Source organism: Ranitomeya variabilis, chromosome 1 (genome assembly GCF_051348905.1).
Source record: "Ranitomeya variabilis isolate aRanVar5 chromosome 1, aRanVar5.hap1, whole genome shotgun sequence".
Taxonomy (NCBI): Eukaryota; Metazoa; Chordata; class Amphibia; order Anura; family Dendrobatidae; genus Ranitomeya; species Ranitomeya variabilis.
In genome coordinates, this window is record NC_135232.1 from 52,155,855 (window position 1) to 52,271,856 (window position 116,002).

The 116,002-nt window shown below is 44.5% G+C and overlaps 1 protein-coding gene across 2 annotated transcripts; it reads left to right on the top strand.

Moving 5' to 3' along the window:
• The first annotated feature begins 19,355 nt into the window (after window positions 1-19,355).
• PSTPIP2 (proline-serine-threonine phosphatase interacting protein 2) lies at window positions 19,356-113,136 on the top strand. 2 transcript variants are annotated; one of them, XM_077283765.1, is made up of 15 exons: window positions 19,356-19,503; window positions 68,067-68,167; window positions 69,121-69,198; window positions 71,157-71,191; window positions 79,850-79,956; window positions 88,774-88,836; window positions 98,489-98,590; window positions 98,971-99,016; window positions 100,245-100,324; window positions 102,312-102,410; window positions 104,145-104,241; window positions 104,482-104,539; window positions 106,007-106,041; window positions 106,605-106,659; window positions 112,683-113,136. In XM_077283765.1, exons 1-14 carry the CDS (start codon window positions 19,471-19,473, stop codon window positions 106,649-106,651), a joined length of 981 nt encoding a protein of 326 aa, XP_077139880.1. In that variant the 5' UTR covers window positions 19,356-19,470; the 3' UTR covers window positions 106,652-106,659; window positions 112,683-113,136. The 2 variants fall into 2 exon arrangements, 1 of the variants encoding a protein (XP_077139880.1); XR_013221161.1 differs by lacking the exons at window positions 104,482-104,539; window positions 106,007-106,041; window positions 106,605-106,659; window positions 112,683-113,136 and adding an exon at window positions 100,875-101,007 and having other exon boundaries at window positions 104,145-104,194.
• Window positions 113,137-116,002: the final 2,866 nt, after the last annotated feature.

Here is a 116,002-nt window from a genome sequence, read left to right on the forward strand (position 1 = left end):
GGGACCAAGTCTTTATGAGGTAGCGCATCTTCTCAAGCTACCAGTCCATACTCAGCAAAGGCTCCGGTGCGGTATCTTCACAAAGAGTCCTTCTTTAAGTAAAACCAGTAGGGAGCACCTTTAATAAGGTGCAAACTATTTACAAGCAGTTTGTATCATGCACTGTTCATGATTGCGGCAGTTCTTGATAACGAAGAAGAAAATAGAAAATAACCAAAAAGCAGTAGGGATCCTGGGTCAACAAAGAGATCCCTTTAAAAGTTAACCCTGGACAGGTTTAGCAGCAACATAGCAGCAAAAACAAACAGTTTGAAGAACTATTTACATATTATGCAGAGTTTTAAGATATTTACTTTTGCAGTGCAGAAGGTGGTTTCCTTCCAGGCCTCACCAGACCAACGGGTCGCGCCGCCGATCCAAGGGGCGGTTCCTGCCCCAGCAATGACAGGATCCCTCGCCGTGATGCTCTTCTCACTGATGGACTGGCACGCCCCCAAGGTACATGGTGGGTCCGGGTTCCCCGCTGCTCCGCAGGGACAGGTTCCGTTGCCTTTTCAGCAGGAGGTTCGTCTTCTGATGTTCTGGCAGCGGCCTGGAGTGCGACGCACCGCTGCACGCCCCGAGCTATCCAGCCAGCTTCACCTGTTTCCCTCCTCCACCTGGTGTAGGTTACAGCGTCACCTGGCTCCAGGTCGCGAGCGAACCTTCCTCCGCAGGGCTCTACTTCCTCCCGGTCTACACGGACCTGTAGCGGCTCCCCAATCTCCTGTATAACTCCCCTTCCGTGTCGAGAGTTAAAGGACACCACTACACCCCAGTGTGACGGCGGGGTTTCTTCCACGCTGGTCAGGTCGATCTGGGCTGCAGGCTGGGGCCGGTTCCACCACGCCGTCAACAGGCGCCGCAGGTGTTCGGCCTCCGGCATGATTCTCATGCCCTGTGTCTGCAGCGTACCTTCAGCCGCGGCTGGGTTGGGAGGAGCAGGGGACACCGGAGACAGGCGGACCTCCGTGGGCTGGCCCAGCCGAGCGAGCACGCGGGCATCAGCCTCTAAGCGGCGTGCTATCTGTCGGACCTCGGCTGCGGCCACACACTCCTCGGACATTTGCCAGTTAGGTCGACCCATCGGTGGTTCCGTGAGGGCCAGTCCCCGCAACGATGGCGTCTCCGAGGCTGTGTCCAGTGATGCGGCTCCATGCCGAGTCAGGTTATCCCCACGCGGTGCTCCCGGCGTCGCCATCTTTATCTCCTCCCCAGCGTCTTCTTCCCGCAGTCTCTTTCGTGGGTGGCCCCGTCTCCATGGTCTCCACCCTCCAAACAGGATCAGGAGGCGGACCTCGGCTGTTGACGGACACGTCCTCAGGACACAGAAATATTTAGACTGGGCGGCCATTGTCTTTCGCGCTCTTCAGCTTTTCTACGCCTACTCCACGCCCCTCTTCTTCTCCTGCGCTCTCCTCAGCGCTGTAATGGTGGCGGATTTTGGTGGCAAGTGGCACAGCACAGTCTTTGCAATAAAGTACAGTCCAAGCACAATAAATCACAGTTCCAAGGCACACATGACCTGATTCATCAGGCTTAAGTAGATCCTGTTCGTGACGCCAAGTTGTAGCGCCCCCACTGCCGCAGGGCCGAGGGGTACCCGGTACCGGGCCTCTGAGTCTCTGCTCTGGGGTTGTCACGGTGGCTAGGCCCGGTCCGTGACCCTGCTGAGGGGCGTACAGGGATAGATATGATGACTGTGGTGGTGCGGTGCAGTAAATAACGAGGACACCAGGTTGCAGTCTCTTTACCTCTTTACTGAAGATCTCTGGGTCCTCAATCCGGAATACAGTTAACCAGGCTGCGCAAGTCCGGCCGGTCCAATGGCACCTCCAGAGTTCTCTTTGCAGGTGGAAATCTGTGCCTTCCTGCTAGCGCTATGTGTTGCGGTCCTTCCCTGCTGTGCTTACGGAAAGTCCCCACAACCGTTGTGTCTGTTTCTTAAGTTCCCTCACAACTCGATTAGATGATGTTCTGCTAATCTTCCGTCCCTCCCTGATGTTACGGTTAGGACGGCACCCGTATGACGGGTAGGCTCGGAGCTCTTCCGGGACCCTAGAGTCGCCCCTCTCCACAAGTTGCCCCCTATGTCTTCGTAGGTGATTTAGGTGAGACAGCCCACCTGTGACTGACTGTCCTGCCGTTGGTTTGAAGTATTGCTTGAAGCTAGATGTATGAATACTTCCTCGGCGTTCCGGCTGCCGGTTGTGCGCCTCAGTAGGATGTTGCCTCGGTCTCACAGCACGACTCCTACTGGTATTCTCCTTGTTGCTTTGATCTCGTTTCTCACTCAGCACAATCTATCTCGCTTCTAATCCTTCCTTGGGCACCGCCGCTATACTGAGCAGGCACGGTCCCGTGACGTTCTCTCAAGTTGCCAGACCTCTGTCAGGATCCCACCCCCGACAGGGGCCCTACCGAATCTTCCCCCACAACACCCTCTGCCACAAGGTGTTGCCTGGTTCCAACCCAGTCAGCTTTCTCAACTAACTTCCTGCCTGACCCCCAGTTTTACCAGTATGTGAGGAGTGGCCTAATGAATAGAACCCTTAGCTCCCCCTGGAGGCCCGACTGTGAAATGTATTGGTGTCTGTGATACCTGGTCAGATTAACTCCTTCAGTGCCATCAGACGTACCATAGCTCCCCTTAGTGGCAGAGCCACAGTACTGCAACGACCAGGACTCTGGGGCGCTGCAAAGGTATACCATCTAGCTGCCATAACATCACCCCAGCGGACCCCTTAAAGCAGCGTCGGTCACCCTGATCGAATACCACAGGTGGCGTCATGAACATTATCCCTTTAAATACCTTTCCCTTCTTTTACAACGGACGTCCCTAGGGCCACGGACCGGGTCAGCCACCGTGACATCCCCCTTGGGAACCGAAGGACCTGGTACCGAGTACCCCGCTGCCCCTGGGGGCGCTCCACACCACACACACTGTATACGCCGTACGCAGTCTCTTGTGTGGTATCACCAGCGGTACACTGTTGTAAACATGCCGCCGCCAGGATCAGCCGAATGATTCACTGACCGCCGCCATTTGTACAGGAGGAGCGCATGCGCAGTTTTAATGTGACCTCCGCTATCTGTCTGCACAAAGAATTCCACGCAGGTGCAGTGAATCATTCGGCTGATCCCAGCGACCGATGCGCGACGTGTCTACAGGCAAAGGAAGCCGGTCACATTAAAGGGGTTTTCCCACAAACAAAAAGGAGATTTTTGTGTACTCACCGTAAAATCTTTTTCTCCGAGTCATCATTGGGGGACACAGGACGAATGGGTGTTATGCTGCTGCCACCAGGAGGACACTAAGTTAAACACACACAAAAGATTAACTCCTCCCCTGCAGTATACACCCACAGGCTGGACAATCCAGAGCCAGTTCGGTAACAAAGCAGTAGGAGTAAACCAGTTATCAAACAGAAAACATGTCATAGTCAAAACACAGACTGAAAAGAACAATTGAGCCAACTAGGCTAACAGGGAGGGTGCTGTGTCCCCCAATGATGACTCGGAGAAAAAGATTTTACGGTGAGTACACAAAAATCTCCTTTTCTCCTACGTATCATTGGGGGACACAGGACGAATGGGACGTCCCAAAGCAGTCCCTGGGTGGGTCACCAGAAGTTATAAATGCTGTGCGAGCCTACAACTACAGATGAGACACAGCCGCTTGTAGGATTCGCCTACCGACGGAAGCGTCTGCCGAAGCCTGAAAGTGCACATGGTAGTGTTTCGTGAACGTATGTAGACTGGACCATGTAGCAGCCTTGCAGACTTGTGCTGCCGATGCCTGGTGCCGGATGGCCCAGGACGCGCCGACTGACCGGGTAGAATGAGCCTTGATCCCCGGAGGTGCAGCGTGACCCTTGACACGGTAGGACTCTTGGATGGCGGAACGAATCCACTTGGCAATGGAGGCCTTGGAAGCGGGTAGTCCCTTCCGTGGCCCCTCCGGAAGAACAAACAAGGCATCTGATCTACGGAAAGACGCAGTCCTGGAGACATAACGTCTGAGACCCCTCACTAAGTCCAGAGTGTGGAGCGCCCTTTCCGTGGGGTGGGAAGGCGCAGGGCACAGTGAGGGAAGAACAATTTCCTCATTAAGATGGAAAGAGGAAACGACCTTCGGAAGAAAAGTCGGACATGTCCGCAGAACTACCTTATCCTGGTGGAAAACGAGGAAAGGAGGTCGGCACGACAGAGCTGCCAGCTCAGAGACACGTCGAATAGACGTGACAGCCACGAGGAAGACAATCTTCCAAGACAAGAACAGTAAAGACACCTCGTGCAAGGGCTCAAAAGGTGGCTCTTGAAGAGCACAGAGAACTAGGTTCAGGTCCCATGGTTCCAAAGGCATCTTGTAAGGCGGAACCATATGAGAAACCCCCTGGATAAAGGTCCTGACCTGCAATCTGTTTGCGATCCTTCTCTGAAAAAGGACCGAGAGAGCAGAAATTTGGCCCTTAAGAGAGCTGAGTGCAAGACCCAAGTCTACGCCTGATTGGAGGAATTCCAAAATGTGAGGAATAGAAAAACGGAGGGGGGAACGCCTCCGATCCCTGCACCAGGCGAAGTATGCCTTCCAAGCGCGGTGGTAGATGCGCATAGAAGAAGACTTGCGTGCACGGAGCATGGTAGATATCACCGTCTGAGACAACCCCTTCTGCCTCAGAACCCAAGACTCAACGGCCACGCCGTTAAACACAGGGCCTCTGAGTTCGGGTGGTAAATGGGCCCTTGAGACAGGAGGTCTGCGCGATTCGGCAGCCTCCAAGGTACGTCTGAGACCAGTTGAACCATCTCGGCATACCATGTCCTGCGTGGCCAATCCGGAGCGATGAGGATTACTGGAATCCGTTCTGCCCTGATCTTCCTGATAACCTTCCCCAGAAGGGGAATTGGGGGAAAGATGTATGGGAGACTGAAGCCCTGCCATGAGAGGACAAGAGCGTCGGCTCCGAAGGCTGAGGGGTCGTGAGACCTGGCCATGAAGACGGGAACCTGACAATTGAGGCGGGATGCCATTAGATCCACGTCCGGGGTCCCCCAACGAGAGCAGATCTGGTGAAAGACTGCGGGATGAAGAGACCACTCTCCGGGATCGAGGCTGTGGCGACTTAGAAAGTCCGCTTCCCAGTTTTCCACGCCTGGTATGAAAACTGCTGAGAGAATGGAATGATGTGCCTCGGCCCAACGGAGAATTAGCGTCACCTCGACCATGGCCGCCCTGCTGCGAGTGCCCCCTTGGCGGTTGACGTAGGCTACTGCAGTAGCGTTGTCGGACTGGACTCTTACCGCACGTCCGGAGAGGAACTGCTGAAAATGATGGAGGGCTAGTCTGATTGCCCGAATCTCTAAGATATTGATGGGTAGCTGGGACTCCTGCGGCGACCAGCGACCCTGGGTCGAGTGACGCTGGAACACTGCACCCCAGCCGAAGAGACTGGCGTCCGTTGTGACAACCAGCCAGTGCACCGGAAGGAAAGACTTCCCCCGAGTCAGGGAGGACCTCTCGGTCCACCACCTGAGGGATTGTCTGATTTGGCGAGAGAGAAGGAGACGGCGGTCGAGCGAGGCGGGATTCCTGTCCCATACTGCCAGAATGGCGTGTTGTAAGGGCCGGAGGTGAAAAACCGCAAAGGGCACTGCCTCCATTGCCGCCACCATCCTGCCGAGTACCCTCATGGAGAAGCGTAGGGAGTGAGAGCGAGGTTGAGCAAGCTTCCGGACCTCTCTCTGTAGAGTAGATACCTTTTCCGGAGGCAAGAGTACTAGACCCTGAGAGGAGTCTAAGATCATGCCCAGGTAGGGTATGGTTTGGGCCGGGACTGGGGAAGATTTTTTGAAATTGAGTTTCCAGCCCAGGCGTGAAAGAGTATTTATAGTGACATCTACCGCCTCTGAACAGGACCGGAAAGAGGGACCCTTTATAAGAATGTCGTCCAGGTAGGGCAACACCACTATGCCTCGAGCATGGAGAATGGCCACGGCAGCCGCCATGACCTTGGTGAACACCCGAGGAGCGGTGGCCAGCCCGAACGGTAGGGCGACAAACTGAAAATGGTGGCCCTGGACCGCGAAGCGGAGAAAGCGCTGATGAGACGGCAGAATGGGAATGTGCAGGTAAGCGTCTTGAACATCTAGAGATGCAAGAAACTCGCCCTCTTCCAGAGAGGCAATTACCGAGCGGAGGGACTCCATTCGGAATTGACGCACACGGACGTACCTGTTGAGGAGTTTGAGGTCCAATATCGGACGTACGGAGCCGTCCTTCTTTGGTACAATGAAAAGATTGGAATAAAAACCTTGGTACCTTTCGTCCTGAGGTACCGGGATGATGACCCCGTCGTCCCATAGCGATTTTATGGCCTGGAAATACTGACGGACCCTTGCTCTGGGAGGAGGGGACTGAAAGAAACGAGATGGGGGAAGAGAGACAAACTCTATCTTGTAACCGACGGATACCAGATCGCGGACCCATCGGTCGGGAACTACCGAGAGCCACGCGTCCCGAAAGAAGAGTAGGCGGCCGCCAACTCTGTCGGTGTCCTTTGGCGTCTGCCAAGAGTCATTGAGGAGGAGACCTGTTAGATCTGGACCCCCTGGACCCCTGTTGTCTGGGTCTGCCTCTCCAAGAGGGAGAAGGTTTGTAAGATGGCTGGGAGGTTCTGTCCTTGCGCTGACCTCTCCCGACGCCAGGTGGCGCGGAGGAAGGATTGGACCAGTTGGAACCGAAACGGAAATATCGGCCTCGGCCCTGTTGGTTGCGAAAGGGACGAAAGGTCCGTTGCTGGGGAAGGAATTTGCTCTTTCCCCCTGTGGAGTCTGCGATCATTTTATCTAGTTTGTCCCCAAACAGACGTTCACCCTGGTATGGAAGGGACGTGAGAGATTTTTTGGATCCTGAGTCCGCTTTCCAGTCCCTGAGCCAAAGGGATCTGCGGACCGTGACAGCATTGGCCGCTGCCTGTGAGGCACAGTTGGCCGCGTCTAAGGATGCGGAAACTACAAAGTCCCCCGCTCTGGCAATCTGAGTGGCCAGGTGAGAAACCTCAGGGGGTAAGTCGGCATGAAGTGCAGTAGAGGCTAAAGACTCGGCCCAATGGGACATGGCTTTTGCAACCCATGTGGCGGCAAAAGAAGGAAAGAGAGAAGCCGAGGAAGCTTCAAAAGCCGAGCGAGCCATCTGATCAATTTGTCTATCCGTGGGATGCTTGATGGACGCGCCCTCGGAGGAAGATAGAACCGCCTTTGTGGCTAGCCGCGACACTGGCGGGTCCACGGAGGGTGACTGAGACCACTCCTTAGCAAGGTCCTGAGCAAACGGATACTTCAATTGCATAGCCTTCTGACCTGAGAAGCGTTTATCCGGACGGACTCTATGGAGATCGACAATGTCCTTGAATTGAGGATGCGTGGGAAAAAACCTATGAGCCTTTGTAGTCCGCCCAAATGACACGGGATGAGCCGCCTTAGACGGGGCTTCCTCCTCTAACTGTAGAGTCTGACTTACAGAGTCTATGAGAGAATCAAGGGTCTCTTGGTCATGACGGTACTCTGGGGAACAGGACACGCTGGAAGCGTCGTCCAGAAAAGATTCCCTGCTATGATCTGGGGATGAGTGACGAGAGACTTCGCTCTCTGAACCAGAAGGCTGATCACGGACCGGAGATATTACCCTGGACCTCTTTCTATATGAGTGAGGGCTTCTGGAAACGGAACGACCTCTGGGCCGTGAGGGGTTCTTAGACCACGTTACATCATCCTTGGAAGTACCCTGGGTAAGGGACGGCTCACGGAGGGACTGTATCGTCCTTTCCAAGGATGCCACAGATCGAGCAAGGGAGGACGCCCATGCGGGGGTACTAGGTTCAGTACATTCCGGGTCAGAGGCCGGATTATCCTGTGCCGCGGGCATTTCACAGGCAGAGCACAGCGGGGTGGTGTGACCTCGGGGCAGAGAAATCTTGCAGGAGGTGCACACAGCAAAAATAACAGAGTGGGTCTTTCCAGTCCGTTTTTGCCTAGACTGTGACATATTTGCTGTGGAGTGAGCGTACTGGCAGGGGAGAGAGGCAATCCTATTGGGTGCGTCTCACCTAGGATCCGCGGTGGCTTGGCAGGGAGATCCTGAAGCTTTCCTCCTGTCCTGAGCGCTGCGGTGCTGCAGAGCCGCCAGTGCACTTCCTGGTCCAAGATGGCCGCCGAGAAGTGAGAAGGGCGCTTCTCGGGAGCGAGAAGCGCCCAGGGAGGGGGCGTGTCGTGGGCGGGCGGCGGCATGCTTGTGGGCGGGCGCTGTAGTCCGACCCAGGCCTGGGAGCCGCCGAGCCCTCTCAGAAAGGAAACGCTGCCCAGCGGCTATAGAGCCGCACGCTGCCCCGCGGCTGCAGAGCCACCCGCTGCCCCGCGGCTGCAGAACCGCACGTTGCCCCGCGGCTGCAGAGCCGCACGCTGCCCCGCGGCTGCAGAGCCGCACATTGTCCCGCGGCTGCAGGGCCGCATTTAGAAGAGAGTAAGGGGGGCCCCCTGCTGCCAGCTGGTCGGTCCCCGCACTTACCTTGTGCGATGGGACCGATGCTCCATCCACCTTCACCATGATAGGGAGAGGGTGGAGAGCTACTGCCGCCATGTATCAGCCACTATATCAGTGGTGGTGCAGTGGGCGGCTGCGCGGACGCCCTGTCAATTTGTCCGGCTGTGCCCTGGCTCCAGGAGACTTAGGTGGATGATTAGTCCCCATGGTCGCCTGAGAAGGATGGAAGGAGATCGGGACGCTAGGGAACCGTCGCCACACTGAAAGGTGAGCCAGGGCTGGCATCCATCGTTGCGGGAAAGGATACAGGAGGAACGCTCCGTGTACTTGCCCGTTGTTGGTGCGGGAGAGATCAGAGCTAAAAATTTGCCTGTCGCTCCCTTCTTTCCGTTAAATCAAAAACTAAAAATTGGTGGGGTCCTGAGGACCCAAGTGCCTCCTGAGACACTAAGTAAGAACTGGCTCTGGATTGTCCAGCCTGTGGGTGTATACTGCAGGGGAGGAGTTAATCTTTTGTGTGTGTTTAACTTAGTGTCCTCCTGGTGGCAGCAGCATAACACCCATTCGTCCTGTGTCCCCCAATGATACGTAGGAGAAAGTTAATTTTAAAAATTGTCTGTGTCTGACCATGTACGGAGCATAGCACATCTCCTGGGCAGGGGAGGAAGCAAAAGACAATACTGACATTACAGCAGGGGATCACAGAGGATTCAATTTGTCAGGTAAAATATTTTGCTGACTGTTTTTTAAAAATATTTTACCTCACAAAATGTATCCTCTGCGATGTGCTGTAATGTCAGTATTGCCTTTTGCTTCCTCCCCTGCCCAGGAGCTGTGGTATATTCTGTACACAGTCAGACACAGACAATTTTTAAAATGAACTTTTGTTCGTGGGAAAATCCCTTTAAAAAGCAAATATCAACGCCAACACGGCTCCTCCTAAAAAGTACGCCGATGACAATGAAAGGAAAGCAGCAAATGAGATTCTGCCCCCATTGTGACCTTACCACCCTCCCGATGCGATAGCATCGGGCCTCCATCTAGTACATAATATATGCAAAGTGAAAGAAAATAGGGAAAAACAAATATATAGATATAGATGTAGAGAAAATATATAGAAACACACACACACACACACACACACACACATGCACGCACACACACACACACACACACACACACACACACACACACACACACACATATACTAGAAATAGGCCCGATGCTATCGCATCAGGAGTGTGGTGAAATTAACATCTGTGTATTCTCAGTGGTGCTGACAGGAGCAGCGAACGTGTCTCACACCGTTTGCACTTTCCAACATATCTGTTCTATATCATCCCTCTGCATTTTTGTATTTTTGCGCAGACGCAGTTCGTGGCGAGGAACTGCGCCTGCGCAAGTGACATACATGTCACCGCTATTCCCGTGAATGCGTAGCTACAACGCGGCTGTTACAGCACCTGCGTGGGAATAGCGGAGACGTGTATGTCACTTGCGGCCACGAACTGCACCTGCGCAAGTGACACTGCCGCCGTGCCTTGTGGGGTTGGGGGACAGCGGTCAGAAGTCCCGACTGGCGATTATTATATAGGATATATATAGATAGATACACACTCATATAGAGCATAAATGATTACATCCGCTTTTAAAAGTAAGATTTTAATCAATATCTCATTGAACAAAAGAACAATTTCCAAAATGTTGGCAGGAATGAGTTTTAGAGAACATTTTTAACCCATAATATGACAGTAAAGTAATTAATATAATACCTTTCATTATAGAATCTTCAATTTTACTCACATTAGGTGATGAAAAAATGAGTACACCCCACATCAAAAACTACTAAAAGGGGTCGTTCTTGGAAAATAGAAAAAGATACAGTAGATGTTGTAATATGTCAGCAACTTGTTCTTTCTAGGCCTAGAAGACTTGGTGCCGTGGAGGTCATGCAAAATTCTAATGCATTGTAGTAGTTTTTGATGTGGGGTGTACTCATTTTTTCGTCAAATAATTTGAGTAAAACTGAACATTTTTCAATGAAAGCTATATTAGAAACCTCACTGTCATATTATGAGCTAAAAAATGATCTATAACACCAGGGTTGGACTGGGGTGTCTGGGGCCCAGAGGGGGAATTTACCCGAGGGGCCCACCGTACAGCTATATGCAAATATCTGTAAGCCGTTATCTCCTTTATAGTGGAGCATCGACTGTAAAACACAAGTGGCTCCTGCACATCTACTGTGCGCCCCCATAACTGGATGTACAATTACGGTAGTTTACATTAAAGGGGTTATTTTGTTAAAACAAGTTATAATAAAGAAATAAAGAATCTTCTCCTAATTAATATCAGAGAGAACAAATGACCACCATACACAACACAATCCACTATACCAAGACCGATAATACCACATACAGGGAAGAAATTCCACCACACCATGACCAGACCACATAGTGACCGAATAATAGCACATAGAAGAAGAAATACTGCCACACCATAATTAGACTACATACTCCACCACATAGTGACCGAATAATACCACATACAGGAGATAAATACTGCCACACCATGATCAAGCCACCAATTACCACCATATACCACCACATAGTGACCGAATACTACCACATACAGGGAATAAATACTGCCACACCGTGACCAGACCACCACATAGTGACCAAATACTACCACATACAGGGAATAAATACCGCCACACTGTGACCAGACCACAAATTACCATCACACAGTGATTGAATAATACCACATACAGGGGATAAATACCACCACTCCATTATCAGATCACAAATTACCACCACATAGTGATCGAATACTGCAGTACTGATCATGAATTCAAACCATAATACTAAAAACACTGTTATTACCACCACTGACATTATACACAGAAGCTCTGTATATAGTGTCAGTGTACAGGTAATACAGTGATTACAGGTGATATTGTACACAGGAGCTCTGTATATAGTGCATAGTGTGCATGCACATCTAATACACTGACTCACCAGTGACATCTGTAATAGAAGTCCTTCAGCTTCATTTTTCTTCATTTTTCTTCATCCAGCACAGACCGCCATCACTTCTTCCAGCCAGGACTCTTCTCTGCAAAAAATAACACACAGTAATCAATAGCTAATCACTTCCAAAGCACTTTCTCCAATTTTTTCCCCAACTTCTACACTTTGTCAGAAGAAGAAAAAAAGCGACTTAGTGCCGCACTGCACAGTAACAGGACCCCCATTTTGATTCCTCCATGGAAAACAGTTTCCTAAAAAGTATATTATATTACATTAGTAATAATATCCCTAATTGGATCCTAAAGAAATTATGTTCCACACTTGACCATAAACTAATACAGCATGTTCCTCATTCTGGCCCCCAAACGGTAAGTACGTATCTCCTCCAATCCCTCTTTATTTAATAATCTCACCCAGCCTGGCACCCTTTATTTTATAGTAAATATAGGTAAACTGACTGAACAGCAATCTAGTCTGAACAGGTGCATAACCAAAAAAAGACTTACATAGCAAATAGATCAATGGCTGCACTCAACTGTACTAAAGCAAGGTAATAGGAAATGTGCGATACATGAAATTTGAATAGCATAATGGCTTGTGAAATCTATGAAAAAACACATGAGATGCTTAGCACAAGATTTGGCCAAAAAATGTGAGCCCATCCACCAAACGTCAAGGTAATCTCAAATCGGATGGGTGCCTGACCTGACTGCCTAGTGTGAACACTTACCTATGGCTAATAACATGGTAAAGCCTGCATTTATAGGAAGGTCGGAACCAACTGTATTTGGATGTAATTAAAATCACAGCATGGTGAAGGGCGGGGCGTTCAAGTCAGAAAAAACAGTACATAGTAAATATAGGAAAACTGACTGAACAGCAATATAGTCTGAACAGGTGCATAACAAAAAAAGATGCAGCCATTGATCTATTTACCCTTTATTTTATAATATGTCCCAGCCTGGCCTCCTATGTCCCTTGTCTAGCCTGGCTCCAATATCTGCAGCCTGGGCCCCAGATATCCATCCTGCCCCACCCCAGCTATCTATACTGGCCACCATATGTCCATTGTCCTGCTCCCCCATATATCTATCCTGGCTCTCTATATATCCATCCTGGATCCTCCATATGTCCAACCTGTTCCCTTGTCCTGGCTAACATATACACATTCTGGCCCCCTATATATCCATCCTGTCCTCCTCCATATATATCCATCCTCGTCCCTTGTCCTGACACCCCTCAATATATCCATCCTGTCCCCTCTATAAATACATTATAACCTCCCTTATATCCATCCTAACCCTCATATATCCATCCTGGCTACCCCATATATCCAGCCTGGCCCCTTGCGCTGCTCCCCCCATAAATCCATCCTGGCCCCTTGCGCTGGCCCCTCCATATATCTGTAGGAAGATGAACAGGACTGGGGGTTCTTGCTTGGTTCCTGAACTGTGGGGACTGTCGCCATTGTTGCACAGGGGAGAGCATTCTGGCCTGGTCCGACCTTTACACTTGTTTGCAGGGGGCGGGTCAGAGATAAAAAGGGCTGCGCACTGGAAAAAGGGGGGAGTTCTAGCGGGAAGAATGAGCGCGCAGCAGACTGAGGTGCAGGCCTGGATAGCGGAGCATCTTGTAAGCGTAGGCCCACCTAGGTCAACCCCTGTAATTGTGTCCATGGCTCGTGGACATCAGACAGCGGTTCTTCTGAGGTCCCCCGTGCCGGGAGGTGACTCACACGTGAGACCAGTGACTGCTGCGTGCGTGCGGCCTAGCCTTGTACCGGTGACTGAGCCAGAATGTACCGACTTCTTTCCTGCCTGCACTGCGGAGCAGAGCTATTCTCCGGTGACACTGTACAAAGAACTGAGACCAGGACGAGAAAACCGCGGGTACAGAAACCCGCCTAGTATCGCAAAGACTCTCTATCTACATCAAAGAACCGGAACGCCGTCTCTCCAGGACAACCCCGAGATATCACATGCCGCTGTTGTCGGTGCCATCGTTGGAACCTGAGATGCTGCAATCAAGAAGCCGACAGACTGATAAGTTGTACACTTCTTTCCCCTTTTTGAACATTCTCCTGACACCGGTTTAACCTCTTCTCCCCTCCAGTTCCCATAACGTTATATCCTTTGCCTCCCATACCCCTGTTCTCCCTACGTGGAGTTTACATCTGTTAATAAACTTGTTAACTGTTGATCTGCCTCCTGTCAGTGACGACATCTCGATCCCTGCAATTCTACACTTGGCGTAGTCCGCAGGATCTTGTTCAACAACACGGAGGTGGCAGACCAAGGAAGGAAGGAATACTATGCTGTGGAGCTGGACTGAAAGGGTCAGGGGGATGATGAGGATACATACCATGACCCCTGCCCTGATGGCTGTAGATGGGGAAGCAAGGGATTCTGCCATGCTACGCCCCCCCCCTCCCCCGGTTGCAAGCCACCTTTGACAAAGTATTACAGATTTTACAGTAGACCCATGGGGACCTCACTGACATAGGGGAGTCGCATATGCGTTTGTTCTGCCGGGTTCAGAGAGAGGGGGAGACAGTAACCTAGTATATGAATGCGCTACAGGAGATTCACACATCCATTACTAGAAAGGACGGTGTAGGTGTTGGGTCTACTGACATAGCACTGCGGGAACAACTAATGACGGGCTTGCGTGACGTATTGTTGAAACAGGCCCTGCGGGAGCGCTTGCGGGTAAACCCGCACATGACTTTTTCCCAAGTAGGGAGTGAAACGTGCATGCGTGAACAAGAGCAGGGGGTGACAGTTCCAGCATGGAAGGTCCGGAGTGGAGAGATATCTGCAGTGATGAATACTACACCCCAATAAGTTACGAAAGCAAATCCAGCAGATCCGTGAAGAGTTGGCTGATTCAAAAAAAATGCCCACCATTGCCCTAAGTCCACTAGGGTACAGAAGTGAGCCAATCCCCTGCCGTGAGGTGAGGATGCCTCATCGAGGACCCCCCCCACGTTACAACTGTGGAGAAACCGGACATATAGCTCGGAGCTGCACCCGACGGAGTACACCCCTGCAACGCCGTCCGTTAAACTAGGAGGCTCCGAGTCTGGGGGACGCCGCTCGGAGCCTGAACAGTCAAGGAGGAGTACAAGAAATCCAACAAATCTCGTTTCCATGGGTCTCCTAGTCTCAGCTGAAATGGATGGCTGGGCTGTATGCTGTCTGGTTGATACTGGCTCACAGGTGACCACGATGCCCGAAGCATATTTTTGTCGACATTTCACAGAGGCAATGCGGCCTGAATGGGGCCCAGTGATCAAGTTGACAGCTGCTAATCACCTGCCTGTCCTGGATGAAGGGGTGGTCTGGATGCACATTACGGTCTGTGGCAAAGATCTAGGATGAAAAGGCGTGGTACTGACAGCTGAAGATGTGCATAAGGGACACACTGTCACTTTAGGCATGAACGTGTTGAAAGACTTCGGGAGTCTTCTTGTTAGGGAGTCTCCAAACAAGTTTCTACAACAGTGGAGCCCTCGTACCCCACAGAGGAGGGTCTTCCAACAGCTAATCAGGGTGGCTCAAGCCTAAGAAACCTCCAGTGGTGGGAAAATGGAGTCGCCCGCCAGGGCCGTGGGGTACCTGGTACTGAGTCCGGTGTTCACAGGGGGATGTCATGGTGGCTGCGACCCGGTCCGTGGCCCTGGGCGCCCATGTAAAAGGGGAAAGTCTTTAAAGGGATTTGGTGAATAGAGTTTATGTTTGTGACGCCACCTGTGGTATTCGGTCAGTGGGGACCGACGGTGCTTTAACCCCTTCATGACCTTGGGATTTTCAGTTTTTCCGTGTTCGTTTTTCGCTCCCCTCCTTCCCAGAGCTATAACTTTTTTATTTTTCTGTCAATTTGGCCATGTGAGGGCTTATTTTTTGCGGGACGAGTTGTACTTTTTAACTACATCATTGGTTTTACCATGTCATGTACTAGAAAACGGGAAAAAAATTCCAAGTGCAGTGAAATTGCAAAAAAAGTGCAGTCCCACACTGGTTTTTTGTTTGGCTTTTTTTGCTAGGTTCACTAAATGCTAAAACTGACCTGCCATTATGATTCTCCAGGTCAGTATGAGTTCATAGACACCTAACATGACTAGGTTATTTTTTACCTAAGTGGTGAAAAAAAATTCCAAACTTTGCTAAAAAAAGAAAAACAAAATTGCGCCATTTTCCGATACTCATAGCGTCTCCATTTTTCATGATCTGGGGTCGGTTGAGGGCTTATTTTTTGCGTGCCGAGCTGGCGTTTTTAATTATTCCAATTCGGTGCAGATACGTTCTTTTGATCGCCCGTTACTGCATTTTAATGCAATGTCGCGGCGACCAAAAAAACGTAATTCTGGCGTTTTGATTTTTTTTCTCGTTACGCCGTTTAGCGATCAGGTTAATGCTTTTTTTTTATTGATAGATCGGGCAATTCTGAACGTGGCGATACCAAATATGTGTAGGTTTGATTTTTTTTTTATTGATTTATTTTGATTGGGGCGAAAGGGGGGTGATTTAAACTTTTAGGTTTTTTTTATTTTTTTCACATTTTTTTTAACTTTTTTTTTTTAACTTTTGCCATGCTTCTATAGCCTCCATGGGAGGCTAGAAGCAGGCACAGCACGATCGGCTCTGCTATGTAGCAGCGATCATAAGATCGCTGCTATACAGCAGAATTGCAGGTGTGCTGTGAGCGCCGACCACAGGGGGGCGCTCACAGCTGCCGAGGATCAGTAACCATAGAGGTCTCAAGGACCTCTATGGTTACCATTCAGAAGCATCGCCGACCTCCGATCATGTGACGGGGGTCGGCGATGCCGTCATTTCCGGCCGCCCGGCCGGATGCGGTAGTTAAATGCCGCTGTCTGCGTTTGACAGCGGCATTTAACTAGTTAATAGGCGCGGGCAGATCGTGATTCTGTCCGCGCCTATTGCGGGCACATGTCAGTCCGATCGAAACGCGTCGCATATTTCCTATACCTGGGCATTCGCATTTATGCAAGGATGTATTTAACTGGAAGAATTTTAAAGAATTAATAAAGTATCATTGTTTTATGGAGCTGGAACGCCCTTTTCTTTGCTGCTGCAGTCTCTTTACCTTGTTTACTGAAGGCAGCCACAGTCCAGGGTACCAGATCACAGGACAGGCAGGGTCCGGTCGGCTTGGAAGCGAATCCAGAGTCCCCTTTACCAGGTGGAGTTAAAAGCCTTCCTCTAGCGCGGTGATGTTGTAGTCCCTTACTGCCTATGGCTTCAGATAAGGTCCTCACTGTTCTTCTCTGTCCCTCATATAGGATAGGACAATACCTGCATGACAGGTAACTCGAGCCTTTTAACAGGGACTCTAGCACGCCCCGGGCTCTATGTGTCACTGTGTCTTCAGGTGTGTGTGGTGGACAGGTAACTTGCAATTCAGCTGTCCTGCCAGTCTCTGCTGTAAGTCGTAGAGTCTCTTACAACCTCGGTGGTCCAGCTACCGGTTATCTGCGCTTCAGAGGGAGATAGTTCATTCGCAGCTGGTCTCCCCTGATGTCACTCTCCTGTGCTTCGCTCTCCTGCATGCTCACTGAACAATATTCGGCTTTCTGTATGTCTCTTTCCAGGAGCTGTAGTACCTTCAGACTACGGGACCCCTTCAGACCTTCTGACACTCTGCGTCAGTCTGCTCTCTTCTGTGTCTGTAACTTTCTGAACTCTCTGACCCTTTCCCTTCAGATCAGAATCTATTTATAGGGGAGTTCACCTTAAACAGGTTTAGAGCTCCCCCTTCTGGTCTGAAGTGTGAACATGTTGTATGCATTGTGGTTACCTGATAAAAGATATCCTTCACCGCTTCCAAACGTAACATCACTCTCTCTGTGAGGAAAGCAATGTCACTGTGACGACCAGGACCCTGGGGCGTCACAAAAACACTGGGGAAGGTAATTGCTCCAGCTTCAGTCCACCAGGACAAACAGTGCTTACCCTGCCCGTCCGGGCCTGTACCCCTCTGGAAGGAGTCGAAGTTCAGATTGAGCCCACCAATGCCATACAGCTACCTCCGGGACTTTTAGTGGCACGTACTCTAGCTACTGTACATGACGGTACGGTCCTTTTACGTTGCGTCAACTTAGGGAATAGTGACATCACGTTCCCACCAAGAAGTGAAGTGGCCCAAGTCGTGGGTATGCCGGAGGAATTGATATCATCACAGGCCGTCCAATTAACAGTAAAACAGGAGGACCCTTGGACGGTGGCTGTAGATACTACTCTTGTGCCCGAGCCTCAACACCTGCGAGAGGTGAAATCTGTCCAGAGAGGCCGGCCTGTGGGGAGCAGTGCCTGCCCTCAATGGGCTACGCGGAGAAAACAAAAACCACGCCTGTTACAGCAAGACAATAGAGAACGGGTGGAGACTGACAGAAAATGGGCAGGTGTGCCAGAAGTAGCTCCAACCAGGAAAGGGGGAGCCATGGAAAAGTCCACCCTCGGAACAGCAGATCAGTGCTGCCATTGATGGTGAGAGGAAGTGGAGAGAGACAATAACATCACACAATCCATCTCCCTGGGGTTTGGGGTCATGTCGGCCCGTGCGACCCTCACAACTCCTTGAAGGATTTTCCACAGAATCTGTGCAGAAATCCAAACCTGCAACTCATATTTCAGCGCCATCACTTCTCCAGTTTCATTCATTGAAGCAAATCCACAGCTTTTCTGTGGTGAGGTCCTCAGCTGTCATGGACAGGCTTGTTCGAGTGCTTGTGAATTGTTCATTCTTTCTAAACCACTGGTTTCCTCTTTTCCTGCAGAGCCGTGCCGTGCACTGACCACATATGCAAACACAATGAAATGCCAAAAATAACAACGTACACAAAGAAAAACAGCAGCGCAACGGCTCATATGATATAATAAGTATCAATGTAGAGCTCTGCCTTGTGACATTGCTGCTGACTTGTATTATGTTTTTTTCTTTTTTTTCAATTCTGTATTGTGTCATTCCTCTGTTATTCCTCCTGAAAATTCATAAATAAATTGACTATTGGCTTTACGAGTAATGATGTAATATTACGTTAGCAAATTTGACAAATCCTGATCCAAATAGGCAATTTTATGATATTATAGTGTTGCAGTTTATTGTGGTTTGAGTTTCCTAGGAGGACCAATAAAAATTATTAAAAAAAAAAATAAAAAAAAAATAAAAGTTCACATCAAAACTTAAATAAAGCATTAAAAAAAACACATTTGGTATCGCCACATGCATAACTGTCCGAACAAATAAAATATGGTATTTATCTCGAGGGGTAAATGCCAAAATAAAAAAAAAGACAGAATCAGTGTTTTGGGTCACTTTACTTCCTAAAAAATGGAATAAAAGGCAATAAAAATTGTACAAAATGTTATGGCTCTTGGAAAGTGAAGATGAAAAATTGAAAGCAAGTGCTCTGTTGCCCCTCAGAAAAAAAGGGGGAAAAAATTATAGTCTTAGGTAGTGAGGAGAAAAAAATGGAAAGAGGGGCCACTGAGACTCTGTTACCCTAAGGGACTGCAGAAATCTGGGGCTGGCCCTGGCAGTCCAGTACATTGGCGCCAGTCTTTCCGCGTTGATTCGCATGCTGCCATGTGAATTGTGACCAGCAGAGGACGCTGTGGAGCCGCCTATAACTTTACCATTGGTTGCAGTTAGAGCACTTTGAACAGGTTTTTAGGAACTTGCAGGGGCAGGGCATAACTGAGAGGGAAGGACAATTTGAGGAACTAATTATTACTTTATTCTTGGCAGTGTCTATTCTGCAGTAAACTTGGATTGAAGTGACACTTCCTTTTTGACAGTGAAGTTTGCAGCAGTTTTTCCAACTTGGGTGAATTCACCATGAGAGGCGTCTTCTTTAAGGAAAACTTCTGGGTGAGTGACATGTGTCCTGAAAATAAGCTCTGAGGGTCACACCGTGTCCTCTACAGACAGGATAGTGGGTGCTCGGGCGTACACTGGCAACATGCTGCTTGTCCAGATATTATGGAGCTGACAACCTGTGTCTCTGTAAATATTATGGAGCTGACAACCTGTTGCTCACTAGATGTTATGGAGCTGACAACCTATTGCTCTCCAGATGTAATGGAGCTGACAGCCTGTTTCTCTGTAAATATTATGGAGCTGACAACCTGTTGCTCACTAGATGTTATGGAGCTGACAACCTGTTGCTCATTAGATGTTATGGAGCTGACAACCTGTTGCTCACTAGATGTTATGGAGCTGACAACCTGTTGCTCTCCAGATGTAATGGAGCTGACAGCCTGTTGCTCACTAGATGTTATGGAGCTGACAACCTGTTGCTCTCCAGATGTTATGGAGCTGACAGCCTGTTGCTCACTAGATGTTATGGAGCTGACAACCTGTTGCTCACTAGATGTTATGGAGCTGACAACCTGTTGCTCACTAGATGTTATGGAGCTGACAACCTGTTGCTCTCCAGATGTTATGGAGCTGACTACCTGTTGGTCACTAGATGTTATGGAGCTGACAACCTGTTGCTCTCCAGATATTATGGAGCTGACAACCTGTTGCTCACCAGATGTTATGGAGCTGACAACCTGTTGCTCACTAGATGTTATGGAGCTGACAACCTGTTGCTCACTAGATGTTATGGATCTGACAACCTTTTGCTCTCCAGATGTCATGGAGCTGACAACCTGTTGCTCACTAGATGTTATGGAGCTGACAACCTGTTGCTCACTAGATGTTATGGAGCTGACAACCTGTTGCTCTCCAGATGTAATGGAGCTGACAACCTGTTGCTCTCCAGATGTAATGGAGCTGACAACCTGTTGCTCACTAGATGTTATGGAGCTGACAACCTGTTGCTCACTAGATGTTATGGAGCTTACAACCTGTTGCTCACTAGATGTTATAGAGCTGACAACCTGTTGCTCACTAGATGTTATGGAGCTGACAACCTGTTGCTCACTAGATGTTATGAGCTTACAACCTGTTGTTCACTAGATGTTATGGAGCTGACAACCTGTTGCTCTCCAGATGTTATGGAGCTGACTACCTGTTGGTCAATAGATGTTATGGAGCTGACAACCTGTTGCTCTCCAGATATTATGGAGCTGACAACCTGTTGCTCACTAGATGTTATGGAGCTGACAACCTGTTGCTCACTAGATGTTATGGAGCTGAAAACCTGTTGCTCACTAGATGTTATGGAGCTGACAACCTGTTGCTCTCCAGATGTTATGGAGCTGACTACCTGTTGGTCACTAGATGTTATGGAGCTGACAACCTGTTGCTCTCCAGATATTATGGAGCTGACAACCTGTTGCTCACTAGATGTTATGGAGCTGACAACCTGTTGCTCACTAGATGTTATGGAGCTGACAACCTGTTATTCACTAGATGTTATGGAGCTGACAACCTGTTGCTCACTAGATGTTATGGAGCTGACAACCTGTTTCTCTCCAGATATTATGGAGCTGACAACCTGTTGCTCACTGGATGTTATGGAGCTGACAACCTGTTGCTCACTAGATGTTATGGAGCTGACAACCTGTTATTCACTAGATGTTATGGAGCTGACAACCTGTTGCTCACTAGATGTTATGGAGCTGACAACCTGTTGCTCTCCAGATATTATGGAGCTGACAACCTGTTGCTCACTAGATGTTATGAAGCTGACAACCTGTTATTCACTAGATGTTATGGAGTGGACAACCTGTTGCTCTCCAGATGTTATGGAGCTGTCAACCTGTTGCCCTCCAGATGTTATGGAGCTGACAACCTGTTGCTCTCCAGATATTATGGAGCTGACAATCTGTTGCTCATTAAATGTTATGGAGCTGACAACCTGTTACTCAGTAGCTGTTATGGCGCTGACAACCTGTTGCGCTCCAGATATTATGGAGCTGACAACCTGTTGCTCTCCAGATGTTATGGAGCTGACAACCTGTTGCTCTCCAGATGTTATGGAGCTGACAACCTGTTGCACTCCAGATGTTATGGAGCTGACAACCTGTTGCTCTCCAGATATTATGGAGCTGACAACCTGTTGCTCTCCAGATGTTATGGAGCTGACAACCTGTTGCTCTCCAGATGTTATGGAGCTGACAACCTGTTGCTTTCCAGATGTTATGGAGCCGACAACCTGTTGCTCTCCAGATGTTATGGAGCTGACAACCTGTTGCTCTCCAGATGTTATGGAGCCGACAACCTGTTGCTCTCCAGATGTTATGGAGCTGACAACCTGTTGCTCACTAGATGTTATGGAGCTGACAACCTGTTGCTCTCCAGATGTTATGGAGCTGACAACCTGTTGCTCTCCAGATGTTATGGAGCTGACAACCTGTTGCACTCCAGATATTATGGAGCTGACAACCTGTTGCTCTCCAGATGTTATGGAGCTGACAACCTGTTGCTCTCCAGATGTTATGGAGCTGACAACCTGTTGCTTTCCAGATGTTATGGAGCCGACAACCTGTTGCTCTCCAGATGTTATGGAGCTGACAACCTGTTGCTCTCCAGATGTTATGGAGCCGACAACCTGTTGCTCTCCAGATGTTATGGAGCTGACAACCTGTTGCTCACTAGATGTTATGGAGCTGACAACCTGTTGCTCTCCAGATGTAATGGAACTGACAAACTGTTGCTCTCCAGATATTATGGAGCTGACAACCTGTTGCTCTCCAGATATTATGGAGCTGACAACCTGTTGCTCTCCAGGCTTTATGCAGCTGACACCGTGTTACTTTCAGCCTTACATCAAAACATGATTCCCTCTATATCATTTTCACATCTCACATAGAAAAAGCAGCATGGCCGATGCCTTCAACTTCCTCTTTCGATTGCACCATTGAACAGAAATTGCAAAACATGGAAAATTCTTATTCAATTTCCCTGAACTCCTGGTGCGATGACTGACCGGCCTCGCATTTACACGACAATGTCGGATCCTGTGCAGGCGGTCAGTGGCACTGTATACATAGCCCATCGCTCCCGGGACAAGGACCTTAGGAGGAGGCAAAAGTTCCTTTTGGTCCAGATGAAAACATTATCACTATATGTGACATTTGGAGGCCCTGATGGAGATTGTATCCATGTGGGCCCACTGCAAAGTTACAGACGGCCCCTACATAGTTTTGCAGGCGGCCCCCAAGCAATACCATTGCTGGCCTCACTATGGAGCAGCTTATCACCATAGCAACACCGGCCTAAAGAGGCATGCATAGGATAGAAGGGGAAAAACCAGCGACATGTTGCACCTTTTCTTTAAATTCTATTAAAGGGGTTCTCCAGAAAATAAAAAAACAAAAGGAAAGAAAATGTAATTATTATTAGGAATAAATTCCCTTTAAATTAGCAAATCATATTTGTTTTGTATAGAGAGGCAATCTCCATAATACATTAAAATGGCTGCCGCCTTCTTACACTGACAGGAACCCATCCTAGAATGATAACAGAAAGCATAATAAAAAGTATTTGGTAATTTATTTGTAATCACTTTTTTTTTTTTAATTCCAGGAGAATCCCTTTAAATATAGAATCATCTTCACCTTCGTGGTTCTAATAAAAAAAATTTGACATAATGAGTAAAATGTGATGATTTCCATTCATTTTATGGCAGCATTCTTAAGAAACATAACAACCATCTTATCATGCTCTATCGCCACATGATTTAGTCCCCATAGATGCCATATATTAGGCCTCAATTATAAAAGCTGTCCTTGTCACCCCTAGCAACCAATCAGTGCTTAGCTTTCAGTTTTCAAACAGCTCTGGTAAAATGAAAGCTGCGCTGTGATTGGTTGTTATAAGCCATTCTTCTCACAATTAAATCTCCATTGATTTTTGTTTTGTTAATGTTTATTGAGTTTTATGTAATCTAGAAATACGTGCCCTATGTGAATGGCGAATGTGTGCTACTAGTCCCCATGCGCCCACCCATGATATTATGACTTTGGGTCCAATAATGACCCATGTCGGACATTAATTTATTTTTTTAATGAAGCCACAATTGTATTGGCCAATGCAGAAAATTAAAATGATGAAACCGTGTATGTGACTTTCAGCTCAGCTTCCTCTTTCCACTGATCCGTAGTAAAAAAAAAAAAAAAAATCCACAAAACCGGTGATTCTTGTTTTATGAAATTGGGGCAAAGCTGAAGGAACAGAAGCCGGGTGTTTCGTTCTTGTATGGCTGATTGTAAGAAATATGCTGGATTTTTTTTATAGGCAATGCTTATGGAGCTGGCGCTGTAGACAGTTTTATGGGCTATGATGACATCTGGATGACAATGACCTTTGATTCATTTTCCGCCATGCAAGAGTAACAAGGTGGCACGGGGTGGTAGTCGTGGGCGAGTTCACTAAGCAACAGTCAGTGAGCACCCCGGCACCTTGTACATGAAAAGATAAATAAAGTCCCTTGTGCTGCATGTGCAGCATGCACCACAGCCCACTCACAGGCTCTGTCAGATTTCCCTCAGCTGCTGCCATGTTGGTTCCGCATTCATGAGCTCTGCAAATCACTTCAGAGACGAGGTCTTTTTTCAACAGCTTAACTTTACTAGACAGCAGCATATTCATCTCACAGACAGCACAGTCCAAACACAGAGACATCTTCTTATCTGCATTCTTCACATCAGCAGCACAGTTCCCACAGGACAACGTTTCCTGTACTTTCCCTTCCTCTGCCATACGGGCAGACTCTAGTATCTCTGTCATTTCTCCCTTTTTACTGTCGGCGTTCACGGCCGTACCTCTAGCCAGACTCTGTCCTGTCAGCGCTTTCCTTTCCTCTGTCTGCCATCCAGGCAGCATCTTTGGACAGTTTGCGTCCTATCTGTACTTTCAGCATCACCAGCTCCCTGTCAGCCCCTTATCTGGTTCCAACAGGGAAAGGTGCCGGGAACGCCATCTCAGCTCCTCCCGACCCAGGCGTAGACCCCGGATCCTTCTTGGGGATGGTCCTGTTGAGCTAGTGTCATGGTATGGGACATGGTTCATGTCCTGCTCTCTCAGGGTTAATATTGCTGGCCTCTCTTTGGATCTGGGAGGAGTATTTATATACACTCCAGACTAGGATTCCCTGTCAGCTATACTTTCGTTTAGTCTGTGTGTCTGACCCCTTGAATGTGTGCTCAGTTTGCAATTGCGTGCTTTCCGCTCTGTGCTTTACTCTGCTTGTTTGTTTTGTTGGCTTTCTGGCCTTTGGCTCCCTTTCTGACTATCCCTCCATCTCAACACTTGGTTACCTTGTTATCTCCTGGTTTTTGCTCTTGGCACGTTTAACTACTCTCCAGTGTATATCGTCTCCTCTTCACCCCGATGTCTGGCGCCGCCCTTGGCCACCTCCATCCCTGTCACGTGGTTCAGGTCCTGTTTGCTACCTGGTGAGTTCCTCCACTCCTAGCTCCCTTGCTGCGGAGAGCAGTTCTTCCCGCAGCAGTAATACCCGGGAGTCGTGACAGCTGGTGTCCGACTGCACTTTTCTTCAGCCGGGGTGCCCCTTACTGCCATCTGCAGATTTATCCCCCACAACCTGTAACCGTTTCATTGCATTCTGCCCCTTGGGCAGACTGCCTGGGTGTCTGACAGAACCAGGAAGTGTCTGTCCTATATCTCCCTGCTCTGTGCTGCTCTGCACTGTGCCCCTCCCATCTACTTAACTACTTGCTACCTGTGCCTAAACTACCGTATATACTCGAGTATAAGACAAGATTTTCAGCCAATTTTTTTAGGCTGAAAGTGCCCCTCTCGGCTTATACGCGAGTCATTGTCCCATGGGGTCGGCGGGGGAGGGGGAGCGGCGGCTGTCACATACTCACCTGCTCCCGGTGCAGTCCCTGCATCTCCGATGGTCTCCGGGCGCCGGCAGCTCTTTCTGTGTTCATCGGTCACATGGTACCGCTCATTAAAGTAATGAATATGGACGCGACTCCACTCCCATAGGGATGGAGCGCATATTCATTACTTTAATGAGCGATACCAGTGACCGCTGAACACCGGAACAAGCTGTCGGTGCCAAGACCATCTGTCAGTGAGAAGCAGGGACCGCGCCGGGAGCAGATGAGTATAATGGGGGAGGGTGAGCATTGCACGATATTCACCTGTCCCCGTTCTACCGCCGGGTGCCGCTCCATCTTCCGCATCCTCTGGCTGTGACGTTCAGGTCAGAGGGCGTGATGACGTGTCTAGTGTGCATGCTGATCTCTGCCTTAACAGTTATTGCAGAGGACGCGGAAGACACAGCGGCGCCCGGCGGTGGAACGGGGACAGGTGAATATCGCAAGTGCCGGGGGCCTGAGCAACAGCATATGGGGCATATTACTCTATGGAGCATCTTATGGGGCCATAATCAACCTTAATGCTTAATAATCAACCTTAATGCTGCATTATATGGGGCAAATGTTTCTATGGAGCATCTAATGGGGCCATAATTAACCATTATTCAGCATTATATGGGGCAAATGTTTTTATGGAGCATCTTATGGGGCCATAATCAACCTTTATGCTGCATTATATGGGGCAAATGTTTCTATGGAGCATCTTATGGGCTCATAATCAACCTTTATGCAGCATTGTATGGGGCAAATGTTTCTATGGAGCATCTTATGGGGCCATAATCAACTTTTGTGCAGCATTATATGGGGCAAATGTTTCAATGGAGCATCTTATGGGGCCCATCAACTGTATGGAGCACCCAGCCCCCGCTTCCCTAGTCCCACTAACAGGAGCTCTGTGGAACGCTCGCTCTGTCTGTAACAAGCTTCCCTACATCCATGATCTTTTTGTTACTACCAAACTTTCCTTCCTCGCCATCACCGAAACCTGGCTCACCCCTTCTGACACAGCCTCCCCGCTGCACTCTCTTACGGTGGCTTCCACCTTTCTCACACACCCCGCCCCAGCAGCAAGCATGGCGGAGGAGTTGGTTTTCTCCTGTCAGATAACTGCTCCTTCACCCCAATCCCACTGCCACCCTCTGTTACCCTCCCTTCCTTTGAGGTGCACTCTGTGCGCATCTACTCCCCCTCCAACCTCCAACTGGCTGTCATTTACCGCCCCCCAGGGCCAGCCACCATCTTCTTTGACCACTTCACCACCTGGCTACTTCATTTCCTTTCTGCAGACATCCCCACTATCATCATGGGCGATTTCAACATCCCCATTGACACTTCCCTCTCAGCTGCCACTAAACTTCTATCTCTCTCTTCCTCCTTCGGCCTCACTCAATGGTCTTCTGCAGCCACTCACAAAGATGGTCACACACTGGACCTCATCTTCACCCGCCTCTGCTCCCTATCTAACCTCTCTAACTCACCTCTTCCTCTTTCTGACCACAACCTTCTCACATTCTCATCCCTCTCCACTCCATGTCTAGAGTCCCCACCCCACAAACTTTCACACCCTCGCAGAAATCTCAAACATCTTGACCTACATTCATTCTCTGAATCCCTCCTCCCTCTCACAGACATAAGTTCCATACACAATGCGGATGCCGCTGCCGCTCTATATAACACCACAATAGCTGTAGCTTTGGAATCTGCGGCCCCACTTACACATACCAAAGCTCGCAAAATCAACAGACAGCCCTGGCACACCAGCCTGACCAAAGAACTGAGGCGAGCTTCCAGGGCTGCTGAGCGCAGATGGAAAAGATCCCACTCCAACGACCACTTAATCGCATTCAAACAGTCCCTCAATACTTTCAAGACCGCACTCGCCACAGCTAAACAAACCTACTTCTCATCTCTCATATCCTCCCTGTCTCACAACCCTAAACAGTTATTCAACACCTTCAATTCTCTCCTCCGTCCCCCAGCACCTCCTCCCTCCCCACTTATCTCTGCTGAAGACTTTGCCTCATTCTTCAAGCAGAAGATTGATAACATCAGAGACAGTTTTGGTCAACAAGCCCCAGAGCCCTTCCTCCCAACTTCCCTACCCTCCATCTCCAAAACCAACTACTCCACCATTACAGAAGATCAACTCGCCACTCTACTCTCAAGATCGCATCTCACCACCTGTGCACTTGACCCGCTCCCATCCCACCTCATCCCAAACCTCACCACAATCTTCATCCCAACCCTAACCCATCTCTTCAACCTATCACTAACAACTGGTGTTTTCCCCTCAAGCTTTAAACATGCCTCCATCACACCTATCCTCAAAAAGCCCTCTCTTGACCAATCCTCTGTATCTAGCTATCGCCCTATATCACTTCTCCCCTATGCCTCAAAACTACTGGAACAACACGTCTACCTTGAACTGTCCTCCCATCTCTCTTCTTGCTCCCTCTTTGACCGCTTACAATCTGGCTTCCGGTCACACCATTCCACTGAAACTGCCCTAACTAAGGTCACCAATGACCTCTTAACCGCCAAGAGTAAGCGACACTACTCTGTTCTCCTCCTCCTCGACCTGTCGGCTGCCTTTGACACAGTGGACCATTCCCTATTATTACAGACCCTCTCATCCCTTGGCATCACAGACTTGGCCCTATCCTGGATCTCATCATACCTAACAGACCGGACATTCAGCGTCTCCCACTCACACACCGCCTCGCCCCCTATCTGTCGGAGTCCCACAAGGTTCAGTCCTTGGGCCCCTGCTCTTCTCCATTTACACCTTTGGCCTGGGACAGCTCATAGAATCTCATGGCTTTCAGTATCACCTCTATGCTGATGACACACAGATCTACATCTCTGGACCAGATATCACCTCCCTACTAACCAGAATCCCTCAATGTCTGTCCACTATTTCATCCTTCTTCTCAGCTAGATTTCTGAAACTTAACATGGACAAAACAGAATTCATCATCTTTCCCCCATCTCACGTGACCCCCCCAACGAACCTATCCATTACAGTAAATGGCTGCCCACTCTCCCCAGTCCCACAAGCTCGCTGCCTCGGGGTTATCCTTGACGCTGATCTCTCCTTCAAACCACATATCCACGCCCTTTCCACTTCCTGCCGACTTCAACTCAAAAATATTGCACGAATCCGTTCATTCCTCAACCAAGAATCTGCAAAAACCCTAGTCCATGCCCTCATCATCTCTCGCCTCGACTACTGCAACCTCCTGCTCTGTGGCCTCCCCTCAAACACTCTCGCACCCCTCCAATCTATTCTAAACTCTGCTGCCCGACTAATCCACCTGTCCCCTCGCTATTCTCCGGCCTCTCCCCTCTGTCAATCCCTTCACTGGCTCCCCATTGCCCAGAGACTCCAGTACAAAACCCTATCCATGACGTACAAAGCCATCCACAACCTGTCTCCTCCTTACATCTGTGACCTCATCTCCCGGTACTTTCCTACACGCAACCTCCGATCCTCACAAGATCTCCTTCTCTACTCTCCTCTTATTTCCTCTTCCCACAATCGTATACAAGATTTCTCTCGCGTATCACCCCTACTCTGGAACTCTCTACCACAACACATCAGACTCTCGCCCACCATCGAAACCTTCAAAAAGAATCTGAAGACCCACCTCTTCCGACAAGCCTACAACCTGCAGTAACCACCGATCGACCAAACCGCTGCATGACCAGCTCTACCCTCACCTACTGTATTCTCACCCATCCCTTGTAGATTGTGAGCCTTCACGGGCAGGGTCCCCTCTCCTACTGTACCAGTTATGACTTGTATTGTTCAAGATTATTGTACTTGTTTTTATTATGTATACCCCTCCTCACTTGTAAAGCGCCATGGAATAAATGGCGCTATAACAATAAATAATAATAATAATAATAATAATAATAATAATATGGGGCGTATTTTGTATGGAGCATCTTATGGGGCCCATCATAAACTGTATGGAGCATTATATGGGGCTCCGGATTCAATATGGATATTCAAAAACACTTAACCTACTGATGTCTCAATTAATTTTAATTTTATTGGTATCTATTTTTATTTTTGAAATTTTCCAGTAGCTGCTGCATTTCCCACCCTAGGCTTATACTCGAGTCATTACATTTTCCCAGTTTTTGTGGCAAAATTAGGGGTCTTGGCTTATACTCGGGTCGGCTTATACTCAAGCATATACCGTAATACTCTTATCTGTTGTGAATTCCGTTCTTGGGCTCCATCCTGTGGTTGCGAATGGTATTTTTGGGAGTTCTGCTCTTGGGCTCCCTCTGGTGGTTTCAAGTGGAACTTAGCAGCTGCGTTCACTAATCGGTTTCCTGGCCTTGTTATTTAACTGGGCTTTTGGCTGTAGTGGATGCCAGCTGTCAATGTATTTCCTGTGGACTCAGTCCTTTCCTGGAAGTTCTCTGTTGGCCAGTCCATTTTCAGCTTAAGATAAGATAAGATAGTTTTTGGGTGTATCCCTGCTTTTGACCTTCTGTTCAGGTTTAAGTTATGTTTCTTTTGTCCAGCTTGTCATTATGAAAAATTCAGATTTGCCCCTCCACATCGTGAGTCGGTGTGGTGGTTATTTTTTGTAAACTCTGCGTGGACTTTTAGTTTTTATAATGACCGCACAGTACCTTTTCTATCTCTGTCTATTTAGATAGTGTTGGCCTCCTTTGCTAAAAATCTAGTTTCATTTCTGAGTTTGTCATTTCCCTCTCCACTCACCGTCAATATTTGTGGGGGGCTATCTTCCTTTGGGGGTTTCTCTGAGGCGAGATAGTTTTCCGTTTCCATCTTCAGGGGTAGCTAGTTCTTAGGCTGTGCAGAGGCGTCTAGGCAGAGTTAGGTACGCTCCACGGCTATTTCTAGTGTTGGTGTTAGGAGTAGGGATTGCGGTCAGTAAAGTTACCACCTCCTCAGAGCTAGTACTACTTTTGTTTTACCCACCAGGTCATTTCAGTGCTGCTCCGTATTCACTAGGTCATATCAGTGATTACTGTCTGTGGAGCTGCTACCTCCTCTAAGCGAGTCCATCATTGGTTTTACCGCTCCGTACCCACCAGGTCATAACACTTATCTATCCTATTCTCTATCTCTAATGTGCCCCCTCTATTCTAATCCCCCTATGGTCCTAACCTGTCCCAGAGCTTACACACAGTATATAACAATTGCATCACATTACTGTACATGACACACATTAATGAACATTAGGGAACCGCACATTATATTAGCATTAGTGAACATGAATAACTGTCAGGGTATCACACGTGATTGTCGAAACAGTGTCCAAGGGAGAGTGAGGTTCCCCGCCACCTCCTTACACAGGCGACATTCAGTCATTTCTACATAAAGGGTTATTATTGCAATGGAAAAAGTTTGGCAATTTTTAATCAATTTCCTATTTTCAAGCTGAGTGCATGTTGTCAGAGACACCTGACTGCTTCTCGTCCTCTGGATTTTAGCAATGTGTTCGCTGTATGGCTCCGAGCAAGGCGCGGACGTATCATTACTGCACCCACAGGGGCCCAAGAGGTAAAGGGGGCCATTTATATCTCCAAACGAGGTGCAGTTTAGCATTTTTAGGAGCTCTTGGGCTGCAAAGGACCCATATATTGTTCTTGCACAGAGGTCCTCTTCTGTCTATAGTGGGGGAAATAAGTATTTGATCCTTTGCTGATTTTGTAAGTTTGCCCACTGACAAAGACATGAACAGTCTATAATTTTAAGGGTAGGATAATATTAACATTGAGAGATAGAATATAAAAACTAAAATCCAGAAAATCACATTGTATAAATTATATAATTTTTTTTGCATTTTGTTAGCAATTTACACCAGAACTCTGGGGAAACTGTTTTGATGAATCTGTGCCTGTGTGCAGAATTATTAGAAAATTTGTATTTCTGATGATTATGGTAATTTTATTATTGAACAACTACAGTGCTATCTGTCAAACCAAAAAGTTAATAAACCTAAAACCTGAATATTTAATGTGCAGAATTATTCTGCAACTAAATGAAAAAAAGGAAATGTTACCATCTCAATTGATTCATCTGTTAGAATGAGAATAAGGCCGGGGTCACACTTGCGAGAAACTCGCACGAGTCTCGCACCTCAGTACCCGGCACTGCTGCCGGCACTTGGCCGGAGCGCCACATAGAAATACATGCTGCTGCACGCTCTGGTCCTGAGTGCCGGCGGCAGTGCCAGGTATTGAGGTGCGAGACTCAAATAATATCCTAAATAAAGAAAAAAAAATAAAAATATTATTCCCATAAATACATTTCTTTAGCTAAATAAAATAAAAAAAACAATAAAAGTACACATATTTAGTATCGCCGCGTCCGTAACGACCCAACCTATAAAACTGCCCCGACTGGTTAACCCCTTCAGTAAACACCGTAAGAAAAAAAAAAAAAAAAACGAGGCAAAAAATAAAGCTTTATTATCATACCGCCGAACAAAAAGTGGAATAACACGCGATCAAAAAGACGGATATAAATAACCATGGTACCGCTGAAAACGTCATCTTGTCCCGCAAAAAACAAGCCGCAATACAGCATCATCAGCAAAAAAATAAAAAAGTTATAGTCCTGAGAATAAAGCGATACCAAAATAATTATTTTTTATATAAAATAGTTTTTATCGTATAAAAGCGCCAAAACATAAAAAAATGATATAAATGACATATCGCTATAAACGTACTGACCCGTCGAATAAAACTGCTTTATCAATTTTACCAAACGCGGAACGGTATAAACGCCTCCCCCAAAAGAAATTCATGAATAGCTGGTTTTTGATCACTCTGCCTCACAAAAATCGGAATAAAAAGCGATCAAAAAATGTCACGTGTCCGAAAATGTTACCAATAAAAACGTCAACTCGTCCCGCAAAAAACAAGATCTCACATGACTCTGTGGACTCAAATATGGAAAAATTACAGCTCTCAAAATGTGGAGACGCAAAAAATATTTTTTGCAATGAAAAGCGTCTTTCAGTGTGTGACGGCTGCCAATCATAAAAATCCGCTAAAAAACCCGCTATAAAAGTAAATCAAACCCCCCTTCATCACCCCCTTAGTTAGGGAAAAATAAAAAAATGTATTTATTTCCATTTTCCCATTAGGGTTAGGGCTAGAGTTAGGACTAGAGTTAGGGCTAGGGTTAGGGTTAGGGCTAGGGTTAGGGCTAGGGTTGGGGCTAGGGTTGGGGCTAGGGTTAGGGCTAGGGTTAGGGCTAGGGTTGGGGCTAGGGTTACGGCTAGTGTTAGGGCTAGTGTTAGGGCTAGTGTTATTGCTAGGGTTAGGGCTAGGGCTAGGGTTGGGGCTAGGGTTGGGGCTAGGGTTGGGGCTACAGTTAGGGTTGGGGCTAAAGATAGGGTTAGGGTTTGGATTACATTTACGGTTGGGTGTGTCTGGGTTAGAGGAGTGGTTAGGGTTACTGTTGGGATTAGGGTAAGGGGTGTGTTTGGATTAGGGTTTCAGTTATAATTGGGGGGTTTCCACTGTTTAGGCACATCAGGGGCTCTCCAAACGGGACATGGCATCCGATCTGAATTCCAGCCAATTCTGCGTTGAAAAAGGAAAACAGTGCTCCTTCCCTTCAGAGCTTTCCCGTGTGCCCAAACAGGGGTTTACCCCAACATATGGGGTATCAGCGTACTCAGGACAAATTGGACATCATCTTTTGGGGTCCAATTTCTCCTGCTACCCTTGGGAAAATACAAAACTGGGGGCTAAAAATCATTTTTGTGAAAAAAAAAAAGAATTTTTATTTTCACGGCTCTGCGTTATAAACTGTAGTGAAACACTTGGGGGTTCAAAGTTCTCACAACACATCTAGATAAGTTCCTTGGGGGGTCTAGTTTCCAATATGGGGTCACTTGTGGGGGGTTTGTACTGTTTGGGTACATCAGGGGCTCTGCAAATGCAACGTGACGCCTGCAGACCAATCCATTTAAGTCTGCATTCCAAATGGCGCTCCTTCCCTTCCGAGCTCTGTCATGCGCCCAAACAGTGGTTCCCCCCCACATATGGGGTATCAGCGTACTCAGGACAAATTGGACAACAACATTTGGGGTCCAATTTATCCTGATACCCTTGTGAAAATACAAAACTGGGGGCTAAAAAATCATTTTTGTGAAAAAAAAAAGAATTTTTATTTTCACGGCTCTGCGTTATAAACTGTAGTGAAACACTTGGGGGTTCAAAGCTCTCAAAACACATCTAGATAAGTTCCTTAGGGGGTCTACTTTCCAAAATGGTGTCACTTGTGGGGGGTTTCAATGTTTAGGCACATCAGGGGCTCTCCAAATGCAACATGGCGTCCCATCTCAATTCCAGTCAATTTTGCATTGAAAAGTCAAATGGCGCTCCTTTCCTTCCGAGCTCTGCCATGCGCCCAAACAGTGGTTTACCCCCACATATGGGGTATCAGCGTACTCAGGACAAATTGTACAACAAATTTTGGGGTCTATTTTCTCCTGTTACCCTTGGTAAAATAAAACAAATTGGAGCTGAAATAAATTTTGTGTGAAAAAAAGTTAAATGTTTATTTTTATTTAAACATTCCAAAAATTCCTGTGAAACACCTGAAGGGTTAATAAACTTCTTGAAAGTGGTTTTGAGTACCTTGAGGGGTGCAGTTTTTAGAATGGTGTCACACTTGGGTATTTTCTATTATATAGACCCCTCAAAATGACTTCAAATAAGATGTGGTCCCTAAAAAAAAATGGTGTTGTAAAAATGAGAAATTGCTGATCAACTTTTAACCCTTATAACTCCGTCACAAAAAAAAAATTTGGTTCCAAAATTGTGCTGATGTAAAGTAGACATGTGGGAAATGTTACTTATTAAGTATTTTGCGTGACATATGTCTGTGATTTAAGGGCATAAAAATTCAAAGTTGGAAAATTGCAAAATTTTCAAAATTTTCGCCAAATATTCGTTTTTTTCACAAATAAACGCAAGTTATATCGAAGAAATTTTACCACTATCATGAAGTACAATATGTCATGAGAAAACAATGTCAGAATCGCCAAGATCCGTTGAAGCGTTCCAGAGTTATAACCTCATAAAGGGACAGTAGTCAGAATTGTAAAAATTGGCCCGGTCATTAACGTGCAAACCACCCTTGGGGGTGAAGGGGTTAAAAAATATATACCAGTGACCAATATAGTAATATAGACCTCACCATTTCTTTCAATAATAGTCATAAGTTCCATCCTGTCAGTTTCCTAATCTGTTTATGATCATCTTTTTGGGCAGCACCAGCCCCAGCACCAGACACTGATCAGAGAGGCGACTGTTCTCCTTCACCATAAATTTCCCATATAAGAAGGGCCCACCTGTTCTCAGTAGGGTTTAGGTCGGTGAGGAAGGTGTCGGCTCATTATTTTTTTATCTTTATGGCCTTTTCTGGCACCGAGCAGTGGAGTCATTGATGCTGCGATGGAGCTTTGTCCTGCAGAAAAATCGTGGTTTTCTTGAAAGATGCAGACTTTTTCCTGTACCGCTGCTTGAAGGACGTGTTTTCTAAAAACTGGCGGTAGTTTTGAGAGTTGATTTTGAGTCCACATTCAACCTGAAAAAATCTAGCTCATTTTTAATAATCGCAGCCCATGCCGTACACAACCTCCACCTTTCTGGCATCTGGGTAGAAATGGAGCTCTGTGCCCCTTACTGATCCGGCTACAGGCTCATCTGGTCTGTCAAAAGTCGCTCTCATCTCCTCAGTACATAACCCTAAACAAACAATCTGTTTTCAGATATTTCTTGGCCCAGTCCTGACGTTTCCCCTTCTGTATCTTATTCAGTCATTGTCAGTTTCATCCTTCCTTACCTCGGCTGTGTCTCTAAGCACTGAACACCTTGTACTTCTGTGATTGCTCAGTGGTGCTCGGGCTCAGCCTCCCAACCTCAGCCGTGTCTCTGAGCACTGGGCACCTTGTACTTCTGTGATTGCTCAGTGGTGGTCGCGCTCGGCCTCCTTTCCTCGGCCATGTCTCTGAGCACTGGGCACCTTGTACTTCTGTGATTGCTCAATGGCGGTCGCACTCGGCCTCCTTTCCTCGGCCATGTCTCTGAGCACTGGACACCTCGTACTTTTGTGTCTTGCTCAGTGGTGCTCGGGCTCAGCCTCCTTACCTCGGCCATGTCTCTGAGCACTGGACACCTCGTACTTCTGTGATTGCTCAGTGGTGGTCGCGCTCGGCCTCCTTTCCTCGGCCATGTCTCTGAGCACTGGGCACCTTGTACTTCTGTGATTGCTCAATGGTGGTCGCACTCGGCCTCCTTTCCTCGGCCATGTCTCTGAGCACTGAACACCTTGTACTTCTGTGATTGCCAGTGGTGGTCGGGCTCAGCCTCCTCACCTCGGCCGTGTCTCTGAGCACTGAACACCTTGTACTTCTGTGATTGCTCAGTGGTGGTCGGGCTCAGCCTCCTTACCTCGGCCATGTCTCTGAGCACTGGGCACCTTGAACTTCTGTGATTGCTCAGTGGTGGTCGTGCTCGGCCTCCTTTCCTCGTCCGTGTCTCTGAGTGCTGAACACCTTGTACTTCTGTGATTGCTCAGTGGTGGTCGGGCTCAGCCTCCTCACCTCGGCCGTGTCTCTGAGCACTGAACACCTCGTACTTTTGTGTCTTGCTCAGTGGTGGTCGGGCTCAGCCTCCTTACCTCGGCCATGTCTCTGAGCACTGGACACCTCGTACTTTTGTGTCTTGCTCAGTGGTGGTCGGGCTCAGCCTCCTTACCTCGGCCATGTCTCTGAGCACTGGACACCTCGTACTTTTGTGTCTTGCTCAGTGGTGGTCGGGCTCAGCCTCCTTACCTCGGCCGTGTCTCTGAGCACTGAACACCTCGTACTTTTGTGTCTTGCTCAATGGCGGTCGCGCTCTGCCTCCTTTACTCGGCCATGTCTCTGAGCACTGAACACCTTGTACTTCTCGGAGCTGGAAGATCTGAATAAAAATTATCATTATGGTCAAAATACCTAATAATTCTGCTCACAATCTACACATAAGATTAGGATCCGTCAGAATACAACAAATCACATCTGGGATCATTGGTGCCAACAATTGTATTGATGCTTTTTTATTTTTTGGTGCATGGCCAACCTTCTTTTGATGCGCAGACACCCCATGATTTGTCCCAGAAAGTGTAGGCTGCCAGCTGATGGGGCCAAGGCAAGAATGGTTTCCCCTAAACCAGTAATAATGCTCCCTGATTACCGCCTTCCCTTCCCGCATAACTGGCCAGCACTAGAGGTGCAGTACGGCGACGTCGTTGGGCCGCACGTGCCGGGGCGCTAACATCTTGTTTCTTATCAAATACTGCTGCTTCTGTGACCCACAGACTCCGGAATAATTTCTGCTTTCTCTCCGTTTCCTGCTCATATGAATGCCTGGTAAGCAGATCAATCTGCTACTATTCTGTCTGGATATTCTCGGAAGAACAAACCATCTATACGGGGCGATGTGCCACCTACCTTGATCCAATCAGCCGACCATTATCAGTGATCTATACACATAACAATACTAACTGATAATTTCTTGTAGATCAGGCCATATACATGGCTTAAACAGTTTTTGCTCCTTCCTCGCGATCATACCTTTTGGCTTCAATTTGCATGGAAAAGGCTTTGGTTTTATAAGGCCTAGTCAGAATCCAGGTGCAAATTGTATCATGATTTCAAGCATGGCATGTTACGGTTATAAGGGAACCAAATATGTGCACATGTGATAAAAAAGGATCAAATCTATAAAATATTGGGACGTTAGGCAGCTTAAAACTAGATTAGGTGTGTCATATCAATAGAAGTGGTGCATCATTAGACATTTCTGGCTAAATAAGGTCATGTGTGTGATGTGTTAGTCTAGACCAGTTTTTACACCTTAGTTTGTGTCACCACTACTTCAGCAGCCAAGAAGTGGAGCATGGAAAACTGGTCTAGGCAAGTATCAGAATCTGAAAACTGGTTATCATGTTTTAAGCTTTATACTGCTGCGACAATATTTCCTCCGATGAACAAGAATATAACTGCTATAATACTGCTCCTATGTACAAGAAAATAACTACTATAATACTGCCCCCTATGTACAAGAATATAACTACTATAATACTGCTCCTATGTACAAGAATATAACTGCTATAATACTGCCCCTATGTACAAGAATATAACTACTATAATACTGCTCCTATGTACTAGAATATATCTACTATAATACTGCCCCATGTACAAGAATATAACTACTATAATACTGCCCCATGTACAAGAATATAACTACTATAATACTGCCCCTATGTACAAGAATATAACTACTATAATACTGCTCCTATGTACAAGAATATAACTGCTATAATACTGCCCCTATGTACAAGAATATAACTACTATAATACTGCTCCTATGTACAAGAATATAACTACTATAATACTGCCCCTATGTACAAGAATATAACTACTATAATACTGCCCCTATGTACAAGAATATAACTGCTATAATACTGCCCCTGTTATGATCCCAATGGCAGAGGATCTCTGATATTCCGGCAAGATAGCAAAAATATAAATACTGCTCTAGGGAGGTGGAAACTGGGCTAACCGCATACCTGATCCTGACACAAACAACTAAAAGTAGCCGGTGAACGTGCCTACATTGGTTCTAGACGTCTCGAGCCAGCCGGAGAACTGACTACCCCTAAAGGGAAAAAATAAGACCTCGCTTGCCTCCAGAGAAATTGAACCCCAAAGATATAGAAAGCCCCCAACAAATAATAACGGTGAGGCAAGAGGAAAACACAAACATAGAGATGAACTAGATTCAGCAAAGTGAGGCCCAATAGTCTAGATAGCAGAAAATAGATAGTGGACTATGCGGTTAGCAGAAAACCCTACAAAACATCCACGCTGAACATTCAAGAACCCCCACATCGACTGACGGTGTGGAGGGAGAATATCAGCCCCCTAGAGCTTCCAGCGAGTCAAAAATCAAATGTAAAGCAAGCTGGACAAAAACACTGAATAATGCAAACGATCCAAATTGTACAAAACAACTTAGAACTTAGCTTTTCTTGCATGAGGCAGACTGAAAGGAATCCGGAGGAGACCAAATAGGTCTGGATACAACGATGCCAGGCAAGAGACTGAGTCCAGAGGAGACTCAAATAGGAAACACCCGCTGCTTAACGACACAGCTGGAGCTCAGGCCTGCAACAAGACATACCTAACACAATACCGTTAGTGACCACCAGAGGGAGCCCAGAAACACAGTTCACAACAGTACCCCCCCCTTGAGGAGGGGTCACCGAACCCTCACCAAGACCCCCAGGGCGATCAGGATGAGCAGCGTGAAAGGCATGAACCAAATCAGCCGCATGAACATCAGAGGCGACAACCCAGGAATTATCCTCCTGACCATAGCCTTTCCACTTAACTAAATACTGGAGTTTCCGTCTAGAGATACGAGAATCCAGAATCTTCTCCACCACGTACTCCAACTTGCCCTCAACCAAAACCGGGGCAGGAGGCTCAACAGCAGGAACCATAGGCACCACGTACTGCCGCAACAAGGACCTATGGAACACATCATGAATAGCAAAAGACGCTGGAAGGTCCAAGCGAAAAGACACCGGGTTAAGGATTTCCAAAATCTTATAAGGACCGATAAAGCGAGGCTTGAACTTAGGAGAGGAGACTTTCAAAGGAACATGCCGAGAAGACAACCAAACCAAATCCCCAACACGAAGTCGGGGACCCACACCGCGGCGGCAGTTGGCAAACCGCTGGGCCTTGTCTTGTGACAATTTCAAATTGTCCACCACATGGTTCCAAATCCGCTGCAACCTATCCACCACAGAATCAACCCCAGGACAGTCAGAAGGTTCAACCTGACCCGAGGAGAAACGAGGATGAAAACCAGAGTTGCAGAAAAAGGGCGAAACCAAGGTGGCAGAACTAGCCCGATTATTAAGGGCAAACTCGCCCAGTGGCAAAAAGGTAACCCAGTCGTCCTGATCAGCAGAAACAAAACATCTCAAATAAGTCTCCAACGTCTGATTAGTTCGCTCGGTCTGGCCATTAGTCTGAGGATGAAAAGCCGATGAAAAAGACAAATCAATACCCATCTTAGCACAAAAGGATCGCCAGAATCTGGACACAAACTGGGATCCTCTGTCAGATACAATATTCTCAGGGATGCCATGCAAACGAACCACATTCTGAAAGAACAAAGGAACCAAATCAGAGGAGGAAGGCAACTTAGGCAAGGGCACCAAATGGACCATTTTAGAAAAATGATCGCACACCACCCAGATGACAGACATCTTCCGAGACACCGGAAGATCCGAAATGAAATCCATGGAAATGTGCGTCCAAGGCCTCTTTGGGATAGGCAAGGGCAAAAGCAACCCGCTGGCACGAGAACAGCAAGGCTTAGCCCGAGCACAAATCCCACAGGACTGCACAAAAGAACGCACATCCCGCGACAAGGAAGGCCACCAAAAGGACCTGGCCACCAAATCTCTGGTACCGAAAATCCCAGGATGTCCCGCCAACACCGAAGAATGAACCTCAGAAATAACTCTGTTGGTCCATCCATCAGGGACAAACAATCTCTCTGGTGGACAACGATCAGGCCTATCAGCCTGAAATTTTTGCAGCCCTCGTCGCAAATCTGGGGAAATGGCAGACAAAATTACTCCCTCTCTGAGAATACCAGCCGGCTCAGAGACTCCCGGAGAATCAGGCACAAAACTCCTAGAAAGTGCATCAGCCTTCACGTTCTTCGAACCAGGCAGGTACGAGACCACAAAGTCAAAACGGGAGAAAAACAACGACCAACGGGCCTGTCTAGGATTCAGGCGCTTGGCAGACTCGAGGTAAATCAGATTTTTATGATCAGTCAAGACCACCACACGATGTCTAGCTCCCTCGAGCCAATGTCGCCACTCCTCAAATGCCCACTTCATGGCCAACAACTCCCGATTACCAACATCGTAGTTCCGCTCAGCAGGCGAAAATTTCCTTGAAAAGAAGGCGCATGGCTTTATCACGGAGCCATCAGAACTTTTTTGCGACAAAACAGCCCCTGCACCAATTTCAGAAGCATCAACTTCAACCTGGAAGGGAAGAGAGACATCCGGCTGGCACAAGACTGGTGCTGAAGTAAACCGACGCTTCAGCTCCCGAAAGGCCTCCACGGCCGCAGGAGACCAATTCGCAACATCAGAACCCTTCTTGGTCATATCCGTCAAAGGTTTAACCACGCTAGAAAAATTAGCGATAAAACGACGGTAAAAATTAGCAAAGCCCAAGAACTTCTGCAGGCTCTTAACAGACGTGGGCTGAGTCTAGTCATGAATGGCACGGACCTTAACTGGGTCCATCTCCACAGTAGAAGGGGAAAAAAATAAAACCCAAAAAAGAAACCTTCTGTACCACAAAGATACATTTTGAGCCCTTCACAAATAGAGCATTCTCCCGCAAAACCTGAAACACCATCCTGACCTGGTTCACATGGGACTCCCAATCATCAGAAGAAACCAAAATATCATCCAGATAAATAATCATAAATTTATCCAGATATTTCCGGAAGATGTCATGCATGAAGGACTGAAACACAGAAGGAGCATTAGATAATCCGAAAGGCATCACCAGGTACTCAAAATGACCCTCAGGCGTATTAAATGCCGTTTTCCATTCATCTCCCTGCTTTATGCGCACAAGGTTATACGCACCACGAAGATCTATCTTGGTGAACCAACTGGATCCCTTAATCCGAGCAAACAAATCAGACAACAATGGCAAAGGATACTGAAATTTAACAGTGATCTTATTCAGAAGACGATAATCAATACAAGGTCTCAGAGACCCGTCTTTCTTGCCCACAAAAAACAAGAAAAAGAAGCGCACATAGAGTAATACCTTCAGGTATCGCAATCACCTGGACCCCCACAAAACAGACTCACCTGGTCTGGTTGTGATAAGTCACAACTCCCTTGGATAAGCACGTATGGTCGCAGCAGGCTCCCGGCAAACAGTATGGATCCACATGGAAAGAAATAGAACCGGAGGATAGAAGCTGCGCAGACCACAATAAAGGTAACAGAGTTACACACACACTCTGTTTATTAGCCTACGCGTTTCGTGGCAAACAGGCCACTTCATCAGGGCATCAAGATTCATCAGTAAAACCAGGTATATATACCCACGAATACAATCAAAAAAACACAAAACATGTATAAACCCCACCCTCTTACGACATCACTTCTGGTGGGAACACCCACTTTAGATCAAAAATTTGTAAATACACCCATAATATTGGATACAAAACATTAAAATACATTGAAACACAATGATCGATCTTTAAAACCATATATATTCATCAATAAATAATAAAAACAAATGTAAACATTTCTGGTATCCAGATAAACCAGGATTAGAACTCACGCTGGAAGAAACCTAAAAACTATCCTCCAGAGATTAAACCTCCGTCTTATACCACTAAACCACCAAGTGGTCTAAGGTGAGGGCAACTATTTATCTTGATTCACCAGTTTAACCCATTCAAAACACTTAAAATATCATTGACCCATAGCAAAAGAAACCAAGGGCCAATATGAGATAACTGACACTACATAGCGTGTCTGTAGTGTACTTCAATATCAATAGGATTAATTGGAACAAGAATCACATGAAATGAAAGAAGTAGGGGGGAGGGTAAATTCCCATATACTCTATTTCAACGGTTCATTCAGGAATTGAACCCATTTGATCTAGAGGTCTACAAACACTGCAAAGAAATGAGCAGCACCCTAGACCAGTCAGCCACCTGGATTCATGGAAAATGGGGGCCACTATAGTCAATAGTCTCTCGCCACATCGTCACACGGAGGAACTTCAACCATCAAAAAAATCCATCACAGAGGAATGTCAATGTGATGAAAATTCATGATATTAGATATTGGTTTCTAGAAGAGGTCACTTACCTCATTCAATCCACCAGGGCTTAAAGTGCCCAACTTAAATATCCAATATGTTTCTTTTTTAGCTAGGATCTCCAATCTCCTAGGTGTATTCACAGGCACATGGTCAATGGGGGTAACAGATAATTTAACGTTACCATGATGAACTATGGTACAATGTCGCGATAATCCATGTTTAGAAAAACCTCTAAGGATATTAAACCTATGAGAGTTGACACGTTTGTGAAGAGGTTGAGAAGTCCTTCCTACGTACTGTTTACCACAGTTGCACTGAATTAAATAGATTACATAATCTGTCTGGCACGTCATTCTAGAATTGATATTAAAAGCCTTCCCTTTCTTTACAAACGACATGAAGCTGTCAACATTGTTATTAATAGATCTACAACATTTACACCCACGTCTATTACATCGGTAAGACCCATTACGGCCAATCCATTCATTACCTACTAAAGTGCATCCAGAGGTGGAAATCTTTACTACACTGGGTGCCAAGACGTTTTTGATGGTGGGGGCCCTTTTAAATGTTACTGTTGGTTTCCTAGGAACCACCTTGTTGAGGATAGGATCATTTAAGATCACACTCCAATGTTTTTCTAATATATTCCGTATTTGTACATTTTGTGACGAAAAAGTAGTGATAAAATTTGTTTCAAAAGGGTTTTTCTTAGCGCCCTTATTTTTGTCAGGATGTATAAGCTCATTTTGGGAACAACCCTTAACAGAGTTATAAGCCTTTTTGACAAGCTTCACAGGATATTCTTTTTCTTGAAATCTCTCCCTCAAAATTTTACTTTGTTCCCTGAATACTGCATCAGAAGTACAGTTTTTGTTAATCCTATAATACTGGTTCCTTGGGATGTTTCTAAGCCATGGTCTGTGATGGTTACTATCATAATGAACATACCCATTGGCATCCACATTTTTAAAATGGTTTTTGGTCATAATCTCTCCAGCGTCATCAATATAGATATTCAAGTCTAAAAATGTAACATTTTTACTTTCCACACAGGGAGTGAGCTCTATACCCCAATGATTATTCCTTATAGCATCAAGGAAATCAAAAACCGTATTATCTGCATTATCGTAGATGATAAATATATCATCTATAAAACGTTTGTATAGGACCAGATTCTGTTTGTGTTTGCAATGGAGGACATACCAGGACTCAAAGGCAGCCATGAATAAGTTAGCATACGTAGGCGCTGCCTTCGAGCCCATGGCAGTCCGCATACGATGTATGTAGTGTCAGTTATCTCATATTGGCCCTTGGTTTCTTTTGCTATACACTCACTGGCCACTTTATTAGGTACACCTGTCCAACTTCTTGTTAACACTTAATTTCTAATCAGCCAATCACATGGCGGCAACTCAGTGCATTTAGGCATGTAGACATGGTCAAGACAATCTCCTGCAGTTCAAACCGAGCATCAGTATGGGGAAGAAAGGTGATTTGAGTGCCTTTGAACGTGGCATGGTTGTTGGTGCCAGAAGGGCTGGTCTGAGTATTTCAGAAACTGCTGATCTACTGGGATTTTCACGCACAACCATCTCTAGGGTTTACAGAGAATGGTCCGAAAAAAAAAAAAATCCAGTGAGCGGCAGTTCTGTGGGCGGAAATGCCTTGTTGATGCCAGAGGTCAGAGGAGAATGGGCAGACTGGTTCGAGCTGATAGAAAGGCAACAGTGACTCAAATCGCCACCCGTTACAACCAAGGTAGGCCTAAGAGCATCTCTGAACGCACAGTGCGTAGAACTTTGAGGCAGATGGGCTACAGCAGCAGAAGACCACACCGGGTACCACTCCTTTCAGCTAAGAACAGGAAACTGAGGCTACAATTTGTACAAGCTCATCGAAATTGGACAGTAGAAGATTGGAAAAACGTTGCTTGGTCTGATGAGTCTCGATTTCTGCTGCGACATTCGGATGGTAGGGTCAGAATTTGGCGTAAACAACATGAAAGCATGGATCCATCCTGCCTTGTATGGAGCATCTTTGGGATGTGCAGCCGACAAATCTGCGGCAACTGTGTGATGCCATCATGTCAATATGGACCAAAATCTCAGAGGAATGCTTCCAGCATCTTGTTGAATCTATGCCACGAAGAATTGAGGCAGTTCTGAAGGCAAAAGGGGGTCCAACCCGTTACTAGCATGGTGTACCTAATAAAGTGGCCGGTGAGTGTAGGTCAATATATGATATTTAAAGTGTTTTGAATGGGTTAAACTGGTGAATCAAGATAAATAGTTGCCCTCACCTTAGACCACTTGGTGGTTTAGTGGTATAAGATGGAGGTTTAATCTCTGGAGGATAGTTTTTAGGTTTCTTCCAGCGTGAGTTCTAATCCTGGTTTATCTGGATACCAGAAATGTTTACATTTGTTTTTATTATTTATTGATGAATATATATGGTTTTAAAGATCGATCATTGTGTTTCAATGTATTTTAATGTTTTGTATCCAATATTATGGGTGTATTTACAAATTTTTGATCTAAAGTGGGTGTTCCCACCAGAAGTGATGTCGTAAGAGGGTGGGGTTTATACATGTTTTGTGTTTTTTTGATTGTATTCGTGGGTATATATACCTGGTTTTACTGATGAATCTTGATGCCCTGATGAAGTGGCCTGTTTGCCACGAAACGCGTAGGCTAATAAACAGAGTGTGTGTGTAACTCTGTTACCTTTATTGTGGTCTGCGCGGCTTCTATCCTCCGGTTCTATTTCTTTCCATGTGTTGCCCACAAAAAAGAATCCTGCACCAAGAGGGGACGAGGATGGGCGAATATGTCCCTTCTCCAAAGACTCCTTTATATAACTCCGCATCGCGGCATGCTCTGGCACAGATAAATTAAAGAGTCGTCCCTTAGGAAACTTACTACCAGGAATCAAATCTATAGCACAATCACAGTCCCTATAAGGAGGAAGGGCACTGGACCTGGCCTCATTAAATACACCCTGAAAGTCTGACAAAAACTCAGGGATCTCAGAAGGAGTAGAAGAAGCAATAGACACCAATGGAGAATCGCCATGAATCCCCTGACAACCCCAACTAGACACAGTCATAGCTTTCCAATCTAAAACTGGATTATGGGCCTGTAACCATGGCAGACCCAAAACGACAACATCATGCATTTTATGCAGTACCAAAAAACGAATCACCTCCTGATGTACAGGAGTCATGCACATGGTCACCTGCGTCCAATACTGAGGTTTATTCTCTGCCAATGGCGTAGAATCAATTCCTCTAAGAGGAATAGGATTTTCCAAAGGCTCCAGGACAAAACCACAGCGCCTGGCAAACGACAAATCCATCAGACTCAGAGCAGCACCAGAATCCACAAAAGCCATAACTGAGTAAGATGATAATGAACAAATTAAAGTCACAGACAAAATAAACTTAGGCTGAAAAGTACCAATGGCGACAGGATTAACTTTTTTCTTTAAACGTTTAGAGCATGCTGAGATAACATGTGTTGAATCACCACAGTAGAAACACAACCCATTTTGACGTCTATGATTTTGTCGCTCGGGTCTGGACAAAATTCTGTCACATTGCATAGAATCAGGTGACCGTTCAGACAGCACCGCCAAAGGATTAACAGATTTGCGCTCCCGCAAACATCGATCAATTTGAATGGCTAGAGCCATTGAATCATTTAGACCTGTAGGGATAGGAAACCCCACCATCACATCTTTAATGGCTTCAGAAAGACCATTTCTGAAATTTGCGGCCAGTGCACACTCATTCCATTGAGTAAGCACGGACCATTTCCGAAATTTTTGGCAATATACCTCAGCTTCGTCCTGACCCTGAGAGATAACCAGCAACATTTTTTCAGCCTGATTTTCAAGATTAGGCTCCTCATAAAGCAAACCAAGTGCCAGAAAAAATGCATCAACATTCACCAATGCAGGATCTCCTGGCGCCAGAGAGAAGGCCCAATCCTGAGGGTCGCCGCGCAAGAAGGAAATAACAATCTTAACTTGCTGAGCGGAATCACCAGAGGAACGAGGTTTCAGAGACAGAAACAATTTACAATTATTCCTAAAATTCAGGAATTTAGATCTATCTCCAAAAAACGGCTCAGGAATAGGTATTTTTGGTTCAGACATAGGGCTATGGATAACAAAATCCTGAATGCTTTGCACCCTAGCAGCAAGCTGATCCACACTAGAAGTCAAAGTCTGGACATTCATATCTGCAGCAGAGTTTCAGACACTCAGAGAAAAAGGGGATGGAAGAAGCTAGGCAAACTGCAGCAAAAAAACCCAAAAAAACTCAGAACTTCTTTTTAATCCCGCTTCTGCGATGCATTAAACATTTTCTTTTGGCCTGGCATTCTGTTATGATCCCAATGGCAGAGGATCTCTGATATTCCGGCAAGATAGCAAAAATATAAATACTGCTCTAGGGAGGTGGAAACTGGGCTAACCGCATACCTGATCCTAACACAAACAACTAAAAGTAGCCGGTGAACGTGCCTACGTTGGTTCTAGACGTCTCGAGCCAGCCGGAGAACTGACTACCCCTAAAGGGAAAAAATAAGACCTTGCTTGCCTCCAGAGAAATTGAACCCCAAAGATATAGAAAGCCCCCAACAAATAATAACGGTGAGGCAAGAGGAAAACACAAACGTAGAGATGAACTAGATTCAGCAAAGTGAGGCCCAATAGTCTAGATAGCAGAAAATAGATAGTGGACTGTCATGATTCTCAATGGCGAGAGAACATAGCCCAGCATATATGAGAACTAGCTCTTGGAAGATGGAAACTATACTGACCATGAACTAAACCTGCCGCACAACTAGAAGTGGCCGGGTAGCATGCCTACGTTTTTTTATCCCTAGATGCCCAGCGCCAGCCGGAGAACTACCTAATCCTAGCAGAGGAAAAGACAGTCCTGGCTCACCTCTAGAGAAATTTTCCCAAAAGGCAGACAGAGGCCCCCACATATATTGGCGGTGATTTTAGATGAAATGACAAACGTAGTATGAAAATAGGTTTAGCAAAAATCGAGGTCCGCTTACTAGATAGCAAGAAGACAGAAAGGGCACTTTCATGGTCAGCAGAAAACCCTATCAAAACACCATCCAGAAATTACTTTAAGACTCTAGCATTAACTCATAACACCAGAGTGGCAATTTCCGCTCACAAGAGCTTTCCAGACACAGTAACGAAACAGCAGCTGTGAACAGGAACAAAATGCAAAAACACACAAGGACAAAAGTCCAACTTAGCTGGGAGTTGTCTAGTAGCAGGAACATGCACAGAAAGGCTTCTGATTACATTGTTGACCGGCATGAAACTGACAGAGGAGCAAGGTTATATAGCGACTCCCAACTCCTGATAGGAGCAGGTGAACAGAGGGGATGATGCACACAAGTACAATTCCACAAGTGGCCACCGGGGGAGCCCAGAATCCAATTTACAACAGTACCCCCCCCCCTCAAGGAGGGGGCACCGAACCCTCACCAGAACCACCAGGGCGATCAGGATGAGCCCTATGAAAGGCACGGACAAGATCGGAGGCATGAACATCAGAGGCAGTGACCCAAGAATTATCCTCCTGACCGTATCCCTTCCATTTGACCAGATACTGGAGTTTCCGTCTGGAAACACGAGAGTCCAAGATCTTTTCCACAACGTACTCCAACTCACCCTCAACCAACACCGGAGCAGGAGGCTCAACGGAAGGCACAGCCGGTACCTCATACCTGCGCAACAATGACCGATGAAAAACATTATGAATCGAAAAGGATGCAGGGAGGTCCAAACGGAAGGACACAGGGTTAAGAATCTCCAATATCTTGTACGGGCCGATGAACCGAGGCTTAAACTTAGGAGAAGAAACCCTCATAGGGACAAAACGAGAAGACAACCACACCAAGTCCCCAACACAAAGCCGAGGACCAACACGACGACGGCGGTTGGCAAAAAGCTGAGTCTTCTCCTGGGACAACTTCAAATTGTCCACCACCTGCCCCCAAATCTGATGCAACCTCTCCACCACAGCATCCACTCCAGGACAATCCGAAGATTCCACTTGACCGGAGGAAAATCGAGGATGAAACCCCGAATTACAGAAAAACGGGGACACCAAGGTGGCAGAGCTGGCCCGATTATTGAGGGCGAACTCCGCCAAAGGCAAAAAAGCAACCCAATCATCCTGATCCGCAGACACAAAACACCTCAAATATGTCTCCAAGGTCTGATTAGTCCGCTCGGTCTGGCCATTAGTCTGAGGATGGAAAGCAGACGAAAAAGACAAATCTATGCCCATCCTAGCACAGAATGCCCGCCAAAATCTAGACACGAATTGGGTCCCTCTGTCAGAAACGATATTCTCCGGAATACCATGCAAACGAACAACATTTTGAAAAAACAGAGGAACCAACTCGGAAGAAGAAGGCAACTTAGGCAAGGGAACCAGATGGACCATCTTAGAGAAACGGTCACACACCACCCAGATGACAGACATCTTATGAGAAACAGGCAGATCCGAAATAAAATCCATCGAGATGTGCGTCCAAGGCCTCTTCGGGATAGGCAAGGGTAACAACAATCCACTAGCCCGAGAACAACAAGGCTTGGCCCGAGCACAAACGTCACAAGACTGCACAAAGCCTCGCACATCTCGTGACAGGGAAGGCCACCAGAAGGACCTTGCCACCAAATCCCTGGTACCAAAGATTCCAGGATGACCTGCCAATGCAGAAGAATGAACCTCAGAGATGACTCTACTGGTCCAATCATCAGGAACAAACAGTCTACCAGGTGGGCAACGATCAGGTCTATCCGCCTGAAACTCCTGCAAGGCCCGCCGCAGGTCTGGAGAAACGGCAGACAATATCACTCCATCTTTAAGGATACCTGTGGGCTCAGAATTACCAGGGGAGTCAGGCTCAAAACTCCTAGAAAGGGCATCCGCCTTAACATTCTTAGAACCCGGTAGGTAAGACACCACAAAATTAAACCGAGAGAAAAACAACGACCAGCGCGCCTGTCTAGGATTCAGGCGCCTGGCAGACTCAAGGTAAATTAAATTTTTGTGGTCAGTCAATACCACCACCTGATGTCTGGCCCCCTCAAGCCAGTGACGCCACTCCTCAAAAGCCCACTTCATGGCCAAAAGCTCCCGATTCCCAATATCATAATTCCGCTCGGCGGGCGAAAATTTACGGGAAAAAAAAGCACAAGGTCTCATCACGGAGCAGTCGGAACTTCTCTGCGACAACACCGCCCCAGCTCCGATTTCAGAAGCGTCGACCTCAACCTGAAAAGGAAGAGCAACATCAGGCTGACGCAACACTGGGGCGGAAGAAAAGCGGCGCTTGAGCTCCCGAAAGGCCTCCACAGCATCAGGGGACCAATCAGCAACATCAGCACCCTTCTTAGTCAAATCAGTCAATGGTTTTACAACATCAGAAAAACCAGCAATAAATCGACGATAAAAGTTAGCAAAGCCCAAAAATTTCTGAAGACTCTTAAGAGAAGAGGGTTGCGTCCAATCACCAATAGCCTGAACCTTGACAGGATCCATCTCGATGGAAGAGGGGGAAAAAATGTATCCCAAGAAGGAAATCTTTTGAACCCCAAAAACACACTTAGAACCCTTCACACACAAGGAATTAGACCGCAAAACCTGAAAAACCCTCCTGACCTGCTGGACATGAGAGTCCCAGTCATCCGAAAAAATCAGAATATCATCCAGATACACAATCATAAATTTGTCCAAATAATCGCGGAAAATGTCATGCATAAAGGACTGGAAGACTGAAGGGGCATTTGAAAGACCAAAAGGCATCACCAAATACTCAAAATGGCCCTCGGGCGTATTAAATGCGGTTTTCCACTCATCCCCCTGCTTGATTCGCACCAAATTATACGCCCCACGGAGATCAATCTTAGAGAACCACTTGGCCCCCTTTATACGAGCAAACAAATCAGTAAGCAGTGGTAACGGATATTGATATTTAACCGTGATTTTATTCAAAAGTCGATAATCAATACACGGCCTCAAAGAGCCGTCTTTCTTAGACACAAAGAAAAAACCGGCTCCTAAGGGAGATGACGAAGGACGAATATGTCCCTTTTCCAAGGACTCCTTTATATATTCTCGCATAGCCGCGTGTTCAGGCACAGACAGATTAAATAAACGACCCTTAGGGTATTTACTACCCGGGATCAAGTCTATGGCACAATCGCACTCCCGGTGCGGAGGTAGTGAACCAACCTTGGGTTCTTCAAAAACGTCACGAAAGTCAGACAAGAATTCAGGAATCTCAGAGGGAATAGATGATGAAATGGAAACCAAAGGTACGTCCCCATGAGTTCCCTTACATCCCCAGCTTAACACAGACATAGCTCTCCAGTCGAGGACTGGGTTATGAGATTGCAGCCATGGCAATCCCAGCACCAAAACATCATGTAGATTATACAGCACCAGAAAGCGAATAACCTCCTGGTGATCCGGATTAACACGCATAGTCACTTGTGTCCAGTATTGTGGTTTATTACTAGCCAATGGGGTGGAGTCAATCCCTTTCAGAGGTATCGGAGCCTCCAATGGCTCCAAATCATACCCACAGCGTTTGGCAAAGGACCAATCCATAAGACTCAAAGCAGCGCCAGAGTCGACATAGGCGTCCGCGGTAATAGATGACAAAGAACAAATCAGGGTCACAGATAGAATAAACTTAGACTGTAAAGTGCTAATTGAAACAGACTTGTCAGGCTTCTTAGTACGCTTAAAGCATGCTGATATAACATGAGTTGAATCACCACAATAGAAGCACAACCCATTTTTTCGTCTAAAATTCTGCCGCTCGCTTCTGGACAGAATTCTATCACATTGCATATTTTCTGGCGTTTTCTCAGTAGACACCGCCAAATGGTGCACAGGTTTGCGCTCCCGCAGACGCCTATCGATCTGAATAGCCATCGTCATGGACTCATTCAGACTCGCAGGCACAGGGAACCCCACCATAACATCCTTAATGGCATCAGAGAGACCCTCTCTGAAAATCGCCGCCAGGGCGCACTCATTCCACTGAGTAAGCACAGACCATTTGCGGAATTTTTGGCAGTATATTTCAGCTTCATCTTGCCCCTGAGACAAGGACATCAAGGCCTTTTCCGCCTGAAGCTCTAAATGAGGTTCCTCATAAAGCAACCCCAAGGCCAGAAAAAACGCATCCACATTGAGCAACGCAGGATCCCCTGGTGCCAATGCAAAAGCCCAGTCTTGAGGGTCGCCCCGGAGCAAGGAAATTACAATCCTGACCTGCTGTGCAGGGTCTCCGGCAGAGCGAGACTTCAGGGACAAAAACAATTTGCAATTATTTTTAAAATTTTGAAAGTGAGATCTATTCCCCGAGAAGAATTCAGGCAAAGGAATTCTAGGCTCAGACATAGGTGCATGAACAACAAAATCTTGCAAATTTTGTACCTTTGTGGCGAGATTATTCAAACCTGTAGCTACACTCTGAAGATCCATTTGAAACAGGTGAACACAGAGCCATTCAAGGATAAGAAGGAGAGAAAGAGAGGAAGGCTGCAGTATAGGCAGACTAGCAAGTGATTCAATTAAGAGCACACTCAGAACTAGAGGAAAAAAAAAAAAAAAAAAAATTGTAGCAGACTTCTTTTTTCTCTCCTTTCTCAGCCAGTAATTTAACCCTTTTTTTTTTTGGGCCGGTCAAACTGTCATGATTCTCAATGGCGAGAGAACATAGCCCAGCATATATGAGAACTAGCTCTTGGAAGATGGAAACTATACTGACCATGAACTAAACCTGCCGCACAACTAGAAGTGGCCGGGTAGCATGCCTACGTTTTTTTTATCCCTAGATGCCCAGCGCCAGCCGGAGAACTACCTAATCCTAGCAGAGGAAAAGACAGTCCTGGCTCACCTCTAGAGAAATTTTCCCAAAAGGCGGACAGAGGCCCCCACATATATTGGCGGTGATTTTAGATGAAATGACAAACGTAGTATGAAAATAGGTTTAGCAAAAATCGAGGTCCGCTTACTAGATAGCAAGAAGACAGAAAGGGCACTTTCATGGTCAGCAGAAAACCCTATCAAAACACCATCCAGAAATTACTTTAAGACTCTAGCATTAACTCATAACACCAGAGTGGCAATTTCCGCTCACAAGAGCTTTCCAGACACAGTAACGAAACAGCAGCTGTGAACAGGAACAAAATGCAAAAACACACAAGGACAAAAGTCCAACTTAGCTGGGAGTTGTCTAGTAGCAGGAACATGCACAGAAAGGCTTCTGATTACATTGTTGACCGGCATGAAACTGACAGAGGAGCAAGGTTATATAGCGACTCCCAACTCCTGATAGGAGCAGGTGAACAGAGGGGATGATGCACACAAGTACAATTCCACAAGTGGCCACCGGGGGAGCCCAGAATCCAATTTACGACAGTGGACTATGCGGTTAGCAGAAAACCCTACAAAACATCCACGCTGAACATTCAAGAACCCCCACATCGACTGATGGCGTGGAGGGAGAATATCAGCCCCCTAGAGCTTCCAGCGAGTCAAAAATCAAATGTAAAGCAAGCTGGACAAAAACACTAAATAATGCAAACGATCCAAATTGTACAAAACAGACTTAGCTTTTCTTGCATGAGGCAGACTGAAAGGAATCCGGAGGAGACCAAATAGGTCTGGATACAACGATGCCAGGCAAGAGACTGAGTCCAGAGGAGACTCAAATAGGAAACACCCGCTGCTTAACGACACAGCTGGAGCTCAGGCCTGCAACAAGACATACCTAACACAATACCGTTAGTGACCACCAGAGGGAGCCCAGAAACACAGTTCACAACATGCCCCTATGTACAAGAATATGACTACTATAATACTGCTCCTATGTACAAGAATATAACTGCTATAATACTGCCCCTATGTACAAGAATATAACTACTATAATACTGCTCCTATGTACAAGAATATAACTACTATAATACTGCCCCTATGTACAAGAATATAACTACTATAATACTGCCCCATGTACAAGAATAGAACTACTATAATACTGCTCCTATGTACAAGAATATAACTGCTATAATACTGCCCCTATGTACAAGAATATAACTACTATAATACTGCCCCATGTACAAGAATAGAACTACTATAATACTGCTCCTATGTACAAGAATATAACTTCTATAAAACTGCCACAATGTAGTACAAGAATATAACTACTATAATACTGCCCCTATGTACAAGAATATAACTACTATAATACTGCCCCTATGTACAAGAATGTAACTACTATAATACTGCTCCTATGTACAAGAATATAACTACTATAATACTGTCCCTATGTACAAGAATATAACTACTATAATACTGCCCCTATGTACAAGAATATAACTACTATAATACTGCTCCTATGTACAAGAATATAACTACTATAATACTGCCCCATGTACAAGAATATAACTACTATAATACTGCTCCTATGTACAAGAATATAACTACTATAATACTGCCCCTATGTACAAGAATAGAACAACTATAATATTGCCCCTATGCATAAGAATTAACTAATAGTTTTGTGCAGGATGATACATTTACATTTATAGCTACCCCATCATGGGTTGCTTTGTTTATATGAACATCTCATGCTTAATGACTAATTAAATATTAAAATTTGTCTGTGGGGCTGATAATGTCAGATGCTGAACACAGAGAAGCTCATTGTTTCTGGGACTGGCCATGGATTACTATGAATAAGTCGGTTCCACAGTTCTGTATTCAACCATCAGTTCTGCAAACCTTCAATACCAATCTTTTAGTCAATAAAAGAATCTAAGTATATTTTAACAATATACAAATAAAAGGGGAAGGATAAGAGCCTGTAGGTGGTGCGACGGGGTAAGTAAAATGTGACATTCTCTAAAGAATTGGCTGATGCTTCATTAGCAATTTCAAAATTTCAGATATTGTACAGTATTAGAAAAACTTGTCTGCTTTCGTCCACAAACAGCACCACCATTTGTCTTTTGGCGGTGTCAGTTGGGCTGAGTTGCAATACCACATTACACAGGGGTGGCTCTGTTTTGGCAGATAACATACTTTTTTTTTAGATTATTCTGATTTTGGACAACCACTTTAATGGGATTGTGCCATTAACATATGGGCAGCCCTTCAGGTCCTGATAATAGTCTAAATTCTGGAAGATATTAGGATAACTATCTCTGTAAGAATGGCTCAGTAGAAACTAGGATTAACCATGTCACTCATGGAGGTTAGATAAAATGCAACCTTTCTCCCAAATACCTAAAATTATTTTTTATGCAAGTGACTTTTGTCATATTTACAAAAACAAGAGTTGTGGTCAGAATTGTGGACATAACCTCTTGTATTCTGCTATGTCAGCAGGTCATATCCTCACCAATAATTCACAAGAACTGGTCTCATGGACATACCTACCCTTCAAATTGCCAATCAGTGGGCTGGAAGTTAGCATGCCAGTAACTGCATGCCCATTTGTATGTGAGCAGAGCAAAAAGTCCCATAATTCAGTTGTGTGTGTGTGTCATGGCACAATTGCTAGGGGCTAAAGGCTAGGGGCTACTTTCCTATCCCTATAGCTAGGGGCACCCTAGCTATTCCTGCTCTTTGGAATACTTCTGATGTTGAAGATGTCGGGGCCACATGCCTTACTCTGCTCCTAATTATCCCATATCTGACCCATCCCCCACCCAGTGAAGTGGGAAGTAATGTACATGAATACACAAAGCAGACTAACAGAGGAAGATGTACAGGGATAAACGAGAATACCAATCATACAAATATGCACTCATGAACAACAGGGTGGAGCACCAATAAGTAATGGGAGGAAAACCTAAATAAGAGAGGATGAGTATTGTGACACCTCCTAGAGTGGACCCTCTGGGTCGTGATACCGATCATCCCCCAGGCAAGCTGACCTAGTGATCCGACCTATATACAGGGAAAATCAGGGGCAGACCCAGGGGATTCTAATTCCACAACGGCAGGTGCCAAGGGGCGGGTCGTAGGAGACAAAAGAGAAAGGTAAGGAATGGAGGAGAGGTGCTGGGGAACTGGGAAATGAAACCAGGACACGGAAGGGATATTGGTCCTGACTAGAGGGCCTGGATGAGAAGGACAGGAAACGAGGACTGGAAACCAGAGAAGACCGGGAGGTACACAGGGACCAACGGAGGCTAGGAATGAACAGGTTCTGGAAGTGAATAAGAACAGAAAAGGTTAATGTGCAAATAACACAAGGACCCCAGGAGCATGAATAGGAGAAAAAGAGGAGAAGGCCAAAGTAACACAGGGATACTAGGAGCATGGCGGGACCTGAATCACGACAAGCACACAGAGACTGTACAATAGTGATAGTCAGGCGCCTCCTCTAGGAGGAGGCCACCTGAAATACCCAGTACATACCACAATGCTTCCAGGTCATGGCCTTTAGGAAGTATAAGGTACCAGAGAGGAGCACGCCCACGGCCTAACCTGCGCAGGGTACATGCGCGGGCAGCGAGATACCCAGCCCGGTTGAGAGACCAGAAGTGAAGGAGTGATGCGACGCGATCCTCGCCCAGTGGCAAGCCAAGACACCGGAGCGAGGAGAGGGGGGTAAGTATCACAGGGTCGGGTGGCCACAGACGTCACAAGTATATACGCACAGACAAATCCCCAAAGCAACAGTATTTATAACAACATTCCAAAAGCCTCCTAACAACCAGCACCTCCAACTCCAAAACAGGCAGTATGAAACCAACACTGGCAATTCCTGCTTGCCAGAGGCCAGTGTATATAGCAGAGGCGAGTGGCCAACACTGAACACCTGAGACCATCAAAGCAGTAACGCTTCCAGGAGGTCTCAACTGAACAAATAAACCTCTGCACCGCTAGCAGAAACCTGCACTGTTTAATATGAAGGTGAAGTGCTTCTAATCAGTGCAGGAGTACGAGAAATCAGACACCGCAGTCTTCTGGCCCCTCTCTGTCATGGTAAACCTGTGACACTGTAGTCTTGACTCTTTTAGAGAAGAAAAAGTCCTTCAAAGGATTTTCTGGTACTTTTTTATATTAAGAAAGGGTCTAAGGGAGTATAAAAAAATCCAAATCCATATACTGACCCATCGAACTGCTGTCTGCGTCCCCTGTTTGTTTCCTAGCTTCTCCTTTAGGCAGATAATGTCATGTGATCACTACAGCCGACTAGCCACCACTGATCGGCTGTAGCCTTCATATTCCATCAGTGTAAATTGAGTGCAGCAGTCAAGTGATACTGTGTTCTGGAAGAAGAAGCTGATGGGGGACATAGGCAGCAGTGTGACAGAGATTCAGTATGTGAGTACATGATTATTTTGTTTTGTTTTATTTTGTTTTATACCTCCATAGATCAATTTTTAATATAAAAAATTACTTATTAACCTCTTAGGCTAGGTTCACATTTGCGATTGAGTCTGCAGTGTATCGTCCGCAACCGCATGGAAAAACGCATGCAAACACAGCGTTTTTTATCCGCATCAGCTTACGCATGACAACAAAAAAAATGCAGCGTTTGTATGCATTTTTACATGCGTTTGCGCTTTTTATGCGCATGCGTTTGATATTTCCAGGAGGTCGTGCCTCAATGGGCGTGTCTAAATCAGTTCCTGGACATGCGCAGTCCAAAGTACGCAAGTTCATCGAACGCATGCGTACGCATGCGTTCCCATAGGCAGTAATGCTTTTTTTTAATGCACTCATCTGCATGCGCATATTTGACGGAAATGTGCCACCTCAAAAATTCCAACATGGTGTGTTAGCCGCGCCCCGTCGCACACTGCGAAAAAAAGCATGCGTAAGCAAACGCGGGCAAACGCATGCACCTGCATCTACAATGTTAAAGATAGGAAATCAAGACGCATGCGGATGTATGCGTCAGAAACGCTGCGGACACAACCACAAGTGTGAAACCAGCCTTAAAGAGTTAACCATGCAGACACGTACTGTAGACCAATTGCTATATGCCCCACCCCCACCAACCATACATATGCATGATTAGCCAAGCAAGCATGTGTTCTGAATGGGGAGAGAGGAGTAAACCTCTGGTCGTGGCTTACATCCCCTGGAAACAAAAGGATTGGGCATTAATATTCAGCATTCCTGATCCTTTCACCGCATTCCCCCTCCGATGGTCCTCCTGTCTCATAGGAACCTCTTGAAAACACTAAACCTAGAAATGAATGGGTTAATTAAACACACATAGTTGTCCTCATTATTTGTTAGCTTGCCCGACTATGAAACAGTCTTTTAGAATAATTAATTTTTAATGTTACAGGAGACAAAATAGCATCAAAGGAGGAAACTAACTGCGTCAGTCCGACTAGTACTTTGCAATCCCTGTTGCAATGTTCTGATGGCAATATCTTTAGAAAGCAAGTTCTCTTTAAATGAATGCACAGAAATTTGTGCATATCTCCCTGAGATAAGAAGATCAAACAGTGAAACCAGCTTACGTATATTCTGTATATGACTTCTGTAAATATCCTATACAGGAAATTAAAACTAACGACGAGTAGAATATTTATCATTCAAAAATATTGACGTCCCGTGCAAATGATGGCATTCGGATCCTGCTACTTCCTCTTGGGCTGGTGCCATTATCTCAATAAAATTCTCTGGAACTCTCTACCACAACATTTTAGACTCTCGCCCACCATCTAAACCTTCAAAAAGAGCCTGAAGACCCACCTCGTCCGACAAGCCTACAACCTGCAGTAACCGCCGATCGACCAAACCGCTGAACGACCAGCTCTACCCTCGCCTATTGTATCCTCACCTAACCCTTGTAGATTGTGACCCTTCGCGGGCAGGGTCCTCTCTCCTCCTGTACCAGTTGTGACTTGTATTGTTCAAGATTATTGTACCTGTTTTTATTATGTATACCCCTCCACACATGTAAAGCCCCATGGAATAAATGGCGCTATAATAATAAATAATAACTAGGTAAATGATCATTAGCTATTACTCTGTTATCTGTCTGAGGTTGTTTGATGTTATGTCATGCTGGGTTTTCCCCCTCCAGCCATGAGGTTCTGATGATGGAGCCATAATTTATTGTGAATGTGACAACGGAGTCCTAATATAAATGCTCATACAAGTTATGAATCTTCCCGTATGTATTGACATTAACCATGCTGGTACAATCCGGGCATTTTCTGCAATAGACTTCACAAGAACAGATTATCTGGCATCAAGATGTTAGCAGCAGATCGTGTAAAGAAGCACTGTCGCTTGCCATAAATATGTTTTGTTTTTTACCTGGTGTAAATGCCACTGTTAAAAAAGCTGACGGGTTTCAGACGCAGTCGTTTCTCATGAAAAAGTGTCTGCTTTTTTAATTGTGTTGGATTGAATTTTTTTCTGGTTTAATGTACATTTGATAACTATTTTTTTTCAAGGATCCATCTTGCTAGATATTTTACTTCTCTTTCACTATTTGGACTTGCCATGCTACGATGTCTCTGTAGATCCTTTTCCCAGATGAGCTGACTTCCCTTGCTTTTTTGTTGAAATGCCGCTGCTCTCCTGAATACAGCATTGTTTCTTTTGTTCATGCTTCTCACCATTCCTGAGATATTTCCCCATCTTCCCTGTATATAAATCTAGTCTATTTTGCCAAGTTGGTGTGGTCCTCATCTCTTCTCTGTAGGTGTCATCTTGAGAACCACACCCTTTTGGCTAAAAGACCAGATTTCTATATAGGGAAAAATAGGCCATAGGCCTAGACTTGCGGTGCTGCGCCCCCTGCTGGCATAAACTCATATGAACTCTAGCGTGAGAAAATATTCTGAAAAATTCCCACGCTCGAGTTCATATGAGGTTATGCCAGCAGGGGGCACAGCACCGCAAGTCTAGGTAGCTACGTTCCCCTGCTTCCATCCATTCCCCAGATTTTACAGTCAGCAGCACAGCTGCATTAGCAGGCTTCTGCTTGTAAAATGATTTAACCCCTTCTGATGGATTTACATCGTGGGACTTGACTGTAACGCCAGAGAGGTATTGTCAGGATTCTGAACATTTTTTATTACCTTTTGGTGCATTACTGCCCTTTTCCAAGATGGCGTCTTTGGTCTCATGTGCACTGTGTCTTCCTGCTATAAAACTCCACTCCAGCCTTCAGTCTATGCTAGAGTATTCTGCCTTGCATCCAGCTCCTGACCTCTGGTGACTCCCTGGCTATATACCTGATCCTGTGAACCAGTGGGGTTATCCTGCTACTCAGCTCTGAGTTCCTGCTGCATACACCAATTCCAGTAATCCTCCTTCATCTGCTGCTCGTGTTTGCTTCCATCTGCATTTGCTGGACATGTAAGCTGTTTCTGCTCTGCAAGAACCTGAGACTATTACCCAGACCTCCCTGGTTGAGCTAAGATATTATTTGAACTGCCTTATAAGCATATCTATCTGTGTTATGGACTAAGCAAGGACTTATTCGTGCCAAGTATCCTCAAGAATAATTGTGCTTCATAGACTTTCTGCGTGATTGCATTTTCCTCTGAAGTTTCCTATAGACTGCTGAGCTCCATTTGATATTTGCACCAAGTGTTGTGGACTTGAGTTTCTCTCTGCACCTGTTTGAATCACCGTGTGATAATCTAGACTTTACCACTTATAAAACTGTGTCCTGTAGTTATCTTGTTCCACGCAAAGAGTCTCCTGAGTTATCCCGTATAATTATTACAGGTATGGGATATTGTTGTTTTTTAATTTTAACTTTGTTTCAGGTGACAAGGGTCTTCAATTGGATTGAGCGTTTAATAAACTATTATAACACCATGTGTCTTTATTTCATTAAAATACTTTTTTCCTAATATGTGTGTGTATTATTAACCCTTTATTACTATTGGATTAATAATGGATAGGTGTCTTGACACCTCTCCATTATTAACCAGGCTTAATGTCACCTTACAATAGCAAGGTGACATTAACCTTTTATTACCCCATATCCCACCGCTACAGGGGAGTGGGAAGAGAGAGGCTAAGTGCCAGAATAGGCACATCTTACAGATGTGCCTTTTCTGGGGTGGCTGGGGGCAGATATTTTTAGCCGGGGGGGGGGGGGGGCAATAACCATGGTCCCTCTCTAGGCTATTAATATCTGCCCTCAGTCACTGGCTTTCCCACTCTGGCGGAGAAAATTGTGTGGGAGCCCATGCCAGTTTTTTCCGTGATTTAACCCTTTATTTTAACAGCTAGAGCCCCCAAATTTTGCACACATACACTTCTAACATTACTAGTGAGGAATATGTAAAAAAAAATAAGGGATATGAAATGGCTTACTGTATGTAAACCATGTCTCATATCCTGTCGGGTTTGGGAAGGAGATAGCAAAAGCCGGCAACTGAATTACCGGCTTTTCTGCTATCTAGCGCTATATGAAATATAAATATATGTATATATATGTGTGTCACTGACATATATATATATATATATATATACACTCACCGGCCACTTTATTAGGTACACCTGTCCAACTTCTTGTTAACACTTAATTTCTAATCAGCCAATCACATGGCGGCAACTCAGTGCATTTAGGCATGTAGACATGGTCAAGACAATCTCCTGCAGTTCAAACCGAGCATCAGTATGGGGAAGAAAGGTGATTTGAGTGCCTTTGAACGTGGCATGGTTGTTGGTGCCAGAAGGGCTGGTCTGAGTATTTCAGAAACTGCTGATCTACTGGGATTTTCACGCACAACCATCTCTAGGGTTTACAGAGAATGGTCCGAAAAAGAAAAAAAATCCAGTGAGCGGCAGTTCTGTGGGCGGAAATGCCTTGTTGATGCCAGAGGTCAGAGGAGAATGGGCAGACTGGTTCAAGCTGATAGAAAGGCAACAGTGACTCAAATCGCCACCCGTTACAACCAAGGTAGGCCTAAGAGCATCTCTGAACACACAGTGCGTCGAACTTTGAGGCAGATGGGCTACAGCAGCAGAAGACCACACCGGGTACCACTCCTTTCAGCTAAGAACAGGAAACTGAGGCTACAATTTGTACAAGCTCATCGAAATTGGACAGTAGAAGATTGGAAAAACGTTGCTTGGTCTGATGAGTCTCGATTTCTGCTGCGACATTCGGATGGTAGGGTCAGAATTTGGCGTAAACAACATGAAAGCATGGATCCATCCTGCCTTGTATGGAGCATCTTTGGGATGTGCAGCCGACAAATCTGCGGCAACTGTGTGATGCCATCATGTCAATATGGACCAAAATCTCTGAGGAATGCTTCCAGCACCTTGTTGAATCTATGCCACGAAGAATTGAGGCAGTTCTGAAGGCAAAAGGGGGTCCAACCCGTTACTAGCATGGTGTACCTAATAAAGTGGCCGGTGAGTGTACATACGTATATATCTATACTGTATATATGTTTTTACGAATATTTGAGGCTATGGATCCATTCTATGTCCATTTTGCAAGTCGGCGAGATGTCGCCGTACGGATGCCATACGGATGACACACGGATAATTTTTGGAGAAAAAAAATCGCATCCTCGCATTGAATACGGATCACAGTTCAGGAAATTTTCTGGGTATCTCGGCCATCAAAAACAGACCGTATTTTTATACGTTGTGTGTGACTCCGGCCTAACAATCAGTTGCATCGGTTTCGGCAACCATCATGGAGCCAGAACCAGTTTTAGTTGAGTAAAAAACGCGGGATTTGCCCAGGCTTACAGTTTCCTCTAGAACTCCTGAGCTCTATTCCCAGGAGCAACTAGTGAGCAGTGGGGGAAAGGGACTGTACTGTGTATTTTAGAGATGAGGGGATAAATTCAAAGGACCCTGGTAAATTGGCCACATCAATAGTCCACCAGATGGGACCACTGAACAGCCTGCTATGCCACCCGGGACCTCTTCTAATTTGTCGGCTGCTGGTTAGGATCACTGTTTATCACCTACTACCTGCTGGCATCCCCGGGGCTTCTTATTTGTTATCCCAGTGAGACATCATAGTTGTGACGTAAAGCACAAATGACGCGCGTTTCAACCTGCTTCTTCAGGAGGTGTGCATATAAGAGGCAGTTCGCAGGGTTCCCATCTGGGATACTAATGTGACTGATGGACCAGGGTCCTGCATATTGATATTATTATCTCCAGTGTTTAAATACAGTATAGAATATTTTTTTTTCTATAGCACCATTGTATTCCACGTCATTTTACACATTGTATATTTGTATATGTGCAGTCTATGCACATGTGTATGTATATAATTAAGGAGAGAAAAAACAGGTTATTGCTACTTTTGATGGAAGAATCATATGGGCTTTATATTTATGGCATAATATTTGTGTATTATATGGCAGTATTATATTGGCTCAAAGGAGTTTAATATCAGTAGTACAACATATATGGCTGCAGTATGTGTTTTTAGACATTCTTGGGCGGTATTATTTGGACACCAAATAGCAGTTTTATTTCAGCATTCACGGTATTGTAGTTAGCAACGTATGATAGTGCTATGAAGGTATGATATGCTGGTATATAATTGGACATACTAGGTGAGAAGATTACTAAAATGCCAAGGTACATGGGGCTACTTAGTTGTTGGATGGGGCCTGATTTTTCTGAAAATTAGCCTTTTATCGTGTATGTGTTAGTCATGGTCCCACTTTGGAAGATGGCCCTGTTGTGCACCAGGTTTCTGGCTGTAAATGGAGCCTCTGCACCTACCACCAGTTCATGTTTAGTGGTTGTGGTGTATGGTAACTAAAAAGCTTGTGGGTCCCAAATATCATGGGTCTTCTCATATGGGCCATTAGCACCTTTTAGGCCCCCACCATGGCCCATGTGCATTGGCAAGCTCCGCACCCCTACAGGTATGCTCCTGTTTAGTGGATATTGGAGGGGATGTCTGAGATTAAGACAAAATATGTTCCTAGACTATAAATTAGATGACTAAGATGGGTCTGATTGTTGGCACCTCAGCTGGTCAGGTCAATGAAGGAGCTGCGGCGTTCTATCAATCACTGAGGCACAATCATTATTTACCAGGAACAACGCCAAACACTTGATTGTGGCAGTGGTCAGTACTGCAGCTCACAACAGTCACAACTTCATGTTTCACTTACTGCCCCACGCAGAACCAGTCTGGAATCTCCCAGTTGTATGAGTCCACCCTGGTGTACTGCACACCAGATCTATACATTCTTCTCCATCATCTGGGATGAAGTGTTCAGCAGGAAGTGTTTCATGTAAAGCATGAGGAAGTTGCACAAAAAAAACCTTGCTGTTGTATATCTAGGAACTGCTCCAACTATTATGAAGGTCACTATCATGCAGGCTGGAGAACACCATGGGCATGGGACTTGTCTACTGATGAGAAACCCTCGCCTTAACTACACATAGACTTCATAAAGAGAAGTGCTTCCACTTGGGTTCTCCTTTTTTGGGGGTTGACCACCATGGCAAAATATATGTTAAAAAAAAAAAAGTGAGCTCAGCTCTGGAGATGTCTTGTCACAAACTTGCTACTCTAGTCTTACAGTCACTGGGTGATCCTGTCCTTGGGCTATAGGGCAATTTCCCAATCATGCTCTTGTGGTACCTGCAATGTTTTCATATGAGTCATTTTTGCATCTGTCAACCTGACTCCTAATCTTTGACAGATTATCTTCTGCTTTTGGTTTACACTCTAGTAGTCTAACTGAACTCCTGTTTTCGTTATAGAAAGAGGTGGCCATTTTTGGTCAAGCCATTTTAATTTAATTTTTTCGTCATGTTAAATCCATTTTGCCAACTTTTGGAGAAAAAAGGATATAGAAGTTTTTCAGGTGGTAGATAGTGTTGAGCGAGTATACTCATTGCTCGGATTTTCCCGTCGCCACAGCTGCATGATTTACAGCAGCTGGACAGCTTGAATACATGTGGGGATTCCCTTTCAACCAGGCAACCCCCACATGTAATCAGGCTGGCTAGCAGCTGTAAATCATGCAGCTATGTCAACAAAAACTAAATCTCCAAGCAGTCACAAATACTCGGAGACCACCCGAGCGTGCTCGGGAAAACCCGAGCAACGAGTATACTCGCTCATCACTAGTGGTAGAGTATCCATATAATAGGGACAGCCAGCCTGCACCCGAAAAAAAAATACTCTAAGAACTCTTAAAAGTAGACCAGATACAATGTAATCTAATAGATTAACGGGGGTTGTCCGGATATAGGTAATCAATAACAGATGAGGGGATCCGATACCTTGCAACACAATAGATCAGCTGTTATTTCCTCTGGCGCCGACGCAATGTAAATACTTTGATCGGAACACTGTTCAAAGAGTAGGAGATGCAGCCGGGTCCAGAACGACAGCTCCTATTGTTTTGAATAGAAGCTGTGCTGTGGTAGTTGGCAACGGCTGGCAGTGAATGAAGCTGTGCACAGAAGTTCTGTTCAAAGTATCTACATCTGGCCACCAGCAAAGCAATTAGTATCTAATCTTTTGGGGGTACTGGGTGTCGGACCCTCGCCAATCGTGTAGATAAGTTATCAGTACCTATGCCTGGTCAATGCCTTTAATCTAGTAGTTGTCATGATAGAGTCAACCACGTGCACCATAATTATGTCAGACCCAGATTCCCAAACCAGACTCAGACAGAATTTTTGTAACTGTTTACGTGACTTTTCCACCATAACACTGTGCTTTAGTATTGGCTATCATTTTAACACGACTACCTCATGGCTAAGGCCTTGCCTTAGAAGGAATCCTCTGTTATGTCACCGGTGACACCACCAATTACACATCTCACAGATTGAGAAATTATTGATTTAGCAAAAATCATCCGTTTCCTTGGAAGTCTCTGAAGCTGTTGACATCCAGCTTAAAGTACCTTTTGCTTCTCAGATATAAATTGTAAGTGACACAAGGCAAATCTAACTTGTTTGGCCAACAGTATGTGTATAACTACTGTATTTACTGAGTTTTACTATTTTTATCACATTCTTGGCTAACACGTGCATAAAATCCTACATGTAGCTATATAATCTCCACAAAAAGCAATGGATCATATTGGAGTTCCATGAAGAACCCATCTGCCCCTCAGATATCTTCTAAAATTATCTCACAGTCGCCTTGAAAGCACAGCTATAGTGCTATGGGAATGTCTAGAACATAATGAGATCACTATTAAGTGTGGAAAGCCAGCCCAAGAGGCTCAGGCCAACACCTCGAAAGGAATCAACCTCATCCACAATGCGTTTATTACCAATGGTAGCCGTCAAGTTCCCCCTTCCCCTCTATATCTGTCGCTTATTATACCTCCTCATTAAGGCTCCTTAACACTTCTTCAGCTACCTAAATGCTACTTCACATGGAATAGAAAACCTGTCAGGATCAAAACATCTAACATAGACCTAAAATCAGAGGTGGGATTGGTCTTCACCTCCACCACCAAATGGCTCTCAGTGTAGATGACAATTTGTTCTAAAGGTACCCATAATTTGAGGACGGTGTGTCGGAACCAAGCTTTCCCTAAAATTACCCTTTCTTGGCTAGACTCAGTACACTGGGGTTTAGTATCCTCCAATATGTCTCACACTATTTGTGTGCAAAATCGTCAAAATTTTCATCTCTGAATGTGTCTCCATTTCATTTCCCCTTTTTTTCACATCTTTCCTCCTGGTGTAGAAGACAGTGTGTTACCTATGTGGAGAATAGAGCAAATGGGCTACCTCGTATTTTTCTCAAGGCATGTCATGGCCTACACTAGCTTTTCTAGGATCTGATTAGGAAGCCTGCTCACTGGGATTCTGGGGCTTTAGCCAACCCCACCATTGTCTGATTAGTCTAGTCAAGCCTCACAGTTTACTAAGAATAAAAATCCTTTTAATAACTTTTGTTTCGGGTCAGGTCATTCGAAACTCGTGACTTACTCAATTTTGGTCTCAAATCTTCCAACTTTCCAACACAGCAGATTTTGCTGAGCTGAGAATAAAACCTAGATTTCTTCCTCTTGAAGAACTTTTGGGAAAGCAAAAAAATGTTTTGCCTTTACAAGGTGCATCTTCACTGTCACAGTTTACAACCATCCATTACTTCCATGTGTTGTAAATGTTTAGATGGAGAGGGTACCCATTTGCTCACCTTCAAGCCTTATTGTGTCCTGGTGCCTTTTTGGGATAGTATACCACCCAAACAACTTTTATTGCATTACAGGGATATACTTGTCTGAAGATACAAGCGCCGTCTCCTTTTGCACCTGATTAATGTATCTTGCTCTTGCAATTATTTCATGTGAAGGCTTTCAGATCCATCCTCTCTAGGTCTCTGGTTCTCCAATGACTTTATGAGGATTGTGGACCTGATCTCGTCATCAAATAACAAAGCCACCTCCTTTTCCAAGACCTAGTATCCTTGGTTGGTCTTCCAAGGTACTGTAGCATACTAACTGAATCTACAGTAGAATAGTTCTCACACCTTGTTAGTTACCACTTTATTCCTTTCACTGGGCACAGGTCCTGGACAATTTGCATCTTCTTCTCCCTTCTTCTCCCTTCTTCTCTCCATGTTCTTCCTCTGTATTCTCTTCCCTCCACTTCCTCCTTTTTAGCTGATCATGCTAATTTGTTAACAGTTAAAAATGCTTTGCTCAGGTCCCACACCCACTCAGCCAAGTACATTATCGTTCATGTTTCATGTATCACAGATTTATCCACTTCTTTTCTTTGCAAATTTTGATGTTTACTTTTTGTAATTTTCACTGGAGGCTGTGTACGGCTGTTGGACAAACTTTGGTTCTGTAAATAAATCATTTACTAAAGTTTGGAAATGAGTAGCGGGCACTCACTACCAAGTAAGCAAGGTCAACACAAGAACTGCTAATAAAGGGCTTCATAAATCAAATTTTAATGGTTGAGTGGTCACGAGAACTCTGTCAGCTAGAGGGGTGCAAAGACATCATTATTGGATTCTATTTTTCCCTCAATTCAAAATTTTATTTAAAAAAAATAGAATAAAGGAAATTAAATTCAACAACTATTGGATTTACTTTATCATACATATTTTACCCGATTTTCAATATAAAGAAAAGAAAAAGCCAATACTCCACAATATGATAATAAAATGAAGAGCATCAAAAATTATCATAAAAGTGCAACAGAAATGCATAGGAATACGAGAAAATATTAAATCATTGCCATACCTTCCTCCCACTATCTATTCATATGCCATCCAGAGGCGTAGCTTGAAGCTTGATGAACCCAAAAATATGGCCATTACCTTAGGGATCAGTCCTGCAACGAGTTGTGTACGAAAAAAAGGGTGTGAGGTTCAATACAGTAATACCTAAATGTATGATATTGGACCCAATACTGAATTAAGAATAATTTCACTTATTGGCAATTATTCTACTAGACTTCCCCCAACGCAGGGGTCCTATAGTGGCCATAAGGTCTTCCACCCCTGAATTAGAGGCCAGGGAAGACTGGAGGATTCTCCGGTCCTCAGGTGGGCCAGTTTGGCCTTGTACCCAGGCGAAAGGAAGAATTAATTTGATTAATCTGGTTAAATTTAATGCGTATCTACAGTATACTTTTACATAGTCAGACACAATTGTACTATTATACTGTTCTGTCTCCTTTTTCCTGCAGAGTACAGACATTACCAGTACCCTAGGCTATGACATCCTATTACAGCACTTGAATGATGGGAGAAAGAACTGCAAGGAGTTTGAAGATTTCCTAAAGGAAAGGTATGTAACACCTTAATACAAATATGTACAGAAAAATCCTGATATACGATAAAAGTCTTAAAACAAATCTTTTCTCTTTTGAAGGTTCTGAAAAACAAAATTATTCTTGCCTTAGAAGCAGCAGACTGGCATTGTGTCATTATTGAATGTATCCTCTCTTAGTTTTACCATCACCCAGTGGATGTCAGCTGCACATTGGCTAATACAAAAACAATATTGTAAGGATTCTGGGCCTTAAACTCAAACTTTACATTTTTGTAATAATCAATACTCTATCCATAAAGATGATTGCTGGAATACAAAAATAGCTAGATAAAAATAAAATAGATAGCATACCACATGTGCCACCGATTCAACTGCACATACCTCCCAATAGAGGCCTTCTTTAATATAGTTCATGATGTATTTATGTTTCTTGAAGCTTGGTCTGTACTGAGACTCAGAATCTCTGGTAGTGAAGGCAGAAACTTTAGCAGTGAGACACAAGTTGTGCTATGTATAGGAACATTTTCCCTGCCTAAAGATGGTTTTCTTCTTCTTTACAGGCATAGTGTACTGGTACATAAAGATACATCTCTTTATAACAGTACATTTCTATACACTGGTGTATTAGAAGTAAAATAAAAAGATTAAAAAAAAATGTTACCCCTAAAATTACTGGGAAAAAAATCTGAAAAACAATTACAATAATCACATTCTTTAAGAAAAAAAACAAAACATCACAAACCAGTGAATAATATGGGCATATTTGGTTTCCCTGTAATTAAAAAAACAGAACAAAACATAATACTGTATACAGATTTATGGTGATTGGTAAATGGCATAAAATAGAGTAAAGGATAAAAGAAATAAATAAACATAACAAAAGTTAATATAAATGTAATGCCTATATTCTTGTTTGTCACATTGATTGGTTTTAGACATAAAATAATGTGCCGTTCCCCTTCCTACAGGGCAGCAATAGAAGAGAGGTACGGGAAAGATCTGCTTACTCTAACCAAGAAAAAACCTTGTGGTCAAACAGAACTGAAGTGAGTGAGCAGTTTCCTGATCATACTGTATAAGAATACTCTATATGAACGGGTTGATTTATAAGATCCCTTGTTTATTTCCCTTATAATGGCATTCTGAGTTACCGGATGTGATCAATTGGATAAAAAGAAGCTGCTAAAAGTATTTTTCTTTGTAGAATGCAACATGTCTGTAGATTACAGCTCATTGATTTAAATGGGAACCATGTAATGCACCAATTTCCCTGCGGAGGCGCTGCAGAGGAACTGAACACTTGGTGGTTGGTTCACTTATAGATAACAGTTGATCCCTGGGAGTTCCAGAAGTGGTAAAAACTGTGATTAGTTTAAAGAGGTTGTCCAAAACTAAATGTGAATTTCATACTACAATGTCTATTTAATTCAATAATCTAACCATTTTTCTAAAGTACTTCATTTTAATATTACCCTTTCCTCTCTACTCTAAGTTCCTGTCTGTTTTTTTTAACTTCAGATTAATTATGTTTTATTTTAGTCTCCCAGTACGCACTGGAGATTCCCAAATGGGTTATCAGGAACTGACGCTTCAGTCACTGCTCCAACTGCCGTTCCCACCCTGAAACGAAGAGTCATCAGCAACTTCTGGGCTAGTCCCTGCTTTACTGAGAATGTGCTATTTGTCAATTCCGATGCATGCTGATTATGCGCTCCCAGTGCTATACTCCTTTTGAATGCACACTGACCTTGCGCTCCCTCGCACACTGCCAGTGCGCTCCCTCGCACACTGCCAGTGCGCTCCCTCACACACCACGAGAGAACATTGAAAAAAAGAGTACGCTGTAAGCTGGGAGAACCTGCCCAGAATCTGAAACAGATGTCACTTTTCAGCGCGGTGACGTCCATTTCTGGGGCTGGGGGGTTCTCTTCTCTCCTTGCTTGCTGCGTTCTATCCTTTTGAATGCGCACTGACTGTGCGCTCTCTTGCCTGCTCATCACTTCTCTATAGAGCCAGTGAGGAAGTGCAATGTCAGTGTGCATTTAACAGAATATAGAGCACGGAGCACATACTGAGCATGTGCAAGAATTGACGGCAAATGCTCAGCAAACCATTGAGTAGCCCAGCTTCTGAAATGCCCATCACTTTTGTCATGGTGGGGCCAACAGCTGGGGCAGTGACCGCAGTATCTGCCCCCCGATAACGACTCATTTTCAAATTACATGTTGAGATACTCAAACAAAATGTCATCGGAGGTAAAAAAGGAAGTTAAGCATATTAGAAAAGTGGTTAGATTGCATTTTTGCTGTAATTTCTTATTCATATTCCCCTTTTTGGGTTCCATTTTTTGGTTCAGATTTGACACATTTTTAATGTGTTTTTTTAGTGCAGAAACTACATGAATACCACAAGTGCTTTTTATTACGTGCATTTTTTTCAGCTCCCCATAGAAACCTTTGGAAAAAAAAGACAGGAAAAAACAAAACACAACAGCGTTTTTATATGCGCACTGGGAATAAGTTTTCATGAAATCTCATACACTCTTTCTGCAGAAACCCCCCCCCACAGAAAGTAGCATTTACACTAAGTGGGAATATGACCAAAAATATTGCTTTAAAAGAAATATTTTTTTGCATGTGCATGGTGTCCTATTTATCATCGCTTGATTATTATTATTATTATTATTTTTTATTTTTTTTGCATTTTTCTATGATCTGTCAATTATTGATCCAGCTATAAAATAACATTTAAGAGTAGCAGAAAAAAAAAAAAAAAAAGGGAAGCTTCTTTTTTTTTTGTGTGTGATTTTCTGACATGTTAGAAAATAACAATGTTGGGGGTCTTTGATCTGAGACCATCCTTTCTCCAAGGACTCTTTCCAGACTGCGGTATTATCAGAATCTAAGACACAACTGATAGCAGATGGCTAATGGTGAAATTTACTTTTAAGAAAGATAATTGGATTTTTTTTTTAATTAATCGTTCTTGTATTTTTCTTCCACAGCACACTCAAGAGGGCTTTAGATACCTTTAAGCAACGTAAGTACTAATTATATAGGAATCAGAGCTAACTTGCTGCATATGTAAAGCTGCTGTAAAGCTGAATTAATTATAACAGTCCATGTTTCCTTTTCAGAGAAATCCCCTGTCCAATTTTCATACTAATGAACCAAAATAGCAGGGACCTTGGCCTTGCACTTTCAGCTCGCTAACATCTCTCCCCGTTTCCCTGCCTACCGCTGTCCTCTTGTCACTGACAGTTCGCTCTTCTCAGTCACCTGCTCCCCCAGCTGAGATCTCACACAAGCGGCGTGATTCCCTGAGCTGCGCATGTGCAGCAACATCCTGAGGATATTGCGAGCGTTGAACAATTGATGTGCACATGTGCCGCCCCAGCGAATGACTGTTCTTGTGCGAGATCTTGGGCGAGGGAGTGGGTAACTAAGAGAAGAGTGAACTGTCACTTAGTGATAAGAGGCTGGTGAGGAAAATGGTAAAATGACTGGAGAGCTGTCAGTGCAGGGCCAAACCAAGGTTTATTAGCAAAAAAAATGGACACCACATTCTTCAGCCCAGCGTGTGATACAGTCCGCTTATTTAATCCCAGTGTGTGATATGGTGTGCAGCACCAGCTACCAGAATCAGTACGGTCAGCCTTCCTCGGTGACACCATCCACATCTCAGTATCACTTTGTAGTAACCAACTAAATGTCTCTAGACCGAGATCCTTAACTTCATCCTTCCTTAACCTTTTGCAAACACCCAAAAGGCGTGGCGAGAAGTGACATCACGCACATGTGATCAGAACCTGCCCACTTTTGCAGCAGTCATAATGTGAGTCAGCTGTACACTAGATTTCCATGGCACATTTCAGCAGCTGCCCCCCTTAGTGTTTAAAAGTGGAAAATATACAATATTTTACAATTATTTTTTATATTTTATACCATTTAAAACTTTTTTTTTTATTAGAAGATTAATTCTTAAATTTTTTTATTTCAATAGCTGCAAAAAAATGTAGATGACACACTCCCTTTAAAGGCGTTTTCTAGGCATCACTCCTAGAATACTTTTGTCTTTTTTGGGGGGATAAAAGTATTTACCAGGATTTCGTAAAATTTGTTTAACAATAGGCTATGCGATAACATAATAAAATAATTCATGTATCAAATCCCCCACGCCGCTCTATGGTCACACCAATCCTTCAACTATATCATATACAGCACCTTGCTGCTGAGGCCAGTGATTGGCTGCAGCGGTCATGTGAATCCTCAGCTGCATGAGAACCGCTGCCGGACAGGCTAGGAGCACCGGACCGTCAGTGCAGAAATGGTTAGGAAGTGGAAAAGTGAATTAGGATTATTTCATTATGTTAGAGAGAAACTTTTGCAGAATAAACCGTCCTGTGTGAACACGAGGAATAATATGATTTCTGGCTGTGGCTGGTATAAAAGCTTTAAATAAGGTTATTACAGTTGATAAATTTGCCTGTGTCCTTATCCTATTTGGGATCAGCTGCATCATTAACTGTTTTATATGACACAAGAAAGGTATTTTATTATCAGGCAAATTATGAGAAAAGGGAAGTGATCAGTAGGGGCAGTTAACTTCCTATTTCCACACAAGGGTCCAGAGTGGCAGCTGTTCTCTTATAAAGGAAGCCTAAACCCAGAAATTCATGTAAAAAAGCCACGGAGACACCATCACGTGTTTCTCAACGCAAGCAATGAATAGCCAGGTCTTTCACCGGGAAGGAACAACCACGGGAAGGGCAGCATCCAATAAAGGAAAACCACCTATGCCAAAACATGGTATCCATCCACAGACAGCTTTTTTTTTTCCTCAGATGGGACGTTCCACAGTCAGGTAACCAAAACTATAAGGAACTCAGTACCCAAAACAGCGTGCCACATACTCAGTGCACCCGCTATTCCCATCATCATTGGAAAACACAACCAAAAAAACACCTCAAGATACATTAACAAAATGTTTCCACTTTTTAGTCTTCCAAATTCCCTCTCCTCCTTTGATCACACACAAAACAAAAATACAATTTTCCCAAAATAATTTTTATACAATTTTTAACCTCAATATCCTTCCTTTTAAACACATACACATTCCTCACATCCCACAAAACCTCTTTTATACATGCCATCATCAACCACAATACTCTCTCCTTCTCCCCACACATACCCAATCCAAACATAAAAAGCTCAAAAGACAACAGATTTACCTCACACAGCTCCTTACACAAACGACCCAGACCTGCAATCACACTTCTAGCATACTGACAATTCCAAAACAAATGCACCACACTCTCACTCCCACCACATCCACTCCTCGGACACTTCTCACTCCTCACTAATCCCCGATTTTTGAGAAACTCCCTCACCGGCAACACCCCATGCAATGACTGCCATACAATCTCACTCTGCCTATTTGTCATACCATTCACACGTACCTTCTTCCATACTTTCTGCACATCATCCCCTCTTACCATTTTAAAATCTGGCAAGGACAGCCTATGGGCTCGTCCTACAATAATGTCACATTCCATCTCTCTACACTCAATCATCTTATATACAGCTTTCTTCTTTTCTAACAATCTCACATCCACATCACAAAGTTCATACTTCACTAGAAATTTGTAAACCCACACATACCACACAGGAACCTCAAAAGCCACTGGGCTCCTAAGATCTCTTTCACGCCATTTCAAACGAAACAATAAATTTCCAAACAAAAACCTGCACATACATGCATACTTCCCATCCATCCTAATCACACCTAGTACAAACACCATAATATTCACGCCGAAAAAAACATTCAAATTTGGGAAACCCAGTCCCCCCTTATCCAAACTCTTCATAACAATCTCTCTCCTCGCACGCTCCATACATGAACCCCAAAAAAAGACAAACAAAACCCTATTTAATCTTCTAATACACATGCAGCTTGGTGGAAAAACCATCGCAACATACAAAAAAATAGGTAACACAACACTCTTAATAACTAAAATTTTACCGAAAAACGTAAGATCCCTCAAACTCCAAAAATTTTACTTACGCTCCACTCTCTCTCTCACATCCACCCAGCTTTCCTCTCCATCCAATTTCTCTGAAAGTTTCACACCCAAAACCTTTATCGATCCACTCACCACATTCACTCCAACATCATCGCTCAGACTCCTTCCCCCAAAATTCTTACTCTTCTCCCAATTCACTTTAAAAGCAGATGCTCCACAAAAAATAGAAACCAACAACTTCACACGCCGTACCGAACACTCTGAATCACACAGCACACACACATCATCCATATAGCCACTCATCTTCCATTCTCTCCCCCCACCCCCGGGTACTTGCACACCCCGAATCACCTTATCTTTTCTTAACAGACATAACAAAGGCTCAATTGCGCAAATAAAAACGATAGGGGACAAAGGACACCCCTGCCGAACACTCGAAAATACATTTACTCTCCTCCCCACATTTCCATTCAACAACACACAACTATAAATATTCTTATACAAACTTCTCACTCTCTCAACAAACTCAGAAGGAAACCCCATCTTCACCAACACACTAAACAAAAAACCATGCGCCAATCTATCATACGCCTTCTCAAAATCCAAACTCAACACATACACCCCTTTCTTACGATTCATGCAGTCCCACAAACAATCTCTCAGCATACACAAACTTCCATGTATTCGTCTTCCAGGTACCGCACAACATTGCTCCTCACCCACCACACTCCCAACCACGCCACGCATCCTGTTAGCCAAAAGTTTCGCATAAATCTTATAATCACAATTTAGCAATGTGATCGGCCTCCAATTTTTTAGATTTTTCAAATCACCTTTTTTTGGCAATAACACAACCACCCCTGCACGCATACCATTTGCCACCTCTGCATTTGCCCACATATACTTACATTCATCCACAAAATCCTTCCCAATCACATCCCACATCACACGATAAAATTCCACCGGTAGACCATCCTCCCCCGGCGTTTTATTCAGCGCCATGCTACACACCACCTTCCATACTTCTTCACCCGTCACCTCACCCATCAAACTTTCCCTTTCTATCCTATTCAAACTATTTTCCAAAACACTCAACACCTCACCCTCCAAACCTTCATCCCTCCATTTCACAGCATACAAATCATCATAAAACTTTGCCACTTCCTCACACAAGTCCACGCCACTGACTTCATTTCCATCCATCCCATTCAAAACACTCATACTCGGTCTCTTCCCAAAAACTTTTTTAAAGAAAAAACGCGAACACTTCTCATTCTTCTCCAAATTCTCTAATTTGGCCCTATACACAATACTCCTCCCTCTTTCTAACAAAAAATCATTCACTTCTTTTTTCACTTTCACTAAATCTTCACTCACATCCATCCCTCCCGCCCTCAACTTATACAACAAACTCAATCTTGCATTTAAAAAAACAAACCGTTCTCTCTTTGCAGCCGCACACTTGTACCCGAGTTTTTTTAAAAAAACTCTTGGTTTTCCATTTAACCCAATCCCACCATTCACACACATTTCTGAAATCACTCCTGCACCCACACCACTCTGCATAATGTCTTTCATACTCCTCTCTCACCCCCCCTCCTTCCAGCAAAGTCACATTCAACTTCCACACACCTTTCCCAGCCACCTCATTAACATGCAAATCCAATTCACACTTCATACACACATGATCCGAAAAAAACACCCTCTCCTGTGCATAACTAACAGGAATCAGATTTTTTGAAACAAAACAATAGTCCAATCTAGACTCCACCCTCCCACTGTCAGAAAAAAACGTATTTAACAACGGAGTTATCTTGCATGCCCGCTGCATATCCTTTAAACCAAAATCACTCACCATATCCATTAACACTTTCCCTGACGCATCGACATTCACACTTCCCACATCACAGTTCATATCACCCACTATCACAACCTGCACTCTTCCTGGAATAAAAACTTAATTTTTTCAAATAAAACTCTACGCTCCTGTTTTTCCGCAGGCGCATATACATTAATAACGCAAAAACGAACATTTCTAATCTCAAAATTAGCCAACACACACCTTCCAACCTCAATCACCATATAGTCACACAAACTCACATCATTTCCCTTCACCAAAAAACCCACGCCATCATTTTTATTACAGGCACTCCCTGACCACACAGACGCACCACGAGGCCATTCACTCCCCTTCACACCATCCACAATCCCACACTCCTGCAGACAAAAAATTCCTGCATTTTGGGTTGCAAAAAAATCCAAAATGGCCGCCCGCCGCAACCTACTTTTAAAGACCCTCACATATTGTGATATGATTACAAAACCCATCACATGCACAAAAAAATACTAAAAAAAACAACCTACGAACATGACATTACTCAACTTACATGAAAAACACAAAAAACAAAAAACATTTTTAAAGGCAAATTCTATATACAAAACCACCTACCTACTGAAATAATAGCACAGCACTGCCACTGTCTTCCTCCACCATCTGCGCTGAGCAGCTTTCAGAGCCGCTGACCTCCATACACTCCTCCACACGCGTCTTCTTCTGCCCAACCTTCCTCTGGGGCCCTCCACCTTCACGAACCTCAGAGTCACAGATTTCCCCACCACCCTCCCTGGGACACTTTCTACCTCCAGGCTCCTCTTCTGAGGAAAAAACGCCAATGCTTCCTGGATCAGAATCAAGAATCAACGATGCAGCCATCTCCTCCACCCCAGAAGTGTTAAAATCCATCAAAACACCCAACTCCTCAGCTTTGGTAACTGGGGCCTCCTTTTTTTTTATTTTTAACCATAGCACGCTCTTCACGCTTTGTGGCTCTCCAGAATAACTTGTCCTCTAGCTCCTCCTTTCAGCCTCCTTGTCCTCCTGCCATTTATCCCGCCGTCTCTCAATCATAGAGGGCGGATTTACCTCAGCGCTTTGTTGTGCAGATGCCTCGCTTTCCTCCCGCTTCCTCTCCTCCTGCCGTTTCTTGACCTCCTCCTCTCTCTTTTTTTTCTCCTCCTGCCTCCGCTCCTCCTCACGTTTCTTTTCTTCCTCCTCCCGCCTCTCCTTCTCTCTAGTTGGCCTCCCTGGCCAACCATATGGACAGTCCTTATACTGGTGCCCTGTATTACCACACTGGTCACATTCACGTGGCATCGGACACTGAGCCGCCGCATGGCCTTCTTGCTTACAGTTACGACAAACCATGCTCTTCTCACACGTGTTCTGTAAGGCTACATTCACATTTGCGTTGCGTCGGGCGCAGGTTCGGCAATGCATAGCGACGCATGCGTCATGCGCCCCTATATTTAACATGGGGGCGCATGGACATGCGTTGTCTTGCGTTTTGTGACGCATGCGTCATTTTTGGCGCAAGCATCAGGGCGCAGAGGACGCTGCATGATGCAGTTTTTTTGCGCCAAAATCATGCCAAAAATGGACGCATGCGTCACAAAGCAATGCGTTTTGCATGCGTTGTGCGTTGCGTCGCTGACGCAACGCCCAACAGCGCAAATGTGAACGTAGCCTAAGTGCCCACATTGGAAACACTTCCTGCAGTATAGAGGCTGCTCTGCATACAACAGAAAGCCCCTATGACCCGCCACTGAAAAGTTCGCCGGGGGATGGGTGAAACCTCCCAAACAACTTGGGTCTTTCCTCAGTTTCACACGAAACACATATTTATAATTAAAAATGCCCAAACAATTTCTCTGTTTCTCTCCACCCTTCACATATTCGCAGTACCGAGCCAGGAACTGCTCCAGCAGACTTACTTCTGTGTAAGGATTGTACACGGTAACAGTCACTACTTTCTCCATGAGCCCAAACAGAGGCTCCACTCGCACTCCCTCCAGGCATGGGTCACCATCATGGCTTCTGAACCACTCAAAGACAGTTAGACAGCAAGGCTCACTCACAAAGGTAACATCATATGTACCCTGGTTGTGAAACTCGTTCACACTGAAGATATCAGTCCGATGAGCTCCAGCCTTTCCCTCCAGCAGGTCACGAACCACATACACCACGTTGTTTCTGGCACCACCTTCCACCACCACACGAATCGTATTCTTGATAAACATCTTCAGTCTTCACTGCCGATACAATTACCGCAGACAAAAATTAGCAGCACGCTGCCAAGAAATACTCGCACCCTCTGACCGCGACACAAGATCGCAGCCAAAAGGCCGAGGAGCAATCCCACCCACAGACAGCTGATTTGGGGTATTTGCCCCTCATCAGTGTGGAGTAGGAAACTGGCTATTAGGAGCAGTGCCTAGTGAAAAGACTATAAACATGAGGATGAATGACCTCGGGGAGATCAAAACATCCAACACTGCGGAGACACCATCACGTGTTTCTCAACACAGTGATCCAGAACACTGCCCCCATCCCTAAAGGGAAATATGCAAAGGCATGTAGAAAAGCCGCGGAGACACATCACGTGTTTCTCAACGCAATGAATAGCCAGGTCTTTCACCGGGAAGGAACAACCATGGGAAGGGCAGTATCCTATAAAGTAAAACCACCTATGCCAAAACATGGTATCCATCCACAGACAGCTGTTTCGGGGGATGCTGCCCTTCCAGTGGTTGTTCCTTCCCGGTGAAAGACCTGGCTATTCATTGCTTGTGTTGAGAAACACGTGATGGTGTCTCCGCGGCTTTTCTAAATGCATTTTCATATTTCCCTTTAGGGATGGGGGCAGTGTTCTGGATCACTGCGTTGAGAAACACGTGATGGTGTCTCCGCGGTGTTGGATGTTTTGATATCTCCGAGGTTATTCATCCTTATGTTCATAGCCTTTTCACTAGGCACTGCTCCTAATAGCCAGTTTCCTACTCAACACTGATGAGGGGCAAATACCCCGAAACAGCTGTCTGTGGATGGATACCATGTTTTGGCATAGGTGGTTTTCATTTATTGGATGCTGCCCTTCCCGTGGTTGTTCCTTCCCGGTGAAAGACCTGGCTATTCATTGCTTGCGTTGAGAAACACGTGATGGTGTCTCCGCAGCTTTTCTACATGCATTTGCATATTTCCCTTTAGGGATGGGGGCAGTGTCCTGGATCACTGCGTTGAGAAACACGTGATGGTGTCTCCGCGGTGTAGGATGTTTTGATCTCCCTGAGGTCATTCATCCTCATGTTTATAACACTTTTGGCCATGACAGTATGTGGTGCTGCACTGTGATATTTCTTTAGCGCTGCTGGGGGATATTTTGAGTTGCACTGTGGTATTTGTTTAGCGCTGCTGGGGGTATTTTGTGCTCCTAGGGTGTGTAATCTATGGCTCAGGAAGGTATTTGTTTAGCGCCAATGAGGCTAATATAGGTGCTGCACAGTGCAATTTTCCATGATGGCGACCTGACATCATCGTATATTAGCTTATGATGTCCGAGCTAATAGCTGCTGTCAGGAAAAGTTCAGTATGCACCATACTCATTAAACAGTACAAAAAGGTCCACTTAATAACAATGTACATGGCCCTTTTGGGTCAGGAGTTCACCTTCTATCACATTCAAGTTACAACTAACACAATAACCGTAATTTCCACATCGTTCAGAATGGCTTGGCTTGAGATAAGGTTGTTGTTGGATGGTTACCGAGAAGATCTAGCGCGACAGAAGTGTGGCAATGACTGTTCTGTTTCCTTTAATTAGATGTTTATTTTTTGCCAGAAATCGACAATATCGGTCAGTGTCACATTCAGTTGGCTCAGACTCTACGAGAAGAAGCCAAGAGAATGGAGGAGTTCAGGGAGCGGCAGAAATCCGAGCGGAAGAAGGTGAGAACGTCGCCAACCACATCAGTGACCTGTACAGGGCACTGTCCTCCTGGATGTTATGTACCGACTGATGTAGTTGGTAATGGAAGCGTCCAGTGGTCGGGTCATGCTGGGAGCTGTAGTGTCCTGTGTGTACAGTATGATGTCCAGTTGTCAGACCATACTGGGAGGTGTAGTGTCCTGCGTATACAGTATGATGTCCATTGTCAGGTCATGCATAGAGTCCCATTGAGCCTCCTCCGGTGGCTAAAGGCGTCTATTGCCGACAGCCTTAATCATCCTCTGCAGCCTGTGAGGGGGTCACGTCCATTACAGTAAGGGTATGTGTCCACGTTCAGGATTGCATCAGGATTTGGTCAGGATCTTATGCAGGTAAAATCCTGACCAAATCTGCTCCTGAGGTCACTGGCAGGTCACCTGCGTTGTTCTTGCGTTGTTTGCGCATTGTAAGGACATGCTGCGTTCTGAAAAGACGCGCCACATGTCCGTTTCCGCGGGTCTGCCGCATGTGTCTTTTAATGCATAGTGGAGACGGGATTTCATGAAATCCCCTCCACTATGCTGTAACATCTGGACGCTGCGTGTTTGACACTGCGGCTCTACGCAGCGTCAAACACACAGCGTTTCCTGAACGTGGAAACATACCCTAATAGTCCTAGGGTTTACATATTAACAATGACATGTAACTGACAGGAATGGGCTATAGGGGCGAAACGAACACCCTGAACTCTTTTTAGTCACAAGGAGATAGTGAGGCGAAGTGCAGAGCGAGTTTCCTCTTTCACCATATGTAAGGTGCCAACAGTCAGACGATCAGTTGACGATGGAGAACTAGACGCTTCTGCTGCTCGTATCTAGATACAGATAATGAACATGTCTGCAATGAGTTGCAAGAAAAGCTTCCTCATGTTCATGTAATGTTGATTAAAGGGTAAGTGCAATAATTACAAATGGCTACCAATCCAAAGAATAGGGGAAAACCTGCAGATTGGTGGGGTATGACTGCGGAGACTCACACCGATCCCAAAACTGGGGGTCTGAAATTGCGTATCTGCAGCCAACTCTGAGTCTCGACAAAGCACCACCACTACATTAATTCCGTATGAGATTGCAGGACATAAAGCAGAGTGCAGCCCTCCTCTCTATGGCAGATGTCTAGAATGAAGGACCATTTGGAGCCCTGTTCTCATGAACAGGAGATTCCTTTTAAGACCAGGAAGTGGTTAAAATATGTTAATTTTGCTCCAGCCCTCTTCTGTCCCTCTGCATAGCTGCACACCCAACTCTCTCAAATCCGGTCTACATATCCTAAAATGACCCAATCAGATATCAAACTCTAAAGACCTTTCACAATTGCCTCTGGTTTTTGAGAGTATAGTATCAGATAGATATGGTGGAAACCAGTGTAAGAAGCCTCTTCTTACCTTAGCACTCCTGTTATCTCCAGTATTAGATCATATAGACAGGGTGGACAGCAGTGTGAGCAGCCTCTTCTTACCTTAGCATTCCTGATATCTCCAGTATTAGATCATATAGACAGGGTGGACAGCAGTGTGAGCATCCTCTTCTTACCTCAGCATTCCTGGTATCTCTAGTATTAGATCATATAGACAGTGTGGACAGCAGTGTGAGCAGCCTCTTCTTACCTTAGCATTCCTGATATCTCCAGTATTAGATCATATAGACAGGGTGGACAGCAGTGTGAGCATCCTCTTCTTACCTCAGCATTCCTGGTATCTCTAGTATTAGATCATATAGACAGGGTGGACAGCAGTGTGAGCAGCCTCTTCTTACCTTAGCACTCCTGGTATCTCCAGTATTAGATCATATAGACAGGGGGACAGCAGTGTGAGCAGCCTCTTCTTACCTTAGCATTCCTGGTATCTCCAGTATTAGATCATATAAACAGGGTGGACAGCAGTGTGGGCAGACTGTTCTTGCCTCAGCACGAATGATATCTCCAGTATTAGATCAGATAGACAGCAGTGTGAGCAGCCTCTTCTTGCCTCAGCACGCCTGATATCTCCAGTATTAGATAATATAGACATAGTGGACAGCAGAGTGATCAGCCTATTCTTACCTCAGCACTCCTGATATCTCCAGTATTAGATCAGATTGGGTGGACAGCAGTGTGAGCAGCTTCTTCTTACCTCAGCACGCCTGATATCTCCAGTATTAGATCAGATAGACAGGGTGGACAGCAGTGTGAGCAGCCTATTCTTACCTCAGCACTCCTGATATCTCCAGTATTAGATCAGATAGACAGTGTGGATAGCAGTGTGAGCAGCCTATTCTTACCTCAGCACTCCTGATATCTCCAGTATTAGATCAGATAGACCGGGTGGACAGCAGTGTGAGCAGCCTATTCTTACCTCAGCACTCCTGATATCTCCAGTATTAGATCAGATAGACAGGGTGGACAGCAGTGTGAGCAGCCTATTCTTACCTCAGCACTCCTGATATCTCCAGTATTAGATCAGATAGACAGGGTGGACAGCAATGTGAGCAGCCTCTTCTTGCCTCAGCACTCCTGATATCTCCAGTATTAGATCAGATTTGGTGGACAGCAGTGTGAGCAGCCTCTTCTTACCTCAGCACGCCTGATATCTCTAGTACTAGATCATATAGTCAGGGTGGACAGCAGTGTGGGCAGCCTCTTCTCTCATCAGCACTCTTGGTATCTCTAGTATTAGATCAGATAGACAGGGTGGACAGTAGAGTGAGCAGCCTCTTTCCACAGCACTCCAGGTAACTGAGTATTACATCAGAACACCCCATGGGAGAACATCTTCCTTCACATGAAGGCAGAGGCAGTTATTCTTGCTGCACATGCTCACAGGCATCAATACTAACATTCTAGTAGAGGATTCCGTCATTATAACAAGACGATTGCCATTTTAATTATACAGTGATTATGTCACTAGAAAAAGCGAGTTTTGTTTCTTATTTAAAAGGTATTTAAAATGTATGTATAATTAATTTTCCTTCTAATGATAGGAATATCCCTTTAAAGCATAATCTGATTTTATGCACACCGGACAGATGAGTCAGGTCTTTCAGAGGGCGTGCAGATCTCGGTAGCGGCTCACTACTTTGGACACCAGAGCCTGGTCCTGAGCAGGAAAATCCACTCCATAATATCCTTAATAAAGAAGCCTACAGATGGATAAAGAGTCGCCTGGTTGTTACAGTGGCATGTAAAAGTTTGGACACCCCTAGTCAAAACTACTGTTATTGTGAACAGTTAATCAAGATTAAGCTTAAATGATCTATAAAAGGCCTAAAGTTAAAGATGACACATTTCCTTTGTATTTTAGGCACAATAAATAAATAAATTATATGTTTACATTTTAAAAATTGCAAAAAGGAAAATAGTAGATGGAAAGGTTTGGGCACCCTGCATGGTTAGTACTTAGTAGCACCCCCTTTTGCAAGTATCACAGCTTGTGCCATTTGTAGCCAGCCAAGAGTCTTTCTATTCTAGTATGAGGGATTTTCATCCATTCTTACTTTGAAAATCCTTCCAGTTCTGTGAGATTCCTGGATCGTCTTGCATCCTCTGCTATTTTGAGGTCTAGCCACAGATTTTTCAATAATGTTCAACTCAGGGGACTGTGAGGGCCATTGTAAAACCTTCACCTTGCGCCTTTTGAGGTCATCTATTATGGATTTTGACATGTGTTTAGGGTCATTATCCATTTGTAGAAGCCATCCTCTTTTCAACTTCATTTTTTACAGATGGTGTTATATTTGCATCAAAAATTTGTTGAAATTTCATTGAATCCATTCTTCCCTCTACCCGTGAACTGTTTCCCATGCCATTGGCTGCAACACAAACCCAAAGCTTGATTAATTCACCCCCATGCTTAACCCCTTCATGACCTGAGGTATTTTCGTTTTTGTGTTTTCATTTTTTGCTCCCCTTCTTCCCAGAGCCATAACTTTTTATTTTTCGGTCAATATGGCAATGTGAGGACTTGTTTTTGAGGGACAAGTTGTACTTTTGAATGACACCATTGGTGATAATATATCATGTACTGGAAAATGGGAAAAAAGAAAAATCCAACTGCGGTGAAATTGCAAAAAAGTGCAATTCCAGAGTTTTTTTTTTTTTTTTTCTTCACAATGTTCAGTAAATCTGAAACTAAATCTGACCTGCGATTATGATTCTCCAGGTCATTACGAGTTAATAGACACCAAACATGTCAAGGTTCTTTTTTATTTAAGTGGTGAAAAAAATCAAAACTTTGTTAAAAAAAAAAAACGGTGCCATTTTCCAAGACCTGTAGAGTCTCCATTTTTCATGATCTTGGGCTGGGTGAGGGCTTACTTTTTGCGCGCCGAGCTGGCATTTTTATTGATACCATTTTGGTGTATATACGAACTTTTGATCGCCCGTTATTGCAATGTATCGGCAACCAAAAAAACATAATTATGAAAATTTTTTTTCTCATTACTCCGTTTAGTGATTGGGTTAATTTTTTTTTTTTATATTGATAGATCAGGCAATTCTGAATGCGGCGATACAAAATATGTGTATATTTTATTGTTTTATTTTGAATGGGGTGAAAGGGGGGTAATTTGAACTTTTTTTAAATTTCTTTTTAATATTTTTAAAAACATTTTTTTTACTTTTTGCATGATTGAATAGTCTCCATGGGAGACTAGAAGCTACAGTTGTCTGATCGGTTCTGCTACATACAGGTGATGATCAGATCGCCGGTATGTAGCAGACATACTCAATTGCTATGAGCACCAACCACCGGGCGGCGCTCATAGCAATCCAGCTATGATAACCATAGAGGTCTGCTGGAGACCTCTGGTTGTCATGCCAACCCATCGGTGACCCACGATCACGTGACAGGGTTACCGATGGGCGGGATTTCTGGCACACTTAACGGAAGCACGAGTTAAATGTCGCGGTCAGAGATTGACAGCGCATTTAACAGGTTAACAGCTGCGGGTGGATCATGATTCCACCTGTGGCTGTTAGAGGCACATGTCAGCTGTTCAAAACAGCTGACATGTGTCGGGAAAAATGTGGGCTCAGCACCGGAGCCAACATCAAAGGAAGGGATTACGACGTGGGGGCACTATTACGCCCAACATCGGAAATGGGTTAATGGTAGGTGAGACGTTCTTTCCAGAAATTCTGTGCCCTTTTGTCTCCACACATACCTTTGATCATTGTGGCCAAAGACATCTGTTTTAAACTCATCGGTCCACAGCACTTGTTTCCAAAATGCATCAGGCTTGTTTAGATATTCTTTTACATACTTCTGACGCTGAATTTTATGGTGTGCAAGCAGGAGAGGTTTTCTTCTGATGACTCTTGCATGAAGTTCATATTTGTGCAGGTGTCTCTGAACAGGAGAACAATGTACCACATCTCTGCTAAATCTTTCTTAAGGTATTTTGCAGTCAAGTGGGGGTTCTGATTTGCCTTTCTAGCAATCCTACGAGCAGCTCTCACTGAAATTTTGCTTGGTCTTTCAGACTATCTTGACCTCCACTGTTCCTGTTAACTGCCATTTCTTAGTTACATTTTGAACTGAGGAAAGGGAACTCAAGACGCTTTGCTATCTTCTTATAGCCTTCTCCTGCTTTGTGGCCCTCCATTTCCATTTTCAGAGTGTTATGCAGCTGCTTAGAAGAGCCCACGGCTGCTGTTTTTTGGCACAAGGTTAGAGGAGGATGGATTTTTATACAGCTGGGAAATTTGCATCATGTGGTCTTTCCTAATGATAAGTGAAGAGATATAACCCTAGCAGGCTGTGGAGACACAGGGGTCAGCAGGTGCTCTAGTCCACTAGCCTGAAACTGAATGGACCTGTGCTCATCCCACTGACACTGAACGCTCACTCTTCTTTTACCATGGATATAATACTACTCAAGACAGAGTGAGGGTAAAATAATATGGCAATACTTTACTGAACTACAAAACCGGAAAATAACACAGAACAGTCCCAGCAAAATGCCGAAGATGGTGCAAAATTACAGCGTCTCACCCTTCCAGTGACTCCCTAGGAAAAGAGCAGCTGTGACTTCAGAGCTTCCAGAGCCGACTACCCCCACCTGTGGCACAAACAGAGAGAAGGCAATGACAAGCTTAGGAAGCTGACAGTCCATTGAGGTACAAGGCCAGGTGACCAAAGGGTCACAACCTGGCTTCTCCAAACATCTTCATGGGGCTCAGGTGACAGTGGTTTCAAATCCTGAGTACCCCAAACGTATCCATGGGTTCAGTGATGGTCAATGGAGCAGATCTGTATTCTTTCAGCTGGGGCCATGGTCCCCTAATCTGGCATCCTGTAGGGTGTAAAATCTGTGTCCCTCGCGGTGGAGGCATGATTTCTTGGCTGCTGTTTTGTAGAGTGTTTCTGACTGTGGTTTTGTAAAGTGTCTGTGGTTCTTTGGACCTTGGGATCTCTTGGATAACCTGTTACAGAGGCATACACAAAGAGAAAAAGATATATGCACAAACTAAAGGATCACCAAATATTAACAATTTTTATTAGAGCGCAAACAAGAAATTTCAAAAACACTTAAAAAGCGTCCAGACAAATGGACTACAAAAATTGATGAGGCATCATAGTACAAAAAGCATGGGAAAAACAGGGAAGGAAAAAGGAAACTCTAAAATCTTTTTCCTTCCCTGTTTTTCCCATGCTTTTTGCTGTGATGCCTCATTTTATGTCTGTGTTTCACTGTTCCCCTCCTTTTTACCAAGCATATGTTCATTGCTTCCATCGTACTGACAGCATATGTATATAAAAGAGTTTAGTGCGTTTTTTTATGCACTGGAACCCTTTTGAATACTTTTACTTTCTTCTAATTATTGTTTACCATCTATTTTGATGGTGATATATACACTTTATCTGTTCAAATAGAGCTTAATTTCTCCATTTTTTCAATATTAGTGGGGTTTAATGACTACTGTACTTTGGCATGGGATCCTACAGGGTTTTTGCAAGGAATAATCGTTTTGAATAAATATTGATTATTGTATCAATTTCGTATATACTGTTAACTTATGGCTGATAGGACTATGAGTATTGCACTTTATATTGTTGATCAATATTTGTAGTCCATTTGTCTGGACACTTTTTAAGTGTTTTTTTTTAAATTTATTCTTTGCTCTCTAATAAAAAATTGTTAATATTTCGTGATCCTCTAGTTTGTGCATACATCTTTTTCTCCTTGTCTATTTCATTGATAGTGATATGCAGCAAGGTGATCCCATTTATATATTAGTCTTTGATGGTGCCAGCTTACACTTGTACATTTTCACTGTCACAGAGGCATATCCCACTTATATAGTTCACAACTGTTGTCCTTCAAGCCATGATCCAGAGGTCAAGAGGAAGGTGTGATGAAATTAACTTGCATTGTTTGAGTATTTAATCAATTTGCTTAGTTTGTCCTCCCTGTTTTTCAGGTCAACAAACTAGCTGGCCTGGACAATGTGTAATTAACATATTAGCAAACATCTATTGTTCAATTACCCTGCATCTCTGTCATCCAGCAAACCATCTCAATATGCTACAAGAAACCAACTTAAAAGTCAATATTGCAGGCCTATACAAACAAAAGTCAGTGTTTTCTTGACCAACCAAAGAACAAACACAAATTCAAAAGTCAACATATAGATACCAGTCTATGCCTCCTCGCTTACTGCAAATAAAAAAATTGTACTCTGTAGTGCTAAAGCACGGCTATATCAAATATGAATAGCAATACTGCTTCTAATAGGAAAAAACAGACGCTTAGAACAAGATTTGCCCAATTCATGCATGCCCAGCAGCCAACGACAAGACGGTCTCAGAACTCCTGGGAACCTACGTGTCTAGCATGAATACCTCTCTAAGACTAAAGTCTGAATCTCTGAGTAGATGCGAATACCTCTCTTTCAAGCCTGAATTTATGGGAGAGTAGGATCCGGTTGTAATTAAAAACCACCACATGATGGAGGGCGGAGTGCTCGTCAGAAAGCCAATATACAAATCACAAAAAAAGACTGACTGGCACTTCTAAGCTGGTGTGAACAGGTGCATACTAGGAGCAGCGATCTCCATATACCATAAACAAAAAAAAGTTGCACTCTGTAGTGCTAAAGCATGTCATTATGAAATATATGAATATGCATAAATTGGCCAAATTATGTGCTAAATATCTCAGTTTTTTTTCCTATTATCCAGAAGCAGTATTGCTATTCATATTTCATACTGAAATACTTTAGCACTACAGAGCGCAACTTTTTTTGGTTTACTGAAAATAGACGTCTGGATAAATAAGATTAAATGCTGTGTCGTCACATAGGTTAATTAAGGTCTGAAACCTGGGTCAAAATTATCTGAGCACACCAATCTCCAATGGTGCTCAAGCTTTTGCATAGGCCCATTTTGCTTTTTGTAACTTTTAAAATGGAAAATATGAAAATATTTTTTTTTTTGCCTAAAATACAAAGGAAATGTGTCGTCTTTAACTTCAACACTTTTAGAGATAATTTAATCTTCAACTTGCTTAACTGTTCACAAACTTTGACATGCCAATGTATACACCTCATACAGTGGAAGGTAAAATCTCAGCAGAGGCCCAGTAGGTAAAAGGTCTCAGTGTCACCTTACATTAGCCCTCAGATACTGCCAGGCAGTGAGAGCCGCTTGGTGTAAAGTTCAGAGTCAAGGACAGAATCAAACAATGGCACATCTTAGATAGATAATAAACAATGTCAATTAACCAACCATCTACAAAGATGACGAAAGGAGAACCTTCTCTGTCAGACACGGATACATATATTAAGTCTTTTCTTTGCAGATAGAAGCTGCCATGGACAACATGCACAAGCAGCGACAGCTTCAATACAAGAGGACTGTGGACGTAAGTATGGCAGGGCGGTCAGTAGTGGGTGCTTACTTGTCCTCTTACTGTAGGCACTAAGTTATGAAACTGCCTAAACCAGGGGCGGAGAACCTTTTTTTCTGCCATGGGCCATTTGGATATTTATACCATCCATTGGGGGCCGTACCTATACCAATCTATATTTGGTCACAAATTTAATTAACTCAGCCCTAATGTGATGTCTCGAACTGGTTCTCTGTGGTGCAGCTGTGATGTTAGGATTTATGGATGATGTTGCTATTCATAACTGTTTTTTCAGATTTGCCTTGGCCTAGACCAGGGGTGGGGAATCTTTTTTCTGCCAAGGGCCATTTGGATATTTATACCATCCTTCGGGGGCCGAACAAACTCCACCTACAAAGTACATCCTGACTCTGGCACTGATGTCAGGACGTAATCTTTCATTGCATGCCCTTCAGAGTTCAGTAGTGAACACTGTGTGTGTGTGTGCTAACAGAGCAAGAAGAAATTAATGAGCTGATTGTAATCAAAATACGCCTCCCTGCCCCAGAATGTGGTCCCTGAGAACCTGCTCGGAGGCCTGATAAAAGGTGATCGAGGGCCGTAAATGGCCCTGGGGCCTGAGGTTCCGCACCCCTGGCCTAGAGTGTAAGCAACTCTTTGCGATGATAAGTTTTCTAAAGAACTCGCAGCAGGAAGTTGTACCGAACCCAGATGTATTTTACACTGCAGGTCTCCTCATAGTGGGAAATTCATAACTGATCTCATTAACATTTATAGAACTAAAAAAAGAGAGCTCCGAAGTATATACATCAATTGGGAGACAGAGACTGCCGTATACATCACATAGGAGACACAGGCGCTGCATCATATATGTCAATGGAGACATTGTGCTGGGGCCTAGACGTCACAGGAGCCATGGGGCAGGGGCATAGACATCACAAGAGACATGGGGCTGCGGTATAGACATCACAGGAGACATGGGGCTGCGGTATAGACATCACAGGAGACATGGGGCTGCGGTATAGACATCACAGGAGACATGGGGCTGCGGTATAGACATCACAGGAGACATGGAGCTGCGGTATAGACATCACAGGAGACATGGGGCTGCGGTATAGACATCACAGGAGACATGGGGCTGCGGTATAGACATCACAGGAGACATGGGGCTGCGGTATAGACATCACAAGAGACATGGGGTTGCGGTATAGACATCACAGGAGACATGGAGCTGCGGTATAGACATCACAGGAGACATGGAGCTGCGGTATAGACATCACAGGAGACATGGGCCTGCGGTATAGACATCACAAGAGACATGGGGCTGCGGTATAGACATCACAGGAGGCATGGGGCTGCGGTATAGACATGACAGGAAACATGGGGCTGCGATATAGACATCACAGGAGACATGGGGCTGCGGTATAGACATCACATGAAACATGGGGCTGCGGTATAGACAACACAGGATACATGGGGCTGCGGAATAGACATCACAAGAGATATGGGGTTGCGGTATAGACATCACAGGAGGCATGGGGCTGCGGTATAGACATCACAGGAGACATGGGGCTGCGGTATAGACATCACAGGAGACATGGGGCTGCGGTATAGACATCACAGGAGACATGGGGCTGCGGTATAGACATCACAGGAGACATGGGGCTGCGGTATAGACATCACAGGAGACATGGGGCTGCGGTATAGACATCAGGAAACATGGGGCTGCGGTATAGACATCACATGAAACATGGGGCTGCGGTATAGACAACACAGGAAACATGGGGCTGCGGAATAGACATCACATGAGACATGGGGCAGGGGCATAGACATCACAAGAGATATGGGGTTGCGGTATAGACATCACAGGAGACATGGGGCTGCGATATAGACATCACAGGAGACATGGGGCTGCGATATAGACAACACAGGAGACATGGGGCTGTGATATAGACATCACGGGAGATATGGGGCTGCGGTATAGGCATAACAGGAGACGCTGGTGCTGCGTTCAGTAGTGAACACTGCGTGCTTGTGCTCTCAGAGAAAGAAATCTTCCGGAGGACTGGAGAAGAGATCATCACGAGGCCCACGGGCTTGAAGTTCCCCACATCTGGCCTAAACGTCTTTTATAGCTCATAGTAAGCAATTACAGCTTCCATTTCTTTCAAAATAAGGCTGCGCTGTGATTGGTTGTTATTGGCAACAAAGACTTCAGTTCCTGCTGCCATCATCGACAAAGCAATGACGTCACCAGTAATGTGGGAGAAAATCACTAGTAGTCCTGGAGGGTCTCCTCTTTTTCTGAGAGTTTGATATTACTGACAATTTAGCATGTGTGATCTGCAGGCAGGATATAAGCATGTACGCAATGAATCACAAATATTAGGTATCAGTATGTACGCAATGTGCCAAATATTAACCCCTTCCCGACCCATGACGCCACGTAGGCGTCATGAAAACCCGTGCCAATCCGACCCATGACGCCTATGTGGCGTCATGGAATGATCGCATCCCTGCAGATCGGGTGAAGGGGTTAACTCCTATTTTACCCGATCTGCAGGGAGAGGGGGAGTGGTACTTCAGCCCAGGGGGGGGTGGCTTCACCCCCCCGTGGCTACGATCGCTCTGATTGGCTGTTGAAAGTGAAACTGCCAATCAGAGCGATTTGTAATATTTCACCTAAAAAACTGGTGAAATATTACAATCCAGCCATGGCCGATGCTGCAATATCATCGGCCATGGCTGGAAATACTGAAGTGCCCCCCCCCACGCCCACAGATCGCCCCCCCCGTCCTCCGTTATGGGGTCCGGTCCCCTCCGTCCGCCTGCCGGCTCCCCCGTCCTCCTGTCCGCTCCCTCCTTGCTCAGACCCACCCCCCCTGTGCTCCGTTCCCCCCCCCCCGTGCTCCGATCCACCCCCCCACCACCCCTTCATACTTACCGATCCTCCCGGTGTCCGGCCGTCTCCTCGCTGGGCGCCGCCATCTTGGAAAATGGCGGGCGCATGCTCAGTGCGCCCGCCGAATCTGCCAGTCGGCAGATTCCTTACAGGTACATTTTGATCGCTGTGGTAGGTTCTATCACAGCGATCAAAATAAAAAAAATAATAAATAACCCCCCCCCCCTTTATCACCCCCATAGGGACAATAATAAAATAAAGAATTTTTTTTTTTTTTTTCCACTAGGGTTAGGGTTAGAACTAGGGTTAGAACTAGGGGTAGGGTTAGGGGTAGGGTTAGGGTTACGGGTAGGGTTAGGGTTATGGCATGTGCACACAGAGCGGATCGGCCGCGGATCCGCAGCGGATCGGCCGCTGCGAATTCGAAGCAGTTTTCCATCAGGTTTACAGTACCATGTACACCTAAGGAAAACCAAATCCGCTGTGCCCATGGTGCGGAAAATTCCGTGCAGAAACGCTGCGTTGTATTTTCCGCAGCATGTCAATTCTTTGTGCGGATTCCGCAGCGTTTTACACCTGTTCCTCAATAGGAATCCGCAGGTGAAATCCGCACAAAAAAACACTGGAAATCTGCTGTAAATCCGCAGGTAAAACGCAGTGCCTTTTACCTGCAGATTTTTCAAAAATCGTGCGGAAAAATCTCACACGAATCCGCAACGTGGGCACATACCCTTAGGGTTAGGGTTGGAATTAGGGCTAGGGTTGGAAATAGGGTTAAGATTAGGCTTGTGGTTAGGGTTACGGATAGGGTTAGGGGTGTGTTGGGGTTACAGTTGTGGTTAGGGTTGGGATTAGGGCTACGGTTGGGATTAGGGTTAGGATTAGGGTTGGAATTAGGGTTACGGGTGTGTTGCGGTTAGGGTTGTGGTTAGGGGTGTGTTGGGGTTAGGGTTGTGATTAGGGTTATGGCTACAGTTGGGATTAGGATTAGGGGTGTGTTGGGGTTAGTGTTGAAGTTAGAATTGAGGGGTTTCCACTGTTTAGGCACATCAGGGGTCTCCAAACGCAACATGGCGCCACCATTGATTCCAGCCAATCTTGCATTCAAAAAGTCAAATGGTGCTCCCTCCCTTCCAAGCCCCGACGTGCGCCCAAACAGTGGTTTACCCCCACATTTGGGGTACCAGCGTACTCAGGACAAACTGGGCAACAACTTTTACAAAATAAAAAATTACTTGCTAAAACATAATTTTTGAGGAAAGAACAATTATTTTTTATTTTCACGGCTCTGCGTTATAAACTTCTGTGAAGCACTTGGGGGTTGAAAGTGCTCACCACACATCTAGATAAGTTCCTTCGGGGGTCTAGTTTCCAAAATGGGGTCACTTGTGGGGTGTTTCTACTGTTTAGGCACATCAGGGGCTCTGCAAATGCAATGTGACGCCCGCAGACCATTCCATCAAAGTCTGCATTTCAAATGTCACTACTTCCCTTCCGAGCCCTGACGTGCGCCCAAACAGTGGTTTACCCCCACATATGGGGTATCAGCAAACTCACAACAAACTGGGCAACAAATATTGGGGTCCAAATTCTCCTGTTACCCTTGTGAAAATAAAAAATTGCTTGCTAAAACATCTTTTTTGAGGAAAGAAAAATGATTTTTTATTTTCACGGCTCTGCGTTGTAAACTTCTGTGAAGCACTTGGGGGTTGAACGTGCTCACCACACATCTAGATAAGTTCCTTGGGGGGTCTAGTTTCCAAAATGGGGTCACTTGTGGGGGGTTTCTACTGTTTAGGCATATCAGGGGCTCTGCAAACGTAACTTGATGCCCGCAGACCATTCCATCAAAGTCTGCATTCCAAAACGTCACTACTTCCCTTCCGAGCCCCGGCATGTGCCCAAACAGTGGTTTACCCCCACATATGGGGTATCAGCGTACTCAGGAGAAACTGGACAACAACTTTTGGGGTCCAATTTCTCCTGTTACTCTTGCAAAAATAAAAAATTCTGGGCTAAAAAAATATTTTTGAGGAAAGGAAACACATTTATTATTTTCACGGCTCTGCGTTATAAACTTCTGTGAAGCATTTGGGGGTTCAAAGTGCTCACCACACATCTAGATAAGTTCCCTTGGGGGTCTAGTTTCCAAAATGGAGTCACTTGTGGGGAGTTCCTACTGTTTAGGCACATCAGGGGCTCTGCAAACGCAACCTGATGCCCGCAGAGCATTCCATCAAAGTCTGCATCTCAAAACGTCACTACTTCCCTTCCGAACCCCGACGTGTGCCAAAACAGTGGTTTACCCCCACATATGGGGTATCAGCGTACTCAGGAGAAACTGGACAACAACTTTTGGGGTCCAATTTCTCCTGTTACTCTTGCAAAAATAAAAAAATTCTGGGCTAAAAAATATTTTTGAGGAAAGGAAACACATTTTTTATTTTCACGGCTCTGCGTTATAAACTTCTGTGAAGCACTTGGGGTTTCAAAGTGCTCACCACACATCTAGATTAGTTCCTTGGGAGGTCTAGTTTCCAAAATGGGGTCACTTGTGCGGGAGCTCCAATGTTTAGGCACACAGGGGCTCTCCAAACGCGACATGGTGTCCGCTAATGATTGGAGCTAATTTTCCATTCAAAAAGCCAAATGGCGTGCCTTCCCTTCCGAGCCCTGCCGTGCGCCCAAACAGTGGTTTACCCCCACATATGGGGTATCACCGTACTCAGGACAAACTGGACAACAAAATTTGGGGTCCAATTTCTCCTATTACCCTTGGGAAAATAAAAAATTCTGGGCTAAAAATCATTTTTGAGGAAAGAAAAATTATTTTTTTATTTTCACGGCTCTGCGTTATAAACTTCTGTGAAGCACCTGGGGGTTATAAGTGCTCACTATGCATCTAGATAAGTTCCTTGGGGGGTCTAGTTTCCAAAATGGGGTCACTTGTAGGGGAGCTCCAATGTTTAGGCACACAGGGGCTCTCCAAACGCGACATGGTGTCCGCTAACGATTGGAGCTAATTTTCCATTCAAAAAGTCAAATGGCACGCCTCCCCTTCCGAGCCTTGCCGTGCACCCAAACAGTGGTTTACCCCCACATATGAGGTATCGGCATACTCAGGAGAAATTGCCCAACAAATTTTAGGATCCATTTTATCCTGTTGCCCATGTGAAAATGAAAGAATTGAGGCTAAAAGAAATTTTGTGTGAAAAAAAAGTACTTTTTCATTTTTGCGGATCAATTTGTGAAGCACCTGGGGGTTTAAAGTGCTCACTATGCCTCTAGATGAGTTCCTTGGGGGGTCTAGTTTCCAAAATTGGGTCACTTGTGGAGGAGCTCCAATGTTTAGGCACACAGGGGCTTTCCAAACGCGACATGGTGTCCGCTAACGATGGAGATAATTTTTCATTCAAAAAGTCAAATGGCGCTCCTTCCCTTCCGAGCCTTGCCGTGCACCCAAACAGTGGTTTACCCCCACATGTGAGGTATTGGTGTACTCAGGAGAAATTGCCCAACAAAATTTAGGATCCATTTTATCCTGTTGCCCATGTGAAAATGAAAAAATTGAGGCTAAAATATTTTTTTTGTGAAAAAAAAGTACTTTTTCATTTTTACGGATCAATTTGTGAAGCACCTGGGGGTTTAAAGTGCTCACTATGCTTCTAGATAAGTTCCTTGGGGGGTCTAGTTTCCAAAATGGGGTCACTTGTGGGGGAGCTCCAATGTTTAGGCACACGGGGGCTCTCCAAACGTGACATGGTGTCCGCTAAAGATTGGAGCCAATTTTTCATTCAAAAAGTCAAATGGCGCTCCTTCCCTTCCGAGCCCTGCCGTGCGCCCAAACAGTGGTTTACCCCCACATATGAGGTATCAGCGTACTCAGGACAAATTGGACAACAACGTCCGTGGTCCAGTTTCTCCTTTTACCGCTGGGAAAATAAAAAAATTGTTGCTAAAAGATCATTTTTGTGACTAAAAAGTTAAATGTTCATTTTTTACTTCCATGTTGCTTCTGCTGCTGTGAAACACCTGAAGGGTTAATAAACTTCTTGAATGTGGTTTTGAGCACCTTGAGGGGTGCAGTTTTTAGAATGGTGTCACTTTTGGGTATTTTCAGCCATATAGAACCCTCAAAATGACTTCAAATGTGAGGTGGTCCCTAAAAAAAATGGTTTTGTAAATTTTGTTGTAAAAATGAGAAATCACTGGTCAAATTTTAACCCTTATAACTTCCTAGCAAAAAAAAAAATTGTTTCCAAAATTGTGCTGATGTAAAGTAGACATGTGGGAAACGTTATTTATTAACTATTTTGTGTCACATAACTCTCTGGTTTAACAGAATAAAAATTCAAAATGTGAAAATTGCGAAATTTTCAAATTTTTTGCCAAATTTCCGTTTTTTTCACAAATAAACTCAGAAATTATCGACCTAAATTTACCACTAACATGAAGCCCAATATGTCACGAAAAAACAGTCTCAGAATCGCTAGGATCCGTTGAAGCGTTCCTGAGTTATTACCTCATAAAGGGACACTGGTCAGAATTTCAAAAAACGGCAAGGTCATTAAGGCCAAAATAGGCTGGGTCATGAAGGGGTTAAGGTATGAGCAGTGGTTTGAAGCTCGTAAGGTGCAATGCAAAATCTCTAACAGGGCTCCTAATTATTATGGGTCTTTAACAGTATTGGTCTTCAAATATGAGCAACCGGGACGTTTGGGCCCCTTAGGATCCTGGGCCCAGGTGCAACTGCAGCACCTATTGTAGATACGCCCCTGGGTATCAGTATATACACAATGTGCCCAACATTAGGGAATGAGTACGTGCACAATGTACCCAACATTAGGGTGCGAGTACGTGCACAATGTACCTAACATTAGGGGACGAGTACGTGGGGAATGTACCCAACATTAGGGGATGAGTATGTGCACAATGTACCCAACATTAGGGTGCGAGTACGTGCACAATGTACCTAACATTAGGGGACGAGTACGTGGGGAATGTACCCAACATTAGGGGATGAGTATGTGCACAATGTACCCAACATTAGGGTGCGAGTACGTGCACAATGTACCTAACATTAGGGTGCGAGTACGTGCACAATGTACCCAACATTAGGGGACAAGTACGTGCACAATGTACCCAACATTAGGGTGCGAGTCTGTGCACAATGTACCCAACATTAGGGGACCAGTATGTGCACAATGTACCTAACATTAGGGGGCGAGTATGTGCACAATGTACCCAACATTAGGGGGCAAGTCTGTGCACAATGTACCCAACATTAGGGGACCAGTATGTGCACAATGTACCTAACATTAGGGGACAAGTACTTGCACAATGTACCCAAAATTAGGGTGCGAGTCTGTGCACAATTTACCCAACATTAGGGGATGAGTACGTGCACAATATACCTAACATTAGGGGACAAGTATGTGCACAATGTACCCAACATTAGGGTGCGAGTCTGTGCACAATGTACCCAACATTAGGGGATGAGTATGTGCACAATGTACCTAACATTAGAGGACGAGTACGTGCACAATGTACCCAACATTAGGGGATGAGTACATGCACAATGTACCTAACATTAGGGGACAAGTACGTGGGCAATGTACCCAACATTAGGGTACGAGTATATGCACAATGTACCCAGTATTAGGGTGCGAGTGCGTGCACAATGTACCCAATATTAGGGGATGAGTACATGCACAATGTACCTAACATTAGGGGACAAGTACGTGGGCAATGTACCCAACATTAGGGTATGAGTACGTGCACAATGTACCCAACATTAGGGGACCAGTATGTGCACAATGTACCTAACATTAGGGGACAAGTACTTGCACAATGTACCCAAAATTAGGGTGCGAGTCTGTGCACAATTTACCCAACATTAGGGGATGAGTACGTGCACAATGTACCCAACATTAGGGGATGAGTATGTGCACAATGTACCTAACATTAGGGGGCGAGTACGTGCACAATGTACCCAACATTAGGGGACCAGTATGTGCACAATGTACCTAACATTAGGGGACAAGTACTTGCACAATGTACCCAAAATTAGGGTGCGAGTCTGTGCACAATGTACCCAACATTAGGGGATGAGTATGTGCACAATGTACCTAACATTAGGGGACGAGTGCGTGCACAATGTACCCAACATTAGGGGACGAGTACATGCACAATGTACCTAACATTATGGGACAAGTACGTGGGCAATGTACCCAACATTAGGGTACGAGTATGTGCACAATGTACCCAATATTAGGGTGCGAGTGCGTGCACAATGTACCCAATATTAGGGGATGAATATGTGCACAATGTACCCAACATTAGGGGACGAGTATGTGCACAATGTACCTAACATTAGGGGACGAGTACGCGGGCAATGTACCCAACATTAGGGTGCGAGTATGTACACAGTGAACCCCATATTCATTTGTTGCACACATGCTCATATGATAATATTTGGTTTGTTGTTTTCATACTCTAATATTATACTTGTATACTATCTTGCACCCTAGGATAAGAGTATTTACCCAAGGAACTGATTAGTAGTATATGAATATTTATGTAATGAACCCACCCTTTAAGTTCTATTTTCCTCTTTGCAGCAGCCTAGAGAATGAACACGTTATGGACAGTGCCACCTTTTTCCTGTGCACCAGGTCCCATCAATCTCAGCCCCTCATCCCCACCCCCAGTGGTGTCAGTGGAAGATGTAAAGTGATCTTTCCCTTTCGGTGTTTTTCCCATCAGAGTAAGAAGACCTATGAGCAGAGGTGTCGTGAGAAGGACGAGGCGGAGATGAGCGTCTCACGCTGCAACAAGAACAATATGAATCAAAAGCAACAAGACAAGGTATTGTACGGCGCACCGAGGAGCGGGGAATGTTGGAACCATAGTACATTAACTTTTGGGGATTTTATTTAGTTTACGCACTGTAGTTTTTTTTATCCACGCCTTTAAAGGGCCATAACTGACGACGTGGCCGTACAAGGGCTTATTTTTTGCTGCACGAAATGACATCATTATTTTACCATACAAAGTAATGTGGCTAAATTTCTATTATATGGATCTGAATGAGATTGTCCTAGCAGATTCTGCTGCTGTGTGTGAATATACCCTAAGCCGCGGGCTAGACTACGACCTCCAATACACAATCAGGGTAGGACCCTTCTTATTTCTAGGATTTGCCTGTAGTCCTGTGTTATAAACAGGTTTCTTGTTATCTCATGCAGATTTATGCAAAATTGGCTCATTCAAAGGTGACAGCAGAAGATGCCGGTAAGCCATTATTCTATGCATACAATAGTTGTATTTGGAGTCTCTCCTTACCTAGATGTTCCGCGCTGAGGGGCTGTAGTGTTCTGTAGTCGTCAAAACAGAACAGTCACCAGATTTCACATTACAAACTGCAGACATTATTTACATTTTTCTCTTAGACCTGATGTAGCTGGTATACTAACTGTGAAAATCCATAGGCTGCCCAGTGTCCTTTCTCCATGCTGCTTAATATCCTCCCACCTGGCTTGATTGACATCTCTCATTGCACCTAGCCTGTTTGGCAGCTCCTCAGTGTTCTGCCTTCATACTGCAAAATCTCCACCCACCTAGTCCTATTAACAATGCCTCAGTGTCCCTCCTCCCATCTAGTCTGATTAATAGCTCCTCCCTACTGATGAATCTCCAACCAGGTAGCCTTAGTGACAGCTTCTCAATGTTCCTCTTCGTACTGCTTAATATCCCCCCACCTGACTTCATTGGCAGCTCCTCAGTGTTCCTCCTCCCTGCTGCTGAATCTCCTCCCATCTAGTCTGAGTGGTAGCTCCTCCTCATCTTTTGACAGCTTCTCAATGTCCCTCCTCCCTGCTGTAGAAATCTCACAATGCACAGGACAAGCTGCAGCCATCAGTCAGGCTCAGTGGGTGGACATTGGTTAGCTGTCTGTCAGCTCTTTTGCTCTTTAATTTGACTAATACAATTATAATATTAATTTCAGGATTAAGAAGACATACAGATAGGGAGTTCTAAATTAAGTACACCAGTCTCATCAGGTCTAAGACATATTTAATAATGTTTGCAGTTTGCAATGCAAAATATGATGCCTGGGAGCTTCAAGAAGGTGCAGGGGTTGCAGTCGCACACAGGTCCTGGAGCATAAGGGGGCACAAAGGTCGCTTTGCTCTGTCTGAGAAGATTAATGCTATTGAAGACAGTGACCTTTAGGGGCCCTGTAGATGTTACATTGAGACCGCTGCTCTCGAGCCCAATGCACAATCTGTAACCAGGTCCCCACCTGCCATTTATGATATTGGTTTCTATTGGGGCAGAGGGACCTCTGAGCCTCCATAGGAATCAGGGCCAGTGATACCTCTGCACTCTACAGTAATGGCCCTGACCCCAATAGAACCAGGCTTTCATTCTTATACTTTCTACATGTATGAGAGTCTGTCTGGACTTTTAGCCAATCATGGGATTGATAATAAAGACGCTTTCCCTTTATTTATTCCAGATAAAACATACCAGCAAAATGTTAGTCAGCTGGACAGAGTACGGGAAGACTGGCAGAAGGAGCACATTATGGCTTGTATGGTAACGTACCATCATTGATAGTCCTGACGTACGCACTGCAAGAACATGTCCACACATGGGGTGTTATGCCTGTGTAGTAAGTCACTCAGGAATAAAAGGTTATACACTAAAAAAAAAACCACAAATGATGCTGCCGGTTCATGTACAGACTAGATAGCCTGACTCTGCTGTGCCTAGTAGTGCCTGCGGTTACAGAGATAGCCCTAACCACAGGCTAGGAGATGGTAACTGACATAACTGCCTAAAAAGGCCGTCGAATTGCTTCACGTACCTCCTAAAGAACCGGAGGGCAGAGCAGAGTGTGAATTACCTACAAGAGGAGAAGTGTGCTGAACACAGGAAAGATCCCAGAGTGAATAAAGTAAATAACAAAATACCAAACAAAGAATAAAGCAATTACTGTTATCAAATATACTGCCTACTTACTAAACATAAACAGAAGAGAAGTGCAAAGTATAGCAAAGAAACAGCAAGGTGAAAATTCTTAGCTCAAAGCTCACAGACTGGCTCCAAATATCAAACCAGAACATCTAATTCAATCTATCATTAGCAGGAAACGTCCTCTGGGGGACTGAATATAAAGCTGCACCCAAAAGGTGATAGGTGGACAAACGAAAACACCTGTGTTAAGCTAGACAAACTACAGCCAGAAAACAAACAGAACCCAAACGCGCAGAGAAAAGGTGTGTCTCCTGTGGCTTGGCAGAAAGAAGCTGACCAATAAACAGAAACTCAAGGGATCAAATCCAGTTGCATGACTTGGGGGTCTTATGAATTTTGTTTCATATGCTGCAGAAACAAACCTCAGTGCAAATTTGAGAACTCACAGCCTATTTACCCATGGACTCCTAGGCTTGTATTTCATAGGAATGGGCATATTTAAATCCAACTGCCTGATCTTTTTTTTTTTCCCCTTTTCCTTACTATCTGTCCTTGGGATTTGGAAACCCCCAGTTGGACAGTTGATCCTTCCAAAATTGATAAATAAAATGTGGCTCTACTGTGTATGACAACCTTGGCTTAGAGCGTTTGTCCAATCTCAGACATTTATTGTATAGGGACCCTCTCCTGTCGTCTTTAGAAAAAGTTTGCATCTTGCCCTGCGAATCTTTCAATGGTGGATATCCATGCGCGGTGTGCTCCATTCGCTTACATAGGGGTGTGCTTGTCAATTTGTTTTTTTTTGTACTTCCATAAGATTGAATGTGGTTGTATTCAGAATTAGCAAATCACATTTATACTCCTGTTACACAGTAGTCAGTGCACGGCCGCCATCATTTACAGTGACTCTGATTAACCCCATATAAAGTTTAGCTTCTAGGAGGATTTCCCTGTTTATTTTTTTTCAGCAAAACCAAAAAACATGGTCCAGCAAATCTGTTTGTATAAGTGTAATGTTTAGGTGCACATTCACACTGTGGCCATTCACAGACAAATATAACCTAGAATAAAATTAATGGCTGTACAGTACATCCTACAATAATTAGATAGTAATACATCTTAAAATCACGGGTTATTTATTTTCCTTTTTTAAGCAAATAAATGTTAATTAAGTAAAAGTCATCCCACTACGACAAGGTGTACCCATTCAAGAAAATGTCATAGTTGAATTTTACAGCACAATCCATAGTCCGTAAGCAGTAGTGATGAGCGAATGTGCTGGGATAAGGTGCTATCAGAACGTGCTCGGGTGCTAACATAGTGTCTTCCGCGTGCTCGAAAAATAGGTTTGAGTCCCCGCGGTTGAATGTCTCATGGAGGAATCAGCCGCGGGGACTCAAACATATTTTTCGAGCACGTGGAAGACACTATGTTAGCACCTGAGCACGTTCTGATAGCACCTTATCCAAGCACATTCGCTCATCACTAGTAAGGAGGATACATTTGTTTTATTTATTTTTTTTTACAACGCATTAGATACATAGATATTCAATTTGTATTGATGGTTGTGTTCTGCATACGGTGATTTATCTGTTTTGGTTTCTAGTTCTTTGAGAATCAGGAGTGGGATAGAATAAACTATTACAGGAACGCAGTGTGGACACACGTCAATCAGCTGTCGCAGGAGTGTGTCACCACTGATGGGGTAAGTCTATAATGCGGATATATAGGTGCTTCTCACTAAATTAGAATATCATCAAAAAGTAAATAAAATAAAAGTTAATTTATTTCAGTTCTTCATTACAAAAAGTGAAACTCATTATATAGAGTCATTACAAACATAGTGATCTATTTCAAGTGTTTATTTCTGTTAATGTTGATGATTATGTCTTACAGCCAATGAAAACCCAAAAGTCATTATCTCAGTAAATTAGAATACTTTATAACACCATCTTGGAAAATGATTTTAATCCGAAATGTTGTCCTACTGAAATGTATGTTCAGTAAATGCACTCAATACTTGGGCTCCTTTTGCATCAATTACTGCATCAATGCGGCGTGGCATGGAGGCGATCAGCCTGTGGCACTGCTGAGGGGTTATGGAAGCCCAGGTTGCTTTGATAGCAGCCTTCAGCTCGTCTGCATTGTTGGGTCTGGTGTCTCATCTTCCTCTTGACAATACTCTATAGATTCTCTATGGGGTTAAAGTCAGATGAGTTTGCTGCCAATCAGGCACAGTGATACTGTTGTTTGTAAACCAGGTATTGGTACTTTTGGCAGTGTGGACAGGTGCCAAGTCCTGCTGGAGAATGAAATTTCTATCTCCAAAAAGCTTGTCGGCAGAGGGAAGCATGAAGTGCTCTAAAATTTCCTGGTAGACGGCTGCGCTGACTTTGGTCTTGATAAAACACAGTGGACCTACACCAGCAGATGACATAGCTCCCCAAACCATCACTGGTTGTGGAGACTTCACACTAGACCTCCAGCAGCTTGGATTGTGGCCTCTCCACTCTTACTCCAGACTCTGGGACTTTGATTTACAAATGAAATGCAAAATTTACTTTAATCTGAAAACACCTTGGACCACTGAGCAACAGTCCAGTTCTTTTTCTCCTTGGCCCAGGTAAGACACTTCTGGCGTTGTCTATTGGTCATGAGTGGCTTGACACAAGGAATGTGACACTTGTAGCCCATGTCCTGGATATGTCTGTGTGTGGTGGCTCTTGAAGCAATGACTCCAGCAGCAGTCCACTCCTTGTGAGTCTCCCCCAAATTTTTGAATGGCCTTTTCTTAATCCTTTCAAGGCTGTGGTTATCCTGGTTGCTTGTGCCCCTTTTTCTACTACACTTTTTCCTTCCACTCAACGTTCCATTAATATGCTTGGATACAGCACTCTGTGAACAGCCGGGTTCTTTAGCAATGACCTTTTGTGGCTTCCCCTCCTTGTGGAGTGTGTCAGTGACTGACTTCTGGACATCTGTCAAGTCAGGAGTCTTCCCCATGATTGTGGAGCTACTGAAACAGACTAAGGGACCTTTATAAACACTTAGGAAGCCTTTGCAGGTGTTTTTTGTTACTTATTCTAAGTTACTCAGATAATGACTTTTGGATTTTCATTGGCTGTAAGCCATAATCATCAACATTAACAGAAATAAACACGTGAAATAAATCACTGTGTGTAATGACTCTATATAATATGAGTTTCACTTTTTGTATTGAAGAACTAAAATAAATTAACTTTTTGATGATAGTCTAGTTTAGTGAGAAGCACTTGTACCTGTGATTTACAAGGCTATTCTCTAGTGATTTCTGGTGGGGACAGGAGATACACTGATTTCTATAGATGCAAAAAACAGCAAATTAATTGGCTAATGGAAGGAAATTATCTGTGGTGATGTCTGAATTCTTCTTCTTCACCTCCTGATGTTTTCCATCTAGATATGTGAAGAAGTCCGGAGAGCACTGGAAGGCTGCAACATTGAGAAAGATATAGAAAACTTTACAGAAGGCCACAAAACAGGAGATAAACCTCCAGGTATGTCTCTAAAGAGCTGTTACAGGGGTTGCCCACTGGAAGAAACCCTAGATAGCGCATGAAAATAATATAGGGTACTTGGTTAACAATTTTGATTTAAAAAAAAAAAAAATGCTAAAGCTATCCCACCTCGTCACGGTGACCCTAATCGGGGTATGTTTAATACAGAATTAGTAGCGAACCACAAGTACATGCCAGTAGAACAGCTTTCAATGCTTTTTTTCTTTTGTTTTTTTTTAGCTCCCATTCACTATGAGAACTTCTATAATGGCCCCAGGAGCACAACACCCGTGATAAGGTGAGCCCAGCACCGCTGCACCCTGTGTGATATTATCTTCTGTGTTACTGAATGTGAAGTTTCCTGTACCCCAAGTGTCAACATCAGTGTCCTGTACCCCAAGTGTCAACATCAGTGTCCTGTACCCCAAGTGTCAGCGTAGTTGTCCTGTACCCCAAGGGTCAGCATCATTGTCCTGTACCCAAAGTGTCACTGTCCTGTACCCCAAGGGTCAGCATTATTGTCCTGTACCCAAAGTGTCACTGTCCTGTACCCCAAGGGTCAGCATCATTGTCCTGTACCCAAAGTGTCACTGTCCTGTACCCCAAGGGTCAGCATCATTGTCCTGTACCCAAAGTGTCACTGTCCTGTACCCCAAGGGTCAGCATCATTGTCCTGTACCCAAAATGTCACTGTCCTGTACCCCAAGGGTCAGCATTATTGTCCTGTACCCAAAGTGTCACTGTCCTGTACCCCAAGGGTCAGCATCATTGTCCTGTACCCAAAGTGTCACTGTCCTGTACCCCAAGTGTCAGCGTCACTGTCCTGTACCCCAAGTGTCAGCGTCATTGTCCTGTAGCCAAAGTGTCACTGTCCTGTACCCCAAGGGTCAGCATCATTGTCCTGTACCCAAAGTATCAGTGTCCTGTACCCCAAGTGTCAGCATCAGTGTCCTGTACCCAAAGTGTCAGCGTCACTGCCCTGTACCCAAAGTATCAGCGTCATTATCCTGTACCCCAAGTATCAGTGTCATTATCCTGTACCCCAAGTATCAGTGTCATTATCCTGTACCCCAAGTATCAGTGTCATTATCCTGTACCCCAAGTGTCAGTGTCATTGTCCTGTATCCCAAAGTGTCAGCGTCACTGTCCTGTACCCAAAGTATCAGCGTCATTATCCTGTACCCCAAGTATCATTGTCATTGTCCTGTATCCCAAAGTGTCAGCGTCACTGTCCTGTATCCCAAGGTGTCAGCGTCACTGTCCTGTACCCAAAGTATCAGCGTCATTATCCTGTACCCCAAGTATCAGTGTCATTATCCTGTACCCCAAGTATCATTGTCATTGTCCTGTATCCCAAAGTGTCAGCGTCACTGTCCTGTACCCAAAGTGTCAGCGTCACTGTCCTGTATCCCAAGGTGTCAGCGTCACTGCCCGGTACCCAAAGTGTCAGCGTCACTGTCCTGTATCCCAAGGTGTCAGCGTCACTGTCCGGTACCCAAAGTGTCAGCGTCACTGTCCTGTATCCCAAGGTGTCAGCGTCACCGTCCGGTACCCAAAGTGTCAGCGTCACTGTCCTGTATCCCAAGGTGTCAGCGTCACTGTCCTATAGCTCATCTTGTAATACCTAGATAAACAATGATCTGTCATCATTACACCGGGCACACTGCTATGATACAGTCAGGATTACAGATCTGTTCTGTGTATCTGTTACAATAATCTTCTTTATACATTGCTGCACGTTCTCATTTTCTATGGTATTTTGCAGGCGAGGTCCATTGCAGATGCCCAGCACAGCGCCAGGTGAGAGCTCGAAAGATCATATATTTGCATTGTGTACTTTGATAGTTAAAGTATCGCCATTCTTCTATCCTATCTGTAATCATAATGGAGTAATGGCGTGGGCCACAGTAACTCAGCACTGCTGCCACATGGTCATACACACGTGGGTATTAAAGGGACTCTCTAAGATGCCAAATCTACCCAGTTATTTAGTCTTATATTACCTCATAGCTAGGTGGATGTGCTGTTCAGCAGGGGTGTCAAACTGCATTCCTCGAGGGCCTCAAACCATGAGTGTTTTCAAGATTTCCTTAGCATTCCACAAGGTGCTGGAATCATTCTGTGCAGGTGATTAAATTATCACCTGTGCAATACAAGGAAATCCTGAAAACATGACCTGTTTGCGGCCCTCGAGGAATGCAGATTGACACCTCTGCTGTTCAGGGTTGTGGCAAAGCTGGGTGGTGAGCCTGGTGGTGGTGGTGTAATAGCAGATTGTCCCCTGATGTCAGCCTGTGTATAGGATATAACAGCTTCTGACCACAATGCAGAGATCATTTTCCGTGTTCCTCCTTTATCTGCAGATGATCCTGCCTATGCAACGGTTGGCGATTTTAACCTGTATCAATAGCGATGGATGTGAGTATCTCGCACGCTGTATTTTGCAAATAGAAATGTCAGTGTATAAGCCAGTCCACATAAATTATAGAGGTGACCACCGGGAGATAAGCAGTGCCGCTTGTGCACAGCAGCTGCTTATCCCTGACAATAAGCATGCATACCGGGGCATCTGAGAAGTCCTGAGAAGTTCCTGTGCAGCCGAAGGCCATCTTATATGTAAAGTCAATATGTACATGACCAGTCTATAATTTGAAGGGTAGGTTAATTTTAACATTGAGAGATAGAATATCAAAAATAAAATCCAGAAAATCACATTGTATAAATTATATAAATATATTTGCATTTTGCAGTGAGTAGTAAGTGTTTGATCCATCTGGCAAACAAGACATAATAATAATAATAATAATAATAATAATAATAATAAGTATTATCTATATATATAATTGTCTAAGGGTTTTTCCGTCTGTCTGTCTGTCTGTCTGTCTTTCTGTCTGTCTGTCCTGGAAATCACTCCATATAAGGTATGGTCTACAAACAGGATACCTTATATGGAGTGGTCGGCGGTTTGTAGACCATACCTTATATGGAGTGGTCGGCGGTTTGTAGACCATACCTTATATGGAGTGGTCGGCGGTTTGTAGACCATACCTAATATGGAGTGGTCGGCGGTTTGTAGACCATACCTTATATGGAGTGGTCGACGGTTTGTCGGGCGGCCTCGACCAATCAGAGATGGGCACAGCATGGCGACGATGATGTCATAATGGTTGCCATGGCGACGATGATGTCATAAAGGTTGCCTCGACCAATCAGCGACGGGCACAGTCTGCCGCGAATCACATACTACGGGGACATGCATATTCTAGAATACCCGATGCATTAGAATCGGGCCACAGTCTAGTTATTTATATAGCACCATTTATTCCATGGTACTGTACATGAGAAGGGCTTACATCAAAATACAAATATCACTTACTGTAAACAAACTAAGAATGACAGACTGATACAGAGGGAAGAGGACCCTGCCATTGCGGGCTTACATTCTACAGACTTGGTGGCAAAACCCTTGTTGGCAAGCACAGCAGTCAGATGTTTTTTGTAGTTGATGATGAGGTTTGCGCACATGTCAGGAGGAACTCCTCTTTGCAGATCATCTCTAAATCATTAAGATTTTTGAGGCTGTCGCTTGGCAACTTGGAGCTTCAACTCCCTCCATAAGTTTTCTATGGGATTAAGGTTTGTAGACTTGCTAGGCCACTCCATGACCTTAATGTGCTTCTTTTTGATCCACTTCTTTGTTGCCTTGGCTGTATATTTTGGGTCATTCTCTTGCTGGAAGTCACAGCTATGACCCATTTTTAATGTCCCGGTGGACGGAAGGAGGTTTTCACTCAGGATTTTACGGTACATGGCTCCATCCATTCCCACATTTATTCGGTGAAGTAGTCCTGTGCCCTTAGCAGAGAAACACTCCCAAAGCAATGTTTCCACCTCCATGCTTGACAGTGGGGATGGTGTTTTTTTGGTCATAGATAGCATTTCTCTTCCTCCAAACATGACGATACGAGTTAATGCCAAAGAGCTCAATTTTTGTCTCATCTGACCACAGCACCTTCTCCCAATCACTCACAGAATCATCCAGGTGTTCATTGACAAACTTCAGATGAGCCTGCACTTATTGAGCGGAGGGACCTTGCGGGCACTGCAGGATTTTAAACCTTTATGGCGTAATGTGTTACCAATGGTTTTCATGATGATTGTGGTCCCAGCTGCCTTGAGATCATTAACAAGTTCCCCTCGTGTAGTTTTAGGCTGATCTCTCACCTTCCTCATGATCCTGGATACCCCATGAGGTGAGATTTTTCATGGTGCCCCAGATCGATGTCGATGGACAGTCATTTTGTATTTCTTCCATTTTCTTCCTATTGCACCAACAGTTGTCTCCTTCTCACTTAGCGTCTTACTTATGGTTTTGTAGCCCATTCCAGCTTTGTGCAGGTCTATGATCTTGCCCCTGACATCCTTAGAAAGCTCTTTGGTCTTGCCCATGTTGTAGAGGTTAAAGTCTGACTGATTAATTGAGTCTGGACAGGAGTCTTTTATAAAGCTGACTATGTAACACAGCTGTCTTTAATGCAGGTAACGAGTTGATTAGGAGTGTCTAACTGATCTGTAGGAGCCAGAACTCTTAATGGTTGGTAGGGGATCAAATACTTATTTCTAATCACAAAATAATTTATATAATTTATACAATGTGATTTTCTGGATTTTATGTTTGAGACATCTCTCAATGTTAAAAATTGACCTACCCTTAAAATTATAGACTGTTCATGAATTTGTCAGTGGGCAAACGTACAAAATCAGCAAGGGATCAAATACTTATTTCTTTCTCTGAAAATGTACACACAAACGTATGTATGTATCTACTGTATGCATGCACACACACTCCACCCTGGTATACATGTCCCTCATCCTGGCCCCCATCTTGGTGTATATATCCCCCATCTTGGTATACGCCCTCCGTTCTGCCACAGTTCTTTAATGTATGGAAACAAATAAACCAGAATACTCACCAATGGCAAACATACAAGTCATGGGGCTTCGTAGCAGAAGTATAATGCACTCGCATAGTCCTCCATATAGTATTATACACAGCCCATAGTCCTCCCTATTGTATAATGCACCCCTCCATAGTCCTCCATATAGTACAGGGTGGGCCATTTATATGGATACACCTAAATAAAATGGGAATGGTTGGTGATAGCAACTTCCTGTTTGTGGCACATTAGTATGTGGGAAAGGGAAAACTTTTCAAGATGGGTGGTGACCATGGCGGCCATTTTGAATCCAACTTGATTTTTTCTAATGGGAAGCGGGTCATGTGACATCAAACTTATTGAGAATTTCACAAGAAAAACAATGGTGTGCTTCGTTTTATCGTAACTTTATTCTTTCATGAGTTATTTACAAGGTTATGACCACTTATAAAATGTGTTCAAAGTGCTGCCCACTGTGTTGGATTGTCAATGCTACCCTCTTCTCCCACTCTTGACACACTGATAGCAACACCGCAGAAGAAATGGTAGCACAGGCTTCCAGTATCCGTTGTTTCAGATGCTGCACATCTCCTATCTTCACAGCATGGACAACTGCCTTCAGTCTAAGGGGGTCAGATTGGGAGACCTTGGTGGCCATTCAACTGGCCCACGACAACCAATCCACTCTCCAGGAAACTGTTCATGAAGGAATGCTCGGACCTGACACCCATAATGTGGTGGTGCAGGGTAGAGAGGGAGAAAAAAGATGAAAATGCAAAACCAAAAATACCTCTGGTTGTTAAGGGGTTAAATGTTTGGAAAGGTTTTTTTAATTTTCCATATCACGAAATATAAAAAAATAATAATACACTGTAATTTTTTACGTTGGCCACTGTGGAGACACGAGGATCAGTGGGTGCTCTTGTCCGCTGGCCTGGCTGTCTTTAGAAAGACCACATGGACCAGGGCTTATCCCACTGAACACTCGTACCCCATTTCCGTTGACAGAATACTACTCAGAGAACACAGGGTGAGGGCAACACATTACAGTAATAATTTATTGGATCAACTACAGTCAATAACATTATAGTACAGTCCCAGAAAGTACATGAGATGGTGCAAATGACAGTCTCACCCTTCCGCTGGCTTGCCGGGAATACATCTGCAATTTCGTGGCTTCCAGAGCCAACTACCCCAACCAGTGACACCACACTATGGGCAGGCACCCACATAGAGAAGGTAGCCACAAGCTTAGGAAGCTGAAAGTTCATTGAGGTATGTGGCCAGGTGACCTGATTGCCCCAACCTGGGTTTTCAAATTGTCTCCATGGGTTCAGTGATGCTCAGTGGAGCTGATCTGTATTCTTCCAGCTGGGGCCATGGTCCCTTAAGCTGGTGTTCTGTAGAGTGTCTTCAATCTATATTCCTCTGGTTGGAGCCATGGTAAATTGGCTACTGGCATTTAGGGCCTTTTTAGAAACAGAGGCCTTTTATAGTTCACAACTGTCTTTCCGGCCATCATCCACAAGTTAGGGTAAAGGTGGGATGAGGTCAACTCTCATTGTTTGAGTATTCAATCAATCTGCATAGTTTATCCTTCAATGTTTGCATGTTAACAAGCTGCATGGACTTCATACAATGGGTTATCAACATATTAGCAAACATCGATTGCTCAGTCCTCCTGTGTCCCCTCTAAGGATAGCTGCATAATAAGCTGCAACACACATCAATTCAAGAGTGAACGTTCAGGCTCATGTAAACAATGGCCTATGTCTCCTGACCTACTGACAGATACGTCTGGCCGGATTAAGAATAAATGTGTTGTCACAGCCACCTAGATTAAAACTAGACTTCCTGTCCTGTAGAGAAGACATTTCAGCGCTCATTATTCGACAGCTTTACAATGAAAGATAACACCTTTATAGACAGTAGATAACACAGGATCCACCATTCACAATAGGTGATGTCACAGCTCACCTCCTCCTGTACAATGACTGATAACACCTCTATATACAGTAGATAACACAGGATCCACCATTCACAATAGGTGATGTCACAGCTCACCTCCTCCTCCTGTACAATGACTGATAACACCTCTATATACAGTAGATAACACAGGATCCACCATTCACAATAGGTGATGTCACAGCTCACCTCCGCCTGTACAATGACTGATAACACCTCTATATACAGTAGATAACACAGGATCCACCATTCACAATAGGTGATGTCACAGCTCACCTCCTCCTCCTGTACAATGACTGATAACACCTCTATATACAGTAGATAACACAGGATCCACCATTCACAATAGGTGATGTCACAGCTCACCTCCTCCTGTACAATGACTGATAACACCTCTATATACAGTAGATAACACAGGATCCACCATTCACAATAGGTGATGTCACAGCTCACCTCCTCCTCCTGTACAATGACTGATAACACCTCTATATACAGTAGATAACACAGGATCCATCATTCACACTAGGTGATGTCACAGCTCACCTCCTCCTCCTGTACAATGACTGATAGCACCTCTATATACAGTAGATAATACAGGATCCACCAATCACAAAAGGCGGTGTCACAGCTCACCTCCTCCTCCTGTACAATGACTGATAACACCTCTATATACAGTAGATACCACAGGATCCACCATTCACACTAGGTGATGTCACAGCTCACCTCCTCCTCCTCCTGATAAATGACCTGTGGATGAGTTTTGAAGCGGACCGAGAATCTTACTATATGCAGCAATACAGTCGCACAAGCAATCAGATGATTGCAGGTTCAAGTCTTCTAAGGGGATTAATAAATAATAAAAAAACACATTTGTGGTTTGACCACATCCATAGAAGTCCGGTAAACGGCGTAACCAGAAAAAAAATCCCAAAATTGATTTTTCTTTTAGCTACAGTTGCAAAAAAATGCAATGAGAAGCGATCAAAATGTCACATCTATCCCCAAATGGTATTAATAAAAGTGTCAGCTCATCCTCCAAAGCTCATCGCAGCCTCACTGACTGAAAACAGTACAGGGAAACAAATACAATTTTAGTTGTTTTTTTTTTTTTTTAAATAAAACTTTCATCACTAAAATAAAAAATGTTGAAAATCGACAAGTTTGGTATTGCTGTAGTTGTACTGATGAGAAGAATCATATTGCCAGGTCATTTTAACCACCCACACTGTGTATGCTATAAAAACAATTCACAAAAATATAAGGTCGGAAATGCAGGATTTTTTTTTCCAGAAAAATAAAAAAAAAGTTAGACTGTAGAAGGGGAGGACCCCCAACCCCCCAAAAAAAACAAACAAACAAAAAAAGAAAAGCATGCAGAGAGCTCCCTCTGCTGGTGGGTCAGGAAGACATTACTTTATCATTTCATCATTATACCCCATGTAGGGGATTTGGACCTCTGACGAGCAGAAAGATCAGATCTGTCCACTTGATGTTCTGGCATGAGTGTATGACCTAGTCTCCTTTTTTTCTCTCTTCTAGGTTACACTTTTGGATGCTTTGATATCTGGTAGGACATGAAGACCCCACAGTTTTAGTTTCCATTTTAGATAATTATTTATATTGAGGATATAGGACTTCCAATATAAAGTTGGTGGACACATTTTTCTGGCTTCGACTGTTCAGAAAGTGGTTTATGGACAACTGCCAAGCATGAAGGACCTCTATTTGTTAAAAGGACTCCGTGCATTTAATAGACTTAAGCAAAACTTTCCTTGATCACCAAACTTACTGTATAGTTCTCTGATGGCGGCTCTTCTACTTCTGCTGTTTGCCCCCAATTGATTGATGTGGGTGTCTGGAACCGAACCCACACTGATTATATACTGTTTGCCTATCCTACGGATAACACGGAGAGCCCCTTTAATGGGGTTTTCTGGGAATAGAAAAAAAGAGGAAAAAAAAGGTCATTATAAATAAAATTTCTAACTGCCTTAAGTAAATGCACTTGTTTTGTCTAAGATGGTAATAATTATAACACATGAAGATACTGTAGCCACTATATTGTTCTACATAGGCCGGCCCTAGAATATTAACAGAAGAGATGTCTGGGACCATGAGCAGTACGAAGTTCTGCCCCCTCCCTTCATGTGGAAGCAGATGTGCTGAGGCTAGAAGAGGCTGCTCACACTGCTGTCCACCATGTCTACCTGACCTAATACTGGAGATACCAGGGGGCATGAGGTAAGAAGAGGCCGATCACACTGCTGTCCACCATGTCTACCTGACCTAATACTGGAGATACCAGGGGGCATGAGGTAAGAAGAGGCCGATCACACTGCTGTCCACCATGTCTACATGATCTAGTACTGGAGATACCAGGGGTGATGCGGTAAGAAGAGGCCGATCACACTGCTGTCCACCCTGTCTGATCTAATACTGGAGATAGCACGAATGCTAAGAAGACACTGCTCACACTGCTGTCCATCCTGTCTATCTGATCTAATACTGGAGATACCAGGAATGATAATGTAAGAAGAGGCTGCTCACACTGCTGTCCACCATGTCTTTCTGATCTAGTACTGGAGATACCAGGAGTCATGCGGTAAGAAGAAGCTGCTCACACTGCTGTCCACCGTGTCTGTCTGATCTAGTAGTGGAGATACAAGAGTGCTGAGGTAAGATGTGCCTCCTCACACTGCTGTATACCATGTACATATGATCTTAGACTGGATATATCAGGTGTGCTGAAGTACATAGAGGATGGTCTCAATGCTGTCCCCTCTGGCTGATTTCATATTTGGGGAAACCTACCGCATACAGTGTGAAAAAACAAAACAAACACCCCTGCTTTACTCAACCTCTCCAGGCTCAGCGCCGAGTCTCTGCTGCTCCCGATATATGTTATTGTCTTCAAGGCCATCGTCACCAAAATCAGAAAACATTTGTAGAATTTACAGGTTTTAAGCCGCGTGTTTCACTGGAATGGCGGCTGCAGACAGCTAAAATTATTTAAAAAGGTAATGCATCATCTTTTTTATTTGATTATTATATAAACAAATATTTGTAACATTGTGTATTAAACTAGTGTTTTGGTTTTTTTAAGTTAAATTAAAGAGTAACCGGTGTTTTAATTTTGATTCCATAAATCAATAGTACATGAGAACATATGCAACTTTGCAATACGGTATATCTTAGCAGAGAAAATCTGCTTTTTCCTTCCCCTGGACTCGGAAATAATTTAAGAAATGCTCAATTCACGAGAAAATCTGCATTCAGTGAAGACGGATTGTTACATTACTGAGATAAGAAATGACATTTACTGCTGACAGAATCTTCTCAGTAATGGAACAATCAGTCATCTCCGGACTGAGTCATGTAACAATCTGTCCTCACCAAATACAGATTTTCCTGTGAAAAGAGATTTTTTTAATTTTTTATAAGTCCAGGGGAAGAAATCTTCAGATTTCTCTGATAAGATATATTAGAAAGTTTCGCATTTTCATGTGTATTATTGAGTTCTGAAATAAAAATTAAAAACATTGATTATTCTTAAGTAGGGGCTGACATTTGCGCACCACAAATATGGCAACCACGGGAGAGATGAGATTGCGGACGGACACCAGACTCCTCTCCTACACTGTGGCCTTATCAACTGTGAGCGCCCCCCATCTTGGTGTGTGGGGGTCCGGACACCAATTTACAGTGTTCAGGTGACAAATCGTCCGGGAACCAGGTCAGTGGCTGCGAGAACACGTCGGACAGGGTGTTATTGTGCTCTGAATGACACCATTCCCATTACTATTTTATGTATTGAAAAAGAAATACATAGGGGAAAAAAAATATTCCAAGTGTTGCAAAATGGTATAAACAAAACCCCATAATCCACCCCACAATTTTTTTTTTTTTTCAGGGGGTGGGGATGTATTTACAGCATTCATTTACATTTGGACAAATTAGCTGGCAGTATTATTTTTCAGGTTAGCACAAGTACGTAGAAAGTATATATGGAGCAGTGAAAAAAAAAAAAAAGGAGCAATACTGTATCCTATCCAGTAAATTTTAAAATAGAATGCATGTCACTTAAAAAAAACAATGTTATCGCTGAAAGCGCCAAGAATGCGCACACAGGTTACTACAGTGATGACAATGGGTAAGGGCACATTCTTGGCCCTTTCAGCGATAACATTGTTTTTTTAAAGTGACATGTATTTTATTTTAAAATTTACTGGATAGGATACAGTATTGCTCCTTTTTTCACAGCTCCATATATATTTTGTACGTACAATCATTGTTTCTTTACATATTTTTATCATTGAGCTTTGGACCTGGAACAGTACTGTGCCATTCTCTCCAGCATTTTTCAGAGGGACTGTGTTGTATTCATTTATTGCACTGGCGCTTTTGTCTGCTCTGCTGCCTTACTTTGCTCTCCCACCCACTCATTTTTCTGGTGGTTCCTGTGATATCAACCATTAAACTTTGTCCTTACATTAATTGCTATCTTTGTGTTTTTTTTTTCACGTGTCTTTTGAATAAATTCTGATATCAATTTTATCTGGGACTTTTGTGCTCTTTTCTCTCTGTTGTGTTGTGTAAGAGTGTCCTCAGCTGTTGGAGCTCCCTTACCACTTGGTCCAGGGGAATATGGAATAAGATGATGGTTTCAGTTCTGATGTTGGTGTTTCTTTATTTTATATGAGGGAGCAGTATTATAGTAGTTACAGTGGGTACGGAAAGTATTCAGACCCCTTTAATTTTTTCACTCTTTGTTTCATTGCAGCCACTTGGTAAATTCAAAACAGTTCATTTTATTTCACATTAATGTACACTCTTCACCCCATCTTGACTGAAAAAACAGA

Bases quoted from the DNA above. Each gene is read 5' to 3' on its own strand.
- PSTPIP2 (XM_077283765.1), top strand. From the start codon at position 19,471: ATGAGAGGCGTCTTCTTTAAGGAAAACTTCTGG. The intron at 104,242-104,481 runs GTATGTCTCTAA...GTTTTTTTTTAG, and splicing joins AACAGGAGATAAACCTCCAG to CTCCCATTCACTATGAGAAC. The intron at 104,540-106,006 runs GTGAGCCCAGCA...GGTATTTTGCAG, and splicing joins AGCACAACACCCGTGATAAG to GCGAGGTCCATTGCAGATGC.